Genomic DNA, 114,096 nt, shown 5'->3' on the forward strand with positions numbered 1-114,096 from the left:
GTGGTCCAGAAACAACGATAGATCTCTTACAATCTTAAAATTATTCAGAATGTTTAAAACGTATAACACTTCAATATTTCACACAATAACACTGAATAATGGATTCAAGCAACTGAAGGATCTAAACGTTTTTCGTGATGGCCATACACCCTTTATAGTCCTTTTCTTACACAGCCTTGCAAGTGAGGAAAGCACACTTTTTAAAGTACCTTTTATGTTTATGTTATGAATAAATATTTAATAATGTAACTACAGATTAAATTAACTCGCCTATAGCTCAATCCTTTACGTCTTTCCAACATTTCTATCAAGCTGACACACTTCTCTTTACACGAGACCATCCTAATTTCTTACTTTATATAGAATTTGTTAATTCTTTGATGGCCTGTGTTTAAAGTGGTTACATACGGAAAATGACCTTTGTGTTATTGACAAGAACCGTTTAGTATAAGACCGACGATTGGTAAACAAGCATCTGTCACAACGCCTACACATATGTGAACGGTGAGGAGAAGTGTCGTCTGCTTCATTGTTGATGACGGGGTAAGAAAGTGGCAAGTGTTAAGTGAGAGGAGATGGGAGGTTGGAGTACATGTCGTCTATATTTTAGTTGTGGTGAAGAAGGGAACAAGCTGACAGAAAGGTATGCTCGGACAAAGGGGTAATTAAATAAATAATTGTTTCAGGTGTAAATAGGGGAGAAATTGAGTGTCCATCTTCCCTTTGGTTTTGATGAAAAGGGGGCAGGCGTTGATGAAGTGTCATCTGCTAGTTAGTTTGTGTTGATGAATGGAGAAATCAACAAGTTGGTGTTCGTGGAAAAAACAGGACAAGTTGAGGAACAGGACAAGTGTCTTGTGTCCATTTGCGTTGATGTAGGGAGACACCAACAGATCAGCGTTCGTGAGGAAATCGGTCTCTAATAGATGGTAAAGTCAACAGGTCCACATGAAAGGGTAAGTCTGGACACACATCCGCAACCATCTTAACAAATTAGTTTATTATAAATAAATATTATTAATAAAGTTATCGTTATAAAACTACATGAAATACAAAAATCACCAATTACATTGTTGTTCAGTGGGTCCTTGACAAATACATATAGGGTCCCTAGGTAATTGGAGACTGCATGTTGACGGTCTAAATTATAGACGGTATCTTGAAACTTCAGCAACAGAAGACGAAGAGATAATCATTTATCCAAGCATTTCACTCCTCAAAATCGACCCAAACGTTCAAGTCTGAATCTGAAAAAATGGATATATTTCGGAAATGTTTGACCTTAACAACTACACATAGGGTCCGTACTTAATTGGAGACTGCATGTTGACGGTCTAATTTAGTATCTTGAAACTTCAGCAACAGAAGACGTGAGATAATCATTTACCCAAGCATTTCACGCCTCAAAATCGACCCAAACTTTCAAGTCTGGATCTGGAAGATGGATGTATTTTGAAAATGTTTGATCTTAATTTAATTTGATGACGGTAGAGAGATTGAGGTCCGTGTTGTGACTGTACATGTGTAACCGACAGTGTATATGCCGTTTAACCTAATAATAACGATTTCCATGCATTGTAAACCTCGACAAGTGTAACTGATAAATTTCCAGTCTATATCGGCTAACTGAAGGACAGTTCCCACAGTGTCTACCGTATTGCCACGAAATAGATGAAACTCTGTCTGTGCATTGTTAAGTACTGGTCATTCATTTTTGACATCTCGAGTGGGTGAGAATATTCCTGTATTAACCGTTGTTTACCTGCAGGTTTTATTTATTTGATTGGTGGGAGGACACCGGCACTACCCGGGTTAAACCCACGGCTGGCAGATTTACTCACGGATCGAAGTCGTTCAATCTGGAATCTGATTTCTAATGAAATGACGTGATGTAGGCGATATACAATAGACCTATCTGTATGATGTTTTCCAGCGTATTATCTCTTTGGCGCTGCCTCATGCCCTGGAACTTCATGTTCATGCATGCATGCATAAAAATAAAAGCATGAAAAAAGCAAGAAAAACAAAAAACTTTACCTTCGGAATTATCACGAAGTGACCTTTTAGACTGTATGTACTTCATGTACAGCTGACGGTTCTTTTATACTCTGTGGCTTCATTGGGAAGGTCTGGTGACATATTAGTCCGAATACCTGACGCCAAGGGCAACATATATTTCGTGTTGGGGTTGCCCACGGCGTCAGGCATTCGCACCAGATCTTCCCAATGAAGCCATAGAGTATAAAAGAACCATCAGCTGTACATGAAGTACATACAATCTAAAAAGTCACTTTGTGCTAATTCCGAAGGCAAAGTTATTTTGTGTTTTTTCATGCTTCTATTTTTTTCGTGGGTAAAACGGCAAGAAATAACATTTAATAGAAGGTGAAATGCCATCATGGATTCTTTTGAACCTTTTAAGTAATCTTTCCACATTAAATAAGATATTCACGCAGTACGTCTGCTCATGCTGAATATTTGCCAATCAGATGATGCATTGTGGCTAAAATTTTTGTTTATTGAACTTAAGTGTTGTTTAATATTAAATGGTGGTCACCTATTTCAAGAAAGATACAGTACCGCATTTTTGTTTTTGTTTTTTGTTATCGTTTCTGGGTTTGGACCCAGGACAGAAGCGATGCCTCACAAGTTTGTACTCTTGTGTAACCATCGCGCTGAGCAGGAAGTTGAACTGTAAGTCGTAGAGACAGAATTTATATTTGGCTTTTCAGGGGTCACTGAATTTCCAGAAGAAGCGTGCTATACAAGCAAGGGTTCTTGTGACGCTATCACCACATTAGAGCAATGTTTAGCTTGTCAGTCGTAGCGGAGTTATACTAACATAGCCTGATAGGGCAGAATGGAACCAATATGTCTGCTAACCGGGCATCCAAACCGCACATTAGGCCTCAGTCATGCCAGATGTGTCAAGATTTCGACTCGCATCCTCAAAAGCCTGACAAAGTAAGTGTGACATAAGAAAGTACATGTAAATTCCTTCCAAAGTCAGTTTTGTCTTTGGTTGACCGCGCTCGACTTACATGCATTAGTAATTAATATATATTTTCCCCCTCAAGAAAGAAAAACAAAATTTGCCATATTGCCATCGACATAACTGAAACCCCAACACAACAACAGCAACACTGACGACAAAAGAAACATCAACTCTTTCACATCTAACAACTTTATTATTAGATCTACTTTTGTTGACAAATTAATGATAAATGATGTTTCTTGACAATGTGGTTTTCCATCAAGGACCAAATCACCAATCCAATGGTGTTCGCTCTCAGGGAGGTGCAACTCTGTTTGGCCCCTTCTTCATCTCTTCGGTAATTTTCAGGTAGGTGGGGCTGTTCACTTGGTTCCAGTTGAAAATAGCGCCAGCAACCCTCCTGCTGCCCCCACAGATAACATGTAGTTACTACATAGGTTAAGTCAAACAAATTCCAGAAGAACACTCCATAAAAGCAGGACCCACATTCACAAAACTGTATATCAATTATTTCTATCTTCCCTTGCTCATGCTGTCTTACTATGATACAACATACAGAAAACTTCACTATTTAAGTTTTTTATATACTGGATTGTTCATGTTTAATGTGTTCAGTGGTGGGAACTAGAGTGTCTAAGATAAACATATCTCCATTTTTGTGTAACCCTACTGATCCTGTAAAAGGGACTTATTCTAAAATTTTTACTTGGTGTTTTGATAGTAGTTTTGTTTTATTTATTCATTTATGGGTGTTTTACGGCGTACTCACGAATATTTCACTTATACGACGGCCGCCTGCATTATAGTGGGAGGAAACCAGGTAGAGCCCGGGTGAAACCCACGACCATCAGCAGGTTGCCGGCAGAACTACCCACGTGCAGCCAGATGTTTTGTTTTAAATTTTTCTCTCAAAGTTTATGTCTTTAAAGTTCATATCTTTTACATTAGTTGGGTTAAAAAAAAAAAAGCTTGACTACCTATCCCTGCTTTTTCTGATAGGGTCTGGTTACACTCACCAAACACTTCTTGAAGTATGACCAAAAGGCAAAAATGTAGTTTTCTGACTGACATTTTCTGTCAAATACATTGACAACAGCATGACAAAATAAATGATGAATGATTCATGCAATACTCAACACCTTATGATGAGGATCAAGTTTGTTGGTGGTACCAAAAAAAAAAAAACACTTCTACGAACTATTCCGCAATATGAAAGGATACATAGTGGGGTTGAAGGTTCTCAGCACGTAAAATGAAAGCAGAATCAACAGCACCAAGTAAAGGGCGTTGTTGTAAAATATAGAGAATGTTGTGGCCTCATAATCTGCGACTTCATTTTTCTTCCAAAGAATTCTGAAAAAGGAAAAACCATGGAAATAATTTGCCTTCACAAACCAAGCAAGGCCTTTCTAATTCTAATTAAATTGACAAAACAGCTGAATGTTACCATCTGTACTAAAGGCTTATCAGTTTATCTCAATGTACAAAACGATGAGGTGTGGTAAACTTCATAACATAAAAATAGAAAAAGTTCAACACCACCATAATAAAGCCCACAACCCTGCAACATAATACTTTACCTCTCATCTTTTTCTTTCTTTCCCATTTTCTTATCCTCTGCTAATTTTTTCATCATGTCTCTGGCAACAGCATCTTCTCTTTTGAGTGCAATTCTGAAACACAAATATTTCAGTTTTATGTCAAGATCGGAACTGATAGCAGAACTAATTCATTCTATTTATGAACAAACGGCTTGTATATTCCTAAGTATGATTTACTTGAAATTTTGTTTCAAGTAATTTATTTATTTGATTGGTGTTTTATGCCGTACCCAAGAATATTTCACTTATATGACGGAGGCCAGCATTATGGTGGGTGGAAACCGGGCAGAGCAGGTTGCTGGCAGACCTTCCCTTGTCTCAAGTAAAGGGAATTATACACTTTAAATAGCCTACAACAGAATATTAAACAGCACAAGTAGGCCCTATAGTTTAGTGGTTAAAAATGCATATATATATATATATATTTATATATATACGTGTGTGTGTGGTAAACTACTGTGGTGTGAGTAATTGAAAGAGTCCCCACATAATTGCATATCTCAAGGAGCCAAAGTTGATATTAACTATATCAATGGCTCCTCAATTTGATTTCAACTTTTTTCTTCATATTTCAATCTATGTAGATAAGTTTATCAGCAATAAGGCATCACCACTGATCAAATACTAAAATTTGTTTTTCTGCTTTGGTAAACCAAAAAAAAAATACTTACTTGTGCTTGAGAACGAATTTCACATTCTTGTATGCGAAAGCAACCAGGTATGTGCTGACGAGTGACATGACGGCAAACCAGATAGCAGACTGATACAAGTCCATCTGATGGATTCTCCAGAATAGCCCTGTCAAGAAAATCACAAAAAGTCACAGATTAATGACCACAAGATATAAGCAAAGAGCATGGAAAGATATCTTAGGACTGGAATCTATTTCATTTGATTGTATGCTTGCTCTTGGTTTAACATGCCTGACTTGAAACATATATCCACTGCATAATCACACTGAAAAACAATGCCATGAGACAATACTAGCATACAGGTAAATAAAATAAAATATCATGGTACACATCAAAAAATACCTTGCTAAAATGGCAGCCAACATGTTCAGTCTTTTCGAAAGAAACACCACTGAATGGAGAGAATCAGTGCCAATCAGTCTAAATTGGTTTTGGGCAACAAGTTAGAGTGTATACTGGTGAACCGTGAAACCATCAAAGTAAAAGTGAAAGGTGTCTCAAAGATTACTACCTATGTAATGGTTAAGTTACCCTAATTAAAAGCAAAAGTATTTCATTTGCTAAGAACAAGACAATGAGAGTCAGAACTCTGCCTGGAACTGTGCCATACTAAGGGCGAGTTTGGTGTGTTTTAGTCTGAGAGCCATGCCTTTGAAAATTTTAAGAGGGAGGTCACCTCATAAGTACCTTATTAAGCCAGCTTGCAGACTTGTGCCTTAATGAAATCAAACATCACCATCTCGTGCTTACACAATCTCCATTGTTATTTTCACCTGGTTAATTAATTTACTTGGAGCCATGTTTTTGTTAAACATCTTCTTTGTTAACATTTTTGTATTTAGAAGCAATCATACCATCAGGTCAAGTTCTATGCAATCAGAGTCCTCACACTAAGATATGAATGAAACTGGGTGGGGGCTCTCGCAAATTAACGCAGCTTATAACAACATTTTATGCCACTTGCTAAACTGTAAATACATCTCACATAGCCAGTTCTGTAGGCCCGACTGCAGTGTTATGAACAGTTACCATAAAATCCCCTCTTTCAGCTGCGTTACTTTGTGAGAGTCCCCATGCCGTCTCTCCCATATCTGCATGAACTTGTGGTTCTCCCGAAATGTCAACTAGGCTTATAAAAAAATGAAATATATAAAGAAAATATCTGTCTTGGGACTCAAAAACACTTAGTTGTTCGGATGTTCTTTCAGCAAAGTTACGTCCCTTGAGAACAAATTGAAACTCCAATTGGGAATCGAAGAGGACTCTTTATTATTAAATCCGTGAAATAAAGAAAATAAAATACTGTATTTGTTGTCTTGTCTGTTACATAGTTCTGTTTCATATATCACTTACGGAATGAACTGAAATTAATTTTGGACACATTGTAACAGTATTAGCACAAGATGTGGCCACTAATAGCACCATTGTGATGTGATGGGAAGGGAGATACAAGTCAACCATACAGTCGGTGTGCTGTGCATTATTGTTAGATTTATTTATTTATTTGATTGGTGTTTTATGCCATACTCAAGAGAATTTCATTGGGGCAAACCCACAACCATCTGCATATTTCCAATGCTGTTACTGTGTTAGACGAAAAGGCGCACATTAAACAATTTAGATTAAACAAGATGCATTAAGCAACTTTGCTGTTAGATAATTCCGCTCGTATTCGTGATATATTATCAAACTGATAAATTTAGATAGACAAACAAGGCGTTGTTGTTGTTGTCAACTATGCAAACGTGGCAATGCACTGAACACAAATCATTTACGAAACTAGTTTAACAGACACACCACCACGAGTACTTACATATTGGGATGACAGAGACTATCAATGCGTTTCCATAGAACAGAGCCGATGATTTCGTACTGACGTTTCTGCTGAAATCTTGAAGCAAAAGCTCCTCTTCTTTAGTCAATTTCTTCTGGGCCGGCATGTTGATTGGGAATAGAAACAGGAAAAGAGTGATACACGAAACCTAGTGGACAGAGGGCCTTATAGTAGCACCGTCAGGGGAGGTCACTGTGTATGCATACATCTGTTACATTTCTCTGTGAGAGTCTTTTGTTGGGACAAAGATGCTTTTTAGTACCTTAATCTTTCAAATCCTCCACTTGTATAGCGGACAGCTGTTCACACAAAACACTGTGTGAAGCGTACATCATAAAACTGAAGATAATTACACTAACGGTCATATACCTCCATCCATGAAAAAAATCATAGTACCAGGTATACCCCTACCAGCTCCCATACAAATACTTATTACATACACTACTATATTGTTTTGCTCTTTAAACATGTGGCTCATGTTTTCCTCATTTGGGTACAAAATTTGAAATGTACATTGCAACATCAAGAAAATTAAGGTAACACGAATTAAATAAATTCACTGCACAATAATAATATAATTGTAGTGAAAACAAAGGATTAAAAAGTTTTATATACACCGTTGTAATAAGACATTATTTTATCAGTTATTTACTTCAGTGCGTGTAAGCTGTATGTGTTTGTGAGTGTCATCAATCTACACAGGCTCACATGTACTACATCTGCAGGCCGTGCACTCTGAGCTGTTGGCCAGATAATTTTACCACCTTCATATAATTTTACCACCTTCCGACGATAAGTACATGCCGTCTGCTCTTCAATGGCTTTAACATCGCGTAAAATGAGAGATAAAATTTTCAATTTGTATAAAACAAGACCTTAATTTAGTTTGACCTATGAAACAAGAGACTGTATTGTTCAGCACTGGAATAACCACCATTTATTAATGTGATTAAACACGTTTACAGGGCCCCTAGTAATGCCACATGGTCTCGGCAAATTGGGTGGGTTAAAAATATAAATATATATACATATATATATATATATATATATATATATATATATATATATATATGCACTTTTATCACTTTATGTGACTATGTGGTCTGGGAGTATTATGTCAACTGATAGTTATATAATGTTCAGTACCAGTTACACCTATACAGTCGTGATGTAAAGTTCAGGGCAAAATTTAGAATCAAAAATGAACAAATATACAGTGCACCAAAAGGCACTCACACACACATACATAAAGATATCTCTCTAAATGTTCAACTGAGACTCTAATGCTAAACGTCAGAACCACTGGCGCGTGAACTTGAACCAATGCTGTAAACAAAACGCGCTAGTGCTTCTGATGTTTAGAATTATCTTCCTTGATATCTATAGATGGCGCGACATACGCGAGCCATCCATTGGTTGGTTTCAAATGGAAAGGCGCCCAGACGAAAGGAACCGTGTACAGTGAATGACTAAAATTTTGTCTTCGATGTTTCGATTTTAACCCACACATTGTTTGGTAAGTGTTAAGAATTGAACACTGGCACACTTTATTTCACCCGAAGCAGTTCAAGTAGAGGCTGAGTCTTAATAACATCTTAAAATGACCGCTGAATTTGATTTGTGAGATGTGGTAATTTTGCAACAACAACGTCATGAAGTTAGTGATAGCAAAGCGTTGAGATTCTGTGTGTGGTTATGGTAAAATAGCCTCGAAATGTAAAGAAGATTGGTATATAAGATATGTTTTCGTGAATTTTAAAAGTGAGGTTTGCTGTCATGTGGAGCAGTGACGTCAGTTCATTGAAGAACTAGCGTTTTACAATGAACATCTGAGAAGGGGCTTACAAAGGATCAACCTACTACCTAGCCCCGAAAGACTCAAACTCCTTTTCTTATACTTGCCTAGTGTCGTTGGAGTCTTGACGTTTACAATGTTAATTTGGTACTCAACGAAGGCCCAGGCCGATTGTCTTTGTTATCAAACATGTCTTGCACAAATAAACAACACTAACCCTAAAGACCTGCTTTCCGCACCCTCCGCACCACCACCACCACCACCACCATCACCATACGTCCCAATTCAATTTAGAATAGATTTATTATAGTCATGAAGGCTTCTCACTCCTCCACTGTGAAACAGGACAAGCACGTAGCTGCTCAACATGGCGGCTGTTGCTGAGGAGCGTATAACGTGGAAGACTTCATGGCTGTAATAAATCTATTCTAAATCAAGTAAGCGTCAAGATCTCAACAATGCTAGGCCAGTATAAGAAAAGGAGTTGGAGTGTTTTAGGGCTACCTACTACCTAGTCCTTACAACTGTAATGGTTTTCATGATTGCTCTCAAGCAATAACACAGCTGTCACATACACATTATTACCTTATTCATGAAATACATTCATATTAATAATGGTAACAAGAAGTTAAAGACCTAAATAAAACAAAGATTAATGACCTATTGTATCAGTATCATTATCTGGCATTAGTAGTATCACCTCATGAAGTGTCTGATCTCAGAGACTTCTCTGCCGGCTTGACTGACTCTGCTTTTTGTTTTCTTTGGCAGAATATCTTTCCTGTTTTTATCCCTCATAAAATCCAGATAAAGTGATTACTATGTGATTCTTTAATTCATCTCTTTGCTAGACCTATTGGCCTGCTGTTGACCTAAACGAGATGGTCATATTTGATTCCCTCCCTGGTTTCTTTGCTTTGCTATTCTCACGCACACAGAATTGTCAGATAGTAGTGTGTTTTGAGTTGAAAATATAAACCTAAGATAATTTATGTCAACTGACCACTGTATTAAGGGACATGTTGTAGAGGTTACTATCAACATAAAAATGATTATATGTGTACTTTGGTGGCATCAGCAAATAATCTGGAACAGTGGATGAGAAAAAAAACCAGGAAAACAATTCTTGAGAATCACAAAATAGGATTTGTAAGAATGGGATCTAGCCCGAAAGTGTGTAGAAGTAATAAAATTGTGATTTCTGCAAGAAATTTTGGCTTGGTGTCAAACACATACAATAAACTGATAATCATAAATCAAGATTAATAATTGTTAATTTTTGCAGCCAAGGGAGCAACATGGCGGGTGCCAAACGGGCATTATCCGAAATGTTTCCTGAACAGGAGATTGAGATGGAAGAGGATGAAGACCTCCTGCCACGACAGGAGGTAAAGAAAAATCTGATGGACATGTTTGTTGCCGACACTCCAATGAAGAGCCATGGCTCTAACTTAGAGCCTGGAATGGAACACATGAAAGTTTACCTCAGAATCCGACCATTGTCTACCAAAGAGCTGGAAAACAAAGAAGATCAGGTATAGTTTGTCATGACTGACTGATTAACTTTTAAAGTTGTTTCATTAAGTAGTTTGGATTTCTTGTGCACTCCTGAATTTGTCAAGGAATTAAGGTATCTTTCACATGTAGATGTCAGTTTTGTACTGCGCTATTTCCATACAGTCAGTCCAACACAAGCAAAAGCTCAAATATCCCCTTGCTTAACAAAGAGCAAGGAGTGCAAGCCATGCTTGACATTTTTGTGGAATATACTACCTATTATGAAATTCCACCTGTTTGCCTGTTTTACCCTTTTTACTTGTTCATTTTTTACAACCAGCTTATAACCAGGTGTGTCCTACACTCGAAGGCCTCTTATTAGCCATGTATAAATGCATTAAAGTGTTACTTCAAAGGTTGCATCACTGGAAATGAATCCATTTATAGAGGAGTAAAACGGTTGGTTTTTGCTCTTTTTCATTTCAGAACTGTATAGAAGTAGAAAGTGAGCATGTCGTTTCCACACATGCACCCAAAGACTCTCATTATTTTAAAACCAGTGCACATGGGCTGGGGAAAACAACACATAGGTTTACATTTTCAAAAATATTCCAAGAAACTACAAGCCAGAAGGACTTTTTTGACTCTACTATGCTTGGGATGGTGAAAGACTTTGTAGATGGCCAAAATTGTTTAGTATTTACATATGGTGTGACAAATGCTGGGAAGACATACACAATTCAAGGTGAGTCCCCCACCCTCACCCCCCATAAAGAGACAGCTGAACAGTTTTGCCTGTGCAGTGTGCACTATTAAAAAAAAAAACATTTGTTGATGGAGTTAAAAATTTAATGTAGCACATGTATCCATGTCTTGTATCACTATGTCACTACCTTATAATTTCTGTTTTTAGTGTTTTTCTCAATGTTAATTAAAAAAAAAAACACTTTTTTTAAATAGAGTAGTGTACCTCCACTTTTATGTAGTATATATATACATGTACATGTATGTATTTCATTGGAAACATTTGGATGCCAGTTTGTGTTGACAAAAATAACATTTAGTGTATGCACTTGTGGAACTGTGAATTAACTTTTTCTTCAGGTAACCCAAAAGATGCGGGCATTCTGCCGCGGGCCCTGGACGTTTTGTTTAACAGCATTGAGGGGAAGCAGTGGGAAGGGATGAACCTTAAGCCTAAGATGTTCACAGATGTGGTTAAACTGTCTCCAGAGCAGGAGGCTGAGGAGAGAAAAGTGAAAGAGATGGTGATGAAGATGAGCCAAGATGAGGTCAGTGTTAACTCTGGCGACTACATGTATTTTAAGGGGACGTAACTCTGCAAATACACTTTACTGTACACATGTAAGGTGAAATTGCTGTTAGCGGTTTTACACTCTGTGTCTCTGGGGCTTGAGAGGTGTGCAATAAGAGCAAAGATGGCAGCCACTGACATCATTTCAGAAGTTAGGTAAAAAGTGTTCTGGAACTTGTATTTTGCGACTTCATTTTAATAGTTTTGCTCTGCTTTCTTTAAGTGAAAGCTATTTATCTAAGGATAAGTATATTTGTGGTTTAAGACATTCAGTATGTACACATGTTGTTGGGACACTTCCACTCTTGGACATGGAATCCTCAAGATTCCCAGGCTTGTACATTTCTGGGTTTGATTTAGTTGTTTCACTGTTCACAGCACAGTGGTTACAGTTTTGTAAGTGGCCATTGAAGTGGTCTTACATAAGGTATGTTAGAGAACACTTCCACCAGTATGAGATATATCTGCATGTCATGTGGGGAAGTGTATCAGTAACTTGTCTTCTGCAAGTTCCCTTCTGCAACCCATCAATCTGACTACAGTTGTATGTGTGAGAAATTATAGATTACATTGTTAAACAACAATCAAATCAATCAGTAAAGCTGATTTTTATTGTTGTTAGGACCCAGATGTGATGAGCTTACTTGGGGATGATGCTGGATCAGATTCTTCACGGATGACAAACACGACAGCCTCGTCGGAGAGCTCCTTAAATGGACAGCGTTCGCAAGGTATCTTTTGTCCTGTTTTAAGCAGTTCAATAAAGTGATTATCAGCTAATTTTTAATTGAAACTACAGTGGAAACAATTTCATTTATGCTGAACGGTGAGTGCTGAACAGTTTGGATGTGGTAAGTTGCTTGTGATATGGAATTGTAAACATTTGTTTATTGTTTTCAGTTTAGTTTAAATGTAGTGCTTTTAAAGTATTGTCGTCGCAATTCGCCAACACAAGTTCAACCAATACAATTTTCATGTGAATATTTGTACAGAATGCAGTTTTTATTTCATTTTTTGGAGTTGATGAAGCACTTTCATGAATTGAACGTATGAAAACTTCAGTTGTTTTTTCAGTTTATTTAAGTACAACTTTAAAACCGTGTAAGTCTTTGTTTATAGACTCCCTGGGGAGCGTAGAGGACCTTATGGAAGTTGAGAATCGTGTACGGGAAGATACGACTGTGGATGTGGAGGCGCAAGGCATGGTACGCTTCTCCGTCTGGGTTAGCTTCGCAGAAATTTACAATGAGCAGATCTTTGATCTCCTGAATCATATACCGAAGAAGAAAAACCAGAAAAGGACTGTGCTTCGATTGAGCGAAGATAAGAGAGGCAGTCCATATATACGAGGTAAATATTTTAAGGTGCAGTTATAGGGAGGCAACCCATTATTAGAAGTTTAATTACATTGTAGTAAGATACAGGTAGAAGAGGGAGTCCACATGTATTGAAAGATGTGAACATACTAAAGTAAAGGTAAAAGAAATAAACATAAAGGCATTCTGTCAGAAAGTCTGTGTCTCGACAAAGTCATACCTATGGTAAATGCTTTTTGAAGACTTAGATTTTTCACAGTTATAAGCTATTTCACAGTTATGACATTGCATAGGGACTGTTGAAGACTAAGAGTTCCAGTCTGGAAACAGATGTGAACATGAAACAAGTGATGTCTGCACATTGCAGACACTTTGTCTTCCAATGTCCCTCCACTGTCAACAAATACACGTAGGCATTCAGACCTGTTGACCTGTAATTCTATTAAATTTTACAACAACTGTCTGTGCATGCTTGACTGTTATAACATTTTCATCTGAATGTGTTCAGATCAGATATAGTGAACTTACAGAACCCTACTCAAGGCCTGAAATTAAGTCTACATGAGCTTTTAGCCAATGAACATCCTCAACCTACTCCCTTTGCAGACATTTTATACTTCGCCCGCATAATTGTTTCTAATTCAATTCCTGCTACAGACCCAATGATGACTCCATCCTTGCTCGCATAGTATTCTCGTCCTGTGAGAATGTGCAGACATGTTTGTGCCTCCCTTAATTGACCATGTGGGTCTGCTGAGGGACTGAGGGTCAGCAAGAAGCTGTTTTATTTTGGTTCTGTATTTTTAAATCAATTTCAATTCAGGTGTCTGTATCTATAAGCAATACCCTAAATGACCTAAAATCTCGCCTACAAAAGTGCATTTTCACAGATTTCCAGTGGAAGGTCAAATTGTGAGAAGCCACTTTAGATGTGCTTAAAGTAGAACCCCAGCACTGAACCTTCCAAACTGCAAATAGATGCTTTTACGTTCCCTTAATTGATTCTGATCGTTTAAAACGTTGAAAAGGGAAGAAAAGCGATGGAATTTGGTAATCAAACATCAGAAAATCTACTCCACTATGATCGAACCAACTTTGATCGTATAACATCACGGCGGTACATTCCTTGCTGGCATGTGAGGCTTCTCTGTGTACAACACAGACCACAGGAGACAATCGCTATACTTTTACAACTAATTTCAAGATTATTCCATGCCCAAGTGTGGCTTTGCAACTGCAGTAACGCAACGCAGGGTACATATATGGCCTAAAAATGCCACAGATTGAGAAAATATATGAAGCAGATCCCATCAAGAACGCCCTTTGATTACAGAGGATCCGATCGTAGCAGTATGAGACGTGCTAATTCAGCCATGCCCCACTAATATGAAAGGCAGCTGGAGGAGGCTATATCCCCCTTGAAAAAGCCAAACAAAAAAGAAAAGAAATCCCTACAACGATCATGAGGATAGAGGGTGGCCTTCAGCTCAATTCACACCTCGCGAACAGGCCTGGCTGTGCAGGCGTGATACCTCACGGCATGCCGTACCTTGCAGCCCGGAACTTAGACAAAATTTTAATTGGCATTTCTATGTGCTACCAATGGCATGATGTCACCCGACCAAAGCTCTGTTGCCAACAAAATAGGCACACCTTCCAACTTTAATGGGTTTTTTTTTAGCGAAACTAGTTGAAATAATATTTTTTAAATTCAATTTACATACTAAAATATCAGTAATAGTATAATATCATAATAATACTAGCATAATATCATAATAATAACAGCATAATATTCACAATAATAATAGCAATAATGTCTAGGGAACATTTAGTATGAAAATAAAGGTGTTGGGGTTCTCCTTTGCGCGTGTCCCATAATGGGGTAACTCGTAACACTCCCTCCCATCTGTAACAAAACAGTCCTAATTGATCTGTCAGTCTTGAATGTCTTTGCTTATATCATAATAAAGTTATTTTAACGGTAAAGTAGCTGTGTACTATTGCAATTGATGGGACTGGATTTTTCAGGCTTGAAGCACATCAATGTACGATCAGCTGACGAGGCATATAACTTGATGACGATTGGCCAGAGAAACTTGAGGAAGGCTTGCACCAATCTTAATCACAACTCCTCCAGAAGGTAAGCAACAACTAACTGCAATAGAGGTTGTCAAAAGGCTGAATTTAATCTAAAAAACCCTTGTTATAAATCATGTTTAGAGTAAATGCTCTTTGTAATGTCGAGTTGGGGCCCTAAACAAACTTAATATTCCAGCTTTGTATTTTGTTAAGGCTAAAGACAGTCATTATGGCGATGAAAATATTAACATTGAATAATTAGGAATAACCTGTGTTTGATTGTAAATTTATTTTCCTTTTCAGTCACTGTATATTTAACATCAAAGTCTTAAGAGTGGTCAACAAACAGGATCCAAGCATTGCCAGAGTCAGCATGTGAGTACAGTCCCTAACTGAAGCACTCATGAAATTTGTTTGCCATGCCTCAGACAATCCTACAAGGCCCATTACTACGCATTGTCCAAACAATGTTTTCTGGAATTTGGTTGATGTACAATGGCACTGTACTGCTATTGCTTCAGTTCTGGAATGTTATAAATGATAAAGACCTATTCTGTTTCGTATCATGAGGCACTGGAATGTTCTGTGAAAGTGTTGTCTCCATACCATGGTATATGTAGATCAGATGTTGATATCAGGAAACATTCATGCTTACAAAATGAGAATGTCAGTATATTTCCAACTGGACAAACAACTCTTTAGCATTTAAATCTCTTGTAGTATTGGAAAGCTTATTTGAAATTTGACATTTTTTTTCTTTTTCTTTTCCCCCAGGTTGACCTTGTGTGACCTTGCTGGTTCAGAAAGGTATTCAAAAACACAAGCTACAGGTGACAGGTTGAAAGAGGCGGGTAACATCAACACCTCTCTTCACACGCTGGGCAGGTGTATAGAAGGTTTACGCTACAACCAGACACACAAGTAAGTTAGCCTCAGTGGTCATTCACACTGTTCATAGGTGACAAATGATCTTTCTAAGTCATTCAACTATAAATAGTTATTGCTGAATACTTTGATATCTAGAGGTGCAGAGTATAAGGTTTACTACCTGTATTTTGTCACATAATTGTCAAGATGTTTAGACGAATGTTAAGACTGATTACAACTTGATAATTAAACAAGATTGCACATATACATCCACCACTCACTGGATGAGTCAGATAGGACTCTTTTATGACATATTGTGATACATTACAGTTAGAATCAACAAATGTTGAATGATTATGGCTTTTCGTCTGGATGGAATTATCCATCATTCAGACACGATTGAAAATGCAAGGGCAAGGTCTGTTGTTCCCAATATCAAGTCACTCAAGAAGTTCTTGTGTGTTAATATTATTCTCCAGGATGTGAAGTGCTGATGATCATATGTTGTGTTTTCAGAGAGAACAGTAGACTTATCCCATTCCGGGAAGGGAAACTGACTAGGCTGTTTCAGAATTTCTTTTCGGGAAAGGGGAAAGCAGCGATGATAGTGAACGTCAACAAATGTGCCAGCATGTTTGACGAGACATTCCATGTGTTCAAGTTTTCAGCCATTGCTAAACAGGTATGTACAGCACACTGTTACTTAATAGTTCAAGTTGAAATGGTGAAGAGATGATGATGATCCTTGAAAGGAGCTGTTAACTTGATATAGAGTTCAGAGTTGACTTGCTAAAATCTTCCTAAACCTACATGTATTTTAACCAAACTTTTGCTTATAACATTTACTTTATGGTAAACACTGTACCTTAGTTTGTAATTGTAATGTATTTTCTTTAAAAAAAAAAGATACCTGGCTTGTTTTTAATTTGAGTAGTTAGTGTGCCACACCAAATTAAAGAGGAATGTCTGGAGTGTCCAAAATTGTTCACCTTCCCAATTTATAATGTTCTTTTTGGGTAAAAAAATGAATACTCTTGATGTTAACTGATTAATTTTGTCTAATGTCTCTTATTGTAGCTTGTGGTTGTACAGAAACCAGAGCCCAAACCAAAAATTCCACAGCCAAAGTGCAGTGCTAAGCGGTCATCCATTGCCTGGGCATGTCCTCGTAAGTCCATTTACTGTCTCAGATAATTATAGCGTTGGCTCACTCTGACCGCCTCACCGATGGCCAGTGAGGTTGCGTTATCAAATCCAGCTCCCACTATTTCACCTGCAACTTAAAGTGCAGAGGTTGGTGAAGGTGCATCGTTTACTTTGGGGACTTTGCCTTGGAAACTTTGCCTTGGAAACTTTGCCGTGGGAACTTTGCTTTTCTTTCTCCCATAAATCTGTCATAAAATTCCTCAGCATTGTGTTGCACGAGTCAAATATTTTAGTATATAAAGCCAGGCATATAGTGACATGAATATACTCTGTCAAAACACTGAAGAAGAAAAGGTAGTGGTATTTTTGTTTTTTTAATTCCAAAAACATTGTCATTTCTCAAACCATTATATATATGTACTGATCACAATTTCAGTCAAAACAATTATTGCCTGCCTATTAATAGTGGCTTCATCTTTAGCTTTTGTCTTTTTAAAGTATGTCTTCTACACTATTAACATACACTATAAAGTGTAGCTCTTGGCTGTAACTGTTTGATGTTGTTCTTTTCATTCTAATCATACCTAACTGTGTTCTGACTTCACCAGCTCACCAGGAGTTACAGTCTAAGACATCACTGGCCATCTCTGTTCCATTGCCTCCCACCTCTGATGATGACTTGGATGAAAGCTACTCGGAAATACAGGTAAGTTGATACTCTGTGACAGATGTGTCAATTATGGCAGAGCTGCAGATTTCGAAAATTATGATAACAGTGGTTTGTCAGGTATAATGATACAGGATTTCATCTCGGCCCCTTCATTATAAAACAAAAGTGGCAATTTTGACAAAAAGCAACATTTTTTCTGAACATCTGATGGATGCATGTAATGATGTGGTTGACCAGTTCAGTTTACTTTCATAGTTAGACTTCAGGGGGTCTCCGGTGAGTGGGATCTCCTGGACAAAATCATGTGATGGGAAGTAGTTTGTCCTAGTGAAACTCATGCAGTTTGATGAGTCATTTTCTGACTTCGATGTATTTAGCTTACTAAATGAGAACAAGTAAATAGTAAGCATTAGAGATTTCTTAGTGGTACAAACTTAATTCAGATTTCAGCTGCAGAGATTAAAGTATCCGGACTGAATTATCTGTCCTCTGTTCGGCTGCAGTGATTAAACTATCTAGCATAAACTATCTGTTCTCTGTTCTGATTGTGTAGTTTTGAAATTGAGCGTTTTCTGTATGGGTGAGGGAGGGGTGGGCTTACTCCACACAGCTATTCTGATAAAATTGATTGTATTTTGAGTAAACAGTGTTAATGCTACATTGAATACTCTAGGAGAATAGATGTCAAACTTTTGCTGATGTATTTATGAAACAGAAGACAACAACATAGAGAGCAAAACCACAACAGCAACGGAAGTGTAGTAGTTGGCAGTTGATCACATGTAACCGATGAAATCTGTCCTCTAACTGCTTGTGTACATGTAAGTGTGGAACAGTGAGAGCTTACACACACCCTAGCACCATGCCTTGAGCAGAATTAGGCTGAATACATGCAGTGATGTTAATGTAAAACTGTGAGACATTAAAGTTGTTAAAGCTAAAGAGTTGGCTGATGTCCAGTGTAAATTAACTTTTGCAGGTTCTGCATGAAATGATCGCAGAATTGAAGTCCCAGCTGGCCAAAGAGAGAGACGAGCGTGCCATAGATGAGCTGCGGATCAGAGAGGAGGTGTGTAAGGAGATGATGTCACAGATTGTTAGGATAGAGACCGTCTATAGGTGAGTAGCGCCTGAATACCTGAGCTTTGACATGTGACGCTAATGTGACACGTGATGCTGATAACACCCCTTTGTGTCATCACTTGATTGCTGTATGGCAGGGTGGGGCAAATCACTGCATTTTCCCATAGTATGGTATATGCAATATTGAAAATTATCCACAAAACATGATTTTCATTTCTTGACTTACCTTGCACATTTTTGAATATGAATAATGTTAATTATTGTATATACCTAACCATGTTAAAAACCACTGATTTGCCTCACTGTGCAAAATGTTAGGGTTGGCAGTGCATCAGCACAGTGCAATGATTTGTCACCAATGTGGTCACTGTGCGTTTATATCCAGCTCATGCTGCCTTCCTCTCTGATCATTCGTGGGAAGATCTGCCAGCAACCTGTGGAGTGTCCTGTGTTTCCATAAACTCTACCTGGTTTCCTCCTACCATAATGCCAACTACCTTTGTACAAGTTAAATATTATACACCAATCAAATAAATATAAAGTTTTCAAGAAAAACTACATACTGTTGTGTTTAGGTATCCAGATTCAGTTGTTTTGTTTTCGGCGATTTGTGTTGAATTAAGACATTTTTTTATTTTTTGTAAATGATATGTTTCCATTTGAAATTCGTGAATTTTTCTGTCCTGTTAAATAGTTGCTGTGCTTTTTCCATTTGCTTGTACTAAATAGCTAGCACATTGTCTATCTCTCAGTGAGCGGTTGAAAGAGCAGCAGGCCGTCCACGAGGAACGGCTGGAGAAGAAGATAGAGCTGCTGAAGTCCTTCAAGTCCAAGGAGAAGAAGGGGTCCGGTGACAAGATGGAGGACGAGGAGGATGAATGGGTGTCCAGTGTGCTTCTGCATGCCGAGAAAGTGAAGGTTGAGGTCAGTACTCTGCCAGCACTGGGTTCCAAGAAAAACAGAATAAGTGTCAATTGACCCCTATTTTTGTGTTTTTTTCCATGAAATTTTTTTGTATGGTATTAAATAAGAAATGAATTAGCCCAGAGGCAAAAGGTGCCCACCACTGGAGGTGGTAAAGTTTTCATGTATTTGTGTGAGTTGGAGCTAGTGATGTGGAAAACCTTGATCTATTGTGAATTCTAAAAATGTCTGCAATGTTAAAATTTATTTTGTCAGCAACTTGCGGATTGTCGTGGGGTTTCCTCGGGCTCTGCCTACTTTCCTTCCACCATAATGCTGGCCGTTGTCGTATAAGTGAAATATTCTTGAGTATGGCGTAGAACACCGATCATATCAAATCGTATCAATGTTCTGCTGCCATGTGTTTGACAGGTCCCGATTGCAGCCTGAATCCAACACCTGTTCGTGTGTCAGGTGCCTAGTTGACTTGCAATAAAGAATAAAGCAAAACATTCCTAAATAGCAAAACAATTCAAATATAGAGGTGTTAAGTGAGTATCGAAAGTGAGAAATGTTTTACATGTTGACAGACTCAAGAGAAGAAGATTTTAGAGCTGGAATCTGAACTCAAACGGACAAAAGATCAACTGAAGGCTGAGGTAAGATCAGTATAATTTATTGTCAGGAGAATTTAGTTTTCACACTATGAATGTACATAGTTTATTAATATGTAGATAACCAATGTACTGGATATTGATTGCTGAAATTCTTCAAGTCCAGCTCATGCCTGTTTCCTCTCTGGCAGTTCGTGGGAAGGTCTTCCAGAAGCCTCTGGATGGTTGCAGGTTTCCCCCAGGCTCAGCCCCGTTTCCTCCCACCATAATACTGCGTGCCGTCAGATATGTTAAATTTTCTTGAATATGGTGTAAATCACCAATCAGATAAATAAATGATGAAGTGCACTTCTTCAGTGCATTCTATGAAATATTTTTCAGTACGTGGTTAAACACCAATCAGATAATTAAATGGATATGTCTCATGGTTTATAAAAAGCTTATGTTGACATCATTTTTAGTTCAAGCTGAATAGCAGACAATCAGTGTGTCAGATAATGAGATTGTAAGATTGTACCTTGTGCTAATGGTATGGTTTTATTCAGGTGAGCATGAGGGAGGACTCCTTAAGGGCTGCTGATGAGGAAGACCTGAGCCAGCGTAGCCTGGTGGACACCATGTCACAGCAGCTGGAGAAAACCAGAGATCAGCTTCAGGAGAAGGTAGGACCTGTTCTGGCATTGAACTGACCATGTTGACTGTCAATCTGGTGCAGACTATCGCTGGCTCTGATGATTAAAGTGCTGAGTCACTGAGACAATCAAGCCTTTGACCAAGGAGGTTATATGCTCATATCCACCTCCTATTTAATCAGTCACTCACTTCACCTGTCCAGAACACATAGGCATTTTTTTTTTTCTTTTACTGAATTTTTTTTGGGGTGCTGAAATAGGGCGATAAAGCTAAATTATAAATGTTGTGTTTGGTCTAAAATTCATCCTTGACCTAGTTACTCATTTTGTGTGTTTCTGATAGTTCTGTTTGTGTTAGAAAGCAGTTTTGAAGATTGTTTGGAAGGTATGAAGGTATTCAACTGGAAAAACTAAAATTTAGACAAAAAATGGAAAAAAAAATAAAAAAAAATTTTGATCTGGTGTTGAAAATGTTGGAATTAATATTGTTTCTTAATAAAACAGTATCCTTGGGGTTAAGTTACACCTCATGAATTTTTTGTTGATTTTAGCGCAAATTTTTATGGGACTCAAAAGGGCACCCAAATGAAAAAGTTGTACGTGGTCCTGATTGTGAATGTAATCATAAACATGTGCAGTAGAGCTGAATCATGAACTGGAACATGAAATCCTACACTCATTGATTCGTGGTCCACGAATGATACGTGGATGATCAACACATCTTGATCAGGTTTACTATTGTTATAATCATCTAAACACCTTTGATAAATTGATGGGCACTTCGTCAGCTGGCTTTTATACATGCACATGACCAGGCCACGATAAGGCCCAGAGGGAGCCTGCTACATGTATATACTTTATCTAGCACTTGAGGCTACTGTCCTGAAACGCATTAAGAACAGATCAGATGTAAGAAGTGGAATTGACGCAAAACCAAATTTAGTTGGTTGTGTATTACATACACACTCAGATAGGTCAGTTACGTGTTAATAATGACGAGTGTCACTGAAAATACAAATTTGAATGTAGGGGAAATGGGACGCACAAGAAGTCCAAAGACAAACTCAGTACCTTGGTGGACCACCCCTGTTTGCATGACAAGCATGTAGACCAACGGTGAGAAGTAGCTGACATACGGTATCAGTGCTGATAACTCCTTGTCGACCTGCGCCGGTAGCTGTTGTCCTGGATGCTGAAAGTGTTCTATCACGCTGCCGCCACAATCTGTCGGTCTCACCTTGTTGTCACACGTGGTTGTCCTGGCCATTGCTGGTCAATTGTACATCCAGCCTATGGCCCAGCCCTGTGATGGTACTGTGGCGACATTCAAACCTTGCTGCTATAGCCTTTGTAGCCAACTTCAATCAAAGTAATGGTGCGTTCCTGTTCCTCAGGTGTCATTCGCAGCATTGCGTCCTCAGTGCCTTTCCACTGCTGCCGCGATTATGCGGATAGTCTTTGAATGCCTGCCCTCTATACCCCATGTTCCCTGTTGCGTTTTGGTGACGACTCACACAAAGGCTATCCATTGTTATTCTCAAATAATCATGATATTTTCATGGTTTCATGTTGGTGCATTCTTGAAGCACATCAGTATATTTACTCCATGATTCTGGTTAGCTGAAAGGTCAAGCATGTGTCCATGGTCACCATTTTAAACATGTGCCTATGAGCAGTGGGGATTGAAAGGCCACCGAGTCCTATTTTCAGAAAGTCTGCTAAATACATTGAACTGTGTGCAGAAAATACTGGTGTGACCTTATGGACCTCAAAACTACGCTAATTCAAGCTCATCTGGCAAGTATGGAAAGACCATCGTCATATTTCAGCAAATACAGTGATGAAAATACTGATGAGATCTTATGGATCTTCCACATGTAATCTGCACAATTTCATAATAATTATTGTCCGTAGAAGACTTTTAGGCACAACTGGTTTATTGGATTTGGAAGTGCCTTCACACAGCCATCACAATTTTACAGGGAAGTGAAGATAAATTTGCAAGTCTAAACTGAAACTAGAATTATTAATCACGTAATGTTGTAAAATCCTACGCTGGTTGTGACGTCATGATCTGACTATCGTCCGCGTATGATGGCCCGATGATAGGCAGGTGCTGGCAGCAGATTTGCTCACTGTCGGCCCATCATCTGCATATTACATGCTAACTGTTCAGCCATGATGGATGGAGGATTTAAGGTTTGGATCCATCTATACTGTAGCAAGACTTCTAGAATTTGTGCCGATGTGATTCATATTGCATTGTGTTGCCATAGGGCACCATTTCCCGCATAATGATGACGTCCTTTCAAGCTGAATGGACCCTTGTTCTCTGTATAATGCATTACAACATTATCTACAAAACAATATTACTTAAGACTGGAAAGGTTTCCATATTTTGGGGTGCCTGTTATCAGACGTTTTCCACATGACTTGAATGGTTTTGTTGAAAATGTTCTTGTTTTTTTTTTTTGCAGGAAACTGAAATCAAAGAACTGAACGAAACCTTGTCAGAAGCAGCTGATACCTTCATGCAGAAAGATATGGAGATCAAGAAACTTCAGGAGGCCCTGAAAATTGATGAGGAGAAACTGAAGCAGCAGGTGAGTTGTTACCAGCTAAGAGGATATATTTCCTGTGAAGGGTAAGATATAGGCATGAAAATTATCCAGGTTAGATGTAAAAATTTGTGGCTCTCTTCCATTGAAAATATAATGTTCTGATTATTTCAGCTATTCCTTTTAGGTAAGGTTTTTCAATCATGGAGGTTAAATGGTCTTATTCATTGTAGATCCTGTTGAATCATGGTTGTGGCTCTTTTCCACTGGATTTTCGTCATATCCTTTTGATATTTTCACCAAGTTTCTATTGGAACTGGACTAGCATTTCAAAGTTAACATGTAAAGTAAACATTATGACAGCCATGACAAATTTGTGAGCACTCAATTTCCATTTTGAAAAATTTGCCATTCCCTGTGAGTGAGAAAGTTGTGTCAGGCTTTTTAAAGGTATACATTTGTATATTTGTCTATGAACAGGAGGAAGCAATTTGTGAGCTGCAGAATCTTCTGGATGAGAGTAAAGGTGCTTTAGAAGCTGCCAATGAGAAGCTGACGTCACGGGACATTCAAATCCTTGACTTGCAGACACTATCTGAGGAGCTTCAAGGTAGTCTGAGTAGCTATAACTCCACTGTTAGTACGTCTCAGAGCCTAGTCAGTGTATCAGATTGTGATGTTAGTGCCATGTCCTCAGAAAGACGCGACATAGGCGAGTATTTTGTTGATGATCCAAGAGGTTGCGAGAGGGAAAAGGTTTTAAGGCTAGTGATTACTCCTATAAAATCTGGCAAACTTGTTCCAAAGCAGACGAAAGCTAGTTTGCTACGATTGAAAGGCTCGCCCACAAAAGGGAAGGGGAAGGTCAAGCGAAAGATTAATGCCTCTGACAACTGCCCTACCCCAGGGAGTGCAGCTAAGCGACAGAGGATGGCAGCTTCCAAAAACAAGCGGGTATCAGTGTTAACAGCCAAAACTACCCTCACCCGCACACGACATTTGTCAGGTAAAGCCAGCAGTGGCACCAAGTATAATTTGAGAACTAGAAGGTAGCTAATGATCAAGTGCTTGTTTTAATTCATAGCAGAATTTTTTTTTTTTTTCAAGTGTCAGTTAAGTCATTTTAATCATTTTTAAGTGCCATTTAGATGTGTCCTATAATCACCAGCTCTGAAAATGTCACAGTTTTTAAAAAGTTCTTACTTTACAGACTGCCTGGGGTTTAAATATTACACACATGTACCTTTTATGATGATTGGCTCTCCATATGTTTATATATTTTTACTAAGTACAATTTTTAATTTTGTTATATACTGTTAGATCCAAATAACCAGTCACTAAAATTTAGACATCAAATTTAAATAGAATGTTTAATGGCGATTGGAAAACCATGTGTGCTATAGCTTTTATCCTACAGATGTCGTGTGCTCATAACCCTGTCTATTACACTCTAAATGAAAATATTTTCATCTGGCTCTCAGTATATGTAAAACCATTATTAGAGGATAATCTTGTCTTGAAACCTTAAGGTGTATAAAAAAAAAGGAAAAAAAGACATCAAGTTAGCAGTAGTAAGATATTTGGAATTACATGTAATGTAAACTTGACTAAAACCCTGTCCACTAACCATGGGTACAGGTGTAAAAGTGATATTAAATTAAAAAAAGATAGTGGGTAATGTTTCACAGGTGAAAATGTTATTTGAAGAGAGAACAAGTTTTGTGTGATACCATATTGCCGTGATCAAGAAACAAAGCTCGCCTGTAACTGGGATGTGTACATATAATCAATGTCATATGAACACCTTTTACAGTGGCTGGCTCCAGAGATTTAAGTCGGGGGGTGGGGGGGATGTTTGGGTAGCCACTTTTTATAAATATCACTCTTGTTTTTCCATTGCACATTTTATGATGATTGTGTGATTTCACCAGTACATGTACTTTGCTGGTTGTCAAACAGATCTGGTGAATTTTGATGCCTGCTTTATCATTTTTGAATTGTTTTTGTTACAACAATGTTGAAAAGTTTTTGTTAATAAAGATGTATTATATTATTAACCAATCTGTTTTGTTTTCATTTTCAGTGTCAGATGCAGGCGATGTCTCCAGTAGAAATCCTGTCTACATTGTTTCTGCTCTAACATGCCCAGGAAGAAATTTAACAACCAAACAACATTTAATGCACTAAAAATTTTTTTGCTCTCTTCAAGTTTAAATTTTGGGAAATATATTTCATGGAACATACATATACATAGATAAATAGGAAATTGACCAGTAGAGCTGCATTTAATTGATACCAAGAAAAAAAATTAGTTAAAATTAAATACAAATTAACAAGCAAGCAAATGTTCTTTTGGTCCAAATTTCTTCCTGGTCAAATTTTCATTAGGTCATTAATAATGTTTCTTCCTGGGTTTTAATTACAGATGTGGCAGTGACTTCAGATGGAGGTGGAACTTGTTTTGTCACTGTTTGTACAACATACAACAGCGCTATTTATGTACTACTACTAATCTCTGGCCTAACACACATTGGGGGGCCTCTGCGGCTCAGGGGTTGCCACACCAACGCGGCGCAGTAACCCAGGAGCCTCTCACCAATGCGGTCATTGCGAGTTCAAATTCAGCTCATGGTGGCTACTTGTCCAGGCATACATGTGAAGGTCTGTCAGCAACCTGCGGATGGTCTTGGGTTTCCCCGGGTCTCTGCCCTGTTTTGGCCCATCATAATGCTGGCTGTCGTCTTACAAGTGAAATATTCTTGAGTATGGCGTAAAGCACAAAACAGATAAACAAATAACTCACATAATTCTGGAAGCTTCTGACAGTGTTGTAGGATTCGCATGTTTGGACGGATTTATTGAAACTGTAACATTGTTGATGTGATGTGATGTGACTTTTCATCCAGTTATCAAAGTTGTGAGAAACTTTGAAAATACATGTAACACTTGTAAATCTGTTATCATGGATGGAGTGACATAGATTAAACCTACCTTCAACATGACATATGTTATGACATTGTACATGACCTGAGAGTTCTTTAGAAAGGTATTTTGAGGTTTTGTTCAATCCCAAGATGATATCCTAGTGGAAAAATGTTTCAGTCCCAAAAGTAGTATTTTATGATATTGATTTGCCCCTAAAAATGGACGGAAGTCATTTACCATACAGTGTAATTGTATGTGTGTGTAATCAGTGAGTTGAAGCTCAAACCTCCGCTAAATTGTGCCGTAAATCAGTAATTAGTTTTCAACTGGCTCTCAGTGTTCAGCAGATAGGGCGACGGCTGTTCTGTGTGTAGATATCTATAGTGTGGAATGGGGTTTGAGTCAGATGAATCGGTGATATCAGAACTTTAGCACCCTCCTGCTGTCGTACATATTGCTAAAGGCACTCTGGTTTCCTCCTTTTACGAACTTGGGTGTTGAGTATGGCATTAAACATGTCAAATGAACGAATCTTAGCACTCTGTGTGAAAAGACACAATAGTGAACATCAGTCACAGTAAAGTGATTTTAGTGAACAGCTTTGACAGGGCCATTTCAGCTAACCTAACCCTTCTTGCCTCTGGTTTGCAGAGATTCTTCTCTGACACTGCTTATTTGGTGGGATTAGACTAATTAGATTCCACCAAACGTATCGTTTGGGAGAAAAATTGGTGTCCTTAAAGCGAAGATAATCATTTGATCCACAGAACTGCCGCGCCCTCTAGCTTGTTAAAAAGTCAAACATGAAGTCAAGTAATAATACTCTGATATTGATATGCATTCACTCAGAGTTGCTGCTGTGCCTTCATAAACCAGATTTATTTCCCCTTAGAAGAGTGATTTTTGTTTACATTGAAAGTTATGAAGGTACACCGTACTGCTTACAGCGCAAGCACCTCTCTCAACGCTCACTTTGAGGAGAAGGAGACAAAAACCTGCATCCTTGTGGACAGTTTTTAACCTTTAGCCAATTTGGCCAGAGGGTGTTTTGTCGTCATGCATGTTTGTCTGCCTGTAATATCCTTCTTGTCAACAAGATGTCTAGATATATTATGCATAGGAATGCCAAATTTATCTCACAGATTGGACTAGACTGGTTAATTTTTGCGATTAAAGACTCTGGCACGAGCTGTCACAGAAGGTCCAAATGACAGTAGAACGCATTGCGTTCTTCTGTGACCTTGCAGAGCCTGTGTACACATTCATATATGTTTTATGAGCAATGTTTTATTGCTGCAGTTTGGTAATTTTATATTTTTGAATTACATATATATTTCACTTACTCCTAAAGTGATTGATACCCAACTTGCTGTATGTCATGGATGCATTCAGAGGCTTTGAAGTAAGCGTTAAAATTTGATGTGCTACTCCATGAAAAACTGTGACAGTTGCTCATTGGCAGTGAATTTATTGAATGTGAAGAATTTCTTATATTTCATTTAATTGTTACGTCATAATGCTAATCATGGTGTCTACTTTTATAATGAGAAACTAAAATTCCTTTCAAAATTCAGTTGTAAAGTTAACAAGCTAAATAGATGTTTGCCTAAGTTAACAATAACACTTTGAATCACCCCACAAATTTCCACATTCTTGGAGTCTTCAGATTCATGGCTGTGTATTTTGCACATGTATTTGTATATACTTTTGGTTTATGTCTTTCGCTGTTCTCCCTAATATTACACAGCCTTACTCAGGGATTGTTTGGAATAAAATATTGCTGAATCATTGTAAAATAATCAAAATATTGGAACATATGTACTTGTGTCGTTTATCTGGAGCAGTTATTCAGGTTACTGAGACAAAATGAAATTTGTAATGTTTGAGAGATGATTCTGGAAGACATGCATCTGGTTTCCTCCACCTGCAAACTTGACCACCATACAAGGGAAGAATTCATGAGCACCAATCAATCAATCAAAGGTGCAGCACTAGGGACAAAGTGGCATTTGGCTCCCCCTGTTGAAAGACTATTAGCCATTTCTCCTGGAGAACCACCACTTTCACAGGAACTTGGTTTGATTTTTATTCCATATTTGTGCCAGTCCTATTTTTATGCTTTCATTTCAAGGAACCATGTGTACAGGAACATGATTGTGAGACGCAGATTCCTGCTTTCTGATTGAGCTAAGGTCTGGTAGTTATTGGTAGCTCGTGGCCATAAGCACTTGCTAAGGAAGGAAGTCCACCTGAAGTCCCTTTACATCATCAAGGAAGAATTATTTGTCTGTTTAAATTAACTTCAAGAAGATTTTTCTAAATTTTTTTTTACAGGCTTGATTTTATATTCATTTAGAAGAACGCTGATTGTTTCTTCCCGCTGTTTCTGGTATGTCACTGTACAGTCGCACACGACGTTGGGCAGACATTTTACTACTGATTTGTCTGATTTCATTGCAGAGCAATTGGAGGCCATGGAAAAAGAGAAGAAATCAAACAGTATTGAAAAGGAGAACCTTGAAGCCAAACTGTTGGACATGGAAACTGAACTTATACCTCTGAAGGATTCTTTGAAAACGAAAATCCAAGAGTTAACACATCTTACTGATCAACTGAACAATCACCAAAAACTTCAGTCAGATTTGAAATCTTCCCAAGATGTGATTGTTGAGAAAGAGAAGTTACTGGGTGATGTGAGGAAAAGCAGAGACAGTCTGCAAGTACAACTGTCAGAGAAGGATGAGAAAATTCAAAGTCTTCAGTCCATCTTGGAAGTTAAAGAGAAAGATTTTAGCAGTGAGAAAGCTAGTCAGTGTAAACTGGAGCAAGATCTAAAGTCAATGAACAGTAGAGTTTTAGAGCTGGAGAAATTACTAGAGAAGGTGACTGGAGAAAAGGATGCCGTTAATGTTAGACTTCAAGGAAAGGAAAAAGAAGTGATGACATTCCAAGAGTCTTTCAAAATGAAAAAGCAAGAGGAGATCCATGTAGGCAAATTACAGAAGCTGGAGACAGAGTTAAAATCTTCACAACGTACTCTTGTTGAGAAAGACAAGCTCTTGCTAAATGTGGAGAAGGACAGAGATATTCTGCAGGCCAAGCTGGTGGAAAAAGACCAAGAAATGTTAGCTTTGCAGACAGCTGTGTCTACAAAAAATCAGGAGATCTTAGCTTTGCAGAGAGATGTGGCTTCTAAAGACAAAAAGACGAAAGAACTAAGTGATAAAAATAGAGGAGATCTAGAGAAACTACTGCAATCAGTAAAGGATGAAGTGGTAGAAAAGAACAAGGTTATAGAAAAGCTTACAAGTGATAAGGATGTGCTTCATTCACAACTGCGAGAAAAAGTACAAGAAGTTGTGACGCTAAAAGATTCTGTGGAGATGGCAGAAAGAGCTTTGCATGAACTCCAGTCCAGATGTTCTGGAGATGAAGAGTCTGAAGTTAACTGCTTGAAAGAGCAGGTTTCAGAAGCACAAAAGCTTTTAGAGAAGTTAACTCAAGATAAAGGCAATCTGGAGACCAAACTTTCAGAGAAAGAAAAGAAGTTACTTTCTGCACAAGAGGATTTGGAGAGTAAAAGGAAAGAACTTTTTGAGCTTGATGGCAGACAACAGTTATTAATCTCTGAGCTAAAATCTTTGGAAAGTAAAGTTGCAAATGGTGATAGACTTCTAAATGAAATGACTAAAGAAAGAGATGCCCTGCGAGATTTGAATCAGGAATCTGAAATACTATTTAAGTCCTCCAATGACAATGAGTACCTTGCAGGTACATGTCTCCAAGGAGGGTCAAGCAATAAGGATAAACAGACAGCTTTGATCAAAGAGTTGAATGTGAAATTAGAACAAAGTGATGGGCAAATAACACGTCTTGAACAATTGGTAAAGCAGAAAGATGAAAGTCTGCAAGCTATCACAAGGATACAGAAAGAAATTGATGTTGAAAAAGAAGATTTGAAAGTTCTCAAAGACAAAATTGAGGGAAAAGAGGAAGAAATCTTGACGCTGAGTGAACAGGCACAAAAAGTGATCTCTGGTCTCAAAGGTGAACTAGACAAAGAAAAACAGCAGAGTAAAGAACTGATGAACACAGTCTCTGAAAAGGAAACAGAAATTCAAAGGCTTTTGGAAATACTTCAACAAAAAGAGATTGCCTTGGAAAGCTTGTCTAGAGTAGAAGCTGACTTGAAAAGTGAAAAAGCAGACTTGTTGGACCTTAGACACAAAGTAGAATCCAAAGAGGATGAGTTGGTCAATTTCAAGGACTGGGTTTGTAAAGAAGAGCAGCACACCAACAAAATTCGACAGCTGGGAACTGAGCTAGATGTGAAGAACCAAAGAGTTGATGAGTTAGAGGAGTTGTTACAAGCCCAGATTAATGTGGAAAATGATGAAGATGAAATTTCCTTCCCTAAGCAGAACGCTGAGGAAATTGAACGTTTAACCAGAAAAATTACAAAGTTAGAGGCAGAAATTGTTGTGAGGAAACAGAACTTCCTGCAGCAAGAGGAGTATTTGGGTGTAAAGGAACGAGAGGTGATAAAATTGAAAACCCGAATCAAACGGGAGCAGGAAGATTTCAATCAGAGAGAGCTGGCATTGATTCATGGTTACACTGCAGAGATAGAAAATTACAAGGCACAGATAGTTAATTTGAAAGCTAGTGGGAAAAGAAATGAAACGAGTGGAGAAAATGAGGTACAGAAATCTTTAGAAAGTTATAAGCAAGCCATGGAAGAGAATGAAAATTTCAAGAAGGATTTGATGAAACAGTTAAAAGAATTGCAACTTCAGTTGGACCAAAAAAGTTCCACTATTGCAGAGATGGAACAAATGATGAATATTAAAAAATCTACCACTGCTGACCTTGAAGCCAGGCTTCAAGCAGAGGTTGAAGGACATTCTGCTGCTAAAATTAGGATAGATGAACTCAAGAAAGAGTTGAAAAATATTCGAAATTCTGTCCGCCGACTAAGCGAGATAAAGAAGAAAGAAATTTCTGACATGGAAGAAGATGTGGCAAAGATGAGGGGTGAAGTTGCTCTGAAGGGAGTGGAGATTGGTAGCCTTAAAGAAGAGATTGAAGGGCTTAAGTCACAGTTGGCTGAAAAGGGTCTTGACACTAGCCAGCTTATTCCAGAGCCGTTTGCAGACAAAATTTCCAGCTGTATTAATGACAGTGTGGTGGAATTTAGATTTCATGAGGTGACGTTCAAGGTGGAAGAGCTCCAGCAGGAAAATACTGAACTAAAGAAAGAGACTGAGCTCCTGAAAGAGAAATGTCAGGAAAAGTCAGATGAGCTCATTAATGTGAAGAAACAAAATGAAGACTTAAGTCAAAAAGTCACAAGTGCTAATGAAGAAATGAGGAAAAAAGAGGCAGATCTGGAAGGAACGGTAGAAAAACTGAAGAAAGAGGGGACAGTGATTCATCAAAAACTGGAGCAGAAAGAAAAAGAACTCAGTGAAGTGGAAATAAAGCTAAAAGAGACGTTAAAGCAAGTCAGTGAGCAGACAGCTTCTGTAGAATCTGCTGAAGCTGAAATTCACAAGCTGTCAGATCAAGTTGAGGAATTACAAACAGTCAACTCTGGGTTGAGGAAAATGGTGGATGAAGTGACAGTTGAGTTGCAGAACAAAGAAGAGAAAATCTCGCAACTCACAACTCATGCTAATGATGTCAAAACCCTTCAAGCCACTGTAGACAGTGGCAAAGACATAGTCAAGGAACTGACCAACAAATTGCAACAGTGCAACAAGGAAAAAGATGCTTCTGTGTCTGAGTGTGAGAAACTGCAAGCAGCATTTAAAGAGATGGACAAAAAATTGGCTGAAGGAATTGAAAAACTTGAAGAGAAAACCGCTTCGATTGAGAAGTTCTCAGCAGAATCTACCAAGAGCTCTGAAATTATTTGCAATCTGGAAGCTGTAAATGGAGATCTTAGAGAACAATTGGGTCAACAAAAATCCTTGTTAACAGACAAAAGCAGAGAAATTCAAAATTTATTTTCATCAGTGAAGGAAAAGAATTCTGAGATTGAAAGTTTGAAAAAGAAAGCTTCAGCTTTGGAATCAAACATTGAAGATCTTACCCATAAGCTAGACAGTTCAAATGACTCTGTAATACTTAAAGAAGGCCTTTTGAGTGAATTAGAAAAGCAAATTACAGAATTGACTCAAAGCATAAGTCAGAAGGAAGGAACTGTGTGTGAGTTGAAAGATGAAGTAAAAGTATTAAGAGAGGAAATCTTGGAGGAAAATAAATCTGTGGGAGGGAAGGTTGCAGAGCTGACGGAGTCAGTTGACAAGAAAGACAAGGAAATTGATATACTGAAAAATGAACTGGAAGAGGCTTCTAATAGAGCTGATCTCAGGTCAAAGGATATTGAAAAATTGGAGAAAGAATGGAGAGAGAAGGTTGCAAAATTATCAGATGAAGTTGCCAAGAAAAGGGACCTAGCTGAGAAGTTGGAAGAAACGGTGAGAGGACTAAAAGATGATATTGAGGTAAAGTTCTTGGAAAAGAAGTCATTGGAAGAGTCAAATTCTGCACTTCAGGTTGATTTGGATGCCAATCTAAAGAAGGTAAATAAGCTTGAAAAAGAGCTTTCAGAACTTGAGAAGCAGCATGAGGACAAAGGCATGACCATCATTAACCTGGAAAAGAAACTTGCAGATTCTAAGAATCTTCAAGAGAATTTGGTAAGAAAGCAGAGAAATGTATTAGCCGAGAAAGATGTGGAACTAAGTAAAAAAGAAGAGACAGTAGTTGAGATGAAGGGTGAAATAAAAGTATTAAGACAAGAAATCCTGGAGAAAAATAAGTCTATCGGAGGGAAAGTGGCTGAGCTGACTGAGTCACTTGACAAGAAGAACAAGGAAAATGATAATCTGCGAATGGAGCTGGATGTGGCTTCTAAAGCAGTTGACGCCAAGTCAAAAGACATCGAAAAATTGGAGGAGGAATTGAAGGACAAGGTCGAAAAACTATCAGAAGAAATTAGTAAAAAACAGGATCAAACTGAGAAGTTAGAAGAAACCATAAGAGAGCTGAAAGATGATATTGAGGTAAAGTGTGTGAACAAAAGGTCATTGCAAGAAACAAATTCTAGACTTCAGAACGATTTAGATGCCAATGTTAAGAAGGTGGTTCAGCTTGAAAAAGAGCTTTCAGATCTTAAGCAGGAGAAGGAGGACAAAGCCATAACAGTCATTAACCTGGAAAAGAAAATAGGTGAACTTTCTGCATCTAGTAAAGCAACTGAAGCAAACCTGAGAGAAGAACTTGAAACAGCACATCAGGAGGTGGAAAACGTAAAGACGCTTTTGTGTGATAGCACCTCCAAGATTGCGAATTCCAAGAGTATCCAGGAGAACTTGGAGACAAAGCTGAAAAATGAATTGGCAGAGAAAGATGTAGAACTGTCTGAGTGCAACTTGAAACTAAAAGAAAACAAAGGTGCAATGGAAAAGTTGCAGGTTGATGTGGCATGTAAACAGAGTATAGTTAAAAGTCAGAAGGATGAGATTGACAGACTGAACACAGAGTTGGAGGAGCAGGAAAAGTTGTGCCAAAAGAGTAACAAAGAACAGGAGAAACTCCGTGTTCTGATTATGGAGAAAGATGCAGATATTGTATCTCTGAGAACCAAAGTGGCATCATTGGAAGCAGATGTTGACGAATTGGTAACCAAGCTGGACAAGTCGGTGGAAAGCGGCAATGAAAAATCAGAATTGATTTCCAAACTTAAGGCTGAATCAAAAACATTGACAGAAACAGTAACAGGAAAGGAGAACTTGGTGGCAGAATTGAAGACTGAAGTGAAAATGCTGACTGAGACAATATCAGACAAGAACAAAACAGCTGGTGGAGAAGTGGCAAGGTTGACGGAGGAGCTCTGTCAGAAGAGTGAGACGTTAAAAATGCTTCAGCATGAATTGAACAAGCTGCAGGAAGAGTTTGAAGTCAAATCAAAGATTGCAGCACAACGTGAAGAGGAAATGAAACATCTGAAAGATGATGCCGATGCTCTGAAGGCCAAAGTAGCACAACTTGAGAGGGATGTCGAAATGAAGCAGGAATCGATCTTCAAATTGGAACTACAATTAAAAAACTTGTCTGATGAGGTTAAAAACAAAAACAGTGTTGTACAGAGCCTTGAGGAAGAACTGGTGTCTTTGAAGAAAAGTGCTTTGTCAACTGCAGACAAAATGGAGGAGTTGGAAACAGCTGCCAAAGTTTTGAAACAGGACAGTGATGCTAAGAGTGAGAAATTGGAGGAGGTGGAAAAGGAGATGGAGAAGTTGATCACTGAAGGCATTGGAAAGTGGGAGAAGATTGTAAAACTGGAGAACGAATTAGCAGAGCTTGCGGACCAGGATGCCAAGCGAGAAGAAAAGATAGTGGCAAAGGCAACATCTCCTCTTGGAGTATCCACAAATTCTAGGCAGTCATGTGAAATTAGTAATGTTGAGGATTTAAAACGAAAACTGGAAGAGAAACAGGTTGAAATGGAACAGTTGTGGGCCTTTATTGGAGAGAAAGAAACGGAAAACGATGCGCTAACAGATGAGATTGAGGAGTTCAAAAACAAATTTGAGGACCTGGAAAAGCAGATTATAGAAAAGGATAAATTATTGAGTAGTAAACAGTTTGCTCTTGGTGAACTACGACAAAAGTTGGCGAGGAAAGCAGAGGAAGGTCAAAGTTCTGTTACTTCACCAGGTGGAAGGTCATCCCACAAAACTGAATTGGCCAAGATACAGGAGCTCAATAAACTTTTGGAAGAGAAGGCTTTGAGTGAGAAAGAGCTGAACCAGAAACTGGATGAGAAAATTGGAGAGATAAAAGAGTTGGAGAATGATGTGTCTGAACTGAAGGAAAAGCTGGAGGGTTTGTCAAGTGCACAGAATGCAGAATCTTTCCAGCAAGCCATTGAATCACTTGAGAAGGAGAAGTTGGATTTACAGCAACAACTTCAGGTTGCAACAGAAAAAGTAGCAGCTGGGGAGAGTGCTTCAAGCAATTTAAAATGCAGGATAACAACCTTAGAATCTGAGGTTAGTTCATCTCAAGATAATGCAGGTCATAGTGTCACTAGAAATCTGAGAAGGCAAAAAATTGAGGCAGAAAAGGCCAAGTTTGAGGCAGAGTGTGCATTAAATGAAGCCCTTCAAGAGGTGGATAAACTGAGAAAGAAAATGGAAGAACTTAAAAGCAGCTCCAGTGTCTGCAATGCAGAGCAGAGTTTGAAGACACGAAGTAGGGCTAGCAACTCTGATTGTTCTGAAGTTGATGGTTTGAAATCTGAGAATACTCGGCTCGCAAAGCTTGTTGAAGAGAAGGACAAAAACAACAGGCGCTGTTTAACTGAGATGGGCCAGTATCAGTCAAAGCTGGAAAAGGCAGAGGAAGAACTCGGCAAACTACGACAAGAACAAGAGAAAAGCGGACGCCTAAGGTTGTCAGGAGAATCAAACAAGGTAGAATATTTTTACTTGCCAATCATTAACTAACAGATCTACTGTTACAGTAAATGAATGGCATCATTTGTATTCCCAGCTGGTTGAGAACAAATGGTACGGTACGGTTCATTGGAATAATGAAAATGCATACATATATGCTAGAAAGGACAAGGTTCCTGCTGGCATTCTCCTTTCCACAGTGTGATTGAAGAAAATTTTTTTCTTTTCAAATTTTTTTTTTATTTGATGAAACCAGTAATTTATTTCACATGAATGCTTACAATTGGTTTTAGATATGTTACATTTACGAATTTTTTACCAAAAAATTATGTACATGAGGTATGGTGGTGTGCTGAAAGAAATGTAAGGTTGTCAGAGGAAAAGGAAATTTTTGTAAATTAGTATTAATAATATATGTATATTTGAAATCTAAGTTTAATGGACTTTTTGAGCAATAATTATTGTTATTTTTTGGTTCAGTCTCGAATAACAGCCTTAAAAAACCAGATGGAAGGTCTAAATGAAGAGATAGCAGAGTTACGAGAGAAGGTGGGTCAACTGGAGACTGAACTTGAAGCGAAAAAGTCCAGTGTGGAAGACATGACAGAACAGATGGAGAAGGAGCAAACAGCTTGCAAGGAGGCTCTGGAAGGTGGGACTCTTTCTCTTCTTCTAACTACCCTAATCCATAAACATTTCCATGTATACATGCACATGGCTACTCTGTGTCTGTGTTTCATTTGCTTACAGAGGAAGGATACTGTTTTTGTCCTAATGTTTGTCCACCCCTTACCCTGCTTACTGGCAATTTATAGGCACATAATATACCTATCAAGTGTAATCAAACTATTTTCCTGAGATTTAAGTGACATTTTTTTAAAGTAGTGAAATGCCAGACATGACCAGGACATTGCTCAGTGACAAGTTTTATGGTTTAATCACAGACATGGATAGAGAATTTGTAGTGGTCCACCCTCATTGACAAATCAGTTTTTCTGCTTCAGAGGTGAAGGCCAAAGACAAGGTGATAGAGGAGCTTAAGAAATGGCTGGATGTCCAGGAGGACACAATGAATAAACAGGACAGCATTATCTCGGATCGGGATGAGCAAATTACAGCCCTACAGGACGGTCAGTTACACAGACAAATGTTCTTGAAATATTTTTATTTATTTGTTGATTTTAATGGTGCTTAAGACAACACTCATGAATTTTCCACTCATATAATTACCGTCATTTTTTGGGAGTAGGGAGCTGAAGTATTCAAGGTAAACTACTGACCTTTTGCAAGTTACTGATGACCTTTCATCTCAGGTGATGCACATCATATTTATGGTGGGAAATAAGTCTTCATCCAGTATGAGGCTATGGACCGCTTATTGTCACCAAGGGAGGAGACACAGAAGAGCAGGGAATTCAACAAATTCTCTCTTCAAGTCCAGGATGGAGTTTGCACCTTGTGTATCTCTTAGTTGGGAGTTATGCACCACACTCACCGAGTCATGTCATGCTCTCTCAAATATTTACAAATTTTAGAAATGTTCACGCCTCCCACCTGCCTTACTTTTCCTATTTTTCCAGACAGGCCTCCCATCTGTCCCACTCTTCCTACCTTTTCAGATAGGCCTCCACCTGTCCTATTTTTCCTGTTTTTCCAGACAGACCTCTCAACAGTTCTTGTTTTCTTACTTTTCCAGACAGACCTCTCATCAATTCTACTTCCCTTACTTTTCCAGACAGACCTCATCAGTTCTTGTTTTCTTACTTTGCTAGACAGACCTCTCATCAATTCTTGTTTTCTTTCTTTTCCAGACAGACCTCTCATCAGTTCTACTTTTCTTACTTTTCCAGACAGACCTCTCATCAGTTCTACTTTTCTTACTTTTCCAGACAGACCTCTCATCAGTTCTACTTTTCTTACTTTTCCAGACAGACCTCTCATCAATTCTTGTTTTCTTACTTTTCCAGACAGACCTCTCATCAGTTCTACTTTTCTTACTCTTCCAGACAGATCTCTCATCAGCTCTACTTTTCTTACTTTTCCAGACAGACCTCTCGTCAGTTCTACTTTTCTTACTTTTCCAGACAGACCTCTCATCAGTTCTACTTTTCTTACTTTTCCAGACAGACTTCTCATCAATTCTTGTTTTCTTACTTTTCCAGACAGACCTCTCATCAGTTCTACTTTTCTTACTCTTCCAGACAGATCTCTCATCAGCTCTACTTTTCTTACTCTTCCAGACAGATCTGTCATCAGTTCTTATTTTCTTACTTTTCCAGACAGACCTCTCATCAGTTCTACTTTTCTTACTCTTCCAGACAGACCTCTCAACAGTTCTTGTTTTCTTACTTTTCCAGACAGACCTCTCATCAATTCTACTTCCCTTACTTTTCCAGACAGACCTCATCAGTTCTTGTTTTCTTACTTTTCCAGACAGACCTCTCATCAATTCTTGTTTTCTTACTTTTCCAGACAGACCTCTCATCTGTTCTACTTTTCTTACTTTTCCAGACAGACCTCTTGTCAGTTCTTGTTTTCTTACTTTTCCAGACAGACCTCTCATCAGTTCTTGTTTTCTTACTTTTCCAGACAGACCTCTCATCAGTTCTACTTTTCTTACTCTTCCAGACAGACCTGTCATCAGTTCTTGTTTTCTTACTTTTCCAGACAGACCTCTCATCAGTTCTACTTTTCTTACTCTTCCAGACAGACCTGTCATCAGTTCTTGTTTTCTTACTTTTCCAGACAGACCTCTCATCAGTTCTACTTTTCTTACTCTTCCAGACAGACCTCTCGTCAATTCTTGTTTTCTTACTTTTCCAGACAGACCTCTCATCAGTTCTACTTTTCTTACTTTTCCAGACAGATCTCTCATCAGCTCTACTTTTCTTACTTTTCCAGACAGACCTCTCATCAGTTCTACTTTTCTTACTTTTCCAGACAGATCTCTCATCAGCTCCTCTTTTCTTACTTTTCCAGGCAGATCTCTCATCAGTTCTTGTTTTCTTACTTTTCCAGACAGACCTCTCGTCAGTTCTTGTTTTCTTACTTTTCCAGACAGACCTCTCGTCAGTTCTACTTTTCTTACTCTTCCAGACAGACCTCTCATCAGTTCTACTTTTCTTACTTTTCCAGACAGACCTCTCGTCAGTTCTTGTTTTCTTACTTTTCCAGACAGACCTCTCATCAATTCTTGTTTTCTTACTTTTCCAGACAGACCTCTCATCAGTTCTACTTTTCTTACTTTTCCAGACAGACCTCTCATCAGTTCTACTTTCCTTACTTTTTCAGACAGGGGTGGCCTTCTTTTCCTATTTTTCCTCGACAGGCCTCCTGTCTGTTCTATTTTTTCAGACAGGCCTCCTATCTGTCCTATTTTTTCAGACAGGCCTCTTATCTGTCTTACTTTTCCTACTCTTTTTGAGGGTTGTCCTACCTTTTTTGCAAAACCATGGTGGGGAGACGCGAAAGTGAAGTGATAATAAATCACAAGGTTTGCTAGATTGCCTTCTTGCTAACAGAGATGTATTTTTGTTTATCATGCATTCATTACATTGCCCGCAGGATTTGGTCCATAGGATGTTTCGCAACATATCTCGGGGGAAATGGAGGATATTGCATAGTGAGGTGAAAAAATGATAACCGGTGAGATGCGAGGCGTCGAGTAGGTTATCATTTCCACCTTACACGAGAAAAATATTTATGATATTCAACCTTCACCGTGCAATATTCTATTTATTATTCATAATTAGATAGTATCATGATTTTGTGTATATGAACAAATTTAAGCAATGTTTACAGCTGTAGGCCTTCACAGACTTGTGTATACAGCATGACCTCACACATGACATCTTGTATGACGTCATGCCTTGTTGTTAAAGTTGACTAAACTTGTATTATGACCTCATTTTTCTAAGCTAGGATTGGAACATCGTAAACAGAATGTTTCTTTGTAACGTCATGACGTTGGGGTGTGCAGTAATAAAAATGATCTTTAACTCTAGCCGGTGAGATATCACTTTTATCGGTGAAGGAAATCCTGACATTTCACCTTTATATGAATAATAAAGTTAATTATTTAACTTCATTTGAGAAATGTCTGTGCATCACGTGTAAATGTACTGCATATGTGTATGCACAAATGAACCTTCAAAAATAAATCTGAGAATACTGGTCACAGCACAATCTTAAAACATATTCCACCAGCTTTAATCAAACTTCATACATGTAAAATGTGTTTTTCCTTCTTTGATAGTGGTGTATGTGAAATGTTTATTCTGGCTTTCTAATGGTTTTTGATTGAAAGCTTAATCCGAGTGGATAAGCTTGTTTATTTGATCATATTAATCTCCACTCCTGTGTATATTGGTTCTCTGTCATCTTGGTACAGAAGTGGATGAGTTAACAGAGAAATGTGAGTACCTTTCTAACAAAGACTCCAGCAATGACCACCAGATGAAAGAAATGTCTCGCAGTGGAACAAAACTGGAAAGTGAGAAAGATGCGTATGCCAAGGAAGTAACAAAAATGGAGTCTGTGATTCAGGAGCTGCGTATTGACAAGGATGAATTGGTTCTGGCCATTTCTGAGAAGTCAGATGAAATAAAGGACTTGCAGAAGTCCTTGTCGGGTGAGTATCACTACATTCATCAGATCTGGTCATTGAAATATTCTAGAGTACAACGTAACACGGCAATAAATGAATAAGTTAATAAATAGTAAACCCCTGAAAGTAAAATACCAGATCAGAAGGGTTGTGATTGAAATGCCAGCTGATGTTTGATTCAGACGCACAGAATGAAGTGAAATGTTTGGGGGCTCAGCTGGCACAAGTTACAAAGCTTCAGGGCTCAACTCAGAGTCGGCCAGACGACCAGAGGACTTTGTTGGATCTCAGGAAAAAGATAAAGGTACCATCACTATCTTCTGTAAAATGTGATAAATTAATGTGCTTGGTCGATATAATCTTATTACCATACTTCCTCAAAAGTTAGCCATTGAGAAACAACATACTGTGACTGCCTTGTTGAATACGTTACTTACAGTCATCATATCTTGAATCGGTACATTTTATTAACATTATGGCAAAACATTTTATCATTATTGACTATCAGTGATGAAAACAAACAGGTCAAGATGCGTAAAGAGGAGATTTAAAGTTCTTTATTTATTTATTTGGTTGGTATTTTGACTGTGTGACACTGTGGTGGATATTCTGTCTTAAGAGCTCTGTACAAATTCAGACTTGATAGTATACAGTTACATAAAAGTCCCCTATAAATCCATGTATAATTGCCATGTATCTGTATGACATATGCTTACACAGTAGTTACACTGAGCAATGATCTTTAGAGTAAATACAGGGGCTAATATCCATGCATGTGTTTAGCCTAGGCATCATGTTTCATGATATCGGCCAGTAAAAGCTTTCATTTACTGTAAGTGTCATTTTAGGTATGGCGACATTGGGACTTCAGATCAATTCTGTACCTCTGGCATCTTCATGCATCACATTTTCTAGATCAACACAAGACAGCTGCATCTTATTATGTGGAGAATTCATATTTTTAAATAAATTGACTTATAATTTGCATGAAAATTATAAGTACATCTATTTTTTTTCATTTTATTTTTCAGGAGAAAGATTTTGCGATTAAAAATTTAGAGAAGGAAGTATCAAAATTACAAACTGAGGTGGCTAATATCGGTGGAAAAAAAGATGAAGAACTTCAGGTGACTTTGTATTCTAGAATAAAAATCACAATGCTGCATAAAGCCTAATAGTTTGGGGAGATCTTGAATTTGTATACATTCTTCCTCTAGTCTTGTCCCATTGACTCCTAAGACTTGACTGTGCATTTCCCTGCTCTACAGTTTGTCTTTTACTGGGAAATTGCATAGTAAATGGCAGGGCTGTTATATTTTCCTAATTCTCTGTCATTTTATTCTTGCAGTAGATCTAACTCCTAATGTATTGTGAAAACACCTTACACAGGGTATAATTTATTTTTTTATTTGATTGTTGATTTATCACCGTAACAGAGAAATTTTCACTTACAATGGTGGCCATTTTTGTGGATGGAGTGACTGACTTTAATGCGAAACTTCCCGGGCTATGCATGACATATTGCTGAAAGGCAAGTGGTCTTCAGCGAATTTCAGACACTGCAAACTACCACATTAGTGCTGTTGACAGCTTAGTTTCAACAAGTCCTGACGAACAGTGTGATCATTGAGGCATCAAATAAGAAAATAATTGAACAGTTTGCAGTTTAAGCCTTTGCCTTATTGAATTTATCTTTCTGGTAACTGAAATTGTGCAATCTAAGGTTTGGCGAGCTCAGCGTGATCAACTTGTGGGAAGTCTGGAAGCCCTGATGAAGAAACAAGCCAAAGAAATTAAAGAGCTCCGAGAAGAAAAGGGAGCCAACTCTGGAAAGGACAACAACAAGGTTTGTGAGGGCTTCCAAAATATGATTTTATCCTGTTTCTAGCATGATGCCCCAAATACTGACCAGAAATACCCCTGATTCCAGTTAACTGCATGGCATGAGGGTCATAGTTATTCTAATGGAGAGGGATAACCTAACAATATTGTTCGTTCTTATAACAGTGATTTGTCTGGTTACTTGTGTCCACCTGCTTTGTGAGGATAAAATGATCTTCTGTACCATCAGACGAACATATACTTTGTGTACAGAGCATAGGTTTAAGCAAGGGGGGTGTCTCAGTGTCTTTGAGACGCCATATTCTGACAAAATTAACTTAGGAGAGACGGAAATAGGTGAAGACTAGAAATCAGATGGCGTGATGTCAAATTCTAGCTAAGCCAACGGTACAACATCAACATGAGTCTTACAGAACCAACAGTTGCAAGCTTACAGATGATTTTAGTATTATGTTACATATACTTTGCAGACCCTCTCAATAATGTGTGCTGATAGAACGTGGCTTGTCATGTTTTTAGGACCCAGAAGTGTTATTTCATTTCCCTAAGGAGAAAAAAATGACCTTAAATTTCATTTTTTTTAATGACAGATCTGTGTCATGAAATATTACTTTACTGCTAAACTTACATTCTTCCTATGAAAAATCTTACACTGACCCAGAGGCGTAACTGTAGTTCCTATTTGTAATGAGAAAAAAACTTGTGCTGTGAATGACCTAAAATTTAACATGCAAAACTTCATCTTTAGACACAAATAAATGTCAGGAAATATTACTTTTGGCCCTGAAACTTACATGTTTCCAGAGGAAAATCGTCTTACCTTGTGAGCAAACCCTCAAACTCCTTTGTAAGATCAATAGAACTCTCAGAATTTGGAGAAATGAGCAGCTTAGTATGGTTGAAATTTTATTTCAATTACAGTAAATGTCTGTTGATTTCCCTTGTGTAAAGATAGCCACTGAAGTGGGCTCTTCCTTCTGTTAATTGTAGGACTTAGTGAAAAAGCTTCTAGAAAGAGACGAGAAAATTGTCTGTCTAGAAGAACACATAGAGCGACTAGAACAGGCGCACAAAGTTGTCGCTGCGGCCAGTTCGCGCGGGCGCCGAAAGTTTTCCCAGCTTGCGCCTGATGAACAGCAGGAATTAGATGTCCTCAGAAAACAGGTTAAACTTTTGTTTCTGTTTAATACTTTTCTAACAATGAATTCAATTGTACTTTCACTCTGACTACCCTCTGACTGCTAAGCCATCCACTAATCTTTGTTCAGTTATCTATGTACAAGGTCATCTTTTGATCTTTAACTTTTGTTTACTCTGTTTCTACACTCGTCATGAAAATGCAGATTTCTGTAAACATTTGCAAAGGCCTATGCCATTGTCAAAAATTTTGCACGTAAATGTATCATTTCATGTCATCATTTGCAAAATTACCCCCCTTAAGGTACCGATACTTAGAAACCTGTAGATGTGATTTTGTCAGCACAAGTCCTCTGAACATACTGCAGGGATATTCATGAAATTTGTACACATCTTTGCTGTGACTTAAACGTGTGCTTTCTAAATTTTCATGATGATCAGTTCAGTGTTTATAAAGTTACCTCCTTGACACTTACCCATATACATGTAATTCAGTTATGAGTCTCTTGATTGGCCGAGTGGTTTCACTCAAATTTTACCAAAGCAGTCTGGAAAAACTGTGTGAACCTCAGTATGCACAGGAGCTTAAGACCAAGCTCACCTCACCTGACTGTTGGAGGGAGTCTTAAACACTGATGCGACTCTACTGGAGTTATATTCCAACCATTACATCTATGTCGTTCAATAGGCTATGAGCGCAATTCTGTGCAAAACTTACACCTCTTCACAAAGCACTAAATGTTCTAGTGCTGGTTTCATGGAATAGGTCTGATGGTGAAGACAACTGAAATAACATTTTATATTATTACTACTTCAATGTTAATTATGTCTGACCTGTTTTGACGTGTCATGCAATGTTTCATGCAATGTTTCATGCAATGTTTCAGTATGAATACGAAAGAGGACAGAAGATCTTGGTGCAAAAACAACTCAGCACTGTGCAGAAGGCTAAAGATCAGATCATCACTGATTTGAAAGAGTCAAACTGCGAACTGCAAGGCCAGATAGCTACATTACAGGTACTTTTATACATGTAGCAAGTTACATAGACTTACATTGCTTACGTGGACCTCTGGCTAACAGCTGCTTCTGTAGTTACATGGACTTGTATGGTTAGCATGGAAATGCACAGACTTCTATTACAAGCGTGAACTTCTTTAGCCCGTTTGGACTTCTATTCTTGTAGCTTACATGGAAGTCTATGGCTTATATGGACTTCTATCACCTGCATGTCCTTCCATGGATTTCTATTGCTTAAATGGACTTGTATAGACTCTTAGGGCCTGCATGAACTTCTGTGAACATTGAAATCTGACAGATCACTATCTTTGTCTCTTGTACAGAGAATCACACTCTGGGTGGATTAGGTACTGTGTCTGTCAGTATGTATGTACATCTATCAATGATAATAGATATAAAGGGCAGGTGCATTCGCATGTTAACTCTTGCTCTCGTGGGCATTTTTCGTCTGCTAGATGCAATTTAGAGTTGTGTCTTTAAATTTTTATTTTAGGCATAGACATACAGTTTTGATGTTCACCACAGATACTAGATGTGAATACTGAGGTGTGATGTGTCAAGAATTTACTTGTCCAGTTGCTAGCTGTGTTGACTCACCTGTATCTACTGTTTTGGTGTATAGGGTGGGAGGGTCAGGAACCCTCGTTCATCCAGCCACAGTTCCGTCACAGACTGTGACAACAGTACCAGGGGACACAGTGAGATAGATGTCACACCCAGTGAAGCCAAGCCCAAGAAAAGGGGAAGGAAGAGACGCAGCGATGAAAATGTCCCTGTGACAACAGAGCGTGAGGTTAGTTTATATAGGCTTACATGATCACAACAGACGTCCTTCAGCTCCTGTGTAGCCTTGTGTGTGTATGTGTGTGTATGTGTGTGTGTGCCTGTCTGTCTGTCTGTAGGTTCACAGCAAATCTTCCTCAGCTCTTCTATCTGTCCGTTCGTCGGTCCACTTGATTCCCTGTGAAGTCTAAGTTTTTCTAATCTAGGTGTCAAAAAAGGTATTCATGTCCCAGCCCTCAACCAAAATGGATGTTTTGGGTTAATAATAATTCATTGCAAGACTAATTTCCAGAACAATGTTCAGCATAAACAAACAAATAACTAAGAAAGTGTCTAATGTATAAAATGAGGAACGATTCTTTCAAAGAGAAGCAGGGAGCAGTTCATAATGATGACAGAAAAAAACAAAGAATGTTCTAGTCACATGAATTAAACCAGGATTCAGACACCTCTAAGTATGGTGTAAATATTTGCCATCAAATTTAAAAGTGATTCACACTTGTCAAAGAGGTATTTCAGCTGTACCAGTTAAGATTTTTTTTGTTGTTTTTTTTCTGTTCAGGAGAGTACAACAAAACTGAAGAAGGGGAGAGCGAAATCTTCCAAGTCCTCTGTATCTGCTGAAGATGATATTTCTCAGTCCTCTATCATGGTGAGCTTTTGTAGTAATTAAATAAGAAACGGTGTTGGATGAAAAATAAAGATTTAAAAAAAAAAAAGAAAGGAAAATAGAATAGTGGTGTACAAAATATTATACAACAAATGTACAATAAAATGTTGTACGTGGCTTTGTGAATGCTTAGTTAATCTTTAATCTGCAGGATGATGAAGATTCTGTAACCAATCGGCCGTCTCGATCGAGCAAACGAAAGGCCATGAGTCGTCTGGGAGAGATGATGACCAACCTGCAGAATTCCCCCAAAACAGGTGAGTTAATGAGTATATGTGTATGGGATGGCCAGGTGGGGGATGTCAACAGGTAGTACATAATCATATCATATATTGCTATTGTGAACATTATGTTCCAATGGCAGTGTTGAAAACACATCAACTTTTTGGCCAGTATTATTCTTTCTACTCTTTTTTTGTCTCTACCACTGCTTACTTCATGCATGTTTATACCAGTATGTATAATTTCTGGTGAAGTGGATAATTTTGCTGAAAGCATACATAGGCATCCAAGGGCCATAACTGCCATGGAAACCAGCACTGTAGGCATTGCATGGCCAGGGCAGTTGTGTGATTGTAACGATTAATTGTGTTCATGAACCTGGCCTTAGAATCCAGGAGTTGATTCCACAAAGTCATTTCTGACTTCAGTCAAAATTTGAAATAAGATCTCAAAGCTTATGTTTGGGTTTTAGAAATTAAAATTCTGTGCGCCTCATCAGTGTTATCTTAAGACAAATGTATCCAGATTGCAACTTCTTGTACCAAAAAGTAAGCATTGTACAGATTTTTTAAGTTTTGGCTTATGTCAGAAAGGGATTTGTGGAATCAGCTTTTGGAAGTTAAATTATATTGTATTGTGTATTATGTATGTATATTAAAGTAGTGACTAATTTGTTATGTACATTCAAATGACATGAATATTTTATGACAGCTTGCTTATCTGTCTCAGGGCCATATCTAGAAAAACAGTAAAGGCTCTGATCCCAAACTTTAATGGTGACATTGTGACTGCGTAAAGAAATTTAAAAAATGCTTCTCTGAATGCTGCTCTATGAGAGCTTTTGAATCTGTGAATGAAAGAAATTTTTGTGAAAACTTTTTATTTATAAACCATCACATTTTTGTTTAATTTACTTGTTAGTTTTATGACCGCTCGTTTGGATTGGGCTGCCAATAGTGTGGGATCCCAAATGTTTTCCAGAACTAAAGTGACCCTAGATATGGTCCTGTGTCTCTTTGTCTCAACATCTCGTATCTGCAATACATGGTTCTGTTTGATGCTTTCACACCATGAAAACCCAAATCATAGAAGATGGTAATTTTTGTTTTATATAATTTAGGCATAAAAAGAAACTATTGAGACAAACATGACATTTATGGGTGGTGAAGACATAATAGGGACAGAGTAGTCTCCTGTAGATTTTTGACTGATAAACATGTTTCATGTCCAATGGTTCATTGTTAGTTATGCATTTTCAAAGTGTTCCAGTATATAAACAGTGTGTAGAAATTATGTTTTTTTGTTTTATTATAGGCTGCGTACACTGTTTACTGCAAAAATAAATTTCAGATGCGTTTTACTGGATTGTTGCGAAATGTGTCAGAAATGGCAGAAGTAGATTTACTATTTTGTTGCAGCTTTACGTGGTACACAAAAATATTTCACTTACGTAACATAGTGCATGGTTAAGAGTTGGAGACAATATAGCTGGATGGCATAGGTCCTGTTGAAGGACCAAGCACAGGTGCATGTAGTAATCATACCACATAGAGACAGATCTATGCATCCTGTGGAATTCTTCTCACCCTACCAGGTACATGGAATCACCGGTCACATGTGCCGGACTGAGGGTTGTAACCAAACCACAAATAGATAGACTTGCAAACTCATCTGAGCTAAGAGCCAGTTGGATGGGTCAAGCAGTTTAATTTTTATTTGATTGACATTAAGTGCCACACTGAAGAATTTTTCATTCATATAATGGTGGTCGCTTTAATGTGGGCAGGAACCAGTAGCCCCTGGGGTGATATTTGAGGGATGTTAGATTATGCTATCGACAATAGCTCGGAGAGGGATGTTAGAACTGTCTGTTGTCCAGTGTTGTCTGAATGGTAACATGTTTTTTTTTGTGGTGTTGGGACTGTCACAATGAGTGGGTCATCTTCAATTTACAAATGGATTATTGTCAGCAACTTTTAATATCAGATCAGGATCTGAAAGAGCCTGCAATGGCTTTGCATTTTTGCATCTGGAAATTTTTGGAGCCTTCATCCATCTAGCATATAAGAATCTTTTCTTGGGCCAATCAGAAAATTTAGGGTGGATTTTTAAAAAAATTTTTAATATATTCTGGCTAATGAAAAAGATAACGATTTTGAAGAAATCTACATGACTTTTATTGTAGGGTTGATCTGGTCATAATGATGGCCTGACAGGGGTAATTGGCCCATGGCTTGTAATCCCTTTTCAGTTTATCCTGACGGCATTTGTAAATTGTGACCACATGAACCACATTCTCCTGTGACATCTGTTCTTCAATACAAACCTCACATTCCTGCTCTCATGTTTCCACAAATTCTGTCGCAAATATTTGCCGTTTGACTTTATAAAAGAATGGAAAGGTTTTAGTATTGGAAACTCCAGGACATAGGTGACGTTTGTACTAAAGATGAAATAATAACCTGACTAGAATAATCTACATTGTGTGGGAGGTGTCGCCTTACCGGAAAAGAGGTAGAAAGTACTGTTTTGCTCAGTATACTATTGAATTGAATTGAAACCTTTGTTTAAATAGGGCAGCTGTCAAATTGAACAAGGGGAAAATTGCTCTTCCTTTCTGTAATAACTCGGGAATAAGCCTTAACAGCATAAAAAAAAATTGGAAATAAATTGGATGTTTTTGTTTTTTTTGTGTCTTAAAGTGACATAAAGACAAGGCAGGTCATTTGTATGCTATATGTACCCATGTAGCTATGTTCATATACATACATATCATAGACGCATCGTAATACTAGTGACGTGTAGTATTCTCCTTTTTAAACTAAATCATTTCCGAAGAGGCGCACATCCTAACTTGTTCACTGTTGTCTCATTGCACAGCTTTGAATTTAAAGGGATCTATTCCATGCATTAACATGGATCCTTTCCCCTTAAGTTTCAAGGCTCAAACCTCATCTCTACTAACACATCCCTTTTCTTTCTCCTTGGTGTCGGAACTTTCATCTCTTCTGCTCTGTGTCTCTGCTTCCTGTGCCATATCTACCTCAAAAAGTAGTTTGTCGTAGCGCTCCCAAGAGGAAATGTCGATTTACCACCTTAACCCGATTTCCTGCCACCATTTACCAATCTCCAGAAGTAAAAAAACGAGAATTGAGGTCACCGGATGTCAAAAGTGTGAAAGAAGAGGGCAAGGATTCGAGGAGGAAACGACGTTTGTACAAGACGGATATATTACAACCTTTTGACACTGCCCCTTTTATGGTAGGACGATATACAAATGTTCTTCTTCCTCCTGTCAAGTCGAATCTTATCCTGGCATTTGTAGAACATTTTACCAGTAGCACTATTGTGTTTTTTGGTAGAGCTTACGACCGAGGGAATATTTTTTTGTTCTAATGTATCTTTTTGTTGCACATTACCTCGTCAAATGCACACTTTACTCATTGTAATTGAACACTGTTTACTTTGAACACCTTTTCACGTAACTCTTCTCTGTGTGACAGTATGTGAGGGATAGGGGTGGGTGAAGTGGAGGCATTCTTGTCATATGGGTTAACAGATTTATAAACAGGTCGGTAAACTTGGCCAAAAATGAGGCTTTATGTTTTTGAGATTTCACAAAAAAGTAGATCCCAAATCGTTGAATTTTCACCGTTGTTGGAATTTGGTTAAAATCAAATATAATAACTTGCTTGAATTAAGGGAATATAGTGCTCTTTTGCTGTCATCACTGTAACTTAAGAATAAACATACCAACAAGCAAAATAGAAGTGAATTTTTCCCACATATAGTTGGCAGCGGAGCTGTCTGGTAGATTGGGATGTGATCGGGAAAACGTCTGCTTTGTCCAGTAGGAAAGGGATTTAACCCTTCTCCAGAGCTTCACAAAAAGTTCGGCTGAAGAACTACAGCGAGCTTGTGCTCCTTTCCATCAGTATACGTGATAATGATCGTAGAAAATAATTTATGCGCGAAAAGAAGTCAGTGAAGAGGGTACAATAAGTCAGTGAAACCTGTGCTCATTGGTTTTATTGTCTTTCCCGTGTTTTCCAGATGCCTTCTGACCCCAGCCCGGCACGAGTTGACGTTCATGAAATTGTTCATCGGCGGTTGCGAGAGAGGCGATAAACAGATGTACATGTAGTAAAATTTGTAAATATATCTCTTACCTACTGTATATGTGTATATATTGTGATTTTGTTGACTGCTCAAATTAAGTAGACTGTAATCAAGACTGTGGGTAGGTAAACGTGAAGACAAGCTACATGTAATCGTGATTCAAAGCGCTTGGCATTGCTAAGGATACTGTTCTTGATGGCACTTGTCTGTATCAGTCTGGGAAGGCTTGTTTCACCATTTGGAATACCGTCACATGAGTGTACATGCATTTGTGACACTTGTGTCACTAATGTAGTATTTGTAGACACTGACTAAGCAGGGTTGCTTGTCATGTTGCCTTCCCTTCTGGCATATCTAAATGTTTATTTAGTTGGAGAATTTTATGTGTGCCATGTTTTCATGGAAATTTCATCATCTTTTTTTTTTTTGGGTCATCTTTTACATCTCTTGGCCTGGTTGTATCAAATATGGGACACATCAGACAAAACATTTTACACTGCAATTTAACATGTGAATCATTGTATTAAATACTTGTCCAATTCTTTTGAGCAAAGTCTTGGTTTCTACTTTAGTGCTACTCTCTATCCTGTATTTTATACTTGAGTAGTGTTTGTATATGAAACTATACATTAGTTTGAATATTTTTAGAGTCTAGAGCTGAGCAACAGAACTGAGGTGCACTTTAATCTGAACAGTATTGTGTCAGTTAACCGATAGGGACTGGATTAGGTTGTTTAAATGCCATTATGTAGAAGTTTATGGCAGCATCCAGTGATGTCTTTGAAAAGGGTTTCAGATTTTTTATATGGTAGTGGTAGGGAAAAACTTTTGTAGCAGTTGGTGTCATGTGTTACATTGTATATGTATTTTTACGCTGACCAGCACAATGGTTTTTGTCTGACCTGCTGAGTGTCTGAGGTCACGTGACTGACTTTGTAACTGAGGTTTTCAACATCAACTGACAGTTGAGTGAGGAAAACTGTCGTGTGACTGACTTTGTAACTGAGGCCCTGTACATCACTGACAGATGAGTGTACATTTGGGAAAGCTGTCATATGACTGACTTTGTAACTGATGCCCTCTACATCACTAACAGCTGAGTGTGAAGTGAAGAAAACCAAACAGCTGATCACATGTATGTGCCATCAATTTCCGAAGTTTACACGTTTTATACTTTAGATTTTTCACCTAATAATTTTTTTTTCTTGTTACTGGTGAAATGTTAGCTTTATTTTACAAATTGTAGCTCCACATTGCTGTCAAGTCAGCACAAGTTCATCAATATCGGGAGTAATGGTTTTATTTGGTATGGTAGTTTTAGCAATAAGTGTTAAGTAATATACACAGTGGTGTGAAAAGGGAGATTACCCTGTATGTTTATTGTGTTTATTAAGTATTTGCAGATGCTCAACTGATGAGAAGGGCGAGAAGTATGCGGTTGATGAAAAGTCATGTTTTGTTTGTCCTTTTTTTCCCCCATATACATGATACATTTAATTAATCATTTTTTACACCTTTGCCAATCAACATTTGCAAGGAACTTTATTTGTTAACAGTTGAAGACATGCCCATTTTATTTCGCTTTCCTAAAAATACTTTTCATCCCATTTCTAAATCTTTAGTAAGTAATTTTAAGTTTGTTTTAGATATGATTGCTTATTAACGGAAGACTTCATCTCAGACTTAATAATTTGTCATACATGTCATGTTGTTATAATTTATTGTCTGCTAGTTCATTGTTGATAGCTTAGTCATGGGACCATACAAATAATGTGTGTGTTACAGTACTAAAGTGAAATAGCTGTTTTGGGTGCGCACAACCAGGATTTTCTTCTGTGACACACAGGCCCACATGAACGTGTCTAAGCATAGTAACCCTTGGCACTCACACACAATTCATCAAATTTTTACATTTTATGCGAGTCTGTGAGACATCGCAGATCTGACATGGGCTAGAACATATAGCTTCATGTCCAAACTGAGCTGAATCCAGGATTGTTGCCAAAGTTTGTTGTGTAATGTTGTAGCCTAGGCGTAAAGGGCGGTGTGTTTTCGTTTGTCCCCTCGTGTATATGTTCTGTACATGGGTAGGCCTACTGGTGCAGCACTCGAAAAGGCTAACTCAAAACTGTCTTAATGTGACAGCAGTTGTGATTCTGTACATAGATCACTGTAAATTACCTAATACAGAAAAAGACTCCAAGTCCAAATCATGTCTGTTTTGTTAATTTATCTATTGACTGGTGTTGTACACCATACTCAGTAACGTGTTTTGTTTGATGTATATGTATACTTGATTGTGGTTTAATGTCATACTCAAGAATTTTTCAGATACTTGCTGGTAGAAAGTATTACGGGTGGAGAAAAAAATGGATTGCCTATCAGTCACTGGTGTTCAGACCACTTGGTCATTCAGTGATGTATACATAAGGTGTAACGACTAACACAGCCAAATCAAGTGAAATGTAAACCTACAGTTTATTTATAGTAAATGTATAGCATAAAGCAATCACGTAAGTATGTATATGTATCCTGGGATCTCCTGATCATCATTCAAACAGTTAAGTGACAAAACCAACACAGGAGGCCTTTGATAACAACACAGCAACAGAAAAACACACTTAACTGAAACCAAACAGAAAGTTGTCTCCTATTTTGATCTAGAAACTAGTCTTGTCAAAAACCCCCCCAAAACATACTGTCTTTAAATATTTTAGCTCCAAGACAGAGTTTCGTAATTATGGTTGACTGTTGTGCTCTTATCTTTGATGCTATGCAGGGCCCTACACAAGTCAGTTATGATAAATAAGTCGAATGGGGCAAGACAAATATAGCCAAATTAATACAAAAAAATGCATTTCAGTAATTTTTTTTTTTGGAACTTTCATATTCTTTTCAAATAAGTATAGTGGAAAAAAAAATCTATTCTAAGGATCATCCATGTTACGTTATCAAAAGCTCGAAAACAGTACCCATGTATTGGCCCCATGTTATTTATGGATGGCCCTAACAACTCGTACTGGTAGCTATGGATGTACATTACGAAAGTTTTATATAATTTTATATAACATACAACATGTTATCACAGATCTTGCATAAATTACACGTACAGTGATTCTCGGCAAAACATAGTGTAAATCAACAAAGCAAAAAAAAAAAAAAAAACAGAAACAATAAACAAATATCACAGAAAAGAAAGCAGGTAAGAGTTACAGGTAACATTATATAATGACTTACAAACATTATAAAAATAGAAGCTATGGTTCTTACATCAGCAACTGGTCACAGAAACTGGGACTGGAATCTGACCTATTTCATCACAAACATATGTGAGATAAAATATTCCTAGATCTATTTAAATAAAAAATTCTGACTAAGCATCTAGACTTGACAAAAGAAATAATATGAGCTAAACAGATAAAACTAACAAATTTGTATGAAAACATCTAAAACTAAAATGTCTAAATTTAACTGAAGATAACAAGTATCAAAATGTGCCAGTAATACTGTTTACATTGACCTGACGGACTGACTTACAGAGCTCAGTGAATGATGCCAATTGGCTGGATAACAAAATCTCTTTAACAATTTTACTTCTTTTCTCACAAGAAACAGCTGTTTTTTTTTCACCAAATCTTTTTTTCACTAGCAATCTAGTGTGACAATGCTTTTGCCCTGTCAGGTAATAAGACAATGCTTAACCAAACAGACAGCATAATATACCTTTCTGTTTTCAAATGATGGTCCCTTAATATCTGTACCAAGACTACAGCCAAATGTTACCGTGTAAAACAAATGGTGAAAATGTAAACAGCAATAAATATGGACGGAAGGAAGGCCAAGAAACCACAGCACCTCTGTCAAGAACCAAAAAGCTTGGTCATTTTGGTTAAAGATAAATTCTGACACTGACTGGAAACTGGTCCTTGGAATAAAATGCTGGCTACCAGTCAGAAGGCAGTGATGTCCTTGGTAGTGAGTGGTAAGCAGGGTTAGTTTCTGAAGGCTATGGGACTAGGGCTTGTTGTGCTGCGTCGCATGGATCCCCGTGAGCGACTCGTGGGCGTGGACGTGATGCGCACCTGGCGGGCTGGTGAAGACTTGCGGACCGGGGATCGGTGACGTGGCGACAGGCGTGTTGGGGAAGAGAAGCGGAGCGAGTCATCCAGTTTACGGGTCTCTTGGTCGAGGAGGATGGGATCAAGACTGGGGTCACGGGCGATATTTGACAGTGAGTTGTCAAGGATGTTACGAATGTCCTTGATTTCATCTCCAGTCCTTGCGCTTCGGGAAATGTAAGACTGGCGTTTCCTCAATTCCTGACTCAGCTGGTCTTTCAAAGTGTTGATCTGGAAACAATTGGTTGTCATTGTATTATGTGATGTTTTACACTTAAAACAAAGTCTTGTATCTGAAACAATGGCTTGATTTTAGACACTCTTTAATGTTTCAGCTAAATCCTTGCGCAAGAAGCATCAAGTCATGTTTGCTGAGGTCTGTAATATCATTCCTTTTTTATTTCTAACCAATTTTGTTGTCATGAGATACAGAATTGACACTGATTGGCTGACTGTGCATAGGGTTGCCTGGGTTAAACCCTGAAACCTTGGTCATGCTTGAATATATCTGCCATACCTAAGATTCAGCTTAACCTGAGCATAGCCTGGATTTGCCTCACCCACAACAGCCTGTCATACTCCTCTGACATTTTACAATATTTTATATCATATCTTGGCATCTAAAGGCACCATACTTTATTATATCCCTTTTGTGAAAGTTTTGCATACTGATATGACTAACAGATACATGTACAAGCCAAATGCAGACAGGTGTTTTTGTTTTTTTCAAAAACCTTTGGAAATCAAGGAATCAATATTAGTAGGCTGTTATAACAACCTTTTTTCTGTCAGAGTATTTTATATTTGTATCTCACCTGTTCCTCCAGACCTTTGACCTTCTGTCTGTTTGACCTCTCTCTGGACTCCAGGGTGCGCTCAGCTTGGATCTGGGCTGTGCGCAAACGCTCTGTCTCCATCTCTGTCTCGGAGCGGTGACGTGTCGTCAGGTCAATCAGTCTGTCAAGGCAACACGGATAAGGGTGTGAAAACCACAGAAAAAAACAACATCTGGGTGATACTGTCAAATCCACCTGAAGCAATGCCTGGAGGATACCATTCCAACTCAAGTTATATTTGACCCGAAATTTCATCTTCATTTTGTCTGAATCTGAGAGTTCTATTAATCTTGTCAGATTATCTGGACCACATAGCCATCCAGGCCTCTGCAAAAGCTAGTTTACAGGACTGACACATGCACAGCCAAACTAAAAAGCACACCACTTGTCTGCAAAACATCGTAGAACAATTTTCAGTTTTGGTGATTTTGCACAAATGACCTCTAACTGACCTCTGAGCATGTTGCTGTTCAGCCTCGGCTAACTGCGCCTGCAGCTGCTGAATTTGTCTCTGCATTTCCACATTGTCTTCCTCCAGACGCTGCATATGTCTGTCCAGGCTGCCGCGTTCAACAACAGTCTTCGTGGCAATCTCCTCTGTTCGCATCTTCTCACGCTCAACCTAACAACAACAACATTTTATGCAAAATTTTAATATGTACAACGTGCAAATGTTTCACTGACATCTGTACACATGCATATTTTCAAATGTTTCTGTGAAGAAAAACTTTAAACTATGTATTTTCTTTAAACTCAAAAGACATGGTTACCAAGTGATTAATCAATGAAAGCCATGATGCCATACTGATTTGGCTTATGATTAACACCCAGCATCTCACTATCCATTAGCACATTATGTATGTTACGATTTAGCTGTGGCTAAAACACTTTATATGATGGGCACCACTTGTAGCGTGGAAGGCAGATATGTTCCCTAATAGAGAGACTTGTATTAGTACTTCTCAAGCCTGATGTACCCACCTTGTCCAGGGTTTTCCTCAGTGCACTCTTGTCCTTCTCCAGGCGAATGTGTGATCGTTCCATCTCTTTCTTCTCTGTCTCTAGCCCGCCCAGCTGCCGCTGCAGACTGATGACGGTTTCCTGTAGCGTCTGGCGCTCCAGGCTCAGTTTGGACAAGCGCTGGTTCAGCTCCTGTTCAGACTCCTGTCGCTGAACCAAAACCTACAGACACAAATATACACCAATCACAAAACAGCAATTTCATGTCTGCACTGTGGTAAATGAACTAAACCGTGAACACTGACTAATTTAATGAACAATGGAAGCTACACTTCTATATTCGTTTCCAGGCTGGAGTTGCTTTGACTGTGATAGCTAAACTGTTAATACCTGTAATCATTACTTATAAAATCAGAATACACTTTGTGTTCAGTCAAGTGTGACCAATGTGTAAACCATAACCTACGGTCACTTCTCTGAACTCTCAACCGATCAACAACATTAAGATTATAAGAACAACAGAAGATTATAATATCAAGGGAGGAAACTCACGTTAGAGTTCTGCCTGAGTTGTCCCTCAAGCTCGGCTCCACGGACCTCTGCTTCAGACACTTCACTCTGTAATGTCTGCAGCCGCTCCAATAAACTGTGGTTCTGCTTCTTTGCTTCATTCAGGGCTTGTCTGAAAATAAATGAATTTAACCTTTACTGACCACAGGTTACTGGAACACACACATCCACCTTTAAGAATGTTTCTGTGCTCTTTATTGCAAAATGATATAACAAAAGTAGTCTTTTGATACAGGTTTGCTACAAGTTTTGTACAACTGTGTTGTACTAACATTGTAAAAGAAGGGCCACATGACCACAATTTCTCTGCATAAATTTAAATCTTTCTTCTTGTTTTTGTATATATTCATGTTGATGGATCGTGTAACCTACATTGTACAGAGGGTGGGATTACTGACCTGGTAGTGTCTAGTCTCTCCTGTAAGACACGTCTGTCATGTTCACTGCTGGTTAGTGCTCTCTGCAGCTGGGTGACTCGCTCCTCTAATTCGTTGATCACAGAGTTACTGTCAGACAGGGACAGGTTCAGAGCTTGTACCTACAATACCACAAATAATACATTTACATTACATCCTTACTGATGTGCTGGGTAGCCACATGAGAAAGTTGTCAACAAGATTCAGGGTGGGTAACTGATGCATATATAATTCTTCAACAATTAACCACCAAATCGATATAGTAAACATGTACATCCAACATTTGCATCAGTAATGAGTATGGTCTCAGCTTTGGGAAGGTCCTCGGAAGAGCTGAAAATTGTGTCATGATAAAAAACTGACTATTTCACCTGAAGATTAGCATTTTCCAGGTGACACATTTTGATTCATTCTGGGTGATTCATCCACCTTGTAAGGCCACCTTTGTAAAATTTGATTAATTTGTCTTCATCAAATGTCAGTGTTGGCATCAAAAGTGCCATCACATAATGCCTTTATGTACATCTGAAATGTATTTCTACACACTAAAGTTAAGGTTAAATGCAGTAGGATATGTCTATTTCACTGTTTACTAACAACCCAGGTGACTTGGGAGGTCAGCTGGACCTCTGAGGACTGATGACTCATTTAAATATGCGGTTTTCTTGCCAGAGCCTAGACTGACCTTGTCCTTGTGTGAGTGTCCCTCCTCTTCTGTCTTGGCGAGTGCCACCCCGAGACGGTCGATGGTCAGCTGCAGAGACTGAGCCTTGCTCTCCAGGTCCTGAATCTGCTTGTTCAACCCATCCACACGCTCTTGTAACACCTGGTGAAACAACATCAACAAGATGGTCAGGCAGGGGTTATTGAAAACTACTAGCGATTACAAGATATATTTTAACTCTTGTAGTTTGAGAGCTCAGACTGGCACTTGTGTATGAACAGCATCTGAGGGTGGGACTGGATGATTATATGTATACTAAAATATGAATTTTAAGGCGGAGATCATTAAATACTTGCATGGATATACACATGAATGAAGATTAAAATCATTTTAGTATCATTTTCACAATAATTGTCTACAAAAATTTTGCCGAAAAAGTGCTTTAAAGGTCGACAAGGTTGAAGATTTACAGTACGTGTAAAACATATGCATACAGGTATAGGAACTAATCTTCAGGACACAGAAAATAAGCCACTGTAAAGATGGCTACAAGTTTGTTCCTTGTCAGACTAACCTTGTACTTTACAATATCATGCAGGGGTACTACAACTAGCCTGCAAGCCAACAACTCTGAACAAACAGCTAATTCCATTCTTGTACACATTGTTCATCTACCAGCCTCAGCAATTAGGTTAACCTTCCCACCTAAGATCTCGCACGTTAAATGAACTGCACAGCTATTTCAGGCAAACAGTCAGACAATTTAAGCGACAGAAAACTCATCAATAATTCTACCAAGCATTCCTCTACAACACCTACACCGTCTTCCTATAGATATACTAAATTTAATTGTACAAACCATTTTTGATGCTACTCTTAAATCACTGATTTCTCCATTTATCACATTCCTGTCCACAACATATTAAACAGCTTTTTGTTTCACTGAAATCTTATAATTATTTTACCACTGTTATCTTCTTCTAAATGTACAAGCAACTTGACACAGAGCCATTCTTTAGGGTATTTACAGTAAGTGCCCTTTGGGAAATCTGGAGGAGATTTAATTATTGATCACCTCAGCCTAATGAGGTGAAATTCAGGCATGATGGCACAGGTAAAGCAGTCAAGATTACTGATTCTGAATCATGGGTAAGTTGCTGTACTAAAAATGTACTAAAACTGCATATAAACATAAACATTCTGTTTCAATTCTCGATCTCTACAGTCTAGGTTATTGCTGAAGAAATTTCCTAACTTATGTCAATTTTGTATTGATCTTAAACCCACCATAATAAGTAAACACATACTGTAGTTTAGAATTTCTGAAGTGCCACATTCTGCCTGATTCTATTTGATTCAACCACCTTTTAAGGCCACTTAATAGTTTTTGTGAAGTTTGATTAATTTCTTATAAGAAAAATCTGAAGTTGATATCAAAGGTGTTGTTTTAAAGCCTTGCATGCTTTTGAAAATGCATTTTCACCAGCCAGACTTCAATTGAAATACACTACTATATGTATTTTATTTACAGTTCAAGAACGGTGTCTTATGTGCAGGGATATTACAATTACAATAAAATGACACAGTTAGTCTAAAGGTTCAGTAGGATTCCATGGCGCACCTGGTTTTCTGTCTCCTTGTCATTCATCACCAATCGCAGGCGCTGCAGCTCTCCCTCTACAGAACGGCGTGACAGCTCGATCTTCGTGCAGCGATTCTCCGCATCATCTATCATCTGTTTCAGTTGTTTCTTGTCATCATCAAGTTTTGTCTCTGTCTGCTTTTGCTTGGCAAGTTTCTCCATGAGCTGTCGTTTTTCTGTCTCCATGCTGGTCAGCTTGTGTTCCAGGGAGCTAACTTTGTCAGTGAGTGCCTTACGCTCACGCTCATTGCGTCGGATTGTCTCCTCCTGGAGCATGAGTGCAGTCTGGGCGCTGGCGAGACGGCCATCGATACCACGCTTATCTGCAATGAAGTCAACCATGATATAAATACAAGCAACAACAATCCACAAACTAAGCAAGACATCTACAGAATTCTTGCCAGTTTCTACACCCATGAACACCCATGATACAAGAAAGTTTCACCACCTAATTAGTTAACCATGATAATCTTAGGCTACTCTGAACCAATCAGTTAAGGTTTTACTTATTAAACTCAGCAACCTCATGAGGTAATCTTGTATGCGACTGGTTATGACAAATCAATACCTTTTTGCGTTCAATAGCAAGAGACTCGATTAACGTGAGGTGTCATGAAATAAAGCTTTAACAAAAAGGACACCACAAGAGCTCGCTATGTTACTAACCATCCTTCCATGGCATGACAGATGGTATCACTGTCATTGGGGTAGAGAAACATGCCACCCAGGCTGGGGGAGGGGGTGGGCTCACTGGCATCGTCGTATTAACCTTAATCCTGGTTTTACACTAGTAATTGACTCTTCTTACTAACTTCTTCACAACTAGATTTGCTGCCCACGATTAGCCTGTGTTCCACAGGTAATGAACTAACAGAATCGTCTTATCCTGACTACGTATATATATCAAAACTACACAACCGACTATATGATTATTACATACAATACTTTCTGCTGGATGACCTTAACTAGCTTACACTGCAGCTACATGTACTAGTCAGCCTACTACAAGAAAAGCTGGCAATACCAGGCACTACCCATAACTCTTGTGGGCACCACTACAATGTTCATGCATATGAAAAGGTTAAGTTTGTAGAGAGCCAAGGCTGGTCACTTTGGATCCACACACATAGCAGGGTCACACTTAGCATTAAAGGCTGGAGACACGCCCTTTTGAAACAGATCAATGTAAACACAGGATGGTCGCATTGATTTCCCTGTGTACAGTTCTGATCGCTGTGACTTCCCCACACCCTAAGGCCTGAAGCAGGGCCAACTACACCCACTGAGCTGGGTGACAGTTACAACTCCCGCCAGGTAGCAAACACGCTCAGGCGAATCCCCCAGTCAAAGCCTATACATGAGCCTCCAGGCTATAACAGTGTTCAAAAGCTTTATCAATGGGATAATAGCTCTTAAGTACACAGAAATTCACTTCAAGCCTATCACCAATCATAAGCCAGAACAGGTGAGGACTAAAGCAGGCCATGTACCTGTACAAACTTTAACAATAGCAGTGAATGTGGGTTTTCAGTGAGGCAAATAAAGCTGATTAACCTGTAAAGGGAGAGAGAGCTACTTAGTGAACCACCCTAACACAGGATTCCAGCAGTGAAACAGACTTACTCTCTATAGAAACCTAAACCCCTGGTTACAAGGCCTTGGCTGAATAGAGAGCCAGAATTTCAATACCTATCATGAATTTGTGGTCATAAAAGACATATATGGCCTTCATATGTTTCAATCCTTACAGTATGAGTAAAAATCCAAACCTGTGGGAGTTAAACTTACTATTTAATTTGACCACATTCAAAGAAGAGTCATCCAGTAGATCAGACTATGTTTTCAAAATTGGGGATTACAGGGTCTTTAAGAGGGTCATACATCTTTACGTTCAAATAACAGTTCACAAAAGAGAACCCATTTCTCACTTTATGCAGCCTTGATACTTAAACATACCCCATTTAAGTGAAAAGTGAAAAATATGGATCTAAAATTTTGAGCATGATGGAAAAACAATACTGAAGCACATACTTATATACTTTCATATTTAAATCCAATGAACTCTACCCAGGTACAGGTACATGGCCTACTTTAGTTGCCACAAAGTTAAACCCAATTCCCCTCAGATGAATGGGGGCCCAAAGTAGTAAAACAGATAATCACCCCTTGCCTCATCCCCTTCCCAAAATGGCAACAACACCATTCTACATAGAGCTGTTAGTCGCAGCTAATATCAAATGACTAGGAACTCACCTTCTTCGACGGCTCCCAGGTTTTTCTGCAGGTTCTGTAGCCTGGTTTCGGTGCGAGTTTTGTCCTCCTCAAGCTCCTTCAGCTGAATACACAGACTGCGTACCTGAACCACAGCATCGTCCTGCACCCACAAAACAACAACGCATTAATTCTCAGACAAATCCTCCAAGGTAAAACAGCATGGCCTTGACTGAGTAAAGCACCATTTCTGTCTGGATTTAAATTTTGAATGTGTATTAAAATACAATGAAAATAAAGTACCAAATTTTGAATACATAGCTAGAACTGACCACTTTCAAGTTCTTTTCAACACGATGAATTTCAGTCTGTTTCTAATATCTCGTTATGACAATAACAAGAATTTTTCTCTCAGAATGATCAGGTTAAAAAAAAACCTACCCTCTCTCTCTCAGCCGTAGCCAACTGGTTGACAAAGTCTCTCAGAGCCAACCTGACAGCCTCTGGGTCAACGTCGGACGCCTGCACCATGGAAGTGTCATAGCGGCTTGGGGAGCCACTACGGCTCAGGCTACGCTCCGGGGAGCCGGTCCTGGGGATGGGATTTCCCATCCCGTCTGTGGTAGTGGTGTATGTGTTGTCAAAACCTGTCAAGAGATTGAGGGTCAAATTGTCTTACACATCCAAGAAAAACCACATCAAAAGCTAATAGATTTAATACTGTTCAATACTGACACAGTTATGTGAATATTAGTGAAGTGCTTCCCCCAGTAATGCTGGCTGCAAGAGGTTGTTCTCCTTAATTTGATTAAAACAGTGAACTATACTCATAAATATTTCTGAAAGAACATAAGGACTTTGTTATTTTTAAAGACTGAAAATGTACAACACGAAGATCCATGTTTGCTTCACAGTAATTTGAAGAAATTTCTTACCTTTGGTGGGTGACGAAGGCCTGGATCTCCTTGGGCTTGTGCTGCGGGCACGACTTGGGCTTGGGGAGCGAGCACGGGATGGACGGAACCCAATTGTCCTGCGCAGACTGGAAACCACACTGCTCAGCTTGAACTCAACATCCCTTTTAGCTCCCTCCAGACGTGCAAGAGTTGCCTCAAGGGCATTAACTCTTCCCTCAGTGCCGCTCAGCTTCATCTTGAGGTCGGCCATGTCTGAGGAGGCGTTTTCCAGGTTGGCTTCGAGTATGCGGCGCTGTTCTTCCAGGCGGTGCTCTGAGCGCCTGCTGTCCTCCAGCGCCATCATGTAGTCCTTCTCTTTCACACGGGATTCGTCAATCAGCTCTGCCATCTTACGCTGTAAGTTAGCCAGCTCTTTACGCAATGCCTCTCTGCTGGCCTCAGTCTCCACAACCTGTTTGTGAAAGTTAACATGAAATATACTTTAATATGCATCCGCATATGCTTGATAGGGATTTTGATTGATTGACTGGTGTTAACATTATGATCAAAAATTCTTTACTTCTATAACAGTGGTCAGGTTATTGGGTTGAGAAGATGGAGTGCCAAGAATAAATCACCTATCTTTGTTAGATTGGGATTTTCACTTGGGCTCACTAACATATCATTTTTTCTGAGAGAAGTACTCAGAAGAAAATGTGGCTTTATTTACATATTTCTTTTTTTTTCAAACTTGTAAGTTACGGTCATGGGAGCACAACATGTTACGTGTTCCAAAAAGATGATCAATATACATGTAGGTTCCAGATACAAAAATACATACAACACAGCTACTGGCATATAAAGACTGACCTTTTGTTTGAGGTCAAATGAGGCTCTCCTAGATTCCTCCTCTTTTTCTTCATCACGTGCCACACGGGACTGGAGATCGACCACCTCTTTACCCAGTTTACTTCTTTCTCCGTCCAGCTGTTTAATCTGACGTCTCAGCTCCTGTAGTTCACGTCGAGCCTCAAGACGTGCTTTCTCAACTTCACGCAGACTTGATCGCAGCTCTCCAGCCTCCTTCTGAATGCCTACTTTTTGCTCCTCCAAAACTGAAGAACACAAAAACAGTTTAATATACAGAAAAAATATACGGTATTAAAAATCAGAGCTATCTTCCATTTACATTTATTTTGTCTACAAAACAAAAGTAACTGTGTCTAGTGTATTCATTTATGCATAAAAAAAAAAGAAATAGTAGAAAACTTACTTGAGCCTCTTTGTTTTGAGTCTTGGAGATGACGACTCAACTCAATCTTCTCTGCCTCAGACTGCTTCACCTTGTTTCGCAGATCATTTGCTGTCTGACCTATTGTTTCCTTCTCACGAGTTTCATCATTCAGTGAGCGCTTCAGATCCAAAATGTCCTTACGCATCAGCTCTCTCTGTTCTTCACCTGTAAATGTGAAAGATATATTTCATAAATAATTACAAGTATATATTTTTTTTGATAAATTCAACAGAGAGGGACTAGAATGATTGCATCATATTTGCCATATTAGATGCAACAAGATTTATTTCGAAATTCAACTGGTTTGCGCTTACAAAACAATTCATTCAAAATTTTAGGCATGAAGAAAATAGTCCCCTAAACCCAGGACAACAGTTAATGTAGTCTCACCTTCTCTAATCTTACGGTTGGCCTCAATCAGGTCTCTGCGGATGTTATCCCTGGCCTCTTCCACCATCTTCAACTGAACCTTCAGCTCTGCAACCTCCTTCAGAGCGCTCTCTTTCTTACGCATGACATCTCTTATTTGATTGGTCAGATCTTTGACCTCCTTTTCATGAGCAACCCTACATACACAAAAGTCCCAATCCATCATTTATGCTAATGTTTAGAATGGTGAAATTCCCTTTCATGGATTACAAGAATTCAAACGTTATGAAAATCATAATCCACAACTGTCTATTACCAGAACCACTGACAACGTTGTTGTATGAAAACTACATGTATAAAACACATTCTTTCATGTGGAAAAGAATAAAACTCCACTCAACATACCCTCTTAAAAGCAAATGTTTTAAGCATACATTTAGACTTGGAACAAGTGCTATGCGACTTACGTAGATTCCTCAAACTGTACACGGAAGTTGCGGAGCTCAGAGTTTAGACTGTTGATGCAGAGTTTGTCTTGCTCTTGACGAGCGAGTGCCTCACGCTTCAGACGATCATATTCCGTTGAGCTATTCTCCAAGTCAAGGTTCAAGTTGTTCAGTTTTTCCTGCAGTGTGCACTTCTCTTGCTCCACCAATGAAAGGGCCTGAAAATCACAAACCCAATCACGTTATGCAAACTGAGGAAATAGTAAGCGTCCACTGTCTACTAAAAGTTTTCGAAGAATCATCATGTTAACCTGTTCAGAACTATTAGACTTCAGAAAATGAGCTTCCCTTATACTTTAACTTCCACAAATAAAACAGCAATTCCTGAGGAAAATGACCTACAGTATTATGACTGGCACAAAAGAAAAGACACACATTACTCACACTGTTGATGAATGAATGATTATGGCTTAATGCCACATTGGCAATATTTCAGCCATATCGTGGCGAGACATTGTTCAAAGGAAAGTCAGCAATAAACATCAATAAATGTTTCCACCAAGGCAGATAGCCGTACCTGTTGTTTGTCATTCTCTGCGATGAGAAGCTGGTCATCTCTTTCTCGCTGTAGGCTGAGGATTTCCTCACTGAGCTCCTGACGCTCTCTCTCCATCCTGTTCAACATGTCCTCCTTCTCCATGGCATTCTGGTGAACCATCTCCTCTCGCTCGGACTCAAACTGAAGCCGATGGTTTTCCTGCCATGCAAAACAGTTATTTTTATAGTTAGTTTATGAACACTGGGTAAGTCCAGTGAAAGCAAGCACTGACAGAGATTTTCAGAGCAACTATCAGGAAGAGGAAAAGCTTAGAAGTGCCTAAAAATAAATTGGCCAAATTTTTCTGTAAATCTATGACCAGGTAAAAATGACAACAAACTTAAGCACCAGAATGTACTGCACAGTTTGGACCTGAATGGATGAGTTTTGTTTACCTTTTCTCGGCTAAGTCTCTCCACATCTTCTTCATGAGCCTGTTTCTCTTGTGCCAGGGCTAGCTGTAGGTCCTTCTCCATCTGCAGGAGCCGGGTGTTCAGGGCCTCCTTCTGCCTTTCTAGTCTCTCCACCTCATGCTCCTTCTCCTGTAGGAGTCGTTGGATCTCACCTGGAAAATCAATGGCAATCTTTAACATATGACATTTTATTGTAAATCTATGAATTGTATGCTTTTTTTACAACCATCCTCAGAGATTATTAAGCTAAAAATGCCTTGAAAAGCAGTCTGCAATTCCAAAGTGATGAACGACTGGAAGAATTTTATGAATTTGTAGTAATTTGTAGATATTTTCAAGTAAATTTTCACAAGCAATGTCAAACTTGTGACAAAAATTTCAGGAAACACAAGATCACGTTTCTGTCCGAAAATTTGAACCGATCAAAATTCCTTTTCATCCAAGGTGAAAAACGGTCCCTTTCCCACTCACCCTGGAGGTTCTCTTTTCTCAGCAGCAGTTCCTGGTTTTCTCCTTCCAGCTGCTCCTTGCGGGTCTCGAGCTGTGTGATGGACTGGTTGGCCTCGTACAAGGAACCCTCCAAACTCTCCTTCTCTGAAGTGAGAGCAGCAATTGTCTCGCTCTGCTGCCTGTTGCTTCTTTCTGCCGCGGTCAGTTGCACGACAAGCTCCGCCTTATCCTGTGTCAGGATCTCCTTCTCCTTTGTAACAGTGGTGACTGTAACAGTTTGACGTTCCACGTCACGACGTGTTGAAATCAGCTCTTCAGCTAAGGACTGCTTCTGCCTTGAAATCTGATAACAAGGAGAAGTCAATAAATAATTAGCTAAAAAGGATTAGCCAAAAAATGAACAACAGTTTTACAGTTGTGTGTACACTTCTGTGTAGTTGTACATTCTAAATGACATGGTGAATAAAAAATATTGATACTTGACAGCACTGGGATGGCATCATCCAGTAAGTTCAGAGTACATTATGTATCATCAGGAAACAGTCTGAAACTGTCTTTATAATGGCAGGTTCACCAACGCCACTACTTGGGGTTAAAACTCACACTATTGAGCTGCTCAGTGACATCGGCCTTGTCCCTGACCAGCACCTGGATCTCATCCTCCAGCTGTTGGCGAGTCATCTCGGACAGCTCCAGGGTCTGGTTAAGTCCCATCTTCTCTGTGTCCAGGTCCATCTTCTCCTGCTCCACACGCACTAGCTCCTCCCTCATTCCCAGTCTCTCCTGCTCTAGAGCTGTCTTCTCGTTCAAGAGTGATGTGTATTCTGCTTCCAGCTGTAACAACAACAACAACAGATGACCATGTAATATTTTCTAATGGAACAGATGCTCCCTTATTTTTAGCTGTGCCGAGCAGCTCTATGAAACGATGTCATTTGTGATATGACGGTAATCTTCTAACTGAGTACAATTCTTTTCTTGTCTTTCCTACATATGAGATATGTGACCTATCAGAATGTGGAAAATCCATTTTTCAACACAACTGAAAACTAATATTAATATCTGAAAACTTGTACAAAATTACCTTCAATGAAACTAATTCATAAACAGGCATACATTAAGCATCAAAGCAAAAATGAAATACTTTCCTGAAGAGTAAATAATTAACAATTTTGATGGCATTTTTACAGTAGAAACATATTTTTTTTTTTTTTTTCATTAGTGTTTGAAATGATACATCCAGCACATACCTGCATAATGATCTTGTTGAGTTCAATCTTGTCTTGACCAAGACCTTCATTCAGCGCCTGCATTTTCAAGATGGCATCTCGCAAGCTGGCTTCATCAGCCTTCACCTTGCTGATCTCCACCTCGACCTCAGCCTTGTGTACCTCTGTTCTAGAGAGTGCTTCGGTGACCTCTGCTCTCTGCTGTTCCAATACCTCCTTATCCAGAAGAGCTCTGTTGAATGCCTCTTTGGTGGCAACAAGCTCTTCTTTCAAATTGGATACCTTCTGCTCAGTTTGATCTATTACGCGATGGCTACAAATGAAACGATAGAAAAGCTTTATTCACTATTGCAACATAAAATTTAAAACAAGGTGTAACTAAGGACTGAGGAATGTGAACTGTAGTTTCAATGTAACCAAAGCTTCATAAGTAGATGCCAATTGATGAATCCTCAACACAATGAACATTCTGAAATATAGCTGTGTTGTTGACGCTGTACCTGCCTAATTTGATTTATTTATTTATTTGATTTGTGTTTTATGCCATACTCAATATATCACTTATACGACAGTGGCCTACATTATGGTGGGAGGAGTTGTAATTTGATTAACTTATAGGTTGAACATGATGCCCAAATATGGGGAGGAAACAAACGTGATTTGTTGTTGTTGTTAATCCGGTGTATTGAATTTGTCCAACTTATAAGCTGAATATGAGATCCTGTAACCTTAGTGTGTTCACTGACAGCTGAACCCACCATCTCTCATTTTCTTTGATCTGACGTTCCTTGTCCTTGGTCATGTCATCTTTCTCATCCTCCAGCTGGTCGCGCTGTTGCTGTAGCTCAGCGTTTGCCATCTGTAGTTTTTCGTTTTCGCTGCTGAGAGCCTCGATCTGCTCATTCAAAGCTGCTCGAAGTTTCTCCAGCTGGGATTTCTCTGTGTCCGCAGCGGTGAGCACGTTCTTGATCCTATCTCGGTCTCGGCTTGAGTCTTCACGTTCCCGCCGTCTGCAGAAAAAACAACAAACATTACCACTGTGTAAAATTTCTTACAAAAATAAAAGCGTCACAGAAAATCTACTTCACCTAAGGTACACAGATGACTTTTGCATATGTTTTTTGTTTAACAATCAGTGATTAAGTATTGTTCCTTTTTTACACAAGATTTGTTTTTTACATCACAAGAACCATTATAGTGCAAAGATCTTTCAGTAAGTGGCTTTCATGTTTCTGCAATGAACATGGTCAGCTGAGAATAAACAATTTCAAAAAGCAGTCAGGTGACCACTTACGCAATGTCGATCTCATCCTTGAGCTGGAGGACCTGGTATTCCAGACGCTTACGTTCATTCTCCACCTCGTCCATCTGCTTACGAACAGTTGTGTTTTGGTCTCGTGTGGCGTTGAGTTTAGCGCGCAGCTCTTGTACCTGCAGCTGGCGTTTGTTAAGGGCAGCCTGCACAGCAGAGAAAGTGGCATCAGCAAATGCGGGAGATCGGGACCGGCCTCTTGGTGAGATGGAGCGGGTACGAGAGGCTTTCATCTGGAGACGAGGTGAGCGAGGTCTCGAAGGTGACAGGGAGCGCTCACGGAAGGTTTTAGCCAATCGCTCTCCATCTCCAGAATCATCTTGGTCAGCATCATTGATGACAGCTTGGGCGATGTCTCGTAGTGCAGCATGAAGGACGTCAGTGTCTTCACGAATCTGCCTTGCTGCCTCATTCTCTGGCATCTCTCCGTCGCTATAGTTACCAGTCTCGGCGCGAGTCTCAAGTTGAGAAATGGACTTCTGGAGAGTGGACACAGTCTTCCCTCTCTCTTCTAATTGAACCTTGAGCTTCTCATTGGCCATGGTCAGTTCGTTGATTCTACAAATCAGAGGCAGTTTTTAGGATAAGTTAATTTACAACACTTTTGTAACACTTTTCAGACAGATAACCTCGCTTGATGCAAACTGTGTCAAATTTGCAAAAACGTCAAACATTCTCAAAAATCCAGCAATGATGACAACCAAATCAACCATTATTTTGGATGAACAATCTGTGTGATCTGGCATAAAGGGAGATAACCCACCTGGAGTTGAGATCTGCACTGTGAGCTTCGTACTTGGTCTGGAGTTCAATGACCTCTCTAACCTTTTCTCTGTACTGTGTTTCTATGGTGATCTTTTCCCCACGTTCACGGTCAAGAGACACCTATAGAGAAAGAATGAAATGTTGGATTGATAAAAATTGTCTTTTTTTTCTAAAACAGCACACAATGGAACATTCTATATGATATCAAATTTATCATGATCTTTGCAAACTTCACCACAGAAGAATAATAATGCAGATACATTAATGACAATGATCAAGATAAAAGAAGAATTATATTACTTCAAAAGTCATTAATGAGAGCATCATATATTACATGATTCTGTCAGAGATATGGGAAAGAACGGATAATGAAAACGATGACACATAGTTAAATTAAGCTGCATTTTCAGTACCTGAGACTGAGTTTCCGAGTTACGAGCATTGGCGCTGAAGTTGAGACAGGCTGAGTGCATGCTGCGAGAGCTGCGCGTCATATCAGAGCGCATCGTGGACATATCACGCTCTGTGGCCATCTTCATTTCATTGAACTGTCGACGGAAAGATACAACCGCTCTCCACAGAGACAACAGACGGCCGTGTTCGTTGCTGAAGTACTCATTGAAAGACTGAAAAAAGCACCGAGTAATATGTCAGTCAAAAATAACAATGCATCATTAGAGACTTCGTTGCAAAAGTATTCATTAAAAGATAGTGTCAGTTAACAAAGCATCACTTATCCAAGAGGAAATAACCGTATTGCTGGAATTTAATTGGTTACAGGACACTTTTTTAAAGTGTGAAGCTATTCATGTTTTAAAACAAAATTACAAGGATTTTTGAGCACCTTCTCTTTCAAAAAGCGTCACAGAATTCAGTAAAATTCCGTGTTTGGTTTTGGTTGGCGGACCACATTTACACACCTGTTCTTCGTCCCTCCATTCAGCTTCCTTGGCCTCCAACTCTTCACGAGCTCTCTGCCAGTCCTGGGTCAGTTTCTGAATGTCGCTTGTCAGGCTCTGATTGGCCACCGTGGCCTGGTCCAGCTGTTCTCGCAGCATGCCGTTCACATGAGACAGGCTAGCGCTCCTGGAGATAACATAACAAAACCAAATGCCTTCATGAAATTCTACAAGGCAATGTAGCAAATATAGCTGTCCAAATTTGTCCAAGGTTTGACAGTATCTTGTGAACAAATTCATTTATGCAAAAATGTGCAATTTGAAAAAATTTAACATCATTAAAAATAAAGCTTGCAAAAAAGGGAAGATGGCCGAATTGCTGACTGATTCTTTCTTTGGTTATGTTAAGGCTTTGGCTAGATCCCATGGCTATGAATCTGACAAACTGCCACGGAGCTCGCTAGAGCCCGATACGACCAAGATTTTTATTCTACTCCTCAGTCTGAAGTCCTGTTACTGTTATCAAGATGATGATACCTTTGCTGCTCTTCCTCCAGCTTTATCAGTGCCGTCTCTAAATCCATGGCGTGGTCACTCTCGGCTAATTTTAGTCTCTCTTCTGCAGTCTCCAACTTCTTCTTCAAGGTGTCGGCAGAGGTTTGTACCTGAAGTGTTGTTACAAACATGACACTTTTACCTCACTCTCTTTAGGTGGTTGGTAGCAGATGCGACTCTCTCAAAACCTTACGTTTTGTAAGCAATGTTTTCTATGGTTTGAATTCCCTAAAATTAAGTTTAATGAAATTACCTGCATCTATATGCACCAATGACTACACTTGTGTTTTACCTTAGGTATGTACAAACAAATTAATAAAAAAGCATAAACGACAAGAATCGGAGACATCTGTTATACAAAAAAATCGTACGTTTTGCAGAAGAGTAAACAGGTCCAAATTTTAACATGCTGTCTTCACTTAATAAATGAGCATTTCTAAGTAAATTTTTTGAGGTATCTCATAAAACAATATATAAGTAATAAAAATGACATGAATGTATGAATGAACATACATATTAATACATTTAAACACTGTAAAGTCAATATAAATCCACACGGGCAACAATTATGTGCACACTCTACAAGTCAGCTCACAAATACTTTGCTGAAAACACCAATATATTAGTAAATGCTTCTATGTTGAACCACATCAACACCAACAGCAATAGCCCTTTACATTAACACTTTCAATGAGAGATCAAAATACACATTTTTAACACACAGATCAAATTTCTGATACACGGTTCATACTGGATTGTTCGTTTTTGCCCCAAAAGAGACATAAAATTAGCATTAGTTGTCCCAGATTCCTTGTTTTATTCATCCAAAACCTCAGTTTATAGTTAAATGAAAATGTCCCAAACCTATATGAACCATGTATAATACATTATAAATAGTCACAAAACAGGTTGCACAACAATTAATCACAAGAGCATAGATACATTCTTCTCAAGTGCAGCACAAGAACATCCTTATGGTGTTTTTAAACACACTGGTGTCTCCAATAAGTTTATGAAATAGTCTAAACAAGAGTTATTCTGTACTACCTTTCTGAAGCTACACGTATGATTTAACCACCTGGCAAATGATACAGCAGTCTACAGTCTTTGTTAGTTGAAGCCCTATTAATCCCAAAAGCTACAAACAATCTTTGATTCGAGATTATTTACTGTTTAAACTTAGATATGACACATACAAAGAGTAGTCATCTACACAAAGTCCTAAAAAATAGAATTTATACACACTATATAGACGCCGAGCTTGTTTTGAGTAGAAAACTAATTTAGAAAGCTTATCAGGTAAGATCAAAGGAAATGGCACAATGGCATGAAATCAGCAACACAAGCTGTGGCAATATTATCAACACAGTCCACATGTTGGTACGCTTAGTGTAATGATTACTTTTCAAGTTTAAAACAACACTCTGTCACATTGAAGCAGCAAAAAAATGGTGACTTGCTTCAATCAAAACACTTCAAAGGCAAAGCAAAGAAATTTACCAAATGTACCACAAAGAAATACTTGTTTTAGTACTCAAGCTATGGCGGCTACTTCTGATCCAGCTACATTGACTCTGATGTGTTTAAATCTTTTTTGTGTGCTATGCCCATCAAAAAATCAACACTTTTCAAGATTTTTACATGTATCCGATTTAAAATAAAACAATTTTTTCTCCTAGGCAACGAAAACCATCTTTGTAATTTTTATGATGACCTGCCTCTCTTAGAAGATAGAAACACATCAGATTCCCTAAGTTTGCCGTCTTTCGAGTACTTACGGAAACCACTCGAGTAACATGGCTCGAAGTGGTGTGACCAGTGCGTTGTTTGGCAAGCATGGCTTCTAGCTCAGCGCATTTCCGTTTATACTCAAGAACCTGAATAGCAGTGTGCAAAAGGGTGAGAAAGAAGAACACGTCAGACAACCACCAACCCATTAGAGACCACACATCAACACCCTGACCTGAGGGACCAAATCCCCCTCCCTTACCGAAGACCTCCTCAGTGATGTCAACTCTGCCTCCAGTTCGAAACATTTGTCTTTGTACTGAATGACCTGTGGTTGGAAGCAAAGTGGTGATTAATTTCGGGTGGGTAATGCTAACGGACTTTTAACAATTAGGCCCATGCTGTTACCTTGGAACCATAGCGACGCATGTCCAGTTCTTTGGAACGCACCATTGTCTCCAAATCTTGACATTTTTTCTTGTATTGTAAAAGCTGCAATGGAAGTCTTTCTTATGAACAAATAACTTATCATTTACAAACATACGCTTACAGTATTTGTAAAACCATGACAAAACTGTCACTAAATTGACAAATATCACTAAAACTGACATCCTTGTCTTAATTCATGTATTAACAGTAGACTTGATGTTTTCATATTTCTAAGACTGAAAACTGATGCCCTTGTATTTCCCAAACTGATTTCTATACATGTCTTAAATTTTACTGTGAAACTTACACTGTGAACGTTGCAAATACACCTAATGTAGTTGTACGCACAAATCAAAATGCATGATGTTAAATAGTCACTAAATTTTATGATGGGCTCCCATGAAATAAAAAAAAAAAACTCGTTCTCAGATGCAAACTATGGATACGCATCCTTCCCAAATAAAACTTAGTGAGGATCTGCCAACAAATATTGTCATGAAATGTGCGCAGGTTTCTGTTCCAAATCATAATATTTGGCTTCTCTTTTGAGGATGATGTACCAAACGTGTTACCTTGGCCTGAAGTTTCTGGACGAGCTGAGCCTGCCGTTGTTGCCCATCCTGATATGCCTGCAGCTTACGTTTGTAGCTGTTGTGTTCTTCTTCCAGCTTACGTCTCAGATCAATGTTCTGCTGGACAAGAGGCTTGGAGGCCTGGTCTCCCCCATCCAGACCCTCGCCTTTTAGAGACTGTTCCAACTGAACAAAGATAATAAGGTATTTTCAAAATGAGTTAAACAAAAAAAAAAAAAAAAAAACAATAATCAGAAACAATTAAAGTCCCACGTTCAGTTACAGAGAATTGAATCCGCACAGATGATTTAAATTGCATTATTTAAATCATACATGCAATACTTGTATACACATACATCACAAGGAATGTTTCCTATGAATAATAAATCCACCGTCCTTACTGAATCAAACAGGATTATTTATAGATCAAGCCATGCAGCGAGCACCTGCTTACCACAGTTGAAGTTTCTCATTTCCAGATCTACTGTATCCAGAAAATACCCAGAAATTAAGTCTTGTGTAAACAATACTTCTAACACAGACCATATGCATACACAGTGATGCCAGGTACAAATGAATGTAGGCTCTGCGTATGTATGAGCACTGATGAATGCTGTATGTAGGCTAATACTTGCTTCTTTTAGAGTTCTCCTATGTCGAGGAATCACCTCAGTGACTTCCCTCGTGTCACTACTCCCAGACATCATAAAATTTGAAGTTGCATACTGTAATTGCTAATATGTTAGACTACAGACCAAAGTCTAAGTTATGGGTCATCACACACACTGTTGACAAAGCACTAATACATGTATCTATTCCTAAACACAGACTAAAGCATCAAAGATACATGCATTTCAGGACAGCTTATACAGTACAGATAAGTACATGTACAGCCTATAGTTCTACACTGAGAACACAAGACCTGTGAAAATGCAAATTACTGTGTGTCTATCAGGTTACAAACAGGTATCAGGCTGACTGGTATTAAGTTACCCAATGCTTTCATCCACCTGGGATGAACTGTATGTTTAATCAGAATGTTTAGCAGAATTATTTTAGCATATTTTGTCTGTCACATTAAAGATCGTCAATCGTCTCTTATTCTGCTTTTAAACAACCTGCTTATATCAAACTTAATCAACAGGGGTCAAAATCTATCAATATATGACCGATATATGATGGCACTTACATATGATTTTGATTAATTAAATAAAAAGTTAAAAATACAATGAAAAAAAAACAGGAGAAATAGAAAAGAATAATAAATTTAGATTATGACACTTAAATTTAAAGTTGCATCTCAAAATTTAAAGTTGCATCTAAAAATTTAAAGTTGCATCTAAGAAATCTAAAGTAGACCTTGTTAGGCGCTTTTGTAATCCTAAATCAAATCAATATTATGCATACATGCATGCCATGAAGTTGTGTCACACCATTATCTTTAAAACCCATGTGCATGGCTGTGACCATGCCTTCTCCAAACCAGGATATTCCTCAGTGAGGAAAACCTCTGCCATACCTGGTATTCCATGTTGTTGACCTTTGCTGCTGGTGCTCAACTTGAGTTATGACAGGGTTTGCGGTTTGTCCCTGCTATATACCAGTCCCTGAAGGGAGATTGGTCTCAGCTCGCTCATGACTGTTTAATCCCTGGCAACACACTGCTCCAGGTAACTCACTAATCTCATAACCGTCTGATCTTGACCTGACCTGTTACCATGGAGACTCAGCAGGAAGTAAATTGGCTCCATTGTATTTAATGATTTATCTTATTGACCTTAAAACTCCTGTCTGACATTTCCATGTAATTCTATTTCCAGTACTCTGTATGTCTACATATGGTGCAACTTTTTTGTATATATGTAACTCACATATGAATAGCACGAATCATAACTTTCTGTTCTTAAATAGGTATTAAGAATGGTCTAACTAGCTGCTTTGTGGGATATTTAAGGCTAAACTAAGATGAGTCTGGGGTAGTTGATTTACTTGATGTTCACTCAAGCGTGACAAAGGTTAACTTTGACCTATGATCTCCTATTCCCATTGTCAGCCAATCAGCACTAATCATTTTATAATGTGAAAGTCACTAAACAATATTCAATTTATACTGTACATGTACTGAAACAACTAAACAGTTAAACAGACTGACTGAATGAGTGAATGAATATGGCTTAATGCCCCATTGGCAGTTTTTCAGCCATATCATGGTGACAATTAAATAGAGTACAAATTATAAACACACTTGCCTGTTACTGCAAAAAAGTAATTATACCTAAGATGTCAACATGTACATGGGTCGTACTCAAACATTGCTTTACTGGACATTCATGCTGAGCAATGTTCCCCCCACCCACCCTCTTCCAACAGTATAGTTCTTGTATTTAGCCCAGAAAACAGAAAATATAAATATCTAAAAATCTAGTCAAAGGCAACAGTCTACTTTGTTCTAGCAGCTTTTGTTTAGGACTTGTACAATAGGCACACGCAATTCTGAGCAATATTTACAGCTACACATAAAAACTATGACTAGATGTTAAGAAGCCTACTACATAACACTGATCACTTTTTCTGTCCAAAACGTTGAAAGACAATAGGAAGAATCACATGGCATGAGTTTTAATTTAATGCTGAACGCTATAGTCAGCCAGGCCAAACAAAACCAATCCAAATTTCTGTTAATGTTTCTGCACAAGACATCTTGTATAATGTATTCCTGTAAGTTCACAGGTCAGTTCAACTAGAAGTTGCAAGATCTGCAGCTAAATAAAACATTATGGAGGTAACCATACCATGTACTTCAGAATAATTACTTAATAATTAGTGCTACATCTGTAAAATGTAATAAAGAAAATTTGATTTCAAACCCAAGAGTCTGGGTCTGTACTGTTACTACATGAACCTGTTAGTAGTGTCTTTGCCCAAGGGAGATAACCATGGTTACTAAACAGAGTTATTAGCATCATTTACATACCGTGCACGTGGTGGTTTTAGTAGTAGAATTTTTCTCATAAACTCTCTGAAATATCAACACATACTCAATGTAGAAAAAGAGAATAAAGAAAAGAAACCCTATATTTTCACTTCTCCCATATGTCTGCTGAAGAGTTTTCCCCGTATAATCACAGCCCTTTTTTTTCATGTTCTACCGGCTTCCTTCCATGTATTATGAGGCTATATGCAGATGCTTGTAGATTATTTCAAAGTGAAGATAATCTTTTTACCCAAAACACAAAAGAAGCAATAATCACATATGGGATAACCATCACCTGAAGTACAACACTGAACTGGTAGCTTATGTCTGGACAGAAATTTTTGTATATAGTTTTTGTCAAAGTGGCTCTGGAATTTGATAAAATACTGTAAATATTTGGATAGTCGTGAATTCCCAACTGTAAATGAAAATTCAGTTGAAGGTATTAAAGACATTACAGCTTTTTGAGAAGCAATTCTAGCACCACTGGAGGTCGGTTTATTAATAATCTTAAAGGGTAAAGGGCAAACATTGGCACCACAGGGGCAACATAAAACAGACAAAAGAATTTTAACCTCATTTTTAAAGACTAAAAGACTAACTTAAGATTTTACTCCAGCTATTGTTTGCCTTGTCTTTTTTTTTTTTTTTGAAAATTTTTTTCTGTCTTGAAACTGGTGTCTCAAGCCCAAAAGTGTAGCATTATATTTCCACAAACATGATTTATATCACTGTTTAGATTTATCACTGATTTCATAAAAAAATTCATATGAGTAATTTTGTCTTGTATGGTGGAAATTGGATAGTGCATACTCAGCTTTGTAAAACTGTTTCTCTATAGTCCTTATTTACTTATTTAGTTTTAGCCACTGCTTATTAAGCATTAGTTTAAAAGACTCAAAGCCTTACTGTTATTAAACTATAAAGGTGAACACAGATTCCTTAATAGGGTTAAGGACAGATATCAAGGTAGGATCACAGAATTAACCAGGAACTTTACAGCATGTGGTATTGGTCCCTTCCTCAGAGTCACACTGACCTGTTCAGACATGCACTGGACATGCTTCAACAAGTTTCAAACCTTTTAGTTTTAAACATTACTTGATTTCCACTCTCCAGGTGAATAACTTAACTCACAAATCCATTCATTAATTGGCTGACTGACCAGTAAGGTTTGTAGCACATTTACTTGTATATAAACTGGAAAGACATGCACATTTATACATGTACCTGTGTTCAACTTCTTTATGAAAGCGTTTTTAATTATGGAAAAAAATCAATTACAACCTATTTTATTAAACTGAACTTATTAGAAACCTTTATTTTTGGAATAAAGAGTTAAAGCTTTCTGAACATAAGTTTCGGATTACCAGCAAAACTGTAGAATGAATTGATTTATACAATTCCAAGGGTTCAACTTCACAATGTTAGAAAAAAAAACCCAACTGACATTTCTGCCACATGGGTTTGTTTACTTTGATCATTGATAACAAGTTTAAGCCTTGGTGTGATATCAGTAAACTGAAAAGTTAAAGTAAACATTAAAGCGATTTATATCACACCAGTGACATTAGTTTATCCAATGATTAGGAAAGCCAATATCTGAGCTTTGGAAACACTTTAGGTGGCATCTTTGCATGTGCTTGTATAGCCTGTTATGGTCTTGATTGAAATTGACAAGATAAATTGATTTTGTTAACTACTGGAATTCATGAAAAAAAAAAAATTGTCAGAACCCTACTAGACAATAACAGTCATTATATAAGAATGCCTCAAAATTCACACTTAAAATTTGTATGAACTTCCATATTTTCAGTATGCAAGAGCTGAATTTGGTTTGAGAATAGCCGAAAAATAAAGAAGCACTCCATAAAACTAAAACTAACCACAAAATTTGGATTCCAATCTCGTTTGATTCAAATGTACAGTCACTAACTGTTAATAGTTTCAAACCTAAAGACCCCCTGGAAGAATGAACATTCCAGAATGTTCACTGAATTTACTTATAACTCAGCAGTGAATTTAATAAACAACAATTTGTCATCTTTCCAAACAGCCTTGTCTATCATTTAACCATGCTTATAGCCTACACATGTGAACTTAGTCAAACAAACTGTTTTGTTGCCCTACCCATTCAGGTTTTAACACAGCTGGCTTTGTGTCAAATCTGAACTGTATGACTTCTATGAACGTTTAGAAGCGAAACTGACTAAATGGTGTTAGAGGTCCAAACAAATGACTGTGGAACATTGTAAAAGCTGGCTCTGTCTACCCATTACAGCCAGAATCAATAGCATAGGTACAAATGCATGCCTATGTCAACTTAATGACTTTTACCTTGTTCAATGGGACTTGGCATTTTTGACTTGAATCACATGGGAAGGGTCAAATAACAGGGAAATCGATAAAGGGTTTCCGCAAGCTTAGCTAACTATTGACAAATATTTACTGACCAAATGGAAAGGCCAGTGGCTACAAGTTTCTTTATTGACTACATACGAAAAGAAGACAAACACAGCATGAATGACCTTACTAACTAGTTTGTGAAGACCAGTAAAAGCCAATACTGACATACACACAGGTGCATATGTGTTTAACCCTTCTACACTCAAAACTGGTGTGAGAAGAAAAGCTTTTCCCTTTCCATTCACTGGTAAATGCATGATTACACTATTTACACTACGAAATACATGTATACACCTTTTGAGCAGTGAAATGCACACTTATACCTCATATAATGTTGAGCCACAATCAATGGAATTTCCACGTCTCACATTGTTTTGACAAATTTTTACACCTTTCACACTACAGAACAAATGATTACACTTCTCAATGCGGTATGTATGTTAGCACCTCTCACATAGTGGCAGACACGCCTACACCTTTCACAGTGCAGAACACATGATTACACTTCTCAATGCGGTATCTATGTTAGCACCTCTCACATACTGGCAGACACACCTACACCTTTCATACTGCAGAACACATGATTACACTTCTCAATGCGGTATCTATGTTAGCACCTCTCACATAGTGGCAGACACGCCTACACCTTTCACACTGCAGAACACATGATTACACTTCTCAATGCGGTATCTATGTTAGCACCTCTCACACAGTGGCAGACACGCCTACACCTTTCACACTGCAGAACACATGATTACACTTCTCAATGCGGTATCTATGTTAGCACCTCTCACACAGTGGCAGACACGCCTACACCTTTCACACTGCAGAACACATGATTATACTTCTCAATGTGGTATGTAGCACATCCATACCTTTCACACTGCTGAAACCATATTTTTACACCTTTCACACTTTGGTATGCAAGTTTACACCTCTCATACCACAGAATGCATGCTGATACTTTCACACTGTGGAATGCAGGTTTACACCTCTCCTACCATAAAATGCATGGTCATACTTTCACACTGAGGACACAGCTTTACACCTCTCATACAACAGAAGGCATGCTCATTCTTTACACTGTGGAATGCAGGTTTACACCTCTCCTACCATAAAATGCATGGTCATACTTTCACACTGAGAACACAGCTTTACACCTCTCATACAACAGAAGGCATGCTCATTCTTTACACTGTGAAATGCAGGCTTACACCTCTCCTACCATAAAATGCATGCTCATACTTTCACACTGAGGACACAGCTTTACACCTCTCATACAACAGAAGGCATGCTCATTTTTTACACTGTGGAATGCAGACTTACACCTCTCCTATCATGGAATGCATGCTCATACTTGCACACTGTGAAATGCATGTTTATCCCACTTCCTCGACCTCTGTCATGACTGAAGCTATATGTATTATAGTGTATACAGTACATTTATTAAATAATAAATACTCTAGAGTTTCACATTAACACCTGCATGTCCAGGTAAGTTACTGTCTTCCTCACATGAACTGTTGTGTGCAAGTGTATAAATGCAGTTTATTGTCATCTTGTTCATTCTGCACCCTGATTTTCTTTGTTAGCTAATCTCTCATGGAGGCTTCACTGTTTCCAGAAATAACAGCTGCTGATTATCGTGCAACCATGTACTACCATGAATTTATCTTTGGAATTCCAAAATGTTATTAACATTTTTCAAGGAACTTAACTTGTAGGCATAGTAATTTACCAGGTTTAATGTAAAATATATATTAATTTGATCGATGTTTTGAGCGTACTCAATAATATTTCACTTGTATGACAACGGCCAGCATTATGGTGGGAGGAAGCTAGGCAGAGCTTGGGGCAAACACACGACCATCCGCAGGTTACTGACAGGCCTTCCCATGTACGTCCGCATAACAGAAGATAAATTGACATTTGTATGAACTGTAGATCTTCAACCTTTTCAACTAACAAAGCACTTTTTTCAGTGGAATTTATGCACATTATTATTAATAAAATGAGGCTAAAAATTTGTGTGTCATTAAAGAGGCAAGCTTCATAAAACTGTGCAAATTATTGCTCTACACCCCATAGTTCTCTCAGGTTCTGAAGGTTGTAGAATTGAGGTATGTTCTAAGATGCCTTATGTGCATACAAAGGCATAACAGTATCTGCACAGATCATAAGTTAAATCTTGCTAAATTTAACAAAACTGCCCTTAGTATTTTTAACAATCACTTTTTAATCGTTTTGTTGAGGTTTACTCGGACTTGAAAGTCAAACCCTTTGTGAACATGAAATGAAAAGACCATGCATTATTCACAAAGTTCACAGTGGCAAAATAATAATCTGGCAAATGCTAATGGGTTCTGTTGAAAATTTGTTCACACATCTAATCTGTGGTTACATGGAAAGGGCAAGTTGAGTCACACATGACTGAACTGGACATTCTGCCAACTGACCCTTTGACCAGTGTCCACTTTACCAAGCACTTTATGCCTTAACAGAATGGGTGGAGTGTTTGTGTAGTACTGACTACAACACCACAACAAATCAATCACAGGCTGTCACCTGCTGTCAGGTGACAAATTTATGGGGATTGAAGAATGTAAAATTAACATTTATTCTCAGCCAGAAGACTTCTCTAATCATTCCCAGTCGATGTACTGTGCAGGGGTTGTAAGGCACTGCTTAAGTCATGCTCCACAGTGAGACCTATAGTCCTGTTCAATGTAATTCCTTCCAAATGAAACTTTTGCAGATTATCCCACAGTAATTATTCTACGAAATCCAAGGCCAGTACCTACATTTACGTGTATATTTACTAGAGTTTCGAACTGATTGCTACCCTACACAGACATACCAATACCTGCCCATGCAAGCCTGGAAATAATTCCTTAATTGGTGCAGGACATACGACAAATCTTCCAACTGTTCACATGATTAAAAAAGTTACCATGTGACTTACATGGCAGTTTTGTCCTGTACCAAATTGTTGGCCTCTGTCAAAACACTATTACTATTACAAAAAAAAAAAAAAAAAAAAAAAAAAAAGAAAGAAAGAAAAAATTAAGAAACAGATCAAGTTTTTTCAACCAGTACATCCATTAAGATGGATCAGCACAGTGAAATTGAACATGTTTTTATCTGCGGTGGAACATTGTGCATTTGCATGTATGGGGGATGGAGAGGACAGGTGGGGATGGGAAGCAGGGGGGAATCTCATTTAGCTTACCCTTTCACTGAGTGCATTGTATTTGATGCCAAGCTCGTCACGTTCTGCTCTGCTCTGAGCCAGAAGATCTTCCACACGATTAAGCTCAGAGGACAACAGTTTATTTTCTTCTGAAAGCTGACTGGCTGTTGGAGTCGTCATGGTAGCTGTGGCTGCCCTGTCGTCCCCGGCTAAATTCCTGGTAATGATCTCCCTGACACGAGCGGGGACTTTGGCTGAGGGACTAGAGTTATCTCCCTTGAGGATGTAATCTTCACTGTCTCGTAGGACAGAGTGCTCGAGTTTCTGAAATAAAAGGTACAGAATATAACACAGTGCATAAATTCTGGCGATGAAGTTGTTGAATGCAAATATATACTTCCTCATGAAAAGAGCCCTATGTTTTCTCTATTTCATTAAGTTTTCGCATATAGATTTGTAATTTTTATGTTCATATACTTAACACTTATTGCAACAAATATCACGTTTATCCTCACATGATCATTACATAAATTTTTAAACATGGCCATTACATAAGTTCTTAAACATGGCCATCATTTCAAGAGAAAGAAATTTTACTCATCAAAAAGTTTCATAAAATGGTTGATAATTATATGAGGTACTACACTAAAACCAGTGCAACTCGAAGTTTAATCTTACAATTTGTCATAGTACGCATTCTATCCAAATTTAAATTTGAAGTCTGTGTATTAAGGAGACTCTTATCTGTAAGCAATATTTACCAGTCAAGAATGCTCATTCCCTGTGAGTTAAAGTCATGTGGAAATAGGACCAGAAATTTATTTATTACTAGCACTTTATTTTATTTATGTGATCAGCGTTTTAATCAATGTTAAAAATTGTGTTTTTCACATAATTACATTCGTGTGTCAGGTTCGATGGTTGAGGAGAATTCAAGAGAAAACCAGTGGTAACTGTCACCTAGGAGGGCCCAGATTTAAGAGTACAGGTGGGGAAACTACAGATATGTTAGAACATACACTATTAACTTGATCTGAACTCAGATAATCCATGCAGGCCAGCAATGACCAAAACAAAGCCATAACAACATACATGCATGATCCAAAATGGCTACACTTCCATGTTACATGCATGTAGACAAGCTGTGACCATAGAACAATACTGACAACCTCATACTAAAGTTGGAGTGTCATACAACTTAACTCCTACCCCAGAAAATATATGGCGTAAACCAAGCGTGTCTCGCAGATATTCTAATCCCGGAGGATAACTCGTGTACGGGGAATATCCTCCGTAGTAAGCCATGTTGGTTTGTGGTAGCTATAGCTGTATATATGTTCCTGTTGGTGGCCCAGCAGGCTGACTGGCCAGAAGATGAGCTACAGCTTCATATGTACACATGTACAGTACTGTAATAGAGACTAGATGCTTCCCGCCTGCCAGCCTCAACTCTTATTAAGTACCAGCATATACCCACAAGTAGTAAGGATGTGGGTAAAGCTATACACTCAGGAAGTGTGCACTGTGACACAGTTTTGCTGGCAGCTGAGGGATGAGGATGCGGGTACTACATTTTAAGTGGTAGCTGCAAAGTGGCTGTAGAGAAGCTGGGGATAGGGAATAATTATAAGAGTGAACAACAGAATTCTAGTTATCATTGCAACAGAATGAAACTGTTGTACAACCTGCATTATATTATGTTACTCACATTTAAATGTGTAAGAATGTACATGGTGATTTGTTAAGCTGTATGGATTACTATTAGTTCAAGAAATAAAACTAGTCAAAAATAAGTCTCACATTTAATTTCAAATATAAATGATTTTGTCAAATTCATCTATATAACTTTTAAAGCGTGTTAAAAAATATATTGAAAGAATTATTTTCATGAATAATTTGAATCAAAGAAATGTAAGGACTTGCAAAAAACGAACAACTTGAAATAATGTTGTATTTAAGAAGGTTGACCTTAGATTTAGACCTACACATATGCTCTACATCAACAGGTACATCAGTATTTTTTCCAGACATTGCCTTGTGACACACATAGAACATCTCCCTGATTATGCTGAGAGTCTTTAACTGCTCATGTTGAATCAGAATCAGAATATGCTGGTCAAAACGACTTCTAACACAAGCAGCTGTGTGCTTCAACGGCTAATGTCAACCAGCTGTGTTACTGTGTCACATCCGGGTTATTCACTGATACAGAACCACGTGGGTCACCATGGTAACAAGGAAGCCAAAAACTACTGAGATGACAGACGTGAGCCGGCACGATGGCTAAATAAACTATTTGTAAACAAAGTATTGCAATGTACAGAAGGGATGTTAGATGTACAAACGGTATGTGCCCCTGAAAGAATGACGACATATACGTATACCGGTAACTGATAACACGCACTTCAGAGCATCAAAGCTGGATGATAGATGAAAGAATGCACGATGCATGCACGATCGCACAACGCTTGCAACCAGTTTGAATAATACATCAGAGGTTCCTTTCTTCCTCTCTCTCTGACTAAAGCATGGTTGGATATGCGTGGAAATTTGTGCAATAAAAATGAAGAAAACAAAAATCTATTAAACGGAGATAGAACTAAAAGCAAAGCAGCCTAACAGAAAAGTGCTTATCAACCTGTATGACTCTTTCCAAGCGTTGGTCTCTGTCTTCTGTAGACATTGGACTGAAAGGCTGCGAGATTAAAGGATTGCAGGTAGACAGCGGTCGAAACGTTTGCTCACTCACGACTCACAGCCGCAAATCTAGGTGATCGAAATTCAGCTCGTATATCGAGACGTATCCTTCACTGGGCGAAAGGTGTTTCTCTGCCGACAGCTCTGATAACCGGCCTTTTAATCTCTTAGCCAGTGGTCACCCTTGAGTCGCTTTATGTTACGGGAAACAGGAGTGTTTGTGTCACCTTTCGCGGGCACTGGCTGCTCGCCGGCGGACTGTCACAAATATGGCGTACCGAGCTCGCTAAGCTAGACAGGCAGCGACAAGTCGTGGAGCTCCCGCGACAGACAAGCACCCCTTTTCTGATACGTGCGAGGTACTTCGTTATGCATTCTCCGGACATCAATGCATTGCGACGTTAAGTTTGCTGCACTTAAACGGTGATGAATACAGCAAATCACGCAATTTTAGCCCCACGCCTCTGTCAGTTGATGACCCGTTTCTTTCGCTACACGTTGACAATCCCGTTCTATTGAAAGGGGCGGGGCATCAGAAGCACATGTGAATTGTGGCGTCGCTGTTACCAGGCAACATAGAGATAAAACATAGCCACGTGTACTTTGACAGATCGTTGCAAATCATTGTATAAGGCATTATTTGCCTGCGGCATAACAATCAAACTGATTATTCCATTATAATGCTCTCCATGCTTAATTCAGTCAGACCATTAATTTCTATGACATATGTAAGTTAAAGAACACGTTTATTTTACCTCAAACTGAATCCCAGTTCTTCATCGGTTATAGATGGTGCGGAATGGAGTTGCGTTTTTTTTTTTTTACAGCAATAAGGTCAAACTTGAAACAGGATGTTATAATCAAGCAGGTTGTTGAGGGGTGATATTTATGACGAGTAAACGGAGACAGAACAGGGTTTAATACAACGTACATCAGCGAGTTTTCGTCAACCAATACTGGAGACGTTCGCCTGCAGGAAAATAAATTGCGATACAAAAAGTGCGAGTCAATACGCGGGATTGACCAAAACCAATAAGACTCTCCAGTCAAACGGAATTTTGCGAAAATTCGTGCCGTTATAAAAACACAAATTACGATCAACTGACTTCAGAGATACTTCTGTCAGCTCCAGTGCACGCAAACCCACCTTCACCTTGCCTTAGCTGTCAATCATTCGAAGCCGTCCGAGATCGAAAGAAAACTCGTACACACAGCATTACCTTCCTTGAGATGCACATATGTGTGTTCTGAGCAATAAGTCCTATAAATTCACTTACAGGGTATAGTTTGCCAGAGTTGGCAATTGGCCAAATCCGGCTTACCGATATTAACTATCCAGGGTTGCATTGTCCTTCAACAGAGTTTTTGCGGGAGACAAGTCCCCACTCGTACTCATTAACAATTGTCACTGTGTGCATTGGGGAAAATGGTTCTGTGCAAAAATCATACGAAGAAAAGCATTCATTAATTGTTTAAGTCAATCGTATCTTCATCGTACATCAGATCTAAATGGTTTGCAGAAGCAACTTGTCGATTGTTTTTTTCACAGATGCAGATGCAATATATTAACTTAGGTTACAGGCTCCTTGTGTGAAAAATATATGTACGTGGACCTCTACGCGAAAATAACGTTGAAGAAGTTTATAAATGTATATCGAAAGGTTTCATTGCATTCAACGGTAGGTTAGAAGAATATGCAATGCGCATACAGGTGTGCGTCAAAAGGTATGGCACATTTCCATGTCTGTCACGAGGGAATTCTGTTCAGAGGCGCATTCTATACAAATTAAACCAACTCTGACCTTACAATGTTGCAACAACATTTAACACCACGAACACCTACAACAAGCGTTTATCTACTACCCAAATAGAGCATCCTATAGACCAAAAACTAACCACTATTATGAAACAATAGATTTTGACAAAAGTCAATCTCACAGTACATAGTGAAGCACAGGTCCTGTTGGAGTTTTACAAAGGTCTTCTTGGTCTTTTGATAAAACATTCAAATGCTCTAAAATTAAATATGCAAGCATTCTGTGTGTCTGGAGCAATCCAGTACACAGCTGACTTACCTATAAATTAGCCTTCAATGAGCTGGGCGGGTTTGTATATATATATGGCCACACGAGAGATTCGATCTGATTGTAAAACCCTCGAAGAGACAACCGTAAATGGACTACGGACGTAAATGTACACAGATATTTATTCCCGAGTGGTGTCGATAAACAAGATCGGACGAGCTCCGTTGATTTTCACATCTTCCTAAACTTAGTTACCTTTGTCAGCTGCCATGGGGCCAGAAAATTACCCCTGCCTGTAATTAGCTGTGATTTTCGTCCTGTTGTTTACCGAAATAAGCCTTGAAGGAACATGCCTGTTTAAAATTCCGATGAGAAGTTTTCGCAGGATAAGGCTATACTGTTTATATGCTTTTATCCGATTATATACAACTGTTGCTTTTATAATCCGATGCAAACCGGCACGGTCAAAGCAACAAGGTTCCCCACTGACGCCATTGTTAATTCCTGAAGAGGGATTATGGCAGTCGGCGATTTCAGAATCACTTGCAAGTAATGCTGGAATGCGTCGAGTATATGCTTTGAATTCTATATGTATCATATGTAAATGCATTGTTTTAAAATATATGTAAGTGTTGGAATTGTTTTGCATAAAGTTTGAACGAAACCATCGTGGCAAGCACTTTGAGACAGTGGACCAACTGAGAACTGTATACTAAATAGTGCAAATCGGCAGTCAAGAGCAGAAAAATAACTATTTGCTCGTATATGGAAGGATAAAAGACACTGACGCCTCAGTGTTAATATCGACACATGACAATTCCATGATAACAGGGCTTACTCTATTCCATCCAAAAATATTATGGATGCAAGAATATTTCATGTAAGATGAGTTTAACCTTTGAATTGGTCCATCAAGATTCGATTTATCTATTTATTTGATTGCATGGGTTTAACCTTGCATTCAGGAATATTTCTTCATGGTTGAAGGTAATTTGAATGCCGAATATAAACTACTGACCACTGACAAACGACTCCGGCGAATCCAACATTCGAATCTCCGGCGAGGCTGTTGCCTAGTTGGTCCCTTATCGGGTTTACCACTCGTGTGTTTATCACATAATCATTCGTGTCATGTAGCACTTTTTCCCTCTTTAGGACAGTTTTCAGCCCTTTTTGTTTAAAAACGGTTAATCATATTAATTTAAAATAATCCTTGGTAAATGGCTTGCCTTCACCATAAACAGTTACCACGCGACTTTTGAGTTTCGGGACATGTCATCCATTTTCAGTAAGATTTTGCTCCTTTCTGCTCTGTTTTGGATTTCTTGTAATAATGGTTTATCTCCTTGAACTGAAACTTGGAACACGGTGTCACCGCACGTTAACTGTCAATGGAGTTATGGCCGTTTTAGCCCTGGTTTTCAAAGCGGTTTGTCAATCGGCAATGAAACTTGGTACATGGCTTTACAGGGGAAAGTTATGTATCACGTGCGAATTCTTGTTCAACAAAGCCATGGAAGGTTTCGTCCAGTCAAGGACGCTGACATTTGTAGCTAGTATTCTACAGACTGGCTGAAATTTGCAGGGGCCATGTATTGTGAATGCAATACTTGCAGACTGTTTTGAAAATTACATTTTCAATCAAATGATGGAATGGATAGTGATTGTTTTGCTTCGCTCATGCAGACAATTAATTCACAAAACTTGAGTTTCTAGTTGGGGCCATATGCACCACTGCATACCCAGTTCAATAATTGTTATCACAGTGATATAATGAGTTTAAGCAAACAAGGAAGCATAGTCTATTCTTTCCACTGACATATGTATTATTTGTTTGTTTAAAGGATTTATTTTTTGCTGTGCTGTCATATTATATTTCACTTTTTCTGTTATACCTGCTGGTGTCATTCTATATAGTAAGTAATCTTAAAGACAAATATTCAATGTACATACTCAAGCCGCACCTTTGATTAAGCCACTGCAATAACTAGATGTCATAATACATATTATACCTGTCTACCTACATTTATTTGTAAGACCCAGATGTCAACCAGGGTTGTGGTATTATTCTGGAATTGTATATGCCAGTGTTAGCCACTAGTAGTCAATTTGATTGATCATGTTAAATGAATACACTACTTTATGACCTACAGCCTTCTTGGATGAAAGATTTGCTTGCCAATGCTTTTTCACACTTGCTAAAATTCAAATTTGGCAAAGTTAGCTATGCTTTGACTTCTGTTCTTCTTTGTATATTAACAGATTTAACCATTGAATGGACCTTAAACAAAAAGTATGGTATAAAGCATATTTTGATAAAAAGTTGCAAAGTTTGGAAAATCAATCCCTCTTAACCAATTTAATCTCAAAACCAAAATTTAACAGCAAGCTGGTACGTAAACTAATTTTTAAATTTTAAATTTTCATTCTAATATATCTGTCCTTTAATACTACACTTATTACATATGGTCGGTTCCCACTGGGCTCTTCTTGGTTTCTTCCCAGCATAATGCTGGCGGGCCTCGTATATGGGAAGTATTACTAAGTATGACATAAATAAATAAACAAATCAGAGAAATTTATTTTTGAAATCCAGATTTATTTCAGTTTGGTGTAAATCTCAGTTTTAGATGCTCTCAGATTCCTTAAAAAATTCTTTTTTTGAGTACTGATTCACGATTTTATTATAAAAAGCTGTATGTTGATAAAGCAGATCATCGACCACATTTTGTACCTTTGTCATGCACATATACATGTGTGGCACACTGTTGTATCAAACTAGAGGTAAGGAGAAAAAGCTGACCCACTGTCAATATGAGCAAACAGTTTCTGTGAGAGGACCAAAACTGTCATAAATACTGTGCTAGGCTGCATGAAGTGGTCATTTAAGCCAACTTGACATCCAAGTCAGGGAGTGGTAAAGGTCAATATACTAGGGTATAGACATGACCCTGTGTAAATCAGCTGAGACAAAGAAGAGTAGGTTTCAAATATATATACTCTAAACCTTGCCATTTAGAATAAAGGGTTGAATACAGCCCTTTGAGAAACAGGAAAAAGCCATCCTAATATTTATTTCTCACTGGCTGTGATCAATTATCAATTTATAAATAAGGAGAGTGAATACTACATAAATGAGGACACTGATCAAATCTGACAATAAACATCAAATGTCAAAAGGTATCAGAGTTCTTGTAAACTCAATGGAATAAGATATCCTGGACCCTCTTTTACAAAACTTTGTAAATCAAGTTTTTGAAAATTTTCCCATAGATGACATCTCCATATAGCACTATAACCTAGACAACATTTTTTATAAGAGATATGACTTACAAAGTTTTGTGAAAGTGACTCCTGACACATAATCAAAACATTCTTTAGACGAGGAGCAAATGAGAAAATAAAAACAATGTTATGCATTAAATACCAACAGTAGTTCATAACCTTAAAAAAATATGGCAAGGTCAATGAAAAACAACAGGTTTTCCTCTATATGAGGTGCATGTGGTATTTGTAGCTTAATTAAAACTGCTTCTTGATACTTCATCATCATGATCATCAATGGCAGGCTGTTTGGTCAGCCAAAATAAAATGTTCTTATGACTAATTTTCGAGCTGTTACCTGATACAGTACCCATTTTATGATTGTGATGTTTCATTTGATTTATTCACCATGTACATCCCATGGGGAGGTGGGTGGGGGGGGGTGGCTATGAATGTTCAAAGGATGGTTAATGAGTCACTGTTGACGTTAAAAGTTTACAGAATTCCAGAAAACGACACTGTGAGAATGGATTTTTGAAAAATCAGATAAAGAGAAAGGGACAAACTCTATCTGCCTCTTTGGTATGATTGAATCAATGACAATAAACACCATTTTTTATTATATCATGATATTTTTTTTAACTCTAAAAGTTTAGATCAGTTATTTGATTTGAGAACAGACAGTTCACATTTTGCTTTGCCATATATTATTATGATCGCGTCATATTCATGACTTCGAGCTTCCAAAATATCCACTAGATCGAGAGGCAGCATTAAACAAATATGTCTTGATTTTCTTTACTTCCTTGGAACGAATTGTAGAGTGAATAATTGTGAACTGTCTTCATCGTGTCTAGAATTGTGGTGGCACTGCTATAGTCAATAGCCAAGAAATACCGGTAGTAGATCTTTTGACTTGTTGAACTATGGTCGATGACACTCAGGTGACAAGAGTTAAAGACGCTTGCCATGACGCATATTAGATTAACTGTACCAAATGACGCTGCTTATTTGCCTAAGCTGCAACACCAAAGTATAATTCTGCACACGAATACACATAAAAGACTCCCGTGGTTTTTATCAATACCTACTTTCACACATGTTCCCTTGTTTGAAAGCGGCGCCTCCGTGACCAGGAAATCCCTTTGGCAGCATTATGTCCCGAGATATTCGATTGGCTGTCTTGTGTAAAAGCAATCCCTCATACACAAGTGACCAATGAAAAGATTTCTATCAAATTGCGGTCATTGTAAACAAAGATGGCTGACTCTGACAGAAACTCCACGCCCGCCCTGAGGATAAGTCAGGTGCATGTGTTGTGTGTGTCGAGTTTAGATTATGTCTGTGGCCTGAATGCAATGCACAATAACTACCAGTCGTTGGTATACCTGTCCGAATGGCTGAAAGGACGTGTACCCGCGAAAAAGCTTACATTATTTCGTGTTAGTTTTATTTTCTCCGGTAGTAGCACTTCAGTAGTTAACTTACAAGTAGTAGATTAGTCTAGTTATCCAAAAGTTTTAAAAATGCATAGATTTCTGGGTCAACTTTGGACAGTATATTAGTCTGCCATAAAACATAAACAATGAATTAACAACCACAGATTTTGTTATCCATCCATATCCATTTTGATGTGCTACTTCTAAGTTAAGATCGGATAGTTTGAAAATATGTAATGTCGAAAGTGTTAGATATCATGTCATCTGTATACACCAATTTTTAGCTGTTTAGATGACTGAAAAGTTATACAAAGTGCTGCTGACATATATTTATCAACTACTTCCATTCGTAGCAAATATTTTAGACAATGCCCTCCAAGATCATGTATTTCTTTCAAGCGTAGCATTTCCATTTCTTACTTTTAGTTGAGACGTACGTAAACAGTTTGTTATTGTGGTTGACTCTAATTTGTAAATATGGCGATGTCATCCACCGCTTTAGATACTGGCCATCTAAACAGGACAGAATAGAAGAGATCTGAGATCAGTAATCTTATACTCTCAGAATACTGTATATTGTCAGTCCAATCAGAGTATCTAATAGGTTGAGAAATATTTGAATATGCCAGCCCATAATAAGCGAGGATGGTGAAACTCTGGTCAGAGATGCCGGCATTCACATTAGTGTTGGTGAACAGAGTTAAGTGTAACTCTGAGTATCTAATTTTAGAGTATGTAATAGGTTGAGAAATATTTGGATATGCCAGCCCATAATAAGCGAGGTTGTTGAAACTCAGAGACACTGGCATTCACATTAATGTTAAGAGTTAAGTGTAAATAAAACACTCTGCAGAACACGAAGTGGTGATTTTAGAGTTTTTCTTTTTGTAGTTGTATCCTATGATATGTACAATATGTTGTGCATATTGACAAGGGTCTAATATCAGTTACTGTCTTGTCCCTGGTTACGTTGTTCATCACGCTTATAATTTCATGGAAACTGCATATTTCGGTAGTCTGCCATATTAAATTAACTTGTGGTGTGCCTTTTGTCTGATTCATGACAGTTAAGACCATATACTGGTAGTTAACCAGTATTCTGTTAAAAACTGTATCTTGTCCCCATTGCACTGTTCAAAGTGCTGTTAAAAAATTTAATGAAAAAAATCTTTTAGATAACCATAAGTGTGCTCAAAAGCTTTCTGCCACTCGTGTTATTGAAGTCACACCCGTATGTGTCGTCTTGTAATTTTCAGTTTTACTTCAAGTTTTTACGTATCTCTTGTAGCAACTGGCAGTATTTCATAACAATACTGTACATCATGGTGTCAAAAGCATTTCACCTCTACATTTCAGCATTATTATAAAGATGTTATCTGGTAAGGGTTTCTTATTAGTTGTGTATTTTTGTTGCAGTTGGATGCCAGTGAGCTTGATCAGGAATTGTATAGTTTGGTGAAGAGCCAGATTTTAAAGACGTTCAAATATCATAAGGTGGGTCTCTATGCTGGGCAATAACCTTCAGCGATTGGTTCATTATGAAAGAACCAATGTTTAACACTCTGCTATGCATTAAGATCAGTGAAACTTATGTTATTGGAAATGTTTCACAAGAAGACCTAGACCTGCTCAATATGTACCTCTTTTTGTTCAGTAGCATTGTGATTCAAACTTTACCTGAAGCAGGGATGTTATATGTTTGATGGATTCACTAATTCTGTGATCGTTAATTCATTGTTTATGTTTTATTTCAGACTAATATATTGTCCAAAGTTGACCCAGAAATCAATGCATTTCTAAAACTTTTGATTTGGCGAGTGAGTAATTTTACACATTCTCTTCTTGAAATCTGTACGCATCTAAGCTTTTCATGTGAACATGTAAGAGATTCCTAAAAAGATTAGATGGCTGTATCTGATTTATACACAAAATGGACATTGAATTTGTATATCTATCTAGAGCCATTCCCTGTGTTGTTCACAACCCTAAACTTTATACTTTCTCCTGGCTTGTAGTAATATATCCTCTAAATGTGTACATATATATTTCATAACTTGTGTCCAGACAAGCTTACTGGCTAATTGTTAAAAGGGGCTCTGCTGGAGTGCACAAGCTAAAGGCCTCAGGAGTTTGAATTCACCTATAGTTAGGTACTCACTGGTCTTAAAAACTCAGTATGGCGCATGTATTGTAGACTTTCAGTGGCTCAACCTTATAGCCGAGAGAGAGATGACCTTGTGACAGAGAGCAACTGGGTGTTTTGCAACTGTAATAAACTGGAAGCATCTGATTTAGTGCTGGATTTAGTCCATCTGCACAGGCTTGCACTGACTGACAACTGCTGACTCAGCAGTTTGCTTGGGGTCGAACATGTTCTACTTTACTGTGACCTGAAGCATCCAGTTGTCTCCAGTTGATCTATGCGTGCTTGGGCACGGTTGAACATTGTGATGCATCACATGCAACAGGTCCTGAGGCTGTCACATTGCTATGTCAGAGCTAACAGTTGCTGCCAGTCATAGTCGACCAACGCACACTGAAACTGAATCTGGTCATGCACAACTAGATGCTCACGATGGGAATGTTTTCTAAAATTTTTCATCATAAGTTTTACCGTTAGGTCGACTTAGGATTTGTCGATCTATGCCTGGCTTTACATTCGCAGACATATTCTATATCTTTTCCGCAAAATAATGTAAAGCCTGGTATGCCCATAAATTACCCCCCAAGACCTGTTGTGTTTGTATCTTGTGTAATTGTTGATGCAGTGTGAAGTACCGGTACATGTAAGATATGTATGCAAAAAAATGAAGATCCAGTTAATAGGATATACATGTAAAAATGTAAAATACCTTTGCAAAAAAGCAACCAGAGTAGCTTTGATGGATATTCATGTATCTTTAAAACTTAACAAGGACTCACTCTAAATGTTCATTTTGGGGGTTTTAATTTCAGAAATTGAAAAGTGTGTATGCCTGTTTGCGAAGCAATATGATTTTAAAGAAATGATTTGAAATAAATGGCTTACTTGTCCATGTGATAGAACTCCAGGCTGCATTGCCTCTTCCATTGTGTACAGCATGTATGGTGGCTTCGTTGAGTTTTGTTGGGTTTGGCTCACCACTGGTAGTAACCTATGGGGTGATGTGTATTTGGCTGCGGATGTGACTGGGTAAGGTCGCAGACGAGTTGCAGGCATGGTTAGGTCGTTGTCACACTTGGTTGAAGGTGTCTTAACAGCTAGCTGATTCCTCACACCTGACAAAGCTAAATGATCAGTGCACACATCACTGATCACAGAACTGTCATCCTCAAGACAGTCATAACCCAGGTAGTCATTCACTCCAGGTTCATCATAATCCAGGTGAGACGTGGGAACAGAGGCGTGATGCTCAGTATCACCTCGATAGTCATGTGACTGATCAAAACCCCCTATATCACTGACGCTGGTTATGTGATCATCTTCATCCAAACTGTCGTAAACAATGTCATCATCAACATTTTCATAAATATTTTCATCAGCAGCTATGAAATGTTGGGTTTTGTCAACTTTGTTTTTATCAGCGTGAAGCACCTCCAGGGTGTGCTGTGGCTTGAACATTTGACTGCTGAGAAGATTAGGGTGAGAAGTGTAGTCTCTCTCAGTAACATTATCATCTGCTGTCGAGAAATGGCTAAATTTATTGCCCTCTGCACCATGATGAGATCTGATGCCAGTAATTTTATTTTCATCAGTAGTGTTTGAATGTCTAAGTGGATGGTATGCTCTGGTATGACTGTCATACTGTGCATCAAGTTCACCTGGAGCCCTGTAAAAGGGGAAATCTTCTGAATGCCCATCTACACTTGGCTGCTCCATATTTAACACAAATGGTTCCATTCCCTCATAACTGGCAGATTTCAATGTACTTATGCTGTAATCAGGTGCTCCTTGCTCAGAGTCATTCAGATTGCTTCTAATCATTGGATTTGATTGGTCCTCGTCTTTGCCATATGCAGATAAAGCTGCAGATGGAGTGTCTGGTTTAGTGTCCATTGTATGGTTGGCAACACTAGGAATCAGATGTCTGGTCTTGGATTCCATTTCCTCCCAAGTATCAGGATTTGATGTGCCATGTTCATCATTTCCTTCAGGTGCAAGGATTTGTGCACTGTCTTTCGGTGTATCGGTGCAACTTTTTGATGGTACACCTCCAGTTGTGTCACTGATGTATTCTTGGTTGTGTTCTTTGGGTGGTTCTGTCTTGTCAGTGTCCTGTTGTGGTGCTACAGTTAAATCATTGCCTTGTTCTGTGCTACTGTCGGGTGCTATGGTGGAATCACTTCCACTTCCAATATCACAGTGTTGTGCTACAGTAGAGTCACTGCTTGACTCCCGTTGTGCCTCAGTACTTACATGTAAATCACCAGCGTTTTGTATGCCATGTTCTAAGGCTGCAGTTAAATTGCCCTGTGATTCTGTCTCACGTGGATGTGTCTCAGGTGAATCGCTGCATGATTCAGTGTCGTGTGGATGTGTCAAAGTTAAACGGCTTTGTGATTCAGTGCCACGTGGATGTGTCACAGTTGAATCACTGTCGTGCACCTTGGGCTGTCCCTTTGCTTCATGTGAATCTTTGCAAGTCACTGTCGTGCAATTTTGTGGTGCTACAACAGAGTCTATGTGACATTCAGTCACTGTTTGTGATGTCACAGGAAAGGCATTTCCACTGTGTGAAGCAGTAGGATTTGTTCTGTGGAATTCTTGATATTCCTGCGAACCGTCCGTGTCCTGATTTGTTCCTGGGGGCACTAAAGCAGTAGTTGGCTGCACTGTTGCAACCACAGCCTGAGATGCACTGACATACTCTGTTTCATCAATATCCTTCTCACAAATGGGATCAATTTTGTCTGAGGTAATTCCCTTCGTCATTGTCTGCTCACTCTCATCTTCTTCCGCATCACTGTTGTCAACGGCAACCAGGCTGTAAAATCCTCCTGGTACTGGTGTACTATGGGATGGAAGGTTATCAAGTCTGTTGTCATCATTGGCATTTAGGTCCTCAGTGCCGTGTGTGATGTCAGACAGCTCATCAACTGTGACGGACAAACCTCGGATCTCAGCGCTAACATCGAGATCTGCTTCACTGGTCAGTGTTGCTTCTGGGACTGCCGGAAAGTCAACAGAAGAACCTATATCATCCTCAGCATCACCAGCTATCTGCTGTTGTGTCACTTTCACTGTATCCATGATGTAACACTTGATGTGTTTGCAGAGTCCAAAAATCAGGTCGTCGATTCCTTTATATTCAGACTTTGATCAATATCTAAAAGTTCCAGACTCAGTGGATATGTAGGCACATGCACATGTACTGCAATGTTTATACCAGAGTGTATTTTTCACTGCACATATGTAGTGTTAGGGTCTTTTGTGATATATCACAGTCAGCAGTGTATACTACTCTAACCCTCAGTCCTGCTTAATCCCTTAGCCCACTATAGGCGAAACAGCCAGTACATGTATGGGGTAACACTTGACAAGGCGTGTTAACACAGACTGGGCGCTGATAACAAATTGGCACACCTGAGGAGAATTGAGTGGGGGTCTCGGACAAGCAGCTCCCTGTCATTGGTACCTAGCTGGGTACTCTGACATGCTGTGGCAAACCTCTACCTGGTGTTAATAAAAAATAAAGGCAAGGCCTAAGTACATGTGCAGGGGGAGGTGTGTTTGTCACAGCTCAATAAACCTATGTCTTAGTTCCTTATGATCTGTAATCAGGCTTCAGTAATTGTAAAGGCAGCCCCCAATGTTGGCCATGTCACAGGCAGTGTTAGCCACACATGAAGTACATGTAAGTCCATTCACAAATAACCCCAGATGAGGACTTAATTAAGCATGCTTTAAGGATTAATCCCAGACCTTAAGGTTTTGTAGTGAATCAAGATTATAGTGAATTATGCCTGATTTTGCCAACAGTTTTAAGCTGATTAATTCATTTAATTATGATGTTGGTTGAAAAAAATAATCATATCAGTGAGTGACCCTAATCTTATGTTCACTTAAGATTGACTTTGCTGTAAGAAAGAGAAATCTATATACTTCACTACTTTCACTATCCCTAAGACCTACCAGCTATGAGTCAATTACCTCATTAAAATCTTTACTCGTGGCAGTGCTTGCTCCATGGTAGTGTTCCTTTCGTCTTCTAGTAACTTCATTAAGTGCTACACAAAGTTGCTTATGACAATGTTACCTGGGATACATACATGTGGCTAGCATCCAGGAATATGAATAATTCAGATGTGTGTAGTGAAGAAAGGTGTGAACAGTTAAGAAGGAAGATTGTAGTCATTCTGCTCTGGACAAAAAGACATTTTCTCAGACTCAGTGGTTTATTGATCTGAAAGACAAAACCGCGAATGTCTCTGTAGTATATAGAAGGGTATTTCTGTTCTTCACCTTCTCAGTACACTGATATCTCCTGCATACTTTGATGTTGTAAAGAGTTGATTCATACAGGAATCTGAGAAAAAAAACATGATTTTTCCAAACCTCTGGATATCCTGATTATTTTTTTAAAAAGACTTCAGAATTTAAAAAAATGTCCTCTTTCTTTCTCATAATTAGATTCAGCTTTTGGTAGATTGTAAATATACACACTGCATTTATAGCAAATAACTGATAATTAATTGACGTACTAATGCTTCTCCATACTCCATAAATTGGTGATCTTTTGTAATTCTTTATCCTCTTCACATGTTTGTATGATGTTTATTCAGAGGGCATTATTCTGTGTACTGGCCCTGATAGCACGGTTTGTAGAGTGTCTGCTTTGGGAGCGGTAGATCCAGGATCAATCCTGGGTTGAATCACACCTAAGACCATAAAAGAAGAAGTTGTAACTTCCTTGCTTGGCATTCAGCATCAAGGTGCAATGACTGGTTGACCCGTATCGGTATATTGACTCGGGCAGGGCACCTTACTTGCCTTTGGTAAGGCGTCTCCATGAAGCAGCACTAGATAAAAGGGCGGTGGAAAACCGTCCTGCAACAAGGAGGCACATTACATACACTCTGCGTCATATGACTGAAAAATTGTTAAGTATGATATTAAACCCCAAGCACTCACTCACTCATTATTCTGTGGCGGCTGACACAAATTCAAAATTACACTTTTTGTGAAACCTGAAACTAGCTTACCCAACCAATGTAGTTTTGTCTCCAAAATCAAATTATAAATATGTGTGAATGGCACTGTAAGTTGCTCTTTCGTATGCGATAAAGTTTAGGAATTAGAGTATATAATTTTTGGTTCTATACACATGTACATTGTTTTTGTCATCCAGCATGTATGTTGTCTGTCTTTATATATGTTAAGTTTGGAGCTTGATGCACATGTAGGCCTACTTGTACGTGTAAGCCAACCATGTGACCGGGCACACATGATGTGCACAAAAGAGAAACTAGAACCTGCAGCTCATCTGTGAGCAGAAAAATTAATAACTCGTTGCTTGTTGGAACTTTGATCAGGAAACCTTGTGTATGTATTTACAATGATTTATTCATCTAAGCCTGTAACTGCTACAATATAGAATTGATTGTTTTTGCTCTGGTCTGTGATAGCCTTGCCTGCTATCCCTCAACAATGCTCAGAACTTCAAAAGCAGAATGGTTGGATTGTTCTTCGCCACTTATTGATCTTCTCTATTTATAAAGAGAGTACAATAGGAATTTAGCGGTTAACTACATCCGAATAGCATTAGGTTAACAGGCAGTCAGGTAGGTCTATATCTCACCGTCCAAATTGTTTCTCTTATTCCAGGCATGTGTGTGTAGTCTGTATAATTACCACACCTGAAAATCTCACACCTGTTCATGTGAGTCAAAATCAGGGTCAAGCTAAGGTCAGAAGTGTCTGGTTACATTAGCTTGGTGTATAGGAACAGAAACACGGAAAGGAACATGTAATACAGTGTTTTACGAATAACGACCCGCATGTTCACCACTAAAACAGCCTGTTTTAAAGATGGAACAGTGTTGTGTTGTTTGGAGCATGTTGTGAAATCATGGATCTGGCATGTCACATTTCATAATTACTCAAGGAAAAAAATTTAAAAAATACACCTTTCCTTTACTCATTTGGACTGCTCTTGATGTGGACAATTTTGGCAGATATGTTGTATCAGACACTCTGACATATCAGCACCTTTACGAAATACATTTAGTTCTCTTTTAATGCGATACATGTAATTAATCTGTGTGCAAATTATGTTATGCATCATTAAGTAACTCCATTTCAAATGGATCATCTTACGCCATATTTCCAAAACACCAAAATGTGCATATTCTACAACTGACTGTATCCTTGGACAGTTATATTAGTTCCAGCTGTATCCTGGGAATCCTTGCTGTGGGAACAAAATAAATCAAGGCTTTCATGAGAATTAAGTTCACCAGGACTTTACAGTTGATCACCTAAGATTGAACAAGGGCTACGTTTTTGAGATTTTAGGTGAGAAGGGTTGTTCTGAAATTTTTCTCTACAAGACAGTGATAACAGTAGGGTGAGAGAAACATCAAGGAAATAAACATGTGTAGGAGGTTTAACTGGGTCAAAGTAAAAACACAGCATCATTGTGTTTCTATGCTTAGTACCCTGGCAGAAGTTTAATGTATTCACACCTACAGTTACATATTTATCAGCAAGTGCACGAATGATGATTTCAGACTGTTTTTTTGCAGCTAAATTTCCCACATTGAGCGTTGCACAAATACATGATTTTCATAAATTTAGTGAAATTAAATAGTGATTAATAAAAAGTTCCTGACTGTCTTGCTATGAGTTACTTTTGTGTAGCCAGTTAAAGTGAACATAAAATCAGTCATTAAAGCTGAATTAATTAATGAAGTGTTATTCCACAGATGTTCTAAAAATATTTTTAAAATTGTACACTGCTTATCAATAAAATAAATAGCAAACAATCATCAGTACATAGCCATTCATTTGGTGACGCCATTTTGCCATGTTATAGCCTTTTGGAGTGACGTCACAAAGCCTCAGAGCTCTACTGTAACATCTGTATTAAACAATGTGACAGTGGGAAAGTGCAAACAAAAAAACGCCTGATACTCAACTAAAGAGTATTTGCTCTGTTCCGTGTTCAAAGGGCCGATGTTTCTTTTAATTTGGCGCTCAGGGCGATACTGCATGGGTGTAAGTATTTGACTTAGCTGGCTGTACCGACTTCAAGGTATTTACCGAACATAGCAGGACCTTCTGATTGATAACAAACTCTTTCATTCACATTTTGGGAAGATGTTTTCGTAATAAATCTGACTTTAGTGAGGAAAAATAATCCAATGTCACAATATTTTTCCTCAAGCAATGACTGTCGCTCAGCAGTTTTCTTGCCAGCTCACCCTGACAAGTTACTGCAGTATCTTGCCCAACATTGTACACGGGCACCTGTTCTGAGTTCCCTGCTCATAAATGTGTGATACCAAATGCATCAGTTTAATACTTCAGCTAACGGGAAAATCCTATCTATTGCATCGAGAAACAACACTGACAATCAAGAGCTAATGGTTTTTTGATGTGACAACCAATTATCAAGTGATGCTTTCAGCGCTAGTGATTTGCAAAGCTCATAAGGGCTTCTTCAAGATGGCTACTCGGAGTGAATTGTCCGTCGGTGCAATATCCCTAATGCTGAACTTCATCTTCGTGGCTTTCCAAACTTTATAGAATTTTTTTTACATATTTTCCTGTGATAACTGTGTCCTATATCCTTTTTTCTATGTATATATAGTGGCAGACTCTATGTCCACTTTAAATGGAAAATGTATGAGGTCCATAGGATTCATTAGACTGTTGACTGAAACCAAAGTATGGGTAATGTGACCAATACATGTATACTTCAGGCAATTTTGTACGAGCTAGGATAGAACACACTAGGCGTAATATAAAGGTGTGAATATATGTTGGTACAACCTGGCAAATCTGAAGTGTTTGCTAAGTACCCACAGCTACTTGAATGAGCCTTATCTGTCAAAATAAAGTTGATTCTTTGGGGACAGTTAATTGTTTACACAGCCTTAAACAGTAACTCCTTAAGTAAGTCTATTTGTGTCAGGTAGGACATGCTCAGACCTGATGATTATTTCCCTCTCTGGTCTGATAAAGAAGGGCAAGATCACACTCAAGGGGGGCAACTCTTGACTTCCACTACTTTTAGTTGTGTATTTTTTTTTTTCGGCAGAAGGGAGATAACTAACACAGGTACCACTCTTTATGTTTAAGTATTTAACCTCTAGATTGGAAGAAAACTTATTTTATGTGTTCACTGGTTAAATATTCAGCATGTAATGAACCTGAAGAATAAGGCTGCATTAGGTCTTTGTGAAGGAGTTGCTGGACTGGTGTACTGTATTAAAGATGAAATGCTTCCTTCTATCAGACATACTGCTCATAAGACTGACCATCTCCTGGATCATGTCTGTTGTGTCAGTTGAAATAAACAAAAACGCCCCACTCGTCTCCATCCCCAGCTTCCCTTTTGAGTCATTCCTGAAACTTTCAAAATGATACTTGTTGCTCTCTCTTGTCTTTGAGCACTGACACGTTAGAGGAAGGAATCAAGACTGCTTGGCCTGGTGTAAGTATAATGTGACTGGGTGGGGTGTCCTATCTGGTGTCTTCATCATGATAGAGTGGCAGCAGCACTTTCGCGACAAGGATTTAAGCTTACTGTGTGGACGGCTGTGGATTTGTATAGCATTCATACCAAGCCATAGACAAACAGTTTTGAAATATATTGTTTTATGTAACCTCTTCAGATTATTTCTGAGTACTACTAAATTATCCTTCCTAATTTTTTTTTCTGTTTTTTTTATAGTGTACAAATCAGGTAACAACTTATTTTATCTTTTTTTATTTGTAGTTTTCGACATATGCTTCTGGGGCAACAATTGGTCAACAGATTTTAGGCATCAAATATAAAGACATTGTGGGCAGCCAATGGATGTCAAGGAGCCAGAAGATTTGGCTTGCTACAATTTTAATTGGATGCCCATGGCTTCAAGAGAGACTCAGTGCTATTTTACATCTGATAGGGTTAAACAAATATTCAGATTGGGTGTGTATTACTGGTACATGTGACCTAAAATTTTGCTGAACAAAAGTGCATTTTTAGAGGCAAATAGGTGAAACTTTATTTCTGATAGGACCTTCTAAACATACCTGAAGCCACCTTTATAACATCAATAGAACTTAGAATCAGGCAAATCGGACAACAGTCATGGACGAAAGTTCAGGACTGACGTAATCACACTGAATGTGTTTTTGTTGTAAGGTCCTTTTCAATAAGGGCTGGCTGATCAATTTCACATAATTTCATCATGCCACTGCAATCGCTGTCATGGTGCACAATTAGGACTTATCACACAATGATATGTTATTGCTTATTTTTTCAAACTAATATTCTTGGTCTTACCGGAAAAGTCAATAATGTATAGTTACATGAGTATGTATGTTTGAATGTTCACCAGGTATAGATTGATTTTGGAAAGATGAGAAGTGAATAAAATTAAATACTTTTGTTGAAAAATACATTATGAAATAAGCAAAACATTACTTTGATTTGTGTAAATTTTGAATTGAGTAAACTTAATTCATTAACATTAGAGAGGGTATGAGGTCATCTGTTCATGTATGACAATTAATATTGCTGTAATGCCCTGCTTGTGACAAAAGTTTCACCTTGCAAGCCTTTTTGGAAGAGTGAATGTGTTATCAGCAAGAGTTTGTCTCTTTAAAACTGTCAAAAATTCTAATACTGAATTGTTTCATTTTGATGACTGCAGGCATCTCGTATGGTTGGCCATGCTGAATTAGCTGCAAAACTGGGATCTTTATTGAATTTCCTTATTTTCCTGAGTCGAGGTTGTTATTCGTCACTGACAGAGAGGATGCTGGGAATTCGCTCGCATTTCCCACAGAGACAGGGACTTCGTCAGGTAAAACAATTTACTTCATGCAGACTCAAAGTGCAGAGGAAGAGTTTCTTCAAGGGACTCTGTATGGCAGGTTGCTTTGAGCAGTTATTTTTGATTCAGACTTTTTTGTCAAATATTCAAGTGGAAAAAAATATAAAGGTATTGAGAATACCAGCTGGTATCTTCCATTTTGACTTAATTCTGACTTAAGATTAATCTTGTACTGTTTATCGCAATTCTGATATTACATAAATTCTCACTGCGTTAAGCATAAAGTCATCCTTGTTTATTTTATTATGTTGTCAACACTTACATCAGTTAACAAATTTTGACTTCAGTAGGCTTCTTACATTCATTATTTGAAATCCGTTACAATGAATGACCTAACGTTTGTTTCCAGGTGTCTTTTGATTTCATGACCAGAGAGATAATGTGGCATGGATTCTCTGTAAGTACTTTCATACATGTACATAAGCTTTGATTGATGTTGTCATGATACTGAGCTGAAATACTTAGGTACTCAACGCCTCGTGGCCTCCCTGGCTCAGTTGATTAGCGCGCTAGCACAAGCGTAATGACACAGGAGCCTCTCACCAATGTGGTCCCTTTGAGTTCAAGGCCAGCTGAAGCTGACTTCCTCTCCGGCTGCGGGGAAGGTCCTACAGCAACCCATGGATGGTCATGAGTTTCCCCCGTGCTCTGCCCGGTTTTCTCCCACCACAATGCTGGCCGTCGTCGTATAAGTGAAATATTCTTGAGTACAGTGTAAAACACCAATGAAATAAATAACAATAAATACTCAACACCTCAGTTTGCTGAAATGTTGTTTCTGATTTTAGCATACCCAAAATGTTCCAGTGTGGTTATGTAAAGACTTGATAGACTGTAGACACAGTACTGGGCTCAGTTGTTCCAAAGTGCGGTGAAGTTAATCCAGGCTTAAATCTTAATGGTACTTTAGTCTGGACTAAAGTTTATACTGGGATTAAGTTCTAATACACTTTTGAACAGCTGGGTTCTGTAGTTCTCCTACTTATGGAATACTGATAAATGGAGAGCTGCAGAGTGAAAAATAACAAACTTGGCCGGTATCCTTCGTTGAATATTACACAGAAAAAGTATGAGCCTACCCATCAGTAACTACAACTGTTTTCAATAATGCCATGCCTTTCCAGACATACATGAAGTTATTCACCACTGCTGACATGGATTGCAAATATTTATGCTTTATAAATGGTGGGGACCCCAAGAACTCCCATTTCCTCTACTTGTGAAAATGCCTTACGTAATATGTATTGAGTTATTTATTTGATTTGTGTTGAACGCCATACTCAAGAATGTTTCACTTATATGGCAGCCAGAATTATGGTGGGACGAAACCGAGCAGAGCGTGGGAAAATCCTACAGCCTTTTGGATGTTGCTGGCAAATAAGCTAGACTTGATCTCACAGCGACGGCATTAGTGAAGCGCTTCTGGGCCATTGTGGACGCTAACCTTTTGGTTGTGGCAAAACTATTGAGATTGGAGTTTTACATAAACAGGGCTTTGATTAATAATAGCTGCATTCTTCTTTCTGCAGGAATTTTTATTTTTCGTTTTGCCCCTGGTCAATTATCAGCGTATTAAAAACTTCTTGCAACGCCATGTGATGCACTCTCCCAGCAGAGAATGTGGTCGTCACAGAACCAGAACAGATCTACATCAGTGTGCCGTGTGTGGAGAGTGGCCAGTCAACCCTCAGGAGATAGGCTGTGTCCATGTCTTCTGTTATTACTGTATTCAGGTGGGTGGGAACAGCTCTTGTCCTGTATCCATTGCTGTATTCAGGTGTGCAGGAACTGTTCTTGTCCTGTGTCTGTTACTGTATTCAGGTGTGTGAGAAGTGATCGTGTCCTGTGTCTATTTTTACATTCAGGTTTGTGGGATTTGCTCTTGTCCTGTCTATATTGAGGTGTGTGGGACCTGTTCTTGTCCTCTATTACTGTGGTCAGGTGTGTTAGAAGTGCTCTTGCCCTGTGTCTGTTACTGTATTCAGGTGTGTGAGAAGTGATCATGTCCTGTGTCTGTTACTGTATACAGGTGGGTGAGAAGTGATCATGTCCTGTGTCTGTTGTTATATTCAGGTTTGTGGGATCTGCTCTTGTCCTTTGTCTATTACTGTGTTCAGGTTTGTTGGAACTATTCTTGTCCTGTGTCTGTTACTGTATTCAGGTGTGTGAGAAGTGCTCTGTTCCTGTGTCTTAGTGTATTCAGGTGTGTGAAAACTGTTCTTGTCCTATGTCTGTTACTATATCCAGGTGTTTGCTACTGTGCTCAGCTGTGTGAGAAGTGCTCTTGTCCTGTGTCTATTATTATATTAAGGTGGGTGGGAACTGTTCTAATCCTGCACGTGTCTATTTCTGTATTTGGGCGTGTGAAAATTGCCCCTCGTCTTGTGTCTGTAAATGTATTCAGGTGTGTATTGCTGTTTTTAAGGGTGTGAGAAGTGATCTTGTTCTGTGTTTGTTAATATATTCAGGTGGGTGAGAACTGCTCTTGTTCTCAGTGTATTACTGTTTTCAGGTGGGTGAGAAGTGCTCTTTGTTCTGTGTGTGTTACTGCATTTAGGTGTGTGGGAACTGTCCTTGTCCTGTGTCTGTTACTGTGTTCTTGTCCTGTGTCTTTTATGGGATTCAGGTGGGTGGGAACTGCTCTTGTCCTATGTCTATTACTGTATTGACATGGATGGGAACTGTTCTTGTCCTGTACATGTCTATTTCAGTATTCAGGTGGCCTTTAATAGGAGACACAAGAAAAGCGCCTGTGGTGCAAATTGGCAGAACTCTGGCACTACTCCAAGAAAATCAAATAGAATGTTGTATAGCTCTACCGTAGTGTGAGCAAAGGTATAGAGCAATGTAGAGCTGGCATACATATGGGATTTTTAAACTCATACAGAACACTCTGTGGCTGAGTGGTCTAAGGTGCTCTCGTGATAATTACTGTAGCCTTCCACTATGAATATTTCACTTGCATGATGGCAACCAGAGTTATACTGCATGGAAAGTAGACGGGGAAAACCATCCACATTGTTGCTGGTGGACCTTCCATATTTGACAGCAGAGAAAGCTGCAGAGTATTTGTGCTGTGCCAGCACACTAACCCAGCGGCCCCTTTGATCTGTGCTAATACTCAAGGTTATACAATATTGCTAAGTTTCAGACGTGTTGTGTACTGTGTTGTCCCGAGGGTTGCATGGAGCTAAATGTTACCTGTAGCTCTCTTTGTGGTTCGTTGATGAGAAGGTGTAGGGTTGATCCCAGGGATTGCCGTATTTGCCCTGCTTTCGCTGTTTGTGGGGCCTGAGTGACAATAAATGGTCAGCTGTTCTTGTGTAGCCAATTTTTATATTCTTTTGTGTCTTTCAAGAATGTGGCGTGTCATTGTGTATGTCACATGTGGAAATGTTAATCTTGCATTCGGTCCAGTGATTTAAGTCCGTCACTCCAGTTTCCTGTACCCATAAATTTGACCACCATTGTTTAGAGAAAAAAATAAGTGAATATTAATTTGACTTGTCCCTCAAGAAAACGAAATTGAATAAATGAGAAGTCAGAAAAATATTGATGGGTGGATGAGTGTGTATGTTTGACAAGTAATTGTATAGAAAACTCCTTGCCTGTATTAGTATATCATTTTCATGCAATGTTATTTTCAGAGTAATTTTAAAGCCGACAATAGTTTCAGCTGTACATCATGCGGACAAGGCATCCCAAGTCAGGAGGACATACAGCCTGTGAAAATTGCACTGGGTGGCGACAGTTGATGGGTCTTTTTGGCTTCACACTGGCACCTGTGCATGTCCCCAAGTCAAGAGAGCATATGGTAGCCAGTGGACAGTGTGCTGGATCTTGATGGCTTCACACTGGCACGTGTGCATGTCCCCAAGTCAGGAGAACATATGGTAGCCTGTGGACAGTGTGCTGGATCTTGTTGGCTTCACATGGGCACGTGTGCATGTCCCCAAGTCAAGAGAGCATATGGTAGCCTGTGGACAGTGCTCTGGATCTTGTTGGCTTCACACTGGCACCTGTGTATGTCCCCAAGTCAGGAGAGCATATGGTAGCCTGTGGACAGTGTGCTGGATCTTGATGGCTTCACACTGGCACTTGTGCCTGTCCCCAAGTCAAGAGAGCATATGGTAGCCAGTGGACAGTGTGCTGGATCTTGATGGCTTCACACTGGCACGTGTGCATGTCCCCAAGTCAGGAGAGCATATGGTAGCCTGTGGACAGTGTGCTGGATCTTGTTGGCTTCACACGGGCACCTGTGCATGTCCCCAACTCAGGAGAGCATATGGTAGCCAGTGGACAGTGTGCTTGATCTTGTTGGCTTCACACTGGCACCTGTGTATGTCCCCAAGTCAGGAGAGCATGTGGTAGCCTGTGGACAGTGCTCTGGATCTTGTTGGCTTGACACTGGTACCTGTGTATGTCCCCAAGTCAGGAGAGCATGTGGTAGCCTGTGGACAGTGCTCTGGATCTTGTTAGCTTCACACTGGCACCTGTGTATGTCCCCAGGTCAGGAGAGCATATGGTAGCCTGTGGACAGTGTGCTGTGTGAGGACTATAGCTTACGTGTATTGTAGGCTTCAGACTCGCACCTCTATGTGTCGCCAAATAGGAGACCATGAAGGTGTGGCTAAGATAGTGCCAACATGCTGTTTTGATCAAATCATTCATGTGATTTGTCTGAGGTGACTTTGGAATGACACACCTGTCTGGTTTCACATCAAGTTTGCAATTTGATGTGATACAGAACTATCCAGTGAGCATGAAAGTGATGGTACCATAAATCACACATAGCTGTAATTAATGCAATATTTGATGACATACATTGTTCTGTGCAAATTATTGCAACATAATATGAAAGTATATAAGATAAGCATGTGATGAGTTCTGTAGTGGTTGATCCAGTCCTAGAAGGGTCTGGGAAAAACTGTCTTCTCTCATCCTCATTCTGAAGCTGATTGTGCAATTGTAGGCTACCAAGTCCTGTAAATGGCTTTTGTACATATGTAATAAAGAATTATTTCTGTGATACAAACTACAAATAAGCATTTTTGTGGTTGTCTTTGGATATTGCTGATGTGATGTTAAACCACTGTGTACCTACACCATCATGACTAATGCCAGAAATTGTGCCACAGAACCTGTGATAGGCACCAAGACACCTTAAATAAGGTGGCTGTTCCATCAAACCAGCAGCACCAGGATATTAGCTCTGGGCCATGGGCTAGTGGTATATCTCAGTGGTGTCAACAGGCATGTACTGTACTTGGAATTTATTGGTCAGTAACCTGCGGAAGGTCAGGGGTTTCCCCGGGACTCTACCCGGTTTCCTCCTAGAATGATGGCTGTCGCCAAGTGGCAACATATGTGAAATATTCTCGATTGTGGTGTAAAGCACCACTCAGATAAATTTATCTTTCTGTATAAAGCCGTGATAAAACACTTCGTCCGAAATTAAATTATTGGTCAAATAGAAAGCTAAAATTATTTGCTCCTGTTTGAGCTGACCATCTGTTCCAATAACAGAGAACTTTGTTAAATTCATATCGTAAACAGAAAGGTTAATGTTCACAGAGATCCACGAGAGATGTTCAGAGTGTTGCGTTTGTGTCCACTAATTGCTTAGTGGGGTGTTTTGAATGGCAAGACGAGGTACTGGTCGGACGATAATTTGAACATACTGTTATCTTTACTGTTAAAACGAACATTTTCTGAAACATCTGGGACTTTTCAATCAAGTCAACTGTACGTGAAACTGTGATGATGGGACACTGTATTTAATATACATGTACTGTACATGTAATTTCTTGGATTAGTGCATGGGACAAACCTTGTAACGTACATGTATTTACTTGATTGGTGTTTTACGCCATACTCAAGAATAATTTACTTGTACAACGGCAGGAAATGGACATAGCCTGGGGAAACACCCTCATAACATCAATCCTTTTACTGGAATACAATACTTGAAGTTTTTCAGTTCTGTCATAGTTGGCCAGTTTCATGGTTGGAGTACACTGGATTACCCAAAGTAAGCTTTCCCCACACATGACAAATATTGTTGAGAAGGACAATGATCTACACAGAGAGTACTGCCAGCTGCTTAATTACTGCCACCAAGGTCCAGATATGATTGGAAGCATGCACAGGATTGCAATGGAGAAAATATTGTCTGAGAACGCATGGGGATGAAGTGTTCTATGACTCACTCCCAATGCTACTTCAAGAAAATCCTTTTGGCCCTCAAGGACATTGAGCAATGAAACGTTAAGTCCACACAGGACACAGAGACATCTGTAACCAGATACATAACAAATACACAGTTTTTATTTTATCAGAAGCCAACAAAGATTGTGCTCAGTTTGATTACAGGACAAGGTAACACTATACACTTGACTAAAACATAAATCATCCATGAAAATATTACACATGTAATCAGTTTTAACCACATCTTTTTGGTGAATGCATTAACTTTCCTGTGTACATGACAGTAGCCAGCATCAGAGGAAAGTTTGATAACAGTGGAATCGCTGAGAGAAACAAAATGTCTCTTTTTGCCATTATCCTCATTATGCTCACAGTGAGCCACAAATGCTTTCTCGTGTAATGCTGGCTTGACCGACGGCACAGTCTCTTCTGTAAAAAACAGCTTGATTTTCCTGAGAATAACCCATCAAGTTTTCTTTCCATCGCATGGAACCCCCCAAAATACAGTGGTTGTTCTGTTCTTTAACATTTACAGTCTTGCCATGCAGAACATTCAGGGTCATACAATTACCTCATTTCTTTGCTTCTCCCTGTTGAATTAGAGTAAGTGGGTGAGTGCTTGAGGTTTAACGTTGTACTTTTCAGTCGTATGATGACGAAGGGATCCTTAGAGTGCATGTAATGTGCCTCCTTGTTGCGGGAACGATTTCCACCATTCTTTTATCTAGTGCTGCTTTTACCGAGACGCCTTACCGAAGGCAAGTAAGGCACCCTGCCCCAGCCATTATACTGATATGGGTCGTTGCACTATCCCCTTCATGCTGAAGGCCAAGCGAGGAAGTTACAGCTTCCTCTTTGTCGTCATAGGTGTGACTCGACCCAGGATTGATCCTGGCTCTACCACTCCCAAAGTGGGCGCTCTACCAACTTCACTATTGAGGCCGGTATGTTGAATTTGAAGATTGGTAATCAATTTGCAAAAAGGTGGAAGCAAAGGGACAATGCTTCCTTTTTTGGATTATGTGCTATTGAAAGACAGGCTAACAGTTCTCCCTAAGAATCACACTATTTCAAATGGAAGAGTCTGTGCTGTCAATCGCACATAAAATAAAATGTTAACCGAGAAATGTGCCTACATTATGCAGGAGTTACTGGCAGAGCAGCACTTACTGAATTGGCTGTGAAGTTGAACACAGCCTGGTTGTCACCAAATAATGTTGGTTAATGTAACTACTTATTTATTTGACTGGTCTTTTATGCCGTACTCAAGAATATTTCACTTATACAATGGCGGCCAGCGTTATGGTGGGAGGAAACAGGGCAGAGCACGTGGAAACCCACGACCATCCACAGGTTGCGGACACACCTCTCCACTTTCGACCAGAGAGGAAGCCAGCATGAGCTGGACTTGAACTGGCAGTGACCGCATTGGCGAGATACTCTTGGGTTATTATGCTGCGCTACCGTGCTAACCAACCAACGGAGGCCCCAAATAACTAAATAAATGAAAGTGTACTACGTACGTAAAATAAATATATGTTTGCCGTGTCGCAGGTTTAGCCACATTTCTTGGTAGTAAACCGACTGACCGGCATTCGTTTGCTCTGCGATTAGCTCCTCCGTGTTTCTCGATTCACCAAACGACCCGGCCGGCGTGCAACGCGTGAGGGCAAACCCTGCAGGCCATGCACAAGCGAGACCAAATCGTCCAACGCGAGGCAACGTGAAGCTGTATCACGAGGTTTTTCCTTCTTTCAGGCGCCAGGCCAGCTTTTTTAGTTTATGTAGAGAAAGCTGACTTTGAAAAACTCATAGCTGAAATGCTGAGAGTTGCGAAATTTAGGGTTAGGAAAGGTGTTGGTTCGATTTCAACCAACTCGTTCGCCGTCAAAGAAGAAAATGACTAGAAGTCGAGTGGTGGCGCCAAGGTACGATAGTCAATGAGCCAATGAGATCAGCCAATATCCGAAATGGCTCGGATATTTTCGGCCCGCCGGCTAACTAAATCCCTGGTGAAATCCCTGCCCAAAGTTATACGTATTCCCAAAAGAATAATGCACAGGCTGGTTTGTTTGTTACAGAAATGTTCAAAATTGTTCGTTGAAAAGAAAAACAACACAGCAGTTTTCTCATCAACGTTTAAATAGAGGAGAGATTTGTAATATTAATATAGACACAACTGCGTAGGTATACATATTTTGAGCACAGTTTCGCAGTGGTTTTCTACATGCTCCGAAAATTGCCGGACTTTACCGATGAGCTTGAGATCGTGACCTTTGACCTTTAGACTTCATCGACATCAAAATGGCAGCTGACAGATAAACACTCGTTGATTTTGACTGCAAACTGTCATTATTATGGTTTTGTCTTTCAACTGATGTACACTTTAAAAGAGACACTGTTTCAAGATAATCAAACAGGCGATGTTTAGGTAAGTCTGAGATAGGTTAACTGTGAGAACCATCGAAGACAGGCTTGTCAGATGTGCAGTAGCCGATGTTGCATTATTATGGTTCCAAATTAGCCTCGCACAGTACTGGTAGTGCAAATATGAGTCATGGGCATGAGACTTATTCTGGGTAAATAAGAACCCTCGTGCCTTCTAGATCTGTCCACACATCTTTCACTTTTACTGCAGTACTGATAACTCGTTGGCTTACGGGCGGAAAATAGTCGTGCCGTATCAAATAGTGAATACAACCAGTACTGTAAGTGTAAAATGTCCCATTCTCATTCATTAAATAGGCTATATATTATTATCATGCAGTCAGAATGAATACACATAATTTATCAGGCATCGTGAGATAATAAATTCTGAAGACGTTAACTGAAAACCATCAAGTGCAAAGAAGCAGAAGAAGTAATGAGGGGGGAAAATAACTATGTGATACATTCCAACCCTTAACACTTGCCTTGTGGTTAACACATAGCTGTTTGTTTTTGTTGCACTGAGTGTGCTTTTGTGAAATATTGTAACGACATTCATCATAACACCGTGTCCATCTGTGACTCTCAAAAATATGGCGTGGATTCGATCTCCTTCCTACTCTTGGTAACCACACCATCTCTATTCATTTCTGCAAAATTTTCTTGGGGAATCTGGATTACCATCCTCTAAATTTACTGCCCTCACCGATGAAACTGATCAGCTAACTGCTTAGTGGTCACATTGACTGATTGAACTTCTGCATTGCAAAGTGCCTCACCGTCAACAGCCATTTTAAAGTGTTATGTAACCAACTTGTCGTTTTGAAGTGTAACTAAGTGTTTGAAATCCTTCAGAAAACTATGTTATTTCCATTGCTCTCTGTAAGCACCACTTCAATCTTCGTAATTCAACCCAGAAGGCTATAAAGGTATATTGTATTTTTATGTAGGTTAGCTTTGTTACAGTCAGCTTCAGTGAGATGGGTTCCATCGAATTGGTGTTTGGAATTTGAGAAGCGAAGATGGGCTGAATGTTACAGCGAATGTCAGAATTTTAAAACAACACAATGGGTCCATCTAGATGGCCTGGTAAAGTTAGTGAAAAGGCCCAGCATTCAATAAGAAATGCATGTTTTCAATAAAGCTTTCCATTATTTTGGATAGGACCGGATCAGCCCAGTCTGAATGTCTATAGTTTTTATTTGTAACTCTTCGTGCATCAGCATAAATACTGCGGGAAGGTCTGCTTGCAACCTGCAGATGGTTGTGGGTATTCCCAGGGCTCTGCCTGATTTCCTCCAACCATAATGCTGGCCGCCGTTGTGTAAATGAAAGATTATGGCGTAAAACACAAATGAAGTCAATACAAAAATATCATAAAATAGATGAGTTATAGCATTGCATCTTTCAACAAAGAGGTTAAGTAAAGCTGCCATAGGTTTTAGTTTTTGAGATATCTTATGATTATGCAGTGTAGGTTATCTGGCACTAGCCGATTTATCACCTCACACCAGTTTTCAGGTTGAGAGTTTCCGTCATGTAATTGTGATGTCGATTTTTAATAGCTGAATATCATGGTTGTGTGATCTGTTGTGAAATTTAATACAACAAACTAGTCAGGCAGGGTACACAGAGATCATGAAGATGTGATTACACTGTCTAACAAACTTTCACATGTTCT

The 114,096-nt window shown here is 38.8% G+C and overlaps 4 protein-coding genes across 6 annotated transcripts; 2 read left to right on the plus strand and 2 right to left on the minus strand.

Moving 5' to 3' along the window:
• Window positions 1-3,163: 3,163 nt before the first annotated feature.
• LOC135475836 (translocon-associated protein subunit gamma-like) lies at window positions 3,164-7,258 on the minus strand. Its single transcript, XM_064755776.1, has 5 exons — window positions 7,102-7,258; window positions 5,268-5,394; window positions 4,576-4,668; window positions 4,217-4,348; window positions 3,164-3,424 (listed from the first exon to the last, which is right to left on the minus strand). The coding sequence occupies exons 1-5, from the start codon at window positions 7,226-7,228 to the stop codon at window positions 3,358-3,360; spliced, it is 546 nt and encodes a 181-aa protein (XP_064611846.1). The 5' UTR covers window positions 7,229-7,258; the 3' UTR covers window positions 3,164-3,357.
• A 1,289-nt stretch (window positions 7,259-8,547) lies between these two features.
• Window positions 8,548-52,589, plus strand: LOC135475648 (centromere-associated protein E-like). Its single transcript, XM_064755580.1, has 32 exons — window positions 8,548-8,638; window positions 10,203-10,452; window positions 10,901-11,159; window positions 11,519-11,706; window positions 12,352-12,460; window positions 12,849-13,079; window positions 15,074-15,185; window positions 15,428-15,499; window positions 15,899-16,045; window positions 16,508-16,673; window positions 17,069-17,159; window positions 17,746-17,843; window positions 18,787-18,926; window positions 19,643-19,814; window positions 20,384-20,452; window positions 20,953-21,069; window positions 23,517-23,642; window positions 24,078-24,646; window positions 28,879-36,007; window positions 36,470-36,641; window positions 36,994-37,119; window positions 40,380-40,681; window positions 40,786-40,899; window positions 41,627-41,722; window positions 42,319-42,441; window positions 43,428-43,601; window positions 44,462-44,593; window positions 45,217-45,387; window positions 45,940-46,029; window positions 46,199-46,304; window positions 49,403-49,530; window positions 50,323-52,589. The coding sequence occupies exons 2-32, from the start codon at window positions 10,216-10,218 to the stop codon at window positions 50,395-50,397; spliced, it is 11,841 nt and encodes a 3,946-aa protein (XP_064611650.1). The 5' UTR covers window positions 8,548-8,638; window positions 10,203-10,215; the 3' UTR covers window positions 50,398-52,589.
• Window positions 52,590-52,842: 253 nt separating this feature from the next.
• On the minus strand, window positions 52,843-95,100 carry LOC135475426 (rootletin-like). 3 transcript variants are annotated; one of them, XM_064755315.1, is made up of 30 exons: window positions 94,783-95,100; window positions 82,370-82,654; window positions 73,761-73,946; window positions 73,022-73,087; window positions 71,014-71,141; window positions 70,498-70,663; window positions 69,991-70,203; window positions 69,576-69,697; window positions 68,795-69,370; window positions 68,259-68,510; window positions 67,522-67,813; window positions 66,875-67,105; window positions 66,293-66,614; window positions 65,804-65,973; window positions 65,388-65,567; window positions 64,832-65,028; window positions 64,386-64,561; window positions 63,975-64,160; window positions 63,572-63,816; window positions 62,741-63,173; window positions 62,247-62,452; window positions 61,848-61,968; window positions 59,574-59,917; window positions 57,974-58,114; window positions 57,271-57,410; window positions 56,855-56,984; window positions 56,324-56,524; window positions 55,795-55,964; window positions 55,322-55,463; window positions 52,843-54,737 (listed from the first exon to the last, which is right to left on the minus strand). In XM_064755315.1, exons 1-30 carry the CDS (start codon window positions 94,951-94,953, stop codon window positions 54,381-54,383), a joined length of 6,549 nt encoding a protein of 2,182 aa, XP_064611385.1. In that variant the 5' UTR covers window positions 94,954-95,100; the 3' UTR covers window positions 52,843-54,380. The 3 variants fall into 3 exon arrangements, with proteins under 3 accessions (XP_064611385.1, XP_064611384.1, XP_064611386.1); XM_064755314.1 differs by lacking the exon at window positions 73,022-73,087 and adding an exon at window positions 73,168-73,251; XM_064755316.1 differs by lacking the exons at window positions 73,022-73,087; window positions 94,783-95,100 and adding exons at window positions 73,168-73,251; window positions 84,969-85,441.
• Window positions 91,575-107,802, plus strand: LOC135475428 (peroxisome biogenesis factor 2-like). The gene is made up of 8 exons (XM_064755319.1): window positions 91,575-91,622; window positions 93,171-93,248; window positions 93,509-93,571; window positions 102,677-102,871; window positions 103,599-103,751; window positions 104,131-104,178; window positions 105,311-105,514; window positions 107,429-107,802. Exons 1-8 carry the CDS (start codon window positions 91,575-91,577, stop codon window positions 107,534-107,536), a joined length of 897 nt encoding a protein of 298 aa, XP_064611389.1. The 3' UTR covers window positions 107,537-107,802.
• The last annotated feature ends 6,294 nt before the right edge of the window (window positions 107,803-114,096 follow it).

Source organism: Liolophura sinensis, chromosome 9, assembly GCF_032854445.1.
Source record: "Liolophura sinensis isolate JHLJ2023 chromosome 9, CUHK_Ljap_v2, whole genome shotgun sequence".
Classification (NCBI taxonomy): domain Eukaryota; kingdom Metazoa; phylum Mollusca; class Polyplacophora; order Chitonida; family Chitonidae; genus Liolophura; species Liolophura sinensis.

What these genes read in the sequence shown, in the direction of transcription:
- LOC135475836 (XM_064755776.1), bottom strand. Translation starts at nt 7,228, where the DNA reads ATGCCGGCCCAGAAGAAATTGACTAAAGAAGAGGAGCTTTTGCTTCAA. An exon ending in AAGAAAGAAAAAGATGAGAG is followed by an intron (nt 4,349 to 4,575) that starts GTAAAGTATTAT and finishes TTCCTTTTTCAG; the next exon opens with AATTCTTTGGAAGAAAAATG. An exon ending in AGAACCTTCAACCCCACTAT is followed by an intron (nt 3,425 to 4,216) that starts GTATCCTTTCAT and finishes TAACCTATGTAG; the next exon opens with TAACTACATGTTATCTGTGG.
- LOC135475648 (XM_064755580.1), top strand. Translation starts at nt 10,216, where the DNA reads ATGGCGGGTGCCAAACGGGCATTATCCGAAATGTTTCCTGAACAGGAG. An exon ending in GAGATCAGCTTCAGGAGAAG is followed by an intron (nt 21,070 to 23,516) that starts GTAGGACCTGTT and finishes TTTTTTTTGCAG; the next exon opens with GAAACTGAAATCAAAGAACT. An exon ending in ATCTCAGGAAAAAGATAAAG is followed by an intron (nt 40,900 to 41,626) that starts GTACCATCACTA and finishes TTTATTTTTCAG; the next exon opens with GAGAAAGATTTTGCGATTAA.
- LOC135475428 (XM_064755319.1), top strand. Translation starts at nt 91,575, where the DNA reads ATGGCTGACTCTGACAGAAACTCCACGCCCGCCCTGAGGATAAGTCAG. An exon ending in CCGCCCTGAGGATAAGTCAG is followed by an intron (nt 91,623 to 93,170) that starts GTGCATGTGTTG and finishes TTTTTGTTGCAG; the next exon opens with TTGGATGCCAGTGAGCTTGA. An exon ending in AGACGTTCAAATATCATAAG is followed by an intron (nt 93,249 to 93,508) that starts GTGGGTCTCTAT and finishes GTTTTATTTCAG; the next exon opens with ACTAATATATTGTCCAAAGT.
- LOC135475426 (XM_064755314.1), bottom strand. Translation starts at nt 94,953, where the DNA reads ATGCCTGCAACTCGTCTGCGACCTTACCCAGTCACATCCGCAGCCAAA. An exon ending in GAGTTCTATCACATGGACAA is followed by an intron (nt 82,655 to 94,782) that starts GTAAGCCATTTA and finishes CTTTTATTTCAG; the next exon opens with AAACTCGAGCACTCTGTCCT. An exon ending in TCCAGAAACTTCAGGCCAAG is followed by an intron (nt 73,252 to 73,760) that starts GTAACACGTTTG and finishes CTTCCATTGCAG; the next exon opens with CTTTTACAATACAAGAAAAA.